The following is a 136,581-nucleotide window of genomic DNA, read 5'->3' on the forward strand; positions in this document are numbered from 1 at the left end:
GATCTTCCTGAGATTCCTACCAGGCATCTCCTGGAGGTCTTTGACACACAGAGAAGTCTAAGGAGATGATATCCTGGGCTGCAGCCCCAGAGGGCTCCAGGGAAGCTGCCCAAGGGGATTTTGTGCCAGGAAAGAGGGAGCTGTGCAGGCCTGCAAGGAACACAGGGGCAACCCTGCTGTGGGTGACTCAGGAGCAGCTGAATGTGGCTCCTCTTGTGCCAGGGTGTGTCTGTGGGTCCCGTTTGGCACCTTGAGGAGCAGCTGAGACATTTAATTTTGAAGAATTAAGGATTTTTAGGAAAATTAAGATAATAGTTGCTGAATTAGCTGAAGTAGGTAGATAAGCTTCGCTTACAGTTAACAGAAGCCAGATGTTAGATAAGATATCCCGGATTAGTAACCCATTGCTTGTCAGCCTTATGTTTATGTAAGCTGTGCTTGTAACAAAACCCAAAATGTACGAATAGGACATCAGATAGATGCAGATTTCCTGCTTAAAGGACCCACTGAACACAAGAAACTCTAAATTCTACCAAGGATTCATTTGTCATGAATGCATTGAAAAGATAGAATGGTCAGAATGAGGAAGACTCATCTTACTTCCTCATTTTGGGTGACCCCTCCCCAGAAGAGACCCCCGACTCATTTTAACAAGCAAACTATGCATGCTTAATAGCCTTTTTGCCAATTAGCATATGACGGGAGGAATAGGAGATGACAGGGTGTAAGAGTCTGTCTGAAGTTCCCCTCATTTGCCTCATGATCGTAATAAGGACCCCGAGGACCCCACTGCAGTTCTGGCCTGCTTGAGGTGGATGCTTGCCAATCGTCTGCAGATGTGTTTTCCCGTGTCACCACGCCACGGTACACTGGCTTTGAGCAGTGTAATGGCAGTTCTGTACCTGAAGATTGCACCTGCTTCATGGTCCCTGCTTCACGACAATAGCCTATGAATTTCCCCACCTCTTGGCCAAGGAGACTTTCTGGAGTAACTTTGGTGATCCTCCACAGAAAATCCCTCATCTGCTTTACAACCATTGTGATAGACAGAGATAGAAGTCCCCTTCCAAGGACTGAGACTGAGACCTCTACACAAAGCCCCTCTCAAGGACCGAGACACGAGACCCCTACAACCCTAGTACGGGGGAGGTGGGGCTGACTTAACCAAAGCGAGATGTTTGCCTGCAGGTGTGGTCGTTGGAGCAAGAAGACAATGGCTCTCGCTTACTGCTAAGAACATGGACTACCTGTTCCCCCTCAGTGGCTTCAATAGACTTACCTGTTCCCCCCGTGATTGAGGACTATAAGAAAAACCCCTGAGTTAACCAGTGAGAGAGAGACTCTCCCCCGATTTTGACAGGTGTCCTGGGGTGACTGTGTATCCCCAATCGTCTATTGGGTGCAAAGGGGAGGGCAAGCGCAGTTTGTTTTTCCCCAGGAAAACTCTGCTCATCGGAGTGACCTTGAAGCGGGGGAGTTGGAACATGGCAAGACGAAAGAAGCTCTGTTGTTTTTTTTTCCCCAGGCAGTTAGTTTAGTGCTAGCGTAGTTAGACGCTGTAGAATAGCTGAAGTTTTTTGCCTTTTTTTTTTTTTCTTTTTTCCTTTTTTTTTTTCTTTTTTACCTTTTTTTTTGTTTCCTTCCTTTTTTTCTTTTTTGCCCTCTCCTCGGAACTGTTCCAACGTCTCCAGACTAAGGACCTGGGGAAGCACCGGGGGGCCTCCACAGGGGACCCACCCCACCAAGACCAGCCCTGCACATCTCCTTTTCTCCCAATGCCAGTGGAGACGGAGCAGTGGAGCACAGTGACGACCCTCAAGAGGAGACCTCCTTTAAGTTTGTTATCCCTCCATAAGCAGCACGAAGCTCTTGTCATCGGGTATTGTGCTGGGAGTGCTTTGCCTGTTTAATAAATAGGTTTTTTCCACTTCTCTCTGAGTAAGTCGTCTCCCGAACCGGTTGGGGGAGGGGAGGGGGGCCCCTTGGGAGGATTTCTCCCAAAATCTGCCTGAAACCACCACACTCTCTCTATCTCTTTCTCTCACTCTTAATCCCTCTATTGCATTTGCTATGGTCAATTGTTGGAGTCTAGGGTATTCTTTTGGCTGCCTTGGAGGGTCAGGGACCTGGGCATGGGGGTCTGGGACCCTAGCCTAGAGCTCAGAGAGACACTGGCTTTGATCTCAGTCTATGGGAAAAACTTCTTAAACTGAGAGAGGGTTTACAGGCCACAAGAGTGTGAAAAATAGTAGTTTAGCTTATCACAGGGTGAAAACCCAGTAATTTTAGATTTCTAGCATTGAAGTGAATGGGGGCAAGATGAAGAATTTAGGGTGTTGTCTCCTCCTTCTTCATTCTCTTTCCCTCACTCCATTTCAGCAGTGACGTGGCACAAAGTAGTTAGTGAGGATTGGGTCAGAGTAAAGATGACCTTTTTAGTAATAGTGATAGACATTGGTAAGAAATAGTAAATAAAGAATACGTAGCAATTAGTATAAAAGATAAGGACAGCCCAGTTCGGGGGGAGACATGAGAAGTCCATGCAGCTGCAAAGATTTCGTTGGACTGAGAAAATTGTAAGATAAGAAACAATAAAGGAAGTATGCAACCTTGAAAAATCTAAACCTGAAGACTCCGTCTCTTCCTTTGGTTTAGCAGAGAGCTGTGCAGGGGGCAAAAGACTCTGAAACCACCTGAATGTCGGGGAATCCCACGACAGTCAATCAATAAAAGGTGCATTTGTTTTAATGCTGAAATCCCCTCTGTGTTGTGTTTTGCACTCTGAGATCAGTAAACGAACCATCACGACCCCCGCTTGTACGAGCGGATCGTGACACAGGGGTATGAATATGCATTTGTATTTTGGGTATTCAACACTTTTGTAAATAAAAGGCTTTGTAATTATCTGTGAATTTCACAGCATGTATTAGGGAGCTATCCCACGTGCTGCCCGGCCGTAATAAACATACACTTTCTAACTTTAAAATGTTAGAGAGTTTTTGTCCGTCACAGTTGGGTATTGATACTAGATCAATACCCATATTTCTTTAATAAGTCACAGCTGGATGTGCCTGTGGCTGCAGGTTCTGTGTCTGGGGTGCTGCTGGCCACAGAGGCAGCCTTGGCCTCCTGGTATGGGGTGGAAGAAGGGCTAGGCAGTGCCCTGTCTGCTGCCCAGCACCAGGTGGGGCTGGCTGGGGCCGTGGCTGCCAGGGCTGGCCAGGACAGCACCTGCCCCACAGGAGCCCTGTGGGTGAAGCAGCTCTCTCTCCCCCTCAGAGCCCGTGCTCCGTTTTAGCCTCGGCTAGCTTGAGAGAGACCCCACACTAGAAGGAATCTACCTTCACCAAGGTCCTTAAAGCTACCCAGAGAGGCTGCTGGAACATTTTTCCTTAGAGAGTACAGGAGACCGTCGATGGCAAAAGGCACAGAGCCTGCTCTCTGTCTGGGGGGATATCACGGCTTTAATCTTAGGGGTCCTGCCCCCGCCAGCCGGAGCTCAGTACGGACCTCTGCCCCCGTCCCCGTTCAATGCCAGAGAGACCAAGCCCCCGGCCGTCGCGGGGCTTTTTCCCAGGGGGAAGGGGCTAGAGGCAGGGACAAGCCACTACCCAATCAGGGACAAGGCGGGAGTGGAACAGAGTTGAGTTACATTCCAGTGTGGGGGGATGGGTGGGGCCGAGCAGGGACAAACCACGTGATACAGTTTCCAAGGGGATACAATAGAAAAACATTACAAAACCCAATATAAAAATGAAACACAATATAAACCCAATTAATGCACTGTAACATGTGGGGAAGGAAAAGGGGGTGACACTGGGATGGGGGCATCACACATGCTTGGGGAGGGACACACACAGCCCCTGAGGACTCTCCTCACCTTCTCCTGCAGCACCAGGAGGATGAACCCTAACATTGAGACCCCCACCCCCAGCATCATCTTGGTGGGGACTGGTGCCAACTTTGGGGTTTGGGAGGGTCACATCTGCCCTAAAATCCTCTCCTAGCCCCAGAAACACTCCCAAATCCCTCAAACCACCTCACAGCTCCTGGCCAGGATGCCCCCAAACACTCCCTGCAAAATAAATGGCCATAAAAGCAACCAAAACCCCTTTCCATCACTCTCAAGTCTCACCCAAATTCTCTCCAAGCCACACAGCCTAGCCAGGACCTCCAAACCCCCTCACAGACTACCCCAAAAGCCCTGCAAACTTCCTCCCAGCACCACAAACACTCCCAAGAGCCACAAAAGCCTCTCCCAGTCCCCCCAGGAGCCCCTAATACCCCTCCAGCCCACCATGGCAGCAACCAGGAGAGGCTAGTGGTCTGGAACATCCCCAGTCGGGAGAAGCTTGGGCACTTCAGCAGCAATTTGGGCACTTTTTGGGGAGCACACCCCAAATAGGGAGACACAGGCCAGGGACTGAGAAAGACAATCAGAATTCCTGGAGAACAGATGGGCTCAGGTGGACAGGTTCCGCTGGCACACCTATGAGATTGTGGAAATGTCCACCTGGCCTTGACACCTCAAGAACACCCAAATCTTCCTGAGTAAGCCATTGAACCAACCACAAATTCACCACAAATCCCAGTAAATGGTGCAACTTTGTAGAATTTCCCCACGAGACTAGACGGCCGCCGATGGCAACAGTAAAAGAGTCTGCTCTCTTTCACCAGGTGGGATAGTACAGCTTTTATTCTCAAGTCCTGTCCTGCGTGGTTGGAGCCGTCCTGACGACTCGCTGGTGCCAGAGAGAGCTCACCTCTCCCCTGTGGGGGCCTTTTTCCCCAGGGGGCAGGGCCCAGAGGCAGGGACAAGACACTATCCAACCAGGGAGAAGTGGGAGGGGAACAGGGTTGGGTTACATTTCAGTGTGGGGGATGGGCACCACCTGGCAAGGACAGATCATAGGCCAGATACATAGAAAAAACATTACAAATCCGACGAAATATAAACCCAATTAATGCATTACAACACAGCTTTAGATCTCTTTGTTTAATTTCTTTATTTTTACCCAAATTCTGGGTGTTTTGATGGCATAAAGATGGAAATTATTTAGGAAGGTGTGAAAAATTAGGTTCATTTTCCTGGTAAATTTTAAGAAATATGTTTAATAAAAAAAAAAAAAGAAGACAATTAGGAGACAAATTAAGCAAAATTATGGCCAGCGGGGTGACTTGGCATTCAGCCAAGTCCACAACCTGCTGTTTCAGAGATATTCTTTAAATACCCTTTCTATTGCATCAGTCTGTTGTGACTTATTAAAGAAATATGGGTATTGATTTAGTATTGATACCCAACTGTGACGGACTCTCTAACGGTTTAAAGTTAGAAATTGTATGTTTATTACGGCCGGGCAGCACGCAGGATAGTTCCCTAATATGCACTTTGAAATTCACAGGTAATTACAAAGCCTTTTATTTACAAAAGTGTTGAATACCCATATACAAATGCATATTCATACCCCTCCCATGTCACCTCCCATTCCTCGCTTTGTATGCTAATTGGCAAAAAGGCTATTAAGCATGCGTACTTTGTTTCTTGTAATGAGTCGGGGGTCTCTTCTAGGGAGGGGTCACCCAAAATGAGGAAGTAAGATGAGTCGTCTTCATTCTGACCTTTCTACCTTTTCAATGGATTCGTGACAAATGAACCCTTGGTAGAACTTAGAGTTTCCTGTGCTCAGTGGGTCCTTTAAGCACGAAATCTGCATCTATCTGATGTCCTATTTCGTACATTTTGGGTTTCGTTACAAGCACAGCTACATAAGCTTAAAGCTGACAAGCAATGAGTTACTAAATCCGGGATAGCTTATCTAAGATCCGTCTTCTGTTAACTGCGAACAAAGCTTACCTATCTACTCCAGCTAATTCAGCAACGAATTATCTTAACTTTCCTAAAATCCCCAATTCTTCAAATTTAATGTCTCAAGTTGCATATTCATATTTTTCCATAAACTAGTTTCCATATTGCAGGAAGTCTTTTGCATGGTCCCTCCTTGGTTCCGCCCTTTTAGAGCATGCATCTTTCTTGGCTGTGTCTTCTTCATCACCTCCAGTTTGGGCCTTGGTCCATGTCCTAGGTTACAATGTAAGATGTGCCCAAAGTATGTATTCTATCACCATCTACATGAGCTGTTGAAACTAGGTTGGGCAGTGTTTCCCTTGCCCACTTCCTCCAGAGATCTACAGTTAATGGGCCATCAATGCCTTGACCCATGACTCATAGGTAACTCCCTCCAGGAGCTATCTCTGGTTAATGGGCAATCAAGGACCCATTGCATGACTCATAGAATATCAGCCCTTTGTGAGATGCTCCGCTCAGGGGGAAGAGCCAAGCATTCCCACCTGGATATAATCTGGGATTTGGGACAGCACAACTAGCCTTATCCACTGGATTCCCAGAGGACAAGGGCTACCAGGCCTTTCTACAGGATCACTGCTTCAAGACCACTTCATCTGGACTGCCACCACCACGGGGTATCAGGTTGTATTCTGACTCTGTCAGTGATCTTTTGTACTATTGCATTTGATTTATTTTATTTTACTTTTATTTTCTCTCCTGTTAAATTGTTTTTCTGACTTGGAGTCTCTCGCTGGTTTTGCTTTCAGGCCAGCACAGTCCATACTTTATTCAGATAGCAGAGATGCTGATAGTTGGTATATCAATAGTAGGGTCTTCTTTACATGTTCACTGGATGTTATCCCGACCAAACAGACAATTTAAGCATACTATATCAATTACTACTATTATGCCTATTTTTTTTACTAATGTGATATATGTCCTAAAGTTAATTCGTGTTAAATGTTATAATATGTAATTCATTCTCTGTAAGATGTAAGTTCATTCCTAATCGTGTATACCACGGGTTAACTGGGACTGAGACAGCACGAAGTGGGACACGAGGAATTCTTTTGCTAGAGATTGCAAGGGAGGGACATGAGAAAAGTAAGCCAAGAATTACATGAAAAGGGACACATGAAAACTTCTGCCGGGAATCGTTAGAGGAAAACAAAACGACGGAAGAGGGAGATGGAGAACCCGGAGAACCGAATGATTACATCAGACCGATATCTTATCCGTCCCCGCCCGACATTAACATCTCTACACTGTATCCGGACACAGCAATTAAGACATTGTTCTCCTGAGAAGATCCTTTCAACCCCACCAGAACCCGACCATGAATATCTAATGAGGCTGCCTCGGAAGGGGGAGTCTCGGGAGTCCCGATTTTTACTCAGCGAACCAGTGTATAAAAAAGGACCGCCTCAGACCGAAAATGTGAACTTGGGTGGTGACAGACTGACAGAGTGTGTTACAGTGTTCACCCAGTGCCGAAACCCCGGGATTCGACGCTGTCCTTTTAACTGTGGCTATCGGAGACTGTTATTTTGTCTCAAAATAAAATTCTAAATTTTGATTTACTAAATTTGGTCCATCGCGTTTACTACAACTAATAACAGAAATAAAAACTTATATCTTTACAACAAAGTTATTAATCATATAGCACACATCTTGCAAAATGCCAGCTTTATATTATACTTATATTATACACTTAGAACAGTAGGAAAAGACCTCCAAGGATCATCTAGCTTTGCTCGATGCCACCAGAAGAAACAATTGGGCGGAGCAGATTTTTTAGGGTGTAAAGACATTTAGTTTTTCTTTCCTTTTTACTTAAAGATTTATTTTCCCTTAAATTGCTAGGAAACACTGACAACTGGGGGCTTAAGAAAACCAAAGAAGCGATCAAGCTCAGGGGAAGAGGGCATCTGGCTGTACTTCTCTTACACAGGAGTTTCTCTACAGGGGCAGACACCACGAAAATTGAGGCAGGTAAAAGATGGGGCTGTGGCAGCCTCTGCCTCTCTCTTGGCTTCAGAGGAGGAAGGTCAGAGCTGCTGCTTGGGGGAAGGAATTCACTGCTGCTGTTGGAGCCCAGCCCAGAGCTGCTTCTTCTGCCATGGGGTGAGCCTCTGCTTGTGAGAGCAGCCACTGAACTGGGACCTTATTATCATCTATCTCACTGTTATAGATGGGTAATATGATTGGCTTTTGGAATTGCAGGATGAATACTGTGTATACATTGAGAGAAATTTTGTTGATGTATGGTTATGTTATTGTAGTTTGTTGTTTGGACATCCCCTGTTCTCCCCATAGTCTCCTTTGCCCCCATTTTTATTGTTGCCAGCCTTGGTTGTCAGGGACATGTGGAGGGAGTCCAAGTACACATGTTCCTTGCCTGGTGCAGTTGGGAACGGGGAGAGCTTGTTGCTGGGGAGGCTTGGCATGACAACACCATACCTCCAGTCAAGTTGCAAGAAGGTCTCCACCAACGGACATCAAAGAAGTGCTGACTGGCAGACTTTGGAAAGGGCCAGAGTTGACTGATGCAACACCAAGGGTATAAAAGGCGGAGCTGCCATTTTGTGGATGAGCCTCTGGCAGTTAGCCACACTCCCAGTGCTGTCCCTTTCTCCTTACTCAGTCCTTTGTTGTGTTTGTTGAGGTTAAATAAACCTTTGAAATTTTAGAGTGGTCGTTTCTCACAACTGGGGACTCATCTGGGATTAAAACCTCGTCTCCATAGCCCTAGGAGATTCTGGACGAGAGTTGCACCCTGCTGATTTTGGTGGCTCGATCGGCTTCTCCTGAGGTCATTGGTGATTTGCAGGTCAACACCCTGCGGACAACACCAAATAAGGAAAAAGAAGAGGGGGAAGAAGGGAAAAGGTTCCCTGAGAAACTGCAGATGGAAAGATCTGGAGGATTGTGAGTATTTTGCAAGGGGGAGAAGGAGTCCAGGAGTGTGCTTGGGGTGTGAGTGGGATGCAGTCTGGGAGTGTGGTTAGTGTGTGAGTGAGACTCTGGAGAACTGGTTTGAAAAGGCACCATCCTCATAATTTGCGCTGGCTGGATTGCCCATAATGTGAGTGCAGGAACCTCAGCTCTGGTCTGTACTGCACAGGATCCAAACCTGAGTCTGTTGGAGCTTAAGGACAGTTGGGTGGATTTGGACTGTGTTAGATTGGAGGCAAGATGTGAAGTGAAAGAGAGGCAAGGACAACGAGCGGCGAGGTGTGAAGAGCGGCAGAGAGAGGCTGCTGGCTGTGACTCAGAAGTGCCAGGTGTGGTAACACCTGGTGGTGCCAGCCCAACTGTGCACGGCTGCCAGCTCTGGCTCAAAAGCACCAGGCACGGTAACACCCGGCGCTGCCAGCCCAGCTGTGTGGAGGTCTCCAGGCCATGGACCCTTGCTTCGTGAAGCAGTTGGGAATGGGGAAAGTTTGTTGCTGTGGAGGCTTGGCATGACAACACTGCACCTCCAATCAAGTTGCAAGAAGGACTCCACTTTTGGACAGCAAAGAAGAGCTGACTGGCAAACTTCGGGAGGAGCCAGGGATAACGGATGCAACACCAGGGGTATAAAAGGCCATTTTGTAGATGAGCCTCTGTCAGTCGGCCATGCTCCCAGGGCTGTCCCTTTCTCCTTATTCAATCTTTTTGATGTTAAGGTTTAATAAACTTCTGGATTTTTAAAATGAGCGGTTGTTTCTCAAATGTTACTTACTAAAAGACAGATCTATCACCATCTGCTTGGGTGCCCGGGATCCTCAGCTTGCCTCTCACTGCCCTGCTGGGAGCCAAGCTGCTGCTGCCCCCACCCCCGCTGCTTCTTCTGCACTGCTCCAAGCTTTTGCCACACTGACGCCCTGCACCCCCTGCCTGCTGATACATCCTGCCAGCTCAACTCACTGCTTCCGAGAGTCCTGAGAGTCCTGCTAGGGCCCTGGGATCAACTGCCCCAGGGCTTTCTGAAGCAACGCCTCTCTTCCATCCCTTCGTCTCGGTCCAGCTGCCATTACCATGCACTCCCCAAGCTTGCACCACAGCATCCCTGCAGCCACGGGGGAATCAGGGGAAAGTGCCTGCAGCCAAGAAGGCTGCCACTGGGTTTGTGGTTCTGTTTGTTGTTAATGCCATAGTAGTTGTTGTTTGTTTGCTTTATTATACATACTACTAAAGAACTGTTATTCCTATTCTCATATCTTTGCCTGAGAGCTCCTTAATTTCAAAATTATAATTTGGAGGTAGGGGGTTTGCATTTTCCATTCCAATGGAGGATCCTGCTTTCCTTAGCAGACACCGGTCTTTCAAACCAAGACAAGGGAAAAAAACAGCTCTTCCCAATGTTGATCTGTCTCAATAGATGTTCCCGACCCTGTGTTCATCCAGGTGCCAACAGGGCTCCAGGAGGATGTGGAGATCACCAGTCAGGTGTCTCCTCAGCATGGATCACTGGGAATGTGGGTCACCAGGGCTCTCCCCAATGAGGGTCCTCTGATGGGGGATGGAGTTGGAGCAGAGGATGAAGCTCTTCCTGCAGTCGAGGCACTTGCAGGGCTTCCCTTACCGGTGTCTCCATTGGTGTTGATTCAAAACAGAGCTAGTTCTGAACCTCTTCCCACACTCAGGACACTCGTAGGGCTTCTCCCCAGTGTGGATGCGCCGGTGCCTGATGAGATGGGAGTTGTGCTTGAAGCCCTTCCTGCAGTCAGGGCAGCGGAAGGGCTTCTCGTCTGTGTGAATCCGCTGATGTATGAGGAGAAGGGAGCTGGTCTGAAACCTCTTCCCACATTCAGAACACTCATAGGGCCTTTCCCCAGTGTGGATCTTCTGGTGGGAGGTCAGGTGGGAGCTCCGGTTGAAGCTCTGGCCACATTCCCCACACTCGAAGGGGCGTTCCCCAGTGTGGATGCGATGGTGGATGATCAGTCCAGGGGTGTCTCTGAAGCCCTTCCCACACTCAGGACACTCATAAGGCCTCTCCCCGGTGTGGATCATCTGGTGGCGGATCAGGCGGGACCTCCAGCTGAAGCTCTTCCCACATTCCCCACACTTGTGGGGCTTCTCCTCATCATGAAACTGCTCATATACCACCAGGTTTGAACTCTGGCTGAAGCTCTGGCTGCCTTCCTGGCACAGGGTGGATCTTTCCTCCTCGGAGCACCCTGGGATGGGTTTGGAGCCTCTCCTCCTAAGGGATCTCTGTGGCTTTTCCTCCCCGTCAGATTCCTGTGCCGTGGAGCCATTCAAAACAGCCTCTTCCATGGGGTTCTGCTGTGGGGATTTGTCTTCCCTGGTCTCTGTCTGCAGCTCCTTGTCTGGGGAAGAAAAGGACAAGGAGAGGATGGGATTTGCCTCAGCGACAGAGGGAAGGGAAAGGAGATCCTACCAATTCGTCCCTGGCAGGACGGTGTTGGCAGTGGGGTTGTCCTGCAGCCGGGGGCCATGCTGGGCTGGGGGATGGAGCAGAAGAGAGGGGGAAAGGGGGCAGTGACTTCCTCCTCACCTGCCTGGGTGTCCTGGGCCATCTTCCTCCTCCTTGCAGCCTCCTCCTCCATTGGGCCAAGGTTTGGGAATGGGAAATCCTGATTTGGGGAAAAGCAAAGGATGTGCATGTTGAGTTTGAAGGCCCTTCTACCCAAGTCCATCTCTAGAAGTCAGCATTGTGTGTCCATAAAAAACTGCCCTGAAAATGCCTCCCAGGAGCTCCCCATCTCTGGTCTCTCCATTTCAGGGTTCTGGGATTCTTCCCTGTCCAGGCTGCCAAAGGTTCCAGGAATCTGAAAACCTACCCCTTCTCCTGTCTCCCACGTAGGCATGCCAGGGGCTTTAGGGATGCCAGGGGCCCTTCTCCCCTTATTCTCTGCTTTGGGGTGCAGGGGGTTCAAGGAGTCCCTCCCAGCCCTCTCCAGGCTGTTGAGGGTCCCACCTCTCCGGGCTCCCCACTTTGGGGTCCTGGGGGACACAGGGCTCTGCTCCTCCAGGCTGCCTCTGCCGGCAGCCACAGCTGGGACCCTACAACGTACCCCCAAGGGGCATGTTCCACTCACCTTTGGAGTTCTTCAGTCTCCAAACATGCCCCTTGCCCAAAAATCCCAGGGAGCCTTCAGGATATCTGGGCTGAGCTCCCCCTCCCTGGTCACCTGTGGGATGGGGCGGGGTGGTGACGGGACGGGCAGTGCTCCCATGTCGGGGGGGGGCTGCGCATTCAGGGAGTGCTCGACCTCCTTCTTCCTTTTCCTTTTCTTGATCCTCATTGGTCCTTCTAACTTCCATCCCTCTTCCTCCTCCTCCCCCAGGAGCAGACACACCCTCTATGCCCCTGTTCCCCAAACCCCTGGCAGCCAGCAGGAGGAGCAGGAATGGCGCCGCAACAGGTCGGGATGGGAGCGCTGGGCTCTCGGCTGCTCCCACCCGCTGGAGGCAGGGGGAACCTGGCCTGGGGAAAAGGAGAGAGAAACTGGGAAAACTGGGGGCTGCAGATCCAAACTGGGCCATGCTGGGGACCCTGTGTGGGGGCTTCCACTACTGGGGCTCCTCTTAGGAGCCTGGAGATCTGTCAGGGGGGAACACAGAGAGGGCTGGGGGATCCCAGGAGTGGCATCACTGGAAGTGACTGGTTTCTAGTGGGGTAACTGGAGCCTTCCTGGTGCAACTGTGAGTGACTGGGAATGACTACAAGCATGCTGAGGGCAACTGGGATATACTGGGAGTGCCTGGAACTACACTGGGAACAGCTAGGACCATGGTGGGGACAACTGGGACCACACTGGGGGCAACTGGGAGTGAGTGGGACCATGCTGAGAGGGAGTGAGACTGTACTAGGGGCAAATGGGATCCTACTGGGATCACAGAAGGACCAGCTGGGCCCATGCTGGTGGAGACTGGCATCATGCAAAGGGTGACTGGAAACATACAGGGATTGACTGGGAGTGGCTGTGAGTAACTGGAATCATGCTGAAAGCAACTGGGAGGAAGTGGGAATGACTGGGAGTATGCTGGGGGCAACTGGGATATATTGGGAGAGACAGAGAATCACAGGGATCATACTAGAGGGTCTTGGGCTCATGCTGGCATTGACAGGGAGCAACTGGGAGCCACTGACCACATACTGGGAGTGATTGGGAGTGACTGGAATTAGACTGCAAGTGACTGGGATCATACAGGGACGGGCTACAATCATACTGGGATTATGGATTATAAAGTGTGACTAGACCTAGACTGGGGGTTACTCGGGAGTTACCAGGCCTATGCTGGGAACCAACTGGGGACACACTGGAAGGAACTGGGAATGACAGGATACATGCTGGGGACATATGGGATGCACTGGGAGTGACTGAGACAATACTAGGGGCATCTGAACTACACTGAGGTAGCTGGGAGTGCCTGGCAATGACTATGAGAATGTTCAGGGCAACTGGGATATACTGGGAATGCCTGAAACCATGCGGGTTATGACCGGGACCACACTGGGAGCCACTGGGAATGTGCTGGGAGGAGCTGGGGGCAACTGGGGGCAATGGGAGTGACTGGGCCCTGCTGGGAGAGATCATACTGGGAATTACTGGGGCTATACTAGGGGCAACTGGGAGAACTGGGGCCACACATTACTAAAGTGAGAGGAACGGCGAGCATCTGGGACCGTGCTGGGGGCAAAGTGTACCATAATAGGAGATGACTGGGAGCGACTGGGTTGATACTGGGATTAGGCAGGGAGTGAGGGGAAGTGACCAGAACCATACTGGGACTGACTGGGCTCATACTGGGAGTGCCGGGGACACTGGAACCACACGGCAGGAGACTCTGAGCTCATACTGGGAGTAGCCACTTCCAGCACCGGGACCCCGGAACCCGTCTCCCGGCCATTCTGCCCCTCCAGGCCCAGCACCCCCGCCGGGGTCCCGCCAGTTCCGGGGGTCCCCCCATCTCGGGGTCCCCGCTTTGCGGTTCTGGGGGGGGGGGTCTCCTCCACCCAGGGTGTCGCTTAGGGAAGCCTCGGCTCTCCCGTGGCTCCCCAAACCCGGTGTCCCCCCGTCGGTCCTGCCTGTCCCGCGCGGTCCCCACGTGGCCCCGGCAGAGCTCGGAGGGCCTGGCCCGGGAAGCCCAACCCCCATCGCGGGGGGACCCGCGTCCCCCCGGCCCCCAACGGGGCTCTGCCGTCACCGGGACCCCCCAGAACACCTCCCGGGAACCCCCCGATGTCTCCCCGAGGGGCATCTGCGCCTCGGCTTTGGAGCCCTGCAATCTCCAAACATCCCCCCCGGCAAAAAAGCCTCCAAACCCAGGGACTCCCCCGGGATATGTGGGGCGAGCTCCCCCTCCCCGGGCACCTGCGGGACGGGAGGCGATCGTGCCGGGGTTGCTGCGGGTTCAGAGAGCGCTGAAGCTCCGGCTTCCTCCTCCTCTCCTCTCCTCTCCTCTCCTCTCCTCTTCCTGCTGCCGCCCCGCCTCCTCCTCCTCCGCCTCTTCCTCCTTCCCTCCTCCTCCTCCCCCGCCCGCCCCGGCCCCCCCGGTCCCCAAACCCCTGGCAGCCCGCGGGAGGGGCGGGGATGGAGCCGGGACAGGTCGGGATGGGCAGCGCGGGGCTCTGGGCTGCTCCCACCAGCTGGGGACGGGGGGAACCCGGCCCGGGGAAAAGGAGAGAGAAACTGGGAAAACTGGGGGCTGCAGATCCAAACTGGGCCTTGCTGGGGACCCTGGATTGGAAATTCAATTTCTTGGACTCTTCCCAGAGGCGTGGAGATGTTGGACGGGGGACTGCAGACGGGTGAGCGCTCCCAAAAGTGTGTTTTGGGGATAGGATCCGTGGGGATGGGAATGTCCTGCTCGCGTCCCAAGGCAGGGTCTCACCTGAGCCAGGTGTGCAGGGCAGGACCTTGCCCTAACCCCAAGCCCTGTCCCACCTGCAGGATCTGCTTCCCCTCGGCCTCTTCCTCCTGCAGCCCCAAGCCCGGCTTGTTGCTAAACAAAGGGGGTGGGGTGGGGTCATCCCCCAGCGGGGGCTGTGCACCCCCTCTGCCCCCTCCCCAAATTCCCTCCCAGGGGCAGCAGAAGCTGGGGCAGGAGCCCTGTGAGGAGGGAAAAGGGAGTAACACCGGAATGGGGGGGGGTCACACATGCTCTGGGGAAGAAGCACAAGAACCTTGGGGACACCACCCCTCAGCTTCTTCTGCAGCACCAGGAGGATGAAACGAAACTTGGAGCCCCCAAACCCCAGCACCATCTTGGGGGTGGCATGTGGTGGCAGCTTTGGGGGTCTGGTGGGTCACATCTGCCCTAAAGCCCCCTCAGCCCCACAAACACTCCTGAAACCCTCAAACCACCCCAAAGCTCCAGGCCAGGATCCCCCCAAATGCTTTTTGCAATATAAATGGCCCCAAGAACCACCAAAACCCCTTTCCATCACCCCCAAGTCTCACCCAAATTCTCTCCAAGCCACACAGCCTGGCCAGGACCTCCAAACCCCCCTCATAGACTGCCCCAAAAACCCCACAAACCCCCTCCCAGCATCACAAATGGCCCCAAGAGCCACAAAAACCTCTCCTAGTTCCCCCAGCATCCCCCAAAACCTCCTCCCAGCCCCCAATGGCACCAAACAGGAGAGGTTGGTGGACAGGAACATCCACAGCCAGGACCAGCTTGGGCACTTTAGCAGCGATTTGGGCACTTTGCGGAGCACATCCCAAAATGGGGAGACCCAGGCCAGGGACTGGGACAGACAACCGGAATTCCTGGAGAACAGACGGGCTCAGGTAGACACATTCCGCTGGCACACGTCCGCCCCACCTGGGCAACCCCACAATGCCCAATCCTCCCAAAAAATCCTGTGAACCAACCCCAAATGCATCCCCAAATCCTGGTAAAATAGTGCTGCTTTAGATCCCTTTACTTAATTTCTTTATTTTTACCCCAGTCCTGAGTGTTTTGATGCAATAAAGATGGAAATTACTCAGGTAGGAAGAGATCTCTGAGATCATCCAGTACTGCTTGATGACACCAGAAGAAACAACTGGACAGAGCAGACAAGAATTTTAGGGTGTCAAATTAGAAAATCGGATTTTTCCAACGAATTTCCAATGTCAATTTGACTACTGATGGATGTTCCTGCCCTTGTGTTCATCCAGGTGCCCATGGGGGTCCAGGACAATGTGGAGACCACCAGCCAGGTGTCTTCCCAGCGTGGGTGACTGGGAATGTGGGTCACCAGGGCTCTGCCCACTGTAGGTCCTCTGATGGGAGGTGGAGTTAGAGCAGCACACAAAGCTTTTCCCACAGTTGAGGCACTCACAGGGCTTCCCTTACCGGTGGCTCCGTTGGTGTCTGATCAAGTGAGAACTCGTGGAGAAGCTCTTTGCACACTCGGGACACTTGTAGGGCTTCTCCCCAGTGTGAATGCGCCGGTGGGTGATGAGGGTGGAGTTGTGCTTGAAGCCCTTCCCACAGTCCGGGCAGCGGAAGGGCCTCTCATCCGTGTGAATCCGCTGATGTATGAGGAGATCTGAGCTGGTATGAAACCTCTTCCCACACTCAGGACACTCATAGGGCCTCTCCCCAGAGTGAATCTTCTTGTGGGTGGACAGGCGGGAGATGTGGCTGAAGCGCTTCCCACATTCCAAGCACTCATAGGGCCTCTCCCCAGTGTGGGTCCTCTGGTGGCTGATCAGGTTGGAGCTTTGGCTGAAGCTCTTCCCACATTCACCACACCCAAAGGGCCTCTCCCCAGTGTGGATCCTCTGGTGGATAATAAGCCTGGAGCTCTGGATGAAGCTCTTCCCACATTCACCACACTCAAAGGGCTTCTCACCAGAGTGGATCATCTGGTGGACAATCAGGTTCGAGCTCTCGCTGAAGCCCTTCCCACATTCCAGGCACTCATAGGGCCATTCTCCGGTGTGGATCACCTGGTGGCGGATCAGGTGGGAGCTGTCTCTGAAGCCCTTCCCACACTCAGGACACTCATACGGCTTCTCCCCGGTGTGGATCATCTGGTGGCGGATCAGGTGGGACCTCCAGCTGAAGCTCTTCCCACATTCCCCACACTTGTGGGGCTTCTCCTCATCATGAAACTGCTCATATACCACCAGGTTTGAACTCTGGCTGAAGCTCTGGCTGCCTTCCTGGCACAGGGTGGATCTTTCCTCCTCGGAGCACCCTGGGATGGGTTTGGAGCCTCTCCTCCTAAGGGATCTCTGTGGCTTTTCCTCCCCGTCAGATTCCTGTGCCGTGGAGCCATTCAAAACAGCCTCTTCCATGGGGTTCTGCTGTGGGGATTTGTCTTCCCTGGTCTCTGTCTGCAGCTCCTTGTCTGGGGAAGAAAGGACAAGGAGAGGATGGGATTTGCCTCAGCGACAGAGGGAAGGGAAAGGAGATCCTACCAATTCGTCCCTGGCAGGACGGTGTTGGCAGTGGGGTTGTCCTGCAGCCGGGGGCCATGCTGGGCTGGGGGATGGAGCAGAAGAGAGGGGGAAAGGGGCAGTGACTTCCTCCTCACCTGCCTGGGTGTCCTGGGCCATCTTCCTCCTCCTTGCAGCCTCCTCCTCCATTGGGCCAAGGTTTGGGAATGGGAAATCCTGATTTGGGGAAAAGCAAAGGATGTGCATGTTGAGTTTGAAGGCCCTTCTACCCAAGTCCATCTCTAGAAGTCAGCATTGTGTGTCCATAAAAAACTGCCCTGAAAATGCCTCCCAGGAGCTCCCCATCTCTGGTCTCTCCATTTCAGGGTTCTGGGATTCTTCCCTGTCCAGGCTGCCAAAGGTTCCAGGAATCTGAAAACCTACCCCTTCTCCTGTCTCCCACGTAGGCATGCCAGGGGCTTTAGGGATGCCAGGGGCCCTTCTCCCCTTATTCTCTGCTTTGGGGTGCAGGGGGTTCAAGGAGTCCCTCCCAGCCCTCTCCAGGCTGTTGAGGGTCCCACCTCTCCGGGCTCCCCACTTTGGGGTCCTGGGGGACACAGGGCTCTGCTCCTCCAGGCTGCCTCTGCCGGCAGCCACAGCTGGGACCCTACAACGTACCCCAAGGGGCATGTTCCACTCACCTTTGGAGTTCTTCAGTCTCCAAACATGCCCCTTGCCCAAAAATCCCAGGGAGCCTTCAGGATATCTGGGCTGAGCTCCCCCTCCCTGGTCACCTGTGGGATGGGGCGGGGGTGGTGACGGGACGGGCAGTGCTCCCATGTCGGGGGGGGGCTGCGCATTCAGGGAGTGCTCGACCTCCTTCTTCCTTTTCCTTTTCTTGATCCTCATTGGTCCTTCTAACTTCCATCCCTCTTCCTCCTCCTCCCCCAGGAGCAGACACACCCTCTATGCCCCTGTTCCCCAAACCCCTGGCAGCCAGCAGGAGGAGCAGGAATGGCGCCGCAACAGGTCGGGATGGGAGCGCTGGGCTCTCGGCTGCTCCCACCCGCTGGAGGCAGGGGGAACCTGGCCTGGGGAAAAGGAGAGAGAAACTGGGAAAACTGGGGGCTGCAGATCCAAACTGGGCCATGCTGGGGACCCTGTGTGGGGGCTTCCACTACTGGGGCTCCTCTTAGGAGCCTGGAGATCTGTCAGGGGGGAACACAGAGAGGGCTGGGGGATCCCAGGAGTGGCATCACTGGAAGTGACTGGTTTCTAGTGGGGTAACTGGAGCCTTCCTGGTGCAACTGTGAGTGACTGGGAATGACTACAAGCATGCTGAGGGCAACTGGGATATACTGGGAGTGCCTGGAACTACACTGGGAACAGCTAGGACCATGGTGGGGACAACTGGGACCACACTGGGGGCAACTGGGAGTGAGTGGGACCATGCTGAGAGGGAGTGAGACTGTACTAGGGGCAAATGGGATCCTACTGGGATCACAGAAGGACCAGCTGGGCCCATGCTGGTGGAGACTGGCATCATGCAAAGGGTGACTGGAAACATACAGGGATTGACTGGGAGTGGCTGTGAGTAACTGGAATCATGCTGAAAGCAACTGGGAGGAAGTGGGAATGACTGGGAGTATGCTGGGGGCAACTGGGATATATTGGGAGAGACAGAGAATCACAGGGATCATACTAGAGGGTCTTGGGCTCATGCTGGCATTGACAGGGAGCAACTGGGAGCCACTGACCACATACTGGGAGTGATTGGGAGTGACTGGAATTAGACTGCAAGTGACTGGGATCATACAGGGACGGGCTACAATCATACTGGGATTATGGATTATAAAGTGTGACTAGACCTAGACTGGGGGTTACTCGGGAGTTACCAGGCCTATGCTGGGAACCAACTGGGGACACACTGGAAGGAACTGGGAATGACAGGATACATGCTGGGGACATATGGGATGCACTGGGAGTGACTGAGACAATACTAGGGGCATCTGAACTACACTGAGGTAGCTGGGAGTGCCTGGCAATGACTATGAGAATGTTCAGGGCAACTGGGATATACTGGGAATGCCTGAAACCATGCGGGTTATGACCGGGACCACACTGGGAGCCACTGGGAATGTGCTGGGAGGAGCTGGGGGCAACTGGGGGCAATGGGAGTGACTGGGCCCTGCTGGGAGAGATCATACTGGGAATTACTGGGGCTATACTAGGGGCAACTGGGAGAACTGGGGCCACACATTACTAAAGTGAGAGGAACGGCGAGCATCTGGGACCGTGCTGGGGGCAAAGTGTACCATAATAGGAGATGACTGGGAGCGACTGGGTTGATACTGGGATTAGGCAGGGAGTGAGGGGAAGTGACCAGAACCATACTGGGACTGACTGGGCTCATACTGGGAGTGCCGGGGACACTGGAACCACACGGCAGGAGACTCTGAGCTCATACTGGGAGTAGCCACTTCCAGCACCGGGACCCCCGGAACCCGTCTCCCGGCCATTCTGCCCCTCCAGGCCCAGCACCCCCGCCGGGGTCCCGCCAGTTCCGGGGGTCCCCCCATCTCGGGGTCCCCGCTTTGCGGTTCTGGGGGGGGGGGTCTCCTCCACCCAGGGGTGTCGCTTAGGGAAGCCTCGGCTCTCCCGTGGCTCCCCAAACCCGGTGTCCCCCCGTCGGTCCTGCCTGTCCCGCGCGGTCCCCACGTGGCCCCGGCAGAGCTCGGAGGGCCTGGCCCGGGAAGCCCAACCCCCATCGCGGGGGGACCCGCGTCCCCCCGGCCCCCAACGGGGCTCTGCCGTCACCGGGACCCCCCAGAACACCTCCCGGGAACCCCCCGATGTCTCCCCGAGGGGCATCTGCGCCTCGGCTTTGGAGCCCTGCAATCTCCAAACATCCCCCCCGGCAAAAAAGCCTCCAAACCCAGGGACTCCCCCGGGATATGTGGGGCGAGCTCCCCCTCCCCGGGCACCTGCGGGACGGGAGGCGATCGTGCCGGGGTTGCTGCGGGTTCAGAGAGCGCTGAAGCTCCGGCTTCCTCCTCCTCTCCTCTCCTCTCCTCTCCTCTTCCTGCTGCCGCCCCGCCTCCTCCTCCTCCGCCTCTTCCTCCTTCCCTCCTCCTCCTCCCCCGCCCGCCCCGGCCCCCCCGGTCCCCAAACCCCTGGCAGCCCGCGGGAGGGGCGGGGATGGAGCCGGGACAGGTCGGGATGGGCAGCGCGGGGCTCTGGGCTGCTCCCACCAGCTGGGGACGGGGGGAACCCGGCCCGGGGAAAAGGAGAGAGAAACTGGGAAAACTGGGGGCTGCAGATCCAAACTGGGCCTTGCTGGGGACGCTGTGTGGGGCCTTCCAGCCCTTGGGGCTCCTCTTAGGAGCCTGGAGATCTGTCAGGGCGGAACACAGAGAGAGCTGGGGGATCCCAGGAGTGGCATGACTAGGAGTTACTGAGTTATACGGGGATCATGCTGGGAGGAGCTTAGCCCATGGTGTGGGAGACTACAGTCACACTGAGGGAGACTGGGACCATACTGGGAATGAGTAGGAGCCTGCAGGGTGCAATTAAGACCATATTGTGGACAAATAGCATGTAATGGGATTGACTGGGATCATGCTGAGGGTGACCAGGAGCAGCTGGGAGCACCTGGGATCATGCTAGGAGCAACTGGGTGGAACTGCTAGTGACTGGGTGTGTGCTGGGGATGACTGTAAGCAACTGGGCTTATACTGGGATGAATTGGGATGCTGGAGGTGACCGGGATCATAGTGGCAGTGCGTGCGACTACACTGAGACTGACTAGGAATGGTTGTGAGCAAATGGGATCATGCTGGAAGTAACTGGGAGGAACTAGGAGTGACTGGAAATATCCTGGCAGGAACTGAGGGAGAGCGGTTTTTTCATTTGGAAACTCTGCACGTTGTAATTTCACAGCCATAACAGAACACCTCACAGCCAATCCTGATCCTTGTGATGTCACAGGCCCCAGAGCACATCACAGTCCTGCTCTTTGTGATGTCATAGGCACCTGTGACATCGCAAGGAGGAGGGCAGTGGTTTACTCTGGTGCTCATGAAATCACAAGGAGCAAAGCTGTAATGTTCTCTGGTGCCTATGACATCTCAATGACCAGGGCTCTCATGTGCTCTGGTGCCTGTGATAACACAAGGAGCAGGGCTGGCTGTAATGTGCACCAGAGCCTGTGACATTACAAGGAACAGGGCTGTAATGTGCACTGGAGCCTGTGACATCACAAGGAGGAGGGTCTGTGATGTGTTCTGGTGCCTGTGATAACACAAGGAGCGGGTCTGGCTGTCATGTGCTTTGGTGCCTGTGACATTGTAAGGAGAGAGCTTGTGATGTGTTCTGGTGCCCAAGTGCACCCAGCAGCAGCAGCAGCCCCCAGGGGCTCCCCTGTGCGCCCTAGGGTGGTGACATTGATGTGCGGAGAGAAGACTCTATAACTCACAGAGTGGTTATGAGAGTAGGTATGAATTTATTCAGCGCTGAGGTGCATGGGGATAACTCCTCAAAGACATGCACACCTGGGAGCTTTGTTTCTCCCTTTTTATCTCTACAAACTAGGGTTATATGATACGCCTAATACATATTTATTTCCTAACCCCGCCTGTCCCCGCTTCGTATTAAAATTAGTTCCACGCCTATTTGAGGCTGCGCACTGCTCCTTATTGATCACTCCGGTGGTCGTCTGGGGGTCTTTGGGGATGAAGCACATAGTCATCCTCTGAGTTGAACTTTTCAACTTGTCTCCTTGCGCATGCTCTGTTGTTCCTTTGGCCATCTCCTATATCATGTTTCCGTTTTGGGGCCCAAAGAATGCGTAGATAATCAGTACCAGGTGGGCATAACAGTGACCCGAGCCCTAAAGGAGGAATTTAGAGGTCCACTGGGGCCAGAGAGAAGATTGATCTGCTGGGGGACTTGAAACTAATATGTGACTGACTGGTGCTTTTTAAAGAAGAGTTCTCTGTTAATATCGTGTGCTCTTGCCAGGCACCCTTGCTTTATTTTCTCTGTCTCAGTCCCCCCCTTTTCTAGAAAATCAGTAAATTCTTTTACTTAGCAATACTGATGCTTTTTCCTTTCCCAATCCACCTCCGCAGCCCGCCCATCTCGATACGTATCCCTCATTGCATTACCATAGGCTGCTGCTAGGGAAGTCAGTGCCGCTATCCGTTTTAACATTCTCCAATTCCAAACAAGCATTGCAATTGATAGCACCAGGCTTATACCTACTAATGTCAGTATGACAATGATGGGGTGGCAAAGTGTGTTCAAAATCCCAGTTGCAGTCGGCGACCATCCAAAGAGTGCATCCCACCAGTGGTGATTTGTATCTTGGTTTACCCTTTGTAATACTTTGCTTATCTCTTTTACATCATGATAGACAGTAACCAGAGTCTTTTGCCCCTTTTCTTGAATCTCTTTCAGGATTTCTGTCAGGTCTTGGTGGTTCATTAGTTGTCTTACTAATGTAAGGTTCATTCCAATGGGTGCTGGTGATAACTGATGGTACATTGTGTAATTGGATCTTATCAACTGGTGGGATGTAACCGGTGCTAAATATGAAAAATCACACCCTACAATCCTAACAAAATTACAAATACAAAAATTGGAATAGTTCCTAGTAGTCAAGGTTACATTGTTATCATCTATTTCTACAGAAACACATGCAGTTCTTAAACATACACAGCCTAGGCCAATATATACAAGCATAGTCTTTTGACTAGTATCTGGATGAATCTCAAAGTGGCAAATGTTTTGCTCAGTGTCTAGGCATATATCTTGTGCATCGATCATGTTAGTGTCACAGATGAACCCTTGTTGTTCCCGGGTAACACACGATTCCAAATTCACAGTTTGCCACTTTTCATTCATTATCCCGGCCCATGCTCTGTGTTCTGAGGGGTAGAGCACTGTTTTTTCATGATTTAATCCTAATGCAATAATAGGCTGGATATTATAAATTGTGGCATTGCGTATAGTCAGTACAAAAGTAGTAGCTATTTCAGTGGTAGGGTCATAGGTAAAATTTACCAGAGTCCACCAAGACTGAAGTTTTCTTTCTAGGTTGCTTGCATTGTCCCAGACAATTTTCCGAATTTCAATTGGAAAAGTACCTTCATTTCCCTCTCTTACTACTAGAGCAACGATTGATTGTATCCATAATTGTGCCTGCATGCAGCTGAGGGCTAACGACACATTGTTTTGGGCTATATTTAGTGCGTTTATTATTAGCTTATGGTCCTGGTCCTCAGCTTCTTTCCACTTTGGTAGTATTTTGGAAATTTCCCATTGGCTAGTTCCTAGTGCTAATAAAGAGAATTGCAGGGGTTGTCTTAGTTTTACCAAATCATTTGTGGCAGTGGCTAATTTGTTCATTAATATTTCTGAATCGATTCCATTTAAGACCCCCAATCCTGTTCCTAATATTCCAGTTAAATCTCTTCTCATTCTGCCTCTGAAGTGCACTTGCTTTTGTAACCATGTTGTCCAGCCCTCGGATGATGTTCTTAGAAAAGAGGAACAGGCTGGCTGAATCTCAGAAATGTTTGTTTGTATTAGTACTTCAATACGCTTAAGAGACCACTCTGGATTAAATAACAGTTGTTGTTGCCCCGTATTCCTTATTACATATGGGCCAATTTCATAAATTTTGTGTTCAATTTTAGGTGGTGTGGTCTGAGCTTGGGTTACAGTTGATTTGGTTGTTGCAATAGGTGTAGTTGTTATTTTAAATTTAAATGTAAGCCCTTTGTTACCACGACCCCAAAGGCAGATCACATTCACCGTCTGTACTAACGTAAAATTATACCAACAGTCCGATTTACTTAGACGATCACAAATTTCCCGGTGATAATCTGCAGGAGAAGTCGAGACACTAATTTGAATTGCCTTTTCATAGTTAGTCCCGTTAATCATTCGGCATCCTACTCTGACTACCTCCCCTATAGTCCCTTGAAGGGTCCACAGCTTTTGTTTCTGCCATTCTCGCCTTTCATATATCTGGTTTTCATGCATAACCACGGTTGATAGGTTTAAATCCTTTATGTCGGAATAATTTCCCATGGATCCAGTATACTGAATGAAAGCCTGGGACCAAGGCCATTCAGCATTTTTCTGGCTAGAGGTGCTTTCCAATTCTTGGGTTACACTTATAACTACAGGCAAAACAAACAAAGCAATTCTACTGATTGGATTCCTGTATGCTAAATTATGGAATATTCTCAACCACAATCTATTCATTATGCCTGAGTAAGTTTTAATTTCAGTTCATTGTCACCCGGGGTTACTTTCCAAGGAGTTTCTGGAGCCTTCTTCACTCGAGAATGGTGAATCCAGGCACTCTGTTCCTTGATTTTAACTGCAGTGAAGGTGGTGAGAAGCACCTGGAACGGTCCTTCCCACTGTGGCTCCAAAGTTTTTTCTGCAAGAGACTTAACATACACATAATCTCCAGGCTGTATGTCATGCACTGGCCCATCCAGCCCTCTGCTCTGAGTTCCAGCCACATGTTTCTCAATTGCTTTGAGCTGTTTGCTCAAGGCTATCATATAGGCAGTCAGCCTCTCCTCCCCTACCTGGGTGGACAATCCCTTTTGCACGCCATATGGTCTCCCGTAAAGCATTTCAAAGGGACTTAATTTTTCTTTAGCTCTAGGCTTGGTTCGGATCCGCGGCAATGCCAGTGGGAGAGATTGTGGCCAGGGTAAATTAGCTTCTTGTCCCAGCCTAACAATTTGCTGTTTTATTAAATGGTTCATTTTTTCCACTTGGCCACTTGATTGGGGGCGATAAAGGGGTATGGAGCTCCCAGTCCATGCCCAGGTGACGACTGATTTGTTGTACTATTTTTGAGATAAAGTGTGGCCCCCTATCTGAAGATATGGTGGCTGGAACTCCAAAAAGTGGTATTACCTCTTGTAGTAATACTTTTGTTACCTCCCGGGCTTTGGCCGTTCTGGTGGGAAAAGCCTCTGGCCACCCTGAAAAGGTATCTGTTAAAACCAGCAAGTATCGATACCCCCCTTTTCTTGGGAGTTCTGAAAAGTCAATTTGCCACTGTTGTCCAGGCCCATGGCCTTTTCCTATTTGACCTAGTTTTGGTTTGGGAGTATATCACACTGCCGGGTTACCTGAATGACAGTATAATATAAATTCCTGGCAGTAATCTTTTCAATTAGATAGTTATACAGGGCTTCTATTCCCCAGTGTGTTTTCTGATGTTCCTCCCTTACTAGAGACCATAACAAATGAGAAGGGATGACTATTATCCCACCTGCAGTAATAGCCCATCCCTCTTGGTTATACTTTCCTCCTTGATCCTGAATTAATTTTCTATCTTTTCTGGTATATACTGGCTTACCTTCCAGGGAGACCTGTCCATCAGGAATTAAGGCTCCCTCGATCGTTATCTCACCTTTTGCTGCTTCTTTTGCCTCTCTGTCCGCCAGCTCGTTTCCTTCCTCCAATTCAGAGCTCACCTTCTGGTGTGCCTTAATGTGCATAATTGCTACCTGCTCAGGTAGCTGGACTGCTTCCAGTAGCCGCAATATTTCCTGAGAATGCTTGATGTTTTTCCCTTGTGAGTTTAACAGTCCCCTTTCTTTCCAAATGGCTCCATGTGCGTGTACAACCCCAAATGCATATCTTGAGTCTGTATAAATGTTTACTTTCTTTCCCTTTGCGATCTCTAGAGCACGGGTTAGAGCGATTATCTCAGCCTTTTGTGCAGAGGTATCTGTTGGCAAGGGTCCAGATTCTATTACCTCTCTGCAGGTGGTAACTGCATACCCAGCATGTCGCTTTCCACTGATGACGTAGCTGCGCCCATCAGTGAACCAGGTTTCTGCGTCATCCAAAGGGGTGTGTCCTTCAGATCCGGGCGGCTGGAGTAGGAGGCTTCGATGGTCTCCAAGCAGTCGTCGTGTACTGGCTCCCCTTGATTCCCACTGAGGAAAGAAGCTGGGTTGATAATGTTAGTTACAACTATCTCCACATTGTCTTGTTCTACCATGATGGCTTGATATTTCAGGAACCTTTGTGGGGAAAGCCAGTGCCCGCCCTTTACTTCCAAGACTGCAGACACTGTGTGAGACACAAATACGGTCATTTTCTGGCCCAGAGTGAATTTGCGTGCCTCTTGAATATTCAGCACCACGGCTGCAACAGCTCTGAGGCATCCCGGCCATCCCTTGGCTGTTGTGTCTAGTTGCTTGGAGGGTAAGCAACTGCTCTCCGGTATGGACCCAGGTCCTGGGCCAGTATCCCCAGGGCAATTCCCTGCTTTTCATGGGAGAACAGGAAAAACAGTTTACTTACATTCGGGAGTCCAAGAGCCGGGGCTGACATTAGAGCATTCTTCAGCTGATGAAAGACTTGCGTGGCCTCTTTTGTCCACTGGAGGTTTCTGTTCCCATTTGTAATGAGTGCATACAGAGGTTTCACGAGCAACCCATAGCTGTGTATCCAGAGCCTACACCATCCCGTCATTCCTAAGAATGTCTGCAGTTCCTTTACCGTTTGAGGCCTCGGGGTTTGGCATATCGCTTCTTTGCGATCTTGCCCTAGGGTCCGCTGTCCTGCACTGATTTCATAACCCAGGTAGATTACCTTTTGCTTCACAACCTGGGCCTTTTTCTTTGATATCCTGTACCCCTGTAGTCCCAGGAAATTTGGAAGACTTACTGTCCAGGCTACACATGCCTCTTTCGTCCGGGTAGCTATGAGGATGTCATCCATGTACTGCAGTAACTTTCCCTCTTCCGGGGGAGCCTCCCAGGATTCCAGGTCTTTGGCAAGTTGCTCCCCAAACAGAGTGGGAGAGTTCTTGAAACCTTGAGGTAGAACTGACCATGTGAGCTGGGATTTGCGCCCGCTTTTGGGGTTTTCCCATTCAAATGCAAAAATTTTCTGGCTGTCCTCATGGATAGGGAGGCAAAAGAAGGCATCTTTCAAGTCTAAAACAGTAAACCAAGTTAACTCAGGTGTCAGGCATGTTAACAGAGTGTATGGATTTGCTACCACAGGATAGAGGTCCTCAGTTATTTTGTTAACAGCCCTTAAATCCTGTACTATCCGGTATGATCCATCATGTTTCCGGGCTGGCAAAATGGGAGTGTTGAATTCAGACAGGCACTCCTTTAACAGCCCTAATTGCAAAAAGTTTTCAATTACGGGACTAATTCCTTCCCTATCTTCCTTTTTCAGGGGGTACTGTTTAATTCTAACGGGTTGTTTCCCTTCCTTAAGTTTGATTAATATAGGAAGTGCATTTTTCGCTCTCCCTGGTACATTGGAGGCCCATACTCCAGGAAACACTTGATTTATTATTTCTTCACTAATTTCCCCCTCTGTCTGAACGGTTGTCAACATTAAACTTATGCCTCTATATATTGTTCATCATTTACCTCCAGAGTGACCTCCCCATTTTTAAATTTAATGGCTACTTGTAATTGTTCTAGCAAGTCTCTCCCCAAAAGGTGTCTCGAGGAGCTGGGCAGATATAGGAATTTATGAATGCCCCATTGCTTTCCAAGCTTATACTTTAATGGTTTACAAAAATATGCTTTTTCAGGTTGGCCAGTTGCTCCTATCACTGTAACATAATTCTTCCCCACAGGTGCCAAAGTCTTATTTAAGGCTGAATACGTTGCTCCTGTGTCAACCAGGAATTCTACTTCTTTCCCTTTTTCCCCCAGTTCCAATTTTATAACCAGTGGATCTTCTGGGGTGAGATCTACCGGTCCTCTTCAGTCTTCTTCCACATATGCAGTCACCTTTCCTTTCTCTCGGTTTCCCTTGTCCCAAAAGCCACCCCGCCTTTGTTCTGGGCATTGATTTTTCCAGTGACCATATTTCTTACAGATCGCACACTGGTCTCTGCCCAGCCGGGATGGGCCTTGCCTAGGTGGTCTCTGCCCACATTTTCCCTTCTCTCTCTCACTTACAACAGCTACAAGCTTCCTCATTCCTTGTTTATATCCTTCTTCCCGGTTACTAAAGACTCTCCACGCCTCATCTAACAAAGTCTCTAAGTTCCTCCCATCTGTTCCTCAAAGCTTTTGAAGTTTACGCCTTATGTCACCTGTAGACTGCCCTAGGAATAGATTAACTAGCTGCTGTATCCCTACTTCAGACCCAGGGTCCAGTGATGTGTGACGACGCATGGCATCTCTTAATTTCTCAAGGAATTCAGATGGCGACTCAGAGGGCCCCTGTTTGATTGCATATAAGGCTGACCAATTTATCGTTTTGGGAATGGCTCTTTCCATCCCTTTTGCGATCCACTCCTGATAGCTTTCCAATTTTTTCAATTCTGCTGTTCTGTTTGGATCCCACTGTGGGTTTTGGAGTGGGAAATAATCTTTCACATCCAGCTGTTGGGTTTTATAATAATCCTCTGCCAGATCCCCTGCCGTTTTTATGATTAATTGTTTTTCTGTCTCAGTCAGTGCATCCAATAATAATTGCATATCGCTCCAATCTGGATTGTGTTGTTTTATTATATATCGCAGATGTTTGGCTGTGTTAACTGGATCACTGCGATAGTTTTTAGCAACCTTTTCCCATGCTTCTACATCAATTGTGGAGAAGGGAACTTTAACTAATACCACTCCTCCCTCTGATCCCACTGCCTCACGCAGAGGTGCCTGTAATATGTGTGTCTGTTGTCTAGTCCGGTGTGCAATCGGCAAAGTGTCTGCACCCTCTGAGTCTGCATCCTCCTCCTCATCCCTTTCTTGTCTTATGTGGGGAGGCTTAAGCAAATCATCTACCAGGTCTTGTTCCTGGGCCACAGTTTGGTAAACCTTGTCTGATTTTGTACATCTTTGCCCTATGCTACTTGCTGAACAACACCGTTTAAGCCCTCTTCTCTTAGTCTTATTCTCTTTCTCCAGGGCTAACACCAGAGGGTCAGATGGAGCCCTGATCCCACAATCCCTCTGCCACTCGGGGTGATTTCGGAGAGAGAAAAACATATCGGCATATGACACCTCCGTCCACTTGCCTTCTCGCCTAAGAAATAGCGTGAGTTGCAATAGCGTGTTATAATCCAATCTTCCGCTAGGTGGCCACCTCGCTCCATCATCCAATTTATAGAGTGGCCACCAATCTCTGCAAAATCTGATAAGGTCTCTCTTGTTCTCAGTTCCCCCTCGTCCAGCAATATTTTTCCAATGTGCAATAATACAACCTAGCGGACTCGCTTTGGGGATCTCTTTGCTTTGTTCAATACCCATTATCTCCTCCTCCTTGTTCCGTCCCGTTTTCGCCCAAACTTTTCCTCGCACAATTTCAGAGTCACTTCCCAATTATCTTCCCACACACAGCCCCAATTTGCAGGCACACAATGTGATTTTGTATATACAACTTTCAGAGTTTTAGATTCAACATCAACCTGATTAAGATAATATTTCAGTTTACACAGGGGGCATATGCCCTACTGGTTATTAGAGTAACAATACCAACGTTTTTCACAATTTCTACACTGCAATAATATCCATGCCAGATGCCAATGTCCTGATTCTCTGACAGCTCTAAGTCTCCCACAAGAACAGGCTATCCCATTCACCTCCCCTGGAATACTTAGGGTCTGTACTTCAGGTTATTCCCAGTCCAAGGCCACCAATCTCCCTGCAGAAGTTCTGTATATTCTTCCTAGATAGACCCGTTTATTCCCTCTTCCTAGCCAATAATTCACTGGATCAATCAATTCCCAAGGATCAAGCCCAAACCACTGCTGAGGAGAGACTCCATCAATTTGTCTGTCCACGGTTGGAACAAATGTTAACCACTTCACACTCAAACATGACGCCCCTCGTTCACACTCGGGTTTGCCCCACACTGACTCCAGTCGCTTCGCCTTTCTCCGGCCGCCTCAGTCGCCCGAGGTCGGAAACGCGGATAGAGCTCCACAATCGCTCCGCACCTCTGGTGCGTCTCACTCACTCACTCACTCACTGATCATACTCAATGACTCAACGTGTCCGGACTTAGCATTCACACAAAATAGCAGCAAAACAAGGGTTCACTCAACTCACCCCCAGAGTCGCTAGCGGGCTGCTCTATCAGCTCAGTGAGACCCCTTCTCATCGGCCGCTCTATCGGCCGGGGATCGATCTCTCCCCCTCTGTGTCCGGCTTCTCCCTGGCCGGCTGCTTGCAAGCCCACCGGGACTGTGCTGTGCGTCAGACGTCTCTGCACGACTTATCAGCTGCCCCTTTCCTGATATTTAATTCATACCTTTATCCGCAAGGCCAGCAGGTCGTTGTCTGTCCCCGCAGTGAGTGAGCCGAGGTTTGGGGTCCTTCCCGGGAAGGTCCTGGGGGCGCGCCAGGGAATCCGCTCCTCGGCCGCTCCCACAGCCGGACAGAGATCCTCCTGGCTGGCTCGCCAAAATGATGTGCGGAGAGAAGACTCTATAACTCACAGAGTGGTTCTGAGAGTAGGTATGAATTTATTCAGCGCTGAGGTGCATGGGGATAACTCCTCAAAGACATGCACACCTGGGAGCTTTGTTTCTCCCTTTTTAGCTCTACAAACTAGGGTTATATGACACGCCTAATACATATTTATTTCCTAACCCCGCCTGTCCCCGCTTCATATTAAAATTAGTTCCACGCCTATTTGAGGCTGCGCACTGCTCCTTATTGATCACTCCGGTGGTCGTCTGGGGGTCTTTGGGGATGAAGCACATAGTCATCCTCTGAGTTGAACTTTTCAACTTGTCTCCTTGCGCATGCTCTGTTGTTCCTTTGGCCATCTCCTATATCATGTTTCCGTTTTGGGGCCCAAAGAATGCGTAGATAATCAGTACCAGGTGGGCATAACAGTGACCCGAGCCCTAAAGGAGGAATTTAGAGGTCCACTGGGGCCAGAGAGAAGATTGATCTGCTGGGGGACTTGAAACTAATATGTGACTGACTGGTGCTTTTTAAAGAAGAGTTCTCTGTTAATATCGTGTGCTCTTGCCAGGCACCCTTGCTTTATTTTCTCTGTCTCAACATCTTTGCTATCCCCAGGCTCTGCTGTCTCCACGACCCCATGCCTGGTGGGCAGCGGGAGCTGGTGAAATGGGTGTGTGGAGATCCTGCAGTGCTGAATGTGGGGCAGAGTCTTGGACAAGCAGTGGGATGTGTGGGGGCCAGCGTGGTGTGGCAGCAGCTGCAGGGGGCGAGGCAGAGACAGGTGACACCCCCCAAAAACCTCAGTGGGGCCGGGACCTGTGGGGTTGTGAGGGGTCCCTGGGCAGGGCATTGGCCCTCTGCAACACCTCTCTGCCCAAGCGGGCACCATCTGCAGAGGTGGTGGAGGATGTGTGTTGGAGTCCAGGGCATTCCTTTGGTTGCCCTGGAGGGTCAGGGACCTGGGCAGGGGGGTCTGGGACCCCAGCCCAGAGCTCAGAGAGACACTGGCTTTGATTTCAGTCCATGGGAAAAACTTCCTACACTGAGAGAAGGTTTACAGGCCACAAGAATGTGAGAAATAGTAGTTTAGCTTATCACAGAATAAGAAAATAGTAGTTTTAGGTTTCTAGCATTGAAGTGAATGGGGACAAGATGGAGAATCTGGGGCGTTGTCTCCTTCTTCTTCTCCTTCTTCTTCCCTCACTCCATTGCTGCATTGGCGTGGCACAAAGTAGTTAGTGAGGATTGGGTCAAAGTAAAGATGACCTTTTTAGTAATAGTGATAGACATTGGTAAGAAATAGTAAACAAGAAATACGTAGTAATTAGTATAAAAGATAAGGACAGCCCAGCTCGGGGGGAGACGGGAGGAATCCATGCAGCTGCGAACATCTTGTCGGACTCCGAGAAAATTGTAAGATAAGAAACAATAAACGAAGTATGCAACCTTAAAAAATCTAAACCTGAGAACTCCGTCTCTTCCTTCGGCTCGGCTCGGAGCTGTGCAGGGGAGCAAAGGACCCTGAAACCACCTGAATGTTGGGGTAAGCCCCCGACATCTGGTGTCCCTGTGGGTGGGCGGAAACATCTGGCGTCCCTGAGTGTGCAGAAAGATCTGCCGTCCCTGAGGGTGCAGAAACATCTGGCATTCCTGACTGGCACTCCTGAAAAGGAACGCTGAAAAGGGTTGCAGCAACCTCTGCAGAAACATCAAAAAGCTCCCAGAACATCAAACAGCCAAGCCAACAACTCCGGAGAAGAAACACCTGTCTGGCCAGAACACCAGCTCACTCCAGTTCGTTCCAGACGACGGCTTTCCACTGGGCCCAGGAACCCGTCACCCTGATATCTGCTGGACGGAGATCGGGACACCTCTGAAACGAATCGGACCACAGCTGGGGAAAGTTTCACTTTGGTAAGACCTGTGAAATTCAGAACACACCGTGCGATGGGGGGAACTAGTTCCCAAGAGAGAACAATAATATTAGAAAATCTAAAAGAATTGATATCAAAATATAATGCAGCGCTGAAAGATAAAGAGCTCGAAGCCCTGATGTTATGGGTCAAATGTAATTATTCACAATGTGAGACCCAGTCTCTTTTTGAGCCAGGTTTTTGGCAAGAAGTAAACAGAAATCTTTATGATAAGGCCACACGAAAGCAGAAAATACCCGCAAAGCTTTTATCAGCGGGAAGAATTATGTTAGAAGTTATAACAGAATATAGTAGACAGAGCTGCAGGGTTGGACAGCAGCCAGGCAAACAGAGGGAGTTCGGCACACAGCCAGGACACAGAGCTATGCTAACTCCGAGGTCGTTACCTCCCCCAAGGGAATGGGAAGGGGGAGGGGAAAGAACACAGGTATTTCAAGGTCCAACAAAAACCTCGTCAGAAACCCCAAAATTAGTGCCAGGAAAACCCAAACTTTTAATACATCCAAGGGAACAGGAGGAATTTGACATGCTTTTCTTTGAAGCAGTCCCAGAACAAACCCCTCATTTATATAGAGAGGGGGAGGGGAGAAGAAGTCCACCAAGGAGCCCATTTACTCCTCCGGGGTCACCGCGCCAATGCTCTCCTCATTCGCCGTTGCTCCTTTCCCTTCCTGTGGAAAAACCGGGTGTGGGGGAAGAGGACAAGGGGGGGAAAGAGGCGGGTCAGGCGCTGTTGGAGCAGAGGGGGGGCGAGGCTGCGCGGGGGACGGAGGCTGCGCGAGGGACCGAATCTAACCTATCGCGTCAAAATGTGGCGGGACGCGACGGGGTGCGATCGCAGGGTGCGTCGGGAGATACAGACGCCAGTCGCGATGAAAAGGAGTCCGCAGGCAGAGATTCTGGAGCTGGGGGGATGAGAACAGAGCAGGCACCTCGGCGTGCGCTGATGACGCAAGCTACGGGAAGCGAAACAGCTCAAAATATCACGTCGCGGAGCGCCGGGAGGGACGCGCCGAGAGCGGAAGTGTCGAGCCGAGAACTACAAACCCCAGAAGGCTCAGCGGGCGGTCCAGGCGCCTGCGCAGCAAGGGCAGGTAGAAGCCCAGGGCGCATTTCTATTCGGGGGCAGTCTGATTCCGATGACGAAAATGACGGGGCGGACCTTGAGCGCCAGACAGGACGGGGCATCCCGTCGGATTCAGCGGGGCCAGGACTGGCAGGGGCGGAATGGGCGGTGATGGGGCGTGGCCGAGGCGGGGAGAGTCTTGAAGGCACCACCCCCAGGCAGCAGGGGCTGCGGAGCCCGACTCCGCCCATGGGCAGCTATGACCTTGAGTCGCCGGCGTGCGGTGATTCAGGGACAGCTGCGGAGGTGTTACGGACGGGCGCGCGTCCGAAAATTTCTCAGATTTTACAGGCTTTTCCAGAACTTAAAAGATACCTGAGAACTCTGAGCCCACAGAGGACAGCTGCCAGCGTGCCGTCATCACCGAGAGGCGGGGCAGAGAGGCAGCGAGCACGGAGATCATCAGTTGCATCCACCGAAGGATCGGTATGGGAGGATGTGCCCACATTGCATCGTTTTTTTCCAATTTCATACAAAAAATCAACTTCTTCAGAACAGCCATTCAGGCAGAAGCCAAGAGAACCTTTGCCAATGGTGAGGGATGATGATGTTATTGATGAGGACCACGAGATGTCAATCACAGATGAAGATATAATCAGAATCACAGCATCAGAAGGGATTCCTGCCTGGAGAGTAAAGGCACTTGAGTTTACACGACAAGCGTCGTCATTTTTGTTATCTGAGGACTTTATGAACAAATTTTTTCAAAGGTTCACTGAAACAGCATTTCGCCATGACCCCACGTCTTCTTTCTCTCAGATTTTTCTTCCAGGGAAGGAAGTTTCAGGAAAATTTTAGGATGCTCAGCAAGCTCTGATTCCTGTTCAGCGAGTGAAAGAGAAAGAAAAAAAGAAAGAAAAAGAGAAAGAAAAAGAAACAGAAAAAGAAACAAAACCCGAGGAAGTGAAGCCTCCAAAACAAGTGGGTCCTGAGAAAGAAGAAGCAGCAGTGAAAGCAAAAACTAAGGAAACAATTTCAGAGGCAGGCACCGCACAGACTTCTGCCAAGCCAGAATTTAGTCCAACAGACTGGACAGACATAAAGAAATTTGCATTGAAAGGGGATACACTTTCAATGGATCCAAAAGGCATAGCTATGCCAGCGACATATGATGCACATGATGCAAACCCAAAATGGGAGAGATTGGATCGTGAAGTCGTCAGGGATCTGATGAAAGCCATTTGTGATAATGGATTGGGGTCTCCATACTTCAAACAACTTTTGAAAGGGACATTTAATATTTATGATTTAACACCATTTGACCTCCGATCTCTTGCAACCATGATCCTAAGCGACTCACAATTCATTCTCTGGGAAGCAAAATGGAGAAAAATTTTAAATGATTACAGAATCAAATACCCAAGGTGGGGCAAATGCAGGCTTCACAGTGGCACAATTGGCCGGTGATCCACCACTTGACAGTGCAGCTCGTCAAGCCAGCTTTCTTCCTCGAGATGTTCTGACAGACATCAAAGATGCAGCCAGAAAGGCAATGGTGCAGATTCCACCAGCAGGAGTCACAGAAAGTCTTTTTACAGATGTAAAGCAAGGTCCTTCAGAACCCTTCGCTTCATTCATCGATCGTCTCACACAAGCAGTGGACAGGCAAGTCATTGATGAGGGAGTGAAGTCACATATGATCCGGTGTCTTGCATTTGCAAATGCCAATCCAGAATGCAAGCGAGTCATCAGTGCAATGCCAGGCCAACCCACCATGGCAGAAATTCTAGAGGCATGCAGCAAGGTGGGGACACTGCAGCACGTTGCAACAATTTTAGGAGATCAAGTGGAAAAAGCTGTCAAAGAAGCATTTGCAAATTTTCAACAAAGACAGTGTTACAAGTGTGGCAAACCAGGACATTTCAAGAAGGACTGCCCACAAATTACAAACAATGCAGACTCATCAGATCATTGTTCGGCATGCGGGAGAAGGAAGCGTCGTCCTGCGAGAAACAATGCAAGTGGAGGAACCCAGTCGGGAAACTCCAGAAGGAGCGCGGATCGTCAACGCGCGACGACACAAGTGATGGCGATGACTCAAGAGCAAGCTCCGCAAGGGGGACAGTCATCGGGGAACAGCATTCTGACGCCCTCAGCAGGACAATTTGTAGGATCCCCAGCGATCCAGAGTTATTACCACCCGGGGCGCAATGCGATTTGGCAACTTCCAAAGTGATATGTTTTTTAGATGACAATTATGCAGTGATACCCACTGGTGTCACTGGATCCTCGTGGAAGAGGCAGGACTTTCTAATTATAGGTAAGGACAGAAGCAGTGTTTTGGGACTTGTTATTTACCCTTCTGTCATTTCAGCAGATCGCAATGATGAGTTGACAGTTTTAGCGAAGCCTCATCAGCCACCATTGATCATTCCCCCGAACACCTCAATTGCCAGGGCAATTGCATTGCCACCCCATGCTGCAGAACAAGTCTTGCCAGTGCTCCGGGAACAAGATCCTCCTTCAGGTGAGCACATGGAGGTTCATGCCTCCTGGGTGAAACACATAGGCCGAGACAGACCAATTCTTGTCTGTGAATTGACCCAGGGTGACAAAACAATCGCAGTCAAAGGGATGCTCGACACGGGGGCACACGTCACGGTAATTTCGTATCTTTTTTGGCCCAAGAGTTGGAATTTAATTGCTCCCTTGAGTCCTCTTTCAGGCATAGGGGGGAACACCTTGTGTCTGCAGAGTGAAGATGCAATTGTTGTCTCGGGGCCAGGAGGTAAAACTGCAATCATTCGCCCATTTGTTGTGCAAAGACCCATCACAATGTGGGGAAGGGACATTTTAGTGCAATGGGGCGTGAGGTTGGAAGTGGATTTTTAGTGGGGGTCACTGTGGCACTCACCACTTTGAAACTGACCTGGAAAACAGACAATCCTGTCTGGGTGGATCAGTGGCCCCTTGAGAGGAAAAAATTGAGTGCTCTCAAAAACTTGGTCAGGGAACAATTGGAAAAGGGACACATTGTACCGACAAACAGTCCCTGGAATTCCCCAGTTTTTGTCGTTCGCAAGAAAGCCCCTGGCTCATGGAGATTGCTTCATGATCTCAGAAAAATCAATGAGGTCATTGAGGAAATGGGACGACTTCAGCTGGGGCTTCCATCTCTCTCAATGATTCCGAGAGATTGGCCACTGGTGATCATTGATCTCAAAGATTGTTTTTTCAGCATCCCACTTCATCCAGATGATGCTCCTCGATTTGCCTTTTCCATCCCAAGCGTCAACAGGGAGGAGCCTCTGCAGAGATACCATTGGGTTGTTCTTCCTCAAGGTCTCAAGAACTCTCCGACCATCTGCCAATGGTTCGTTGCACGGGCACTGTGTCCAGCTCGAGAGAAACATCCAGGAGCAAAAATCATTCATTACATGCATGATCTGCTCATTGCTGCCCCGACACAACAGGAATTGCAGAGGGCTCGTGACTGTGTGATCACAGAGGTGCAAGATGCAGGTTTGGAAATTTCCACTTCAAAAATCCAGGAAATTGCACCTTGGAAATACCTAGGATGGAAAATCACTGAACAAACAGTGAAACCACAGAAAATTGAAATTAGAACAGAAGTTAACAACTTACAGGATTTGCAACAACTTTAGGGAGAGATCAACTGGATGAGATCCATCTTGGGGATCACAAATGATGAACTTGCGCCGTTGTTCAATCTTTTGAAAGGGGACAGTAACATCAAATCCCACAGGAGCCTCACTCCTGAGGCTCGGGAAGCCCTTGAGAAAATTACTGGAGCCCTCCAGCAGAGACAGGCACATCGTTTTGTAACATCTTTACCTTTCTTTCTTGCAGTGTTGGGGGAAAAAATACAGTTATATGGGTTGATTTTTCAGTGGGATTCATCACAAAAAGACCCATTGTTGATTTTGGAGTGGATTTTTTTTATCTTACAGGTCTCCGAGGACGATCCTCTCAAGTCTGGAAATGATAGCTCAGATCATCATCAAAGCTAGGACCAGGCTGCAAACAATGGCAGGCAAAGACTTTAAAACAATTTACCTGCCTTTGAAAAAAGATTATTTTGATTGGGCATTGCAGAAATCAGAGGACTTGCAGATTGCATTGTTAGATTACTCAGGTGTTTGTACTATTCATTTCCCAAGCCACAAGCTGTTGAAAGCAAAATTAAGTTTCAGAGAAAAGCCAAAAATAAGTGAGGTGCCATTGGATGCAATAACAGTATTTACCGATGGCTCTGGAAAAACTCACAAATCAGTAAGTACATGGCAGGATGACATCACAGGGGAGTGGAAATCAGATATAAGAATAGTACAAGGGTCACCACAAATAGTGGAATTAGCAGCAGTGGTCTGAGCTTTTGAGCTGTTCCAGCAACCTTTTAATTTGATCACAGATTCAGCTTATGTAGCTAATGTGGTCAAAAGACTTGAGGGTTCACTCTTGAGAGAAGTTGACAATGAAAATTTATATTCATATCTATTGTGCATGAGGACATTGTTGCAAAACAGAAAACATAAATATTTTGTCTCACACATCAGAGCACATTCTTCTCTTCCAGGTTTTTTAGCAGAAGGCAATGCACATGCAGACAAATTGACCATGCCAATTTCAAGGACTTTACTGAACATTTTTGAACAGGCAAAATTGAGTCATGCATTCTTTCATCAGAATGCTCAAGCACTAATGGACACTTTTCACATTTCCAAAAGTCAGGCAAAAGAAATCATTAGTGCTTGCCCTGATTGTCAGCTTGTTCAGCCTCCTGCTCCCATGGGAGCAGTCAATCCAAGAGGATTGCACAGTTTGCAGTTATGGCAAACTGATGTCACGAAATATCCATCTTTTGGGAAACTCAAAAATGTTCATGTTTCAGTTGACACATTTTCAGGTGCAGTCTTCGCATCACTGCACACAGGTGAAACAGCACAACATGCTTGTTGACATTTCTTGCAGGCATTCGCATCTTTGGGCGTGCCACAAGAAATCAAAACAGACAATGGACCAACATATATAGGGAAAGTGCTTGACAAATTCCTGAAGAGGTGGGGTGTCCATCATACCTTTGGTATCCCACACTCTCCAACAGGTCAAGCAATCATTGAAAGGACACATCAAACATTAAAATCCCTTTTGAACAGACAAAAAAGAGGAGAAGCAGATGCAACACCATACATGCGCTTGAATAAAGCCTTGTATGTGTTGAATTTTCTAAATTGCTCTTTTGCAGAGCCAACTCCACCAATCATCAGGCATTTTTCAAACAGCACGAGAGCAAAACTGAAGGAAAATCCTTTGGTTTTGGTCAGAAACCCAGAAACAGGACAAATTGAAGGGCCATTCAAATTAATAACTTGGGGCAAGGGATTTGCTTGTGTTTTCACAGCAGCTGGGCTGGCAGCGAGGCACGTGAAACCGTACCGAGTCCAGACGCAAGCAGAGACAGACCCCAAGACCGGAGGAAGAGAAGTGGGCACGCAGACGTGAGCCGGTGTCAAGACAGCAGACATCCTTTCGTTCTATGTGCAAAAGAGACTTTGGGACTTGTTTTCTTGGGGACTTGGGTGGTGTTGCATTTCTAGGGATTCCCAGGGATAAGAGGGCATTGAAAATGAAAGAACTATCCTCGTGCCTCATTCTCTCCTTGGCTGCCTTGAGCAATGCGGCAGTTTTGCCCATGGCTCAACCAAAAGAGAATGTTTGGGAAACTCTAGCCAATGCATCAGGTTTGGACACCATCTGCCTGACTCACTCAAGACCAGGGAAACCTTTTTCAACTTGTTTAGTGGGGTTGCCAGTGAGCAAATGGCCGATTCCAGAAAACATCCCTCCAAAGATTTCAAAGTCCATTGTAGATCCAGTGGGCCAATGGGATGTTTGGACGAAATTCCTTCCTGCGGCTCCTTTTGAACCTCAGGAACTGGAAATTCTTGGATCGGTCCAAATGCAATTCTGTGTGAAATTTGGCCTTTCTGGGGTGACAAAAAATAAAACTGTGGACCACACCCAAACCTCAGTTTTTACAGAAATTCATCATCTTGGTGTAATTACACTAAGATGCTGAAGAAACCATCCAATCATGTTCCAGCTCAGTTGCCAAGGGGAAATTTTTTCATTTGTGGGGACAAAAATTGGCCCGCAATTCCTGCAAATGCCACAGGTGGTCCTTGCAGCATTGGAATGCTTTCATTGCTAACACCCGACATGACACTGATGAGAAAACTAAAACAGAGAGGGAAAAGATTGGTTCAAATGTATGATCCAAATTGTGATGATGATGTTCACACATGGAGCAAGGCTCAGAGAATTGCAGTTGCAATTTTTGCACCACAGGCAGCGTCAGGAGCAGCCTTGACACAATTGGATCACGTGGGTTGTTGGTTGAGCAAACATGCCCGAGCTGTCTCTCTTGCACTGAGTGACATGTTGTTAGACATTGATAGTGTAAGACGAGCAAGTCTCCAAAACAGGGCAGCGATTGATTATCTTTTGCTGACCCACGGGCATGGGTGTGAAGAATTTGAGGGAATGTGCTGCATGAATTTGTCGGATCATTCCAAATCCTTTCATGAAAACATCAGACAATTGAAGGAGAGTGTCAACAAACTTGGAGAGGTAACTGGGTCATGGATGGATGGTTTGTTCAATTTGTTTGACCTTTCACCATTGTGGAAGGAAATTTTGAAGATAGTTATATATATTTTAGTAGGGCTTGTAATCCTTCTCATGATTTTGCCGTGTGTGTTTCTATGTATATGGCAAGCCATGGACAAGGTGGCCAAGGAGGTGTTTTTGGTTCAAACAGGAGGGGGAGATGTTGGAGTCCAGGGCATTCCTTTGGTTGCCCTGGAGGGTCAGGGACCTGGGCAGGGGGGTCTGAGACCCCAGCTCAGAGCTCAGAGAGACACTGGCTTTGATTTCAGTCCATGGGAAAAACTTCCTACACTGAGAGAAGGTTTACAGGCCACAAGAATGTGAGAAATAGTAGTTTAGCTTATCACAGAATAAGAAAATAGTAGTTTTAGGTTTCTAGCATTGAAGTGAATGGGGACAAGATGGAGAATCTGGGGCGTTGTCTCCTTCTTCTTCTCCTTCTTTCTTCCCTCACTCCATTGCTGCATTGGCGTGGCACAAAGTAGTTAGTGAGGATTGGGTCAAAGTAAAGATGACCTTTTTAGTAATAGTGATAGACATTGGTAAGAAATAGTAAACAAGAAATACGTAGTAATTAGTATAAAAGATAAGGACAGCCCAGCTCGGGGGGAGACGGGAGGAATCCATACAGCTGCGAACATCTTGTCGGACTCCGAGAAAATTGTAAGATAAGAAACAATAAACGAAGTATGCAACCTTGAAAAATCTAAACCTGAGAACTCCGTCTCTTCCTTCGGCTCGGCTCGGAGCTGTGCAGGGGAGCAAAGGACCCTGAAACCACCTGAATGTTGGGGTAAGCCCCCGACAGATGTGGGAGTCATTTCTTGTGTTTGACTGTATATCATGTTTTGAAACGTGATTTTAAAGCGTTAAAATTTTAGCTAAGGGTTAGAAGCAATTTATATTGATCAAGATGTAAGTTAGTTTAGTAAATGGTAGGTTAATGATTATTAGATGCCCAAGCTAGAGCTAACTGGTATACTATGAGCTTGTTTATAGAAAAAGTGGAGTAAGTGAATGTCTTGGTTTGAAAAGACAGGTGTCTGCTAAGGAGAGGCAGGCCTCTCCAGGAAATGAGGAATTCAAATCCTTCTCTCCATGTTACTATATTTTGGAAGATTAAAAAAAACCAAAACTTTTCAGTCAGAGCTATGGGGAAAAGGAATAACAGTCTTTTACTAGTAAATATAACAGGACAGACAAAAAAACCAACAGCAATTATAACAATAGTAGAACAGAACCAAGAACCCCGAGGGCAAACCGTGGAAGCTCCGGCACTGATGGCTGGAAGCCGGGCATGGTGGACTGTCCTCCGAAGGCAGGGGGTGTCCTCGGCAGGCAGAGGTGGCAGTGCCGGAGAAGCCGCAGCGGCTGGACCCAGGCTCACCCAAAATCCAGCAGGACAGCGAAGAAAACTCCGAATTCCTGGGTGCTCCAACAGATGGTAGAATTCCCAGGGCCAGACCCCTCCGTTACCCGTGGACTCCAGCAGCCAGCCGTGGCCCGATCAGTGCTCCCCGCGGAAGAAGAGAGCCGCAAGATCCCCCCCACCCTCAGCTCTCTCCGGGAGCTTTTCTCCCTCCCCCAAAACTAAGTTATCAGTTCTTCTGTCCAGGTTAAGCACTCAGCACTTAGTCTCCTAGCAACTTGGGAGGGGGAAAAAATTCTACAGTAAACTTAACCCTCAACAGTGAACCATCACAAGAACAGATTGAAACCACTAAGAACAACGGCCAGCACATCGACTTCAATCAATCATGAAGCAGGGGACCTTGGATCGTGCCAGAGGGTCACAGAGACATAATGAAAACTTTCCTGACTTCATCCTTTGAGACCACTGACCCAATTTGAGACCACCAACCCAATTCAAGAGAAGAACTGCGCATGTGTGAAGGACTAATAGCCTCATTTTAATACAGGGTAGGGATGGGAGGTGCTGGGGTTATGCATATGTATTGTATGTAAGATCTTGGAAAATAAATAGAGAGCAAAGAGCCTTGTTCAGGGCAGCCACGCCTTTCGGAGATTACTCCCGTGCTGCCCGCCGGTGAATAAACATACCACTTTCTAACTTTAACTAGTTAGAGGGTCTTTGTCCGTGATTATATCGGTTTCCAACAACTCCGTTTCACTATGGGGTTTGTGACAGCTTTGGTTTCTGTTTTTTTACTTTATTATTTTATTGCTGTTAGTTTTTCTTTGGGTTGAGTTTTTTTGGATGGGGGATTGTTGTTATTACTTTTAATTAAGATACATTTTTTAAATTCTGCTAATTTTATAATTAGCAGAATTTAAAAATATGTAATTTCAAGCCTGTTTACAGCCAGGTCTAGGGTGAAAGGAGGTGGAAGCTGGTGCAAAGGAGCTGTAACACCACAATAGAATTCAGTGGACAAATCTCGTGTCAGAGAAAGTGAGGCAGGTCACAGGTGGGCACTGAGAGAAAGGGCCAGGGAGTGGAGGTGATGGGCAGAGTTGTCCATCCCGTGTTGGGCCTCGAGGAACTGTTTTTCCATTGGTCCTGGTCTTCCTATGATGTCCTGGATCAGTGTCAGCTGCACAATGCTGTTATCACCTCTTTAAAGTGGGCATTGGAGTCTTTATCTCCAGTCCTCAAACCCCTCTAATTAGCTTTACAAGTGTTGAAGACTTGACAAAGGGGCTGGGAAGGTAACGACCCGATAGGCCTTTCTTCCTTTTAATGAGCCCTGGGGTGTATTTGGTGTTCTGAGTCCAGGATCCTCAGATCCTGAGAGGAGAGAGCAGCAGTCCCTCAAGAAATCCAAGCCAGAAGAAAAACCCAAAGTGTCTTGGAGCATTAAGGGTTGCCACTGAAAGCCCTTTCTGATGAAGCCTCCCCAGGGCCTCGTTCGAGCCGAGAATTGGAGGCTGTGTGTGATTGCAGGCAGGCAGAGGCACTGGGCAGGTGGCTCTGGTGCTGAGCAAACCCTTTGTTTGATGGAGCAGAAGGGCCAAGGCCTGAATCCCGGTGCCAGGAATGGAAGTTCCTGTCCCTCCCAGAGCCCAGGGCTCTCCTTGGAGGCAGCCTGGGCTGTGTTGGGCAATGGCCAGGAAAAGACAGCAGTGTCACAGTGCCCAGCATCCCCAAGGATACAAGGTCACAGCCCCAGTGCCACGAGGACAACCTGTCTCCTCACAGACCTCACTGCTGCAGATGACTGCCATGGCCAAGGGGACCAAGAGCTCAGGCACTTGCAGGCACGTTCCAAGCTCTTGGGGAAGGACCTTCTGTGCAGGCAAGGACAAGCAGTCCTCCTTCCTCATCCTCCTCATCCTCCTCATCCTCTCTCAGGCACTCAGCCCAGCTCTGTTTGCTCTTTCTCCACTGGCCCGGGTTTGGCTTCCCTTGCCCCAGCTGCGGCCTTTCTGAGCCATGGTAATTCTGCCCAGGCCAGCAATGCCATTGAAATGAATCTCTTCCTTCCATGAGCTCCACTGGCCTGCTGCTCCTCACACTGTCATCCTGAGACGTTAATTTTGAGGCACTAAGGATTTTTAGGAAAGTTAAGATAATAAGTTGCTGAATTAGCTGAAGTAGATAGGTAAGCTTTGTTCGCAGTTAACAGAAGCTGGATCTTAGATAAGCTACCCTGGATCTTGTAACTCATTTCTTGTCAGGTTTATGTTTATGTAGTTGTGCTTGTAATGAAAAACAAAATGTGGTAAATAGGACATAAGATAGCTGCCGATTTCCTGCTTAAAGGACCCATTGAACACAGGAAACTGTAAGTTCTACCAAGGATTCATTTGTCATGAATGCATTGAAGAGGTAGAAAGGTCAGGACGAGGAAGACTCATCTTACTTCCTCATTTTGGGTGATCCCTCCCCAGAACAGACCCCGACTCATTATAAGAAACAAAGTACACATGCTTAATAGCCTTTTTGCCAATTAGCATACAAAGCAAGGAATGGGAGGTGACAGGGGTATGAATATACATTTGTATTTTGGATATTCAACACTTTTGTAAATAAAAGGCTTTGTAATTACCTGTGAATTTCGCAGTGCGAATTAGGGAAATATCCCGCCGTGCTGCCCGTCCGTAATAAACATACACTTTCTACCTTTAAACTGTTAGAGAGTTTTTGTCCGTCACAGTTGGGTATCGATACTACATCAATACCCATATTTCTTTAATAAGTCAATCCAAGGGATCCCACCATGAGGCAGAGATTTTTTACACAGAGGGTGGTGAAAGCAAGGAAAAGGCTGCCCAAGGAGGTGCTAGATGCCTCATCCTTGCAAACATCCAGAGCCACGTTGGAAAGGGCTTTGAGCAGCTTGCTCTGATTGAATGTCCATGAGCTGCCTCAGATGATTTTTACCCTCTAGCAAGAAACTCCATTGTCATCAATTCACTGAGATTTCTCCCAGGATTTTCCTGGAATCTTTTGATTTCTCATTTTGGCACCTGAGTTGATAACCAAAGGCCCACATCTTCCAGGGAAGGTTTCTAATATGCTTTTTCCCCTTTGGAGTTATATTTTGGCTCTGGAATCCACCTGAGACACATCCCAGGTATGTCCCAGAGTCTTCAGACCTCCTGGAGGAAGCTGAGATCCCAGGAAGTGACAGGAGGAATTTAGGGGGTCAGGGGGCTCTGGCTAGCTCTTTCCCTCAGCCACATTGGTCAGGAGCAGCCATCCTCAGACTGCAAGCAGTCCAAGTAAGGGTAGAGAGCAGAGCTGCTTTCTGCTCTCTTGGTCCTGGATATCCTCGGCATCTAGCTTTGAAGAAACAGTCAGAGAAGGCTCTCAGAAATCTTTATTTATCCAGAGGTGGTGCAAGAGAGAGAGAGAACAGGGTCCCATGCCAAACTTTTAAACTGGGTGCCAGGAGGGGTGGGGAAGGTAGGTGTCCTAGGTTACAATGTGCCCAAAGTATGTATTCTATCACCATCTACATGAGCTGTTGAAACCAGGTTGGGCAGTGTTTCCCTTGCCCCCCTTCCTCCAGAGATCTACTGTTAATGGGCCATCAATGCCTTGACTCATGACTCATAGGTAACTCCCTCCAGGAGCTATCTCTGGTTAATGGGCAATCAAGGACCCATTGCATGACTCATAGAATATCAGCCCATTGTGAGATGCTCCGCTCAGGGGGAAGAGCCAAGCATTCCCACCTGGATATAATCTGGGATTTAGGACAGCACAACTAGCCTTATCCACTGGATTCCCAGAGGACAAGGGCTACCAGGCCTTTCTATAGGATCACTGCTTCAAGACCACTTCATCTGGACTGCTACCACCACCACGGGGTATCAGGTTGTATTCTGACTCTGTCAGTGATCTTTTGAACTATTGCATTTGATTTATTTTATTTTACTTTTATTTTCTCTCCTGTTAAATTGTTTTTCTGACTTGGAGTCTCTCACTGGTTTTTGCTTTCAAGCCAGCACAGTAGGTGATTTGTCCCAGGTTAGATAGCATAGGGCAGGGTCAGGGGAGGTGGAAAAAGAGACAGGGGAAGAGATACCTTTGGATGGTAACTTATTTATTGGGGGGAGGAAGGCAGGGATAAACCACTGGGATAAACAACTCCAAAACAGCTAAACAAAACCCACCACCCCAAGGAAGCAGACCCAGATTCCTCCAGGGAAGGTTCCCAAGATGTCTTTGCTCATTTGGAAGTATTTCTCTATGTCAGGATGCACTGGAGACTCCTCCTGGCATCTGCCAGTCTTTTCCTCTCAGGTTTAGGAACTTGATATTCCAGGTAGCAGCCCCAGACTGCTCCAAGACAGGTACCTGAGGTGATTTTTCTCTTCTCGTGGAAAGTGGATGTTGTGTGATCTACCTGAGATTGTTCCAAGGAATGTCCAAGAGTCCTGACCTCCAATTTCAGGACGACAGAAATGTAAAGAAGCCCCAGATTGCTACAGGCATGCTGACCTTGATCAATTTTTGCTTTTGCAGTGAACCTGCATCTTCCAGGATCTCCCTGACACTCGTGCCAAGCATCTCCTGCAGTCTTTAACATGCAGAGGTCTAAGGAGCTGATATCCCGGGTGGCAGCCCCAGAGGGCTCCAAGGGAAGCTGCCCAAGGGGATTTTGTGCCAGGAAAGAGGGAGCTGTGTAGGCCTGCAGGAGCACAGGGCCACCCTCTTGTGCCTGGGTGTGTCTGTGTGCCTTATTTGGCACCTTGAGGAGCAGCTGGATGTGCCTGTGACTGCAGGCTCTGTGTCTGGCGTGCTGCCAGCCACAGAGGCAGCCTTGGCCAACTGATGTAGGGAAGGTAAAGGGCAATCACTGCTACTATGATCTCACTGGCCCCCAGTATAGACATAGTCGCTGCCAGTTGCACCCAACTGCCCCACAGTATGGTCCCAGTTGTTCCCAGTGCTGTCTCCTCCAGTATCATTGCAGACACTCCCAGTATATCCCAGTTGCCCCTAGCATGCTCACTCCCAGTCATCCCAGTTGCCAGAGTGTGGTTCCTGTTTGTCTTGGTTTGAAAGACAGGTATCTGCTAGGGAGGGGCAGGGCCTCTCTACGAATTGGGAATTTTAATCCCCACCCACTAAGTTATTATAATTTAGAAAATTCAAGGGGCTTTTCAGGCAGACGTATGGGGAAAGGAATAACAGTTATTTACTAGTGTGCATAACAAGGCAAACAAACAACAACTACAGCATTAAGAATAAACAGAACTAAGAATGTTGAGGGGCTTTGTTTCACAAAGCCCAGGGCAGTCTGATCTCTCGGGACCTCGAGAGCACCCAGCTGGAATGGTGGAAACTCCCGGGCAGGCGGCTGGAATGGCAGGATGTCCCTGGTAGGCAGGGCAAGATGTCCCAGCAGGCAGGGGGGGTGCGGGGCTACAGCATAGCAAAAAGAGCAATGCTGAAGAAGCCACGACAGCTGGACAGGGCTGGCCCAGCTCCAGCAGAGCAGGCGAAAGAGCTCATAATTCCTGGGTATGAGCAGATGATGGTAGATTTCCTAGGACTGGACTTTCTGGTGACAGTGGACTTCTCCCACAGTAAGTAGCAGCCTGGTCGTCCTCTTTGATGCCAAGAGAAAGAAGCCCTAAGCTGCCCCCAGCCCCATCCTTTTCCTGCCCCAAAACTCATGTGATCTTCCCCCTCCCAACTTTAGGCCACCTCTTTTGTGTTGATCAAGCACCATCTAAGCACTAGTACTTAGTCTCTTAGCAACTTATGGGGAAAAATTCTATAAGGAAAAAAAATAGGAACAAACCTAACCCTCAACACAGTTACTCCCAGCATGATCTCATTTGTTGCTGTGTGTTATTTGGTTTCATACTGTATTTCATTTTTATATTGGGTTTTATAATGGTTTGTTCTGTACTCCCCTGTTCTCTTGGAAAATGTAGTATCCCGAAGTTTGCCCCTGCCCATCCTCCCTCATTTCTCCCAGTCCCCTCCTGCAGGCCCTGTCTATCATTCAGCAGTTACACCCAGGTTCTGGAGGGTTTGGGTAAAAGACATTGAATGACAGGGCAAGGGCCGAGAAGATCCCTCCCTTTATGTTTCCCATTGGTTTCCTTGAATGTCTCTCTAACCCTGTTCCCCTCCCACCTTATCCCTGATTGGGTATTGGCTTGTCCCCTTGTTTAGCCCCTTCCCTGGATATAAACTCAAGCAACATGAGGTCAGGCCTCTTGATTTAGCAGGGCTCTGGGGCAGGGCCACAGAAGACTGAATAAAGCCTCGGTTTCACCTCAGGATCAAGCGCTGACCCGTTCCTTTGCTGCTCATGGGACGTTGCTCCCTCGTGCTAAGGGAAAGGTTCTCAGCTGCCTCCTGGGTTTTTAGGACCCTTAGAAGCTCCTTCTGTCTGCCACTTGTCTCAGGCTAGCTTGATTGAAAATGGAGCTGGGGAGCTCCATGAGAAGCAACACTCATTCATTCCCATTATATCCCAGTTGCCTCCAGCACACACCCATCTTTCCCAGTTGCTTCCAGTAGCTCTCAGTGTGGTCCCAGTCATTCCCAGTATTTCCACATCTGTGCTCCAAGTGCTGCTCCCAGCCCTGATCTGTGGGGATGGGAATGTCCCACTCTCTTCCCGAGGCAGGGTCACACCTGAGCCAGGTGGGCAGGGCAGGACCTTGCCCTGACCCCAAGTATTGTCCCACCTGCAGGATCTGCTACTCCTCAGACTCTTCTTCCTGCAGTCCCAAGCCCAGCTTGTGCTAAACAAAGGGTCTGGGGCAGGGTCATCCCCTGGTGGGGGCTGCACATCCCCTCTGCCCCCTTCCCAAACTCCTTCCCAGGGGCAGCATGAGCTGGGATAGGAGCCCTGTAGGGAGGGGAAAGGGGGTGACACCGGGATGGGGGAGGGGTCACACATGCTCTGGGGGAGAAGCATACAAACCTTGAGTGTTGCTAGAGGACACGAAAAGAATGAAATTCACACAGGTGAGTCATCAGAGCAAAAGAAGGGGCATTTATTTACTTGATCTTGTATGCAGATTCTGGAAAATGACCAGGTATTGGAGAATAAGGTCGCTACCGTTATAAATAAATTCTATTCAAATAATCTATGTTTTAGTTACTTAATTGTTAAGTAATTCCATTAAAATTGTTAATGCTATTTCTGTATAAAGAATTTGCCTTATTCCTGTTTCAATATTGATTTATCACCTTATTTACTTGTTTGTTAATTAAGAATTCACCTTATTACCTGTATCTCTACTCCCATTCGCCGGACAGTGCCTGAATATGCAAATAACAAGAACACTGGAATTCTGGGAACAACTCAAGAACAAGAGACTCTGAAAATCAGGGAACCAAAGTAAAATCCAGGACTGTAGTCGCACTTCAGACTAGTGCAAGAGGTACGGGGGTCCGCCGAAGCAGCTTTATTTAGTCGCCGTGACCTGAGAAGGAGTCCCCCATCGCTGGATGACCCTGATCAGCAAAGCGAAATGGACTCCCCAGCAAAGAAAGAGCCTGTGAGGGGGGGTGGGAGTCCCCAGCTTTGCTGTGAAGCGAAGCTTTGTGTACCTCCTCCTCTGCATTGCCAAGGGAGCAAGCAAGCTCTCCCCCAAGGCCAAGCTTGATAATAAAGAAACATGCAAAAGAGCAAGTCTTTGACTCTCTCTTTTTTTTCCAGAACAATTTTTGGGGGATCGTCCATGGGATCTGGTCACGCCTGAAGAGGGACCGAAGACAGGACGGCCGCTCGCCCTTCAGACCTCCAGGACCGCTGGCCAAGCGGGAGCAGCCTGGGACCGGCAATGAGGAGGAGTGCTGGAGGGCAAGCATTCCAGTGGTGGGTAAAGGAGACGTGCGAGTGGGAGTGTGAGAGAGTCGGGGGCCGGCAGCTCGGACCCCCGGAACTGAGTGTGGACCCCTTGATACTGCGGTTTCGGACCCCCGCGAGGGGGCCGGCCAGGAAAAGGGGGAAGCGAAAGAAACTGGTGCGTGAGGCGTCTCCTTAGGGGCAGAAAGACCCCCCCCGGGTGTGCAGGGGAAAACAGAGTGTGAGTGGCATGCATGAGGGGCAGGTCCCCCCATAAAGGCTAGAGTAGCCTGGGAGAGTTTAGAATCCCTGGAGGGGAAAACCGTACCAGGGTTGACGGGGTGTCCCCAGACACTGCGGGTGCCGAGAGCTCATGAGAGTCCCTGCTTCCCAGGACTGAGCCAGATGCACCAGAGAGAGTGTGCTGCCGCGGTCTCAGGGAGGAGGCCGTAAACCCATAGCCCGAGGACACCGGGGTGGGGAGTCAGCTTGGAGGCAAGGTGGGCATCCTGCACACACACACACTCATCCCTCTTGCCGAGGCTGCTTTGCTGGGGAGAAGTAGTCAAGCCAGTCCTGGTGGAAGGCAAAGGAGTCGGGCCCTGCTCAGGTTGATCCTTGAAAACAAGGAAGGGATACCCCCCCAGGTAACCCGTGCGGAGTCTTGACCTCTTACCTCCGTTTCAAAAAGTGAAGAGGGGAACGGTACTAGTGACAGGGCAGTCTAGTCCGGGGTTCGGACTGAAGGTGTCCGGCCCGGCGGGGGCTGAGGTGCGGGAAGGCCCTGAGGCCCGGAAGGGGATGCCAGTACTAGGGACCCTGTCGTGCGCCGCAAAGCGTGTCCAGAGTCTCAGGGGTGAGGCAAGGCGCGGGGGTACATAGGAGGTGAGGTCATTAGGACTCACCTCAAAGGGGTCAGAAGAGAGTCTGAGCCCCTAGTGTAAGTAAAGTGTGAGCATCCAAGAAAGTGAAGAAGGTTGGAGAAAGTGAGTAGAAAGAGAGAGTTTATTTCCTAAATGAAAGCAAAAGTGTAGGAAAGAGTAGAAAAGCATAAAGTTTAGAAGTTTTATGTTGAAGTGTTCAAGAATTAAGTCGGGAGATTTGAAGTAGAGTGAGAAAAGCTGAAGAATTTTTTTTTTGCTTAAAAAAACCTGTGTTGCCTGTCAGTAGAGGGCACCTTTGAAATTGTTTTCAGTTTAAAGAAAATGGGACAATGTACTAGTAAGAAGAAAAAAATCCCAAAAGGAAAATAACAAAGTGAAGAGTATTCCACCTGGTAGTCCCTTAGAACAACTTTTAGCTAAATGGGATTCCTTAGAGGCCATGAAAGGACTAGATCAGGTTAAAATGGTGTTTAATTGCACAGAAGTCTGGCCAAAATTAAAATTACCAGGAGAATGGCCATGGTTTGGAACACATGATGAATGGATGTGCTATCAGTTAAATCAGTACCTAAGAACTCAGGAAGATCCAGACATAAATCAATTAGCCTATGCTGCTTGTTGGCAAAAGAGAGCCACGAGTAAAGAGAATGCAAATTAAAAGAAAAAGTGTGAAAGAAAGGAAGAGAAAGAGGAAAGAAAAGAAACTAATCAAAGATGGGACCCTTTAGACCATTTCCCCCCTCCAATTTACCCAGAAGTGCCCCAAGTCCCTCAAAATCCTCTCCCAGTTCCCCTACTAACTTCCCCGAATCAAACTCAAACTCCTTCAGAACCCTCTCCTCCTCTTCCCCCAGTGGTTCCATTATCACCCCTCCTTAACACCTCTCCTCCTCAATCCTTAGTACCTTCTCCCCCTACTCTCCCAACAGCCCCTTTGCCACCTCCTTCCAATAGTCAAAGTTCTTTAGTCCCAGTTATAACCCCTTCAGTTTCCCATAACACAACCTCTTCCCTAGCCCCCCTTCCTCCCACAGTACCATCCTCTGCTTCTCCTCCTACAGATTTTACTACTTCCCCATCACCTACAGTAATTCCCCTGCCACCCCCTAATTGGGAGTTAACCAAAACCCCTACAGACTCTCATGAGTCATCCCATTCTCCTGGAAATCCCCAGGCATTCCTAACCCAGACAGTGTTATCAGTTGATAATGTAAGTGAAGGACCCTATTGTAACACCAGGTCAAAAGCCTTAAAGCCAGAAAGACTTTTTCCCCTCAGGGAAGTGCCTATGGGAGGAGTGATTGGAGGGGTAGGATTTGTAAATGCCCCATTAACAGTCTCTGAGGTAAGAGGATTTAAGAAAGAGCTAGGAAATTTAGTTGAAGATCCCATAGGTATTGCCACACAGGTAGACCAATTCCTTGGACCCAATGTTTATACATGGGGAGAGTTAAATTCTGTATTAAACATTTTGTTCTCCCCTGAGGAAATACGAATGATCAGAACAGCAAGTATCAGGATCTGGGAAAGGGAAAATAGTTTGAGGCCACCTGGAGATCATAAATTACCGATAGCTGACCCGGGGTGGGACCCAAATCGAGAAGAAGAAAGACAAAATATGAGAGATTATAGGTCCTTGATAGTAAGAGGCATAAGAGAGTCTGTCCCCAGAGGGAATAATACTAAATTAGCTTTTGATGGGTCCCAAGAGAAAGGTGAGACTCCTGCCACTTGGCTAAATCGATTAAAAAGAAATTTTCAATTATATTCAAGCATAGACCCTGATAGTCCTGAGGGACAAGTAATTCTAAAAGTGCAGTTTGTAACAAAGTCATGGCCAGATATACGGAGAAAATTAGAAAAAATTGAAGATTGGCAGGAGAAAAGTATTAATGAATTATTAAAAGAAGCCTTAAGAGTTTACTTGAGGAGAGAAGAAGAAAAAGCTAGAGCCAAGGCTCACATTATGGTAGCAGTAGCAAGAGAAAGTACTGGAGTAGGAGAAAACCAGAGAAACTCCTCTTTGAAATCTAGTGAGGGAGGACCAAGACCCTCATTTAAAGAACCAAAGTCACCCTTAGTACCACCATGGGTAAATTTGAAAAGAAGTAACCCAGGAGAGAATAGAACTTCTTATTATTGTGCTGAAATAGCGAATTTAAAAAGGGATTGTAAGAAATTATCACTTGATGAAGCTATTGCAAGGGAGCAAGATGCCCTGGAGAGGGTGCTGAAAGGGGAGGATTAGGGGTGTCAGAGGCTCTATAAAATAGGGGACCCAATGGAACAACAAGATGAGCCTCTAGTAAACTTTGATATGGGGCTTCTTTTGTGTGAAGGATTCACACAAATCCCCTTTTGTGTGGGGATTCTTTTGTGTGAAGAATATGAATTCTTAGTGGACACAGGGTCGAGCTTAAGGAAATTACCAACAGGGGTAACAATCAGGACAAAAACTTGTGAAGTGTTAGGGGCTGAAGGGAGGCCCTTTCAAGCATTAATAATTGAAGGAGTAGAGATACAAGGGAACTCAAAGTATTGTGTAGCTGATTTTCTTTATTTACCACATACAGAAACCAATTTACTAGGCAGAGACTTACAAGTGCAGCTCAGGGTAGGAGTTATCCCAAAAGATGGAAAAATGGTTGTGCATACATGAAACTGACCCAAAGGGATATACAAGAGATAAGTCCAGAAGTGTGGGCTACAGAGGGAAAATATGGGTGTTTAGATATCCCTCCCATTAAGATAGAAATGCAAAAAGATACCCCCGCCATCAGAGTCAAGCAATACCCAATGTCACCAGAAGGAAAGAAAGGGCTAGCTTCAGTAATTGAGCATCTTTTAAAAGAAAATATCCTAGAACCCTGTATGTCCCCTCATAACACCCCTCTATTGGCCATAAAGAAAAAATGAGGGAAAGTTTAGATTAGTCCAGGATTTGAGAGAAATAAATAAAAGAACTATTGCTCGACACCCAGTAGTACCTAACCCCTATACCTTGCTGAGTTAAATTCCAAGAGAGCATACCTGGTTCACAGTGATAGACTTAAAGGATGCCTTTTGGGCATGTCCCCTAGCAGAAGAGTGTAGGGATTGGTTCGCCTTTGAATGGGAACATCCAGATAGGGGAAGAAAACAACCGCTAAGGTGGACACGGTTACTGCAGGGATATACGGAATCGCCATATATCTTCGGACAGGCCCTAGAGACATTATTAGAACAGTTTAGTCCCAAAGAAGGAGTTCAAATTTTGCAATACGTGGGTGATTTATTAATATCAGGAGAGACAGAGAAAGAAGTTAAAGATGTAAGTATACAACTTCTAAACTTTTTTGGAGAAAAGGGGTTAAAAGTATCTTAAAGTAAACTACAGTTTTTGGAAACTGAGGTCACTTACTTAGGACACATAATTGGAAAGGGGAGTAAAAGGTTAAGCCCTGCAAGAATTTCAGGAATAGTATCTATATCACCTCCAAAAACTAAGAGAGACATAAGGAAACTTCTAGGCCTGTTCGGGTACTCAAGCACTGGATAGATAAGTACACTCAAGGGGTCAAATTTCTTTATGATAAATTAATAGACCAGGAACCAATGAATTGGACAGAGAGTGACGAGAAGCAGCTACAAGATCTAAAAGAGAAATTATCCTCAGCACCAGTTTTAAGCTTACCAGATCTTAAAAAGGAGTTTGATTTGTTTGTAAACACCGAGAAAGGAATAGCATATGGAGTTTTAACCCAAGAATGGGGAGGATACCGAAAACCTGTAGCATTTTTATCAAAACTATTAGATCCAGTTGCCAGGGGATGGCCAGCTTGCCTCCAAGCAGTCGCAGCTGCACCTATTTTGATAGAAGGAGCTCAAAAGTTAACATTACAGGGAAAGATAAAAATACATACTCCACATGATTTGAAAACAATCTTAAGCCAGAGAGCTCAAAAGTGGCTCACAGATTCTAGAATCCTAAAATATGAAATTATACTGATAAATACAGATAACCTAGAACTAACAACATCAAAAAACTTATATCCAGCCCAGTTTCTCTCTGGTGAGCCCACTGAAGAGATAGAACACCATTGCCTAGAACTCATTGATATGCAGACAAAAGTGAGAGAAGATTTAGAAGACACACCCCTTCCATATGGGAGAGTGTTGTTCACAGATGGGTCATCCCGAGTGGTGGAATGGAAAAGAACATCCGGATACTCTGTGATTGAGGGAGAGAAAATGGAAGTCTTAGAAAAGGGAAAGTTACCAAGTAATTGGTCAGCACAGTGCTGTGAAATATATGCACTAAAGAGAGGGCTAGACTTACTTAAAGATGACCGAGGGACCATTTACACAGACTCTAGATATGCCTTTGGTATCGTGCACAAATTTCGGAAAATTTGGGAAGGACGGGATATTTAAATTCGAAAGGGAAAGACTTAATACACACAGAATTAATAAAGTCAGTGTTTAAATCTTTACAAAAACCAGTAGAAATTGTAGTAGTCCACATAAAAGGGCATCAAAAGGGAAATATGCCCGAGATAAGGGGAAACCAGTTAGCTGATAAAACAGCCAGGGAGGCAGCTTTAGAACCAGGAGAACCAGTAAAAATCCTCAGATTGGAGAAAATACCAAGAAAAGAAGAAGGGATAGAGCAGGTGTTTAGTGAAAAAGAGCAGAAAGCAATAAAAGAATTAGGATTACACCAGGGGGAGCATGGAGTGTGGTTAACAGCTGATGGACGGAAATTCTTAAATAAAGCCCTAGCCCGAAAAATACTTACAGAAATACATAATTTAACCCACTGGGGAACCCAGGGGTTATGTGACTATTTCCTCAGGGAAAACCTATGTATTGGAGCACATGAATTAGCAAAAGCAGTTACTCAAGGATGTATAATATCTCAGAAAATAAATCATAAAGTTATGAGAAAAACTGAGTCTGGAGGGAGGGAGTTAGCCTTAAGGCCCTTCCAGAACGTGCAAATTGATTTTACTGAGATGTCCCCTGTTCAAGGTTACAAACACTTGTTAGTGATCATAGATCACCTTACCCATTGGGTAGAGGCATTCCCTACAAAAAAGGAAACAGCAGAAGTAGTAACAAAAATAATATTGGAAGATATCCTCCCTCGGTATGGGCTGATAAATACTATTGATTCAGATAGAGGGCCACATTTCACAGCACAAATTCTACAACAGGTAGCACAAGCCTTAGGGATAAAATGGAGGTTACATACCCCATGGCATCCCCAAAGCTCAGGCAGAGTAGAAAGGATGAACAAGAACATTAAAAACGTACTGACTAAACTAATAGCAGAAACTCAACTAAATTGGCTTAAATGCTTACCCCTAGCATTATTACGAATCAGAACACAGCCATGAGCAGATATAGGAGTGTCACCATATGAAATGTTATTCGGGCTTCCCTTTTTGTTATCTCCTTATAGTTCTAAGGACTACCTGGAAGGAGAGGAAATCACTAGAAAATATCTAAAAACCATTGGACAAACCCTAGAAAATCTCAGAAAGAAAGGCTATCTTCCTCAAACTTCCCCTTTGGATGCAAGCGTGCATAATATCAATCCTGGAGATTGGGTATTAATCAAAACGTGGACTAATATCCCGTTGACCCCGAAGTTTGAAGGTCCCTACCAAGTACTGTTAACAACTCACACAGCAGTGCACACTGAAGAAAAAGGATGGACCCACATCACCAGAGTTAAAGGGCCAGTACCCCCTCCTGGAGAGAACCCAAGTTCAGCACCCTCACCGGATGAAACCGAGTGGACAGTAACAGCCCACCCGAAAGACTTGAAATTAACTTTTAAAAAGAAATAAGAGATAACAGAGACTGTGAAAACCTTTTTCAGTTGCCTCTCCCATAAACAATGGACTCAAAAAAAAAAAGGGGGGGGGGGAGGGGCACAATAAGGGTTAATTTATGTAAACCTCAGTCAGTTTTTGTAATCAGCAATTTAGATAAGTTTAAGTAATAGATATATTAGAAAGGGTATAAATTTTTTGTGTATTAATTTTACATATAGTTTAAGTTTTATAAGTAAAAATTTAAGTAAGTTTAAGGTTTTTTTATGACAATTTTTAGATTGTAAGTTTTCTAAGTAGCAATTTAAATAAGTTTAAGTAATAGATATATTAAAAAGAGTTAAGTTTTTTTTGTATTAATTTTAAATATTGTTTAAGTTTTATAAATAGTGTTTTAAATAAGTTTAAGTTTTCTTATATGTTAATTTTAAGAGTTGTTAAGTTTTATAAGTAACAGTTTGAACAAGTTCAAGTAATAGATAAATTAAAAGAGTATAAGGTTTTTTTAGAAAACAAAGGTGAATCTCCTACAGAACTTTCTCTAAAGGCAACTAAATTAATAGGGAAGGGAAATGGAAGCATGTAAGTGGATTCTTGAGGAGATCTCTCCACTCCAAGAGGCAAGGCCGGGTGGAGCAAGAGATCCAGGAAGGATGGCCCATACCGGACTCTTGGGAGGGATCGTACTGATGCTGTTCATAAAGCACACCTATGAAACAAAAGCCTGTACTAACTGCTAGCATTCAGTGTACAATGGAGAGGATCTCAGATCCTTATCCAGGGTCCATACTAACGTGAACCCAAACTGCTTTGACCACTCCCAGTTGAATAATTGCCAAGAGGATGGAAAAGTTTATTGGACTACAAAAAACACAGCTAGTTATACACAGCGCCTATTTGGGGAATGTCCTATAGGAGATACTTGATCATGCTTTGAAGCAGATCAAAAAGGATTAAGAGATATAATAAAAGAAAAAATGTTGACAACAAAATTTGAAAAAAGCCCAGACATCCCATCAGGAAAAAACCTGTTCATTGACTTAGTAGAAAGAATCAGTCGAGAATTAAATTTAATCGAGTGCTGGATATGTGGAGGTACACAAATGTCCAAAATATGGCCTTGGGAAGGAATTAGTTTAAGCCCTCTAGAAATTCTAAAATGGAAACAAACTGAACAGAATACACAAAATCTAAGAACAAGAGGAAGAGAGATGTGGGATCTCAAATCTAAAATCATTGGGGAAGAATGTATCATGAGGACAGGAACCAGGTATCAAACCTGTGTAGGAAAATTAATGTGTAAAAGGTATATAATAGTGATAAACTCAAGTGCTAAATGAGTTCCCAAAGGGCCTAACAAGTATTGGTCAACTGAGAACATGGAAAAATGTATCTATTATGAGAGGTATGAATTATATGAATGTATTGACAAAGCTATAAATCCTTTTTGGGGAATAAAATTTTGGCAACAGCCTTTTGAAACTAGGGAAGATTACTGGGAAGCTCCAAATCACCTGTTCTGGATCTGTGGGGATACTGCTTATACAAAATTGCCTGGGGATTGGTCGGGAAGCTGTACAATAGGGATCATAAAGCCAGCTTTCTTTCTATTACTCAAGAGATTAGGAGCACACCTAGGTGTCCCAGTGTATGCAATCTGGGAAAAGTCAAATGAAAGAAAAGAGATACTCTAAAAATTGGTGGAGAACAAAAATGGAAAGGAAAAATATGGACCCCAGAAGAAATCATAAAAACCTATGGACCAGCTACATGGGCACAGGATGGGTCCTGGGGGTATCGCACTCCAATCTACATGTTAACTAGAATCATCAGGCTCCAGGCTGTCCTAGAAATGGTATCTAACCGAATAGCTCTAGCATTAGACCACATCAGTGACCAGCTAACACAAACAAGATTTGTAATATACCAAATACATCTCGCTGTAGACTACCTTTTAGCAGATGAAGGAGGAATCTGTGGTAAATTTAATTCGTCTGAATGTTGTTTAGAAATTGATGATAAAAGCACAGTAATTAAAAACATCTCAAAAGAAATCAGAAAGCTAGCCTATGTGGGAAATCAAGAGTGGACTCCTTTAATGGACACCAACTGGTGGAATAGCTTTTGGTCATTCAAGGGGGATTGGTGGAAGAAAGCTGGGTTTATGATAATTTGCTCAATCACCGGGTTAATGTTTTTACCTTGTCTAATCCCATATCTAATTCGAACAATTACCTCCACAGTCCAAGCCAGTATCCAGATCCCTAAAGCAACCAGTCAAAAACAAACCAAAATGATGGTGATAGAGAGTCAAGAACCTGAACATGAAAATGCCAAAGAAATATATGAGAAGTTCCAAAAATGTAGAAAAATTTATTTTCAAGAAGAAGAGGTAACAAATTGATGCGAGCTAAAGCTCGATCAAAGAAATAGAGGGGGGAGTTGTTATAAATAAGTTCTATTCAAATGATCTATGTTTTAGTTACTTAATTGTTAAGTAATTCCATTAAGATTGTTAATGCTAGTTCTGTTTAAAGAATTTGCCTTATTCCTGTATTAATATTGATTTATCACCTTATTTACTTATTTGTTAATTAAGAATTCACCTTATTACCTGTATCTTTGCTCCCATTTGCCGGATAGTGTCTGAATATGCAAATAACAAGAACACTGGAATTCTGGGAACAACTCAAGAACAAGAGACTCTGAAAATCAGGGAACCAAAGTAAAATCCAGGACGGTAGTTGCACTTTAGACTAGTGCAAGAGGTACGGGGGTCCGCCGAAGCAGCTTTATTTAGTCGCCGTGACCTGAGAAGGAGTCCCCCATCGCTGGATGACCCCTGATCAGCGACGCGAAATGGACTCCCCGGCAAAGAAAGAGCCTGTGAGGGGGGGTGGGAGTCCCCAGCTTTGCTGTGAAGCGAAGCTGTGTATACCTCTTCCTCCTCATTGCCAAGGGAGCAAGCAAGCTCTCCCCCAAGGCCAAGCTTGATAATAAAAACATACAAAAAGAGCAAGTCTCAGACTCTCTCTCTCTTTTTTTTTTTCCAGAACACAAGCAAGCAAGCAAGCAAGCAAGCAAGAAAGCAAGAAAAAGAAAGAAAGAAAGAAAGAAAGAGCAAGAAAGAAAGAAAGAAAAAAAAAGGAAGCAAGAAGGAAAGCAAGGAAGAAAGCAAGAAAGAAAGCAAGAAAGAAAGCAAGGAAAGGGAGGAAGGAAAGGAATGGAAAGGAAAGGAAAGAATCCTGACCAGGTTTTTCTCAGCATGTGAAGCATGAAATGTGGTGTTTCCTGGCTCATCCAGAGCCCAGATCCAGAATTTTCCCAGTGCCCACACAGCCCAAGTTCAGCAATTTGGTGGCACAGAAAGCAAAATTCCAGCAATTAGCTGGTGCCGGCACTGCCCAGATCTGGTGCATTGCCAGCGCCAGAACTCCAGATGCAGCAGTTTGCCCTGTGCAGTAGCAGCCAGATGCAGCAATTCCCTTCTGGTGGGGCACACGGGGGTTCTGGCTGAGCAGGAAAGCTGAGCCTGAGCCAGGAGCTTTCCTAGGCTGTGGCAAAAGCATGGTGCGCCAAGACCTTCCTGGCGCCATGCCCTGGGCCGGGAGGAGTTGTGCCACAGGAGCTGAGCCAAAGATTCTCCTCCCAGGCTGCTTTAGGGCACAGAAGATGGAGAAGGCAGAGCTGACTCTCAGCTTTTTGCAGTCCTCCAGAGGAATCCCGTGTGGAAAGCAGCCTAGGAGCAGGCTTGATGGGCCAAGGCCGGGCAATTTAGAGCCCGTTTCTGCCCTATGGCCTGAGGGCTTGGCCCTTGCCCTTTCCAAGGGCCTTACAGCTGCCTGCCAGGGGGCCTTTTCCACTGGGATGAGCAAAGTGCTGCTGCAAGGCACTCCTCAAGCTGTTTTTGCTGCAGATGTGCCTGAGGAATGGTCATTGCTTGCAGTCTCAGGTGCTGTGTGTGTGCAGGTGAACCTACTGAGGCAGGGAGCGGCTCTGCTGGGGGCAGAGTGTTTTTGTGCTTTTTAATGAAATGCCTGCCAGCTCTGGGCAGAGCTCTTGTGACTGTATCTGAGCCTTGTCTGTGGCACTGTGAGGGAGGCAAAGGGGACCTTCCCTGAGCTGTGTGCAGAGGAGTAAAGCTCAGGCCAGGCCGGCGGGGGCTCAGTGGTGTTGACTGGATGCAGCTCTGGACATTTGCCATGCAGCATCTCCAGGCAGGGAACGTTGGGGCTCCATCCACTGTGAAGTCACAAAGATGCGAAGACTGGTGCTGCCACCACTGTGGTGTCACAGAGATAGTAACACGTGGGCTGCCACCACTGTGGTGTCATAGAGAGGGAGCACTGGTGGTGTCATGGAGGGGAACACAGGGGCTGCCACCACTGCGGGTTAAATGAGAGGGGAAAGCTGGGGCTGTCAAGCGCTGTGGTGTTGCAGACAGGGGAAATCTGGGGCTGCCCCACAACTGTCTTGCCCCCAACAGCTCTGTCAGCACCTGGAGTGGACACAATGGTTGAGCCAAATGTGAGTATTGCAGAAAGGGCTGAGCTGAGAGGGAGCCAGCGGCATCCTGCGGTGCAAGCAATGGTTGCCTGAGCATCCCCGGGAGCAGTGTCCAAAGGCTCCTGGAGCTGTGGCAGTCTCGGGGCTGTGACCATTCCCTTCGGAGCATGGTCTTTGAGCGAGCTTGTTTTCTGGGAAGCTTTGTTTGCTACAAAATTGTTTTCCCTCTTTCCAGCCTTTGCTCTTGCTGCTGCAGACATGGAAATCACACACTGGATCACTTGCAGCTCCTCAAGCACTAGAAGTAGCAGGAAAATTGCTGCAGTAGCCTGTTTGCTTGCTGGAACAAGTGAAACCTAACAGGGCTTGTGAAGCAAGCTCGGCGGCAAGCACAGCACAACAGAGCGAGCGGTGAGTGAACTGCTCTCTCTTCAATAGCAAGCTTGGGGCCGTTTCTAGCTCTGCCATGGACACAGAACAAGTGGCTATCTGCGCCTGGGCTGTTGCTGCTGCAGACATGGAAATCACACAGCTGATTGCCTGCAGCTCCTCCAGCAGTGGAAGTAGCAGGAAAGTGGCTGCAATAGCCTTTTTGCTTGCTGGGCTAAGTGAAACCGAACAGGGCTTGTCAGGGAAGCCAGGCGGCAAGAAGAGCACATGGGAGGGAGCGGGTAGTGCACTGATCCCTGCGAGAGAGTAACCTTCTCGCTGTCTCCAGCTCTGCCGTGAAACAGAGCAAGTAGCTGTATCTGTGCCTGTGCTCTTGCTGCTGCAGACATGGAAATTACATGGCGGATCGCCTGCAACTCCTCACCTAACCATAACGATGCGGCGCAGCTGCCCACCCAACCCTATCACGCAGGGGCCCACCCCAACCCTCAGCCCCCAGGCGCTAAGTGTCCAGTCCAGTGCCAGCCCCCCTGCCTAATCTTAATGAGGCGGTGTATTTACCAACCCCCAACCCTCAGCCCCCGGGCACTAAGTGTCCTTTCCAGTGCCAACACCCCCACCTAACCCTAATGAGGCGGCTCAGCGCCCCACCGCAAAACTTGGCATTCGGGGACTAAGTGTCCAGTCCAGTGCCAGCCCACCTTGCCTAACCCTAACGAGGAGGTGCAGCTGCCCACCCCAACCCTAACCCACAGGGTGCACCCCAGCCCTCGGCCCCCGGGTGCTAAGTGTCCAGTCCAGTGCTGGCCCCCCCGCCTAATCTTAACGAGGCAGCACATTTGCCAACCCCAACCCTAAACCTCGGCCCCTGGGCACTAAGTCTCCAGTCCAATGCCAGGCCCCCACCATACACTAACAAGGCGGCGCAGTCGCCCACCACAGCCCTAACCCGCAGGGAGCGTCCAACCCTCAGCCCCCAGGCGCTTAGTGTTCATTCCAGTGCCAGCCCCCCTGCCTAACCCTAACGAGGCAGTGCCTTCCAACTCTAACCCGCAGGGGGTGTCCAACCCTCGGCCCCCAGGTGCTAAGTGTCCAGTACAGTGCCAGCCCCCCCCGCCTAACCCTAACGAGGCGGCCCAGCCCTCCACCCCAACCCTTACCCGCAGGGGGCGCCCCAATCCTCGGCCCCCGGGCACGAAGTGTCCAGACCAGTGCCAGCCCCCCCACCTAATCTTAATGTGGTGGCACATTTTCCAACCCCAACACTCAGCATCCGGGCACTAAGTGTCCTGTCCAGTGCCAGCCCCCCCGCCTAACCCTAACAAGCGGCGCAGCTGCCCACCCAAACTCCAACCAACAGGGGGCGCCCCAACACTCGGCTCTTGGCCGCTAAGTGTCCTGTCCGGTGCCAGTCCCCCCTCTAGCCCTAACGAGGCTGTGCAGCCACCCACACCCACCCCAACCCTCGGCCCCTCGCCGCTAAGTGTCTAGTCCTGTGCCAGCCCCCCTGCCTAACATTAACGAGGCGGCGCAGACACCCACCCCAATCCTAACCCGCAGGGAGTGCTCCAACCCTCGGCCCCCAGGCTCTAAGTGTCCAGTCAAGTGCCAGCCCCCGTGCCTAACCCAAACGAGGCTGTGCAGCCATCCGCCTCAACCCTAATCCGCAGGTGGCGCCCCAACCCTCGGCCAAATACAAAAGGACAAATACTTGCCAAAAGTACGCCAATTCAAATGCTGCAATCAGGCAAGAAAGGTAAATGAAAAAGGGGAGTAAAAGGAATTGAAGACATGGAAGCTTAAAATGAGAAAGGGAAAATCTTGAAAGCACTTCAAAAGCAAAGAGTGAATGGAACAACAAGAAGTGCAGGGAAAGGAACGGAAATCTGCCCAATTATTCGTCATTGGAATTGCAAGACGTCCTTCCCACTTCTTTATGGAAAGTCTTCTTTTTGGGAAAGGGAATGAAATCTTGAAAACAGAGAACAAAGTCGAACACTCAGGAAAGGAGATACGATGAAAAACAGTGCGAATGAAAACAACCAAGAAAATTTGGAACAGGAAGGATTGAGACCAAATGGACTGGGATGAAATGAGGGGCAATGAAACTGACCAACATTTGCCAAATTCAAATTCTGCAATCAGGCAAGAAAGGTAAATAAAAGAAGGAGAGGAAAATGAATTGAAGAACTCAAGTTTAAGATGAAAGTAGGGAAATTTTGAAAGCACTTCAAAAGCAAAGAGAGAATGGGACATGAAGAAGTGCAGGGAAAGGGAGGGAAGCTTGGCCAATTAATCATCATTGAAAACGCAAAATTTCATTCCCTTTCCCGAAAAGAAAGTCTTCCTTTTGGAAAAGGAAATGAAATCTTGAAAACAGAGAACAAAGTTGAACAAACACTCAGGAAAGGAGAAGTGATGAGAAAGAGTGCAAATGAAAACAACTGAGAAAATTCAGAACTGGAGGGATTGAGACCAAATAGACTGGGATGAAATTGGGGTAGTGAAAACTACCAACACTTGCCAAAAGTACGCCAATTCAAATACTGCAATCAGGCAAGAAAGGGAAATAAAAGGAGAGGAAAAGGAATTGAAGACATGCAAGCTTAAAATGAAAAAGGGAAAATTTTGAAAGCTCATGACAAGCAAAGAGTGAATGGGATGACAAGAAGTGCAGGGAAAGGGACGGAAATCTGCCCAATTAATCTTCATTGAAATGGCAATATTTCATTCCCTCTCCCAAAAGGAAAGTCTTCCTTTCGGGAAAGGAAATGAAATCTTGAAAACAGAGAACAAAGTCGAAAAAACACTCGGGAAAGGAGAAGTGATGAGAAACAGTGTGAATGAAAACAACCGAGAAAATTCAGAACTGGAGGGATTGAGACCAAATAGACTGGAATGAAATGAGGTCAGTGAAAAGGACCAACACTTGCCAAAAGTATGCCAATTCAAATGCTGCAATTAGGCAAGTAATGTAAATAAAAGAAGGAGTGGAAAAGAGATTGAAGACATGCAAGATTAAAATGAAAAAGGGAAAATTTTGAAAGCATGTGAAAAGCAAAGATTGAATGGGATGACAAGAAGTGCAGGGAAAGGAACGGAAATCTGCCCAATTAATCTTCATTGAAATTGCAAGATTTAATTCTGTCTTCCTTAAGGAAAGTCTCTTTTCGGGAAAGTGAATGAAATCTTGAAAACAGAACAAAGTCGAACACTCAGGAAAGGAGATATGATGAAAAACAGTGCGAATGAAAACAACCAAGAAAATTCGGAACAGGAAGGATTGAGACCAAGTGATCTGAGATGAAATGAGGGGCACTGGAAAGGAACCACACTTGCCAAAGTACTCCAATTCAAATGCTGAAATCAGGCAAGAAATGTAAATAAAAGGAGGGAAAACAAATTGAAAAAACATAAGTTTAAAATGAAAAAAGGGAAATCTTCAAAGCACTTCAAAAGGAAAGAGAGAACGGGACGAGAAGAATTGAAGGGAAAGGGATGGAAGCTTGGCCAGTGTTGGGGGTTTAGTTTTCCTGTGGAATTTTTCCCCCCATAAGTTGCTAGGAGACTAAATACTGATGCTTAAAAGGTGCTTGACCTGTATAAAAGATCACTTAGCTTAGAGGGGAGGAAAAGTCTCCCGGTAGCTGAGGGTGGTGGTCTTTCTGCTCTCAGTTTTCCAGGGAGGACAGTTAGGTGACTGCTGGCTGCGTGAGGTGTCCACTGTTAACAGAGGGGTCCGGTTGTTACCCTGGTTTTTCTGAGCCTTTTGATTTTCTTAAATGGAGTCAGATCTTTTTAGTTATTGTACAATATTAAGAGCAGTTTTCTACCTTTCTCACAGATGTAACATAAACAAATCCTTTGTTTTTCATTCTCTGTCCTTTGTTTGCATATTTCTAACCTGAAAACAATTGTAACTGACAATTGGTCTGGCCACTGAGGCTGAGGGGTGGGAACCCCAAAAAGCCAATCTTCTGCTAGACCCAAAAATGTATAAAAAGTAAAAAAATAAACAAAGGGGCTCTTCTTCTCTCTGCTCTCTCAGCTGGGAGCTGGGATCGGAAGGACCTCTGCGAAAATCTCTTGTCTGCGTGTGTGATAAACGCCGATCACTTGTTTTAAAATTTTAAAAGTTTAATAGTAAATAAGATGGTTATAAAAATAGAATTAGAGTAAAAAAAATTTAACAGTTTTAGAGTTAGGACAATACAAGACAATAAAAACAAAGTTACAGACGTCTGGGTGCCTCTCCCGAGCTACAAGCTCTGAAGAAGGACCCCTGTTAACAAAAAATTATCTCTTAAAAGCAATAGCCTGTTGAATATTCATACAATTTATACATAATGCATAAATTCCATTCTAACTAAGAATTGTCTCTGGTTAGTATCACTTTTTTCCTTTAATCTCTGTGGCGTCCACTTGGCTGAGAAAAGCAGGAGGAGCTGGTCTTCTTCTGATAAGAAAGTAATAAATTCTTTCTTCTTTGAAAGATTTATATTTTCCTGTGGTTGGTACATAAAAACTACATTTTAACTACAAAACTACATTTACCATACTATCAAAATATTAATACCACATTAACAATTAGTACAACATAACACATATAGTAAATATCTTGCGTAGAGCCATATAATATGCACTTTTCACAATCCTCCCTCTTTCTTTTTATAATTAATTTGGCTCGAGCAATATTCATTGTTTTCTAGCTTTCATTATTCGCTCATTTTTTTCACAAATCAATCTCGCTTCTTTGAAGGGGTCTTCTATATTATTTTGTTTCTTTAACACCATAATCCTTTGTGGTGGTGTTGTTGTAGGCAACTTTTGGTCAATGTTCACTAATTGCATGCCTTGTACTACACTGGTGATGAGCCGAATGAAACAGGGAATCAAACAAGGAAGAAATATTAAACCAGCTGTAGCGCATAAAAGGAAGAAGCCTAACTTTTTCCACCATTCTGCTCCTAACACATTATCCCACCAGCTAGTATTTAGCATTGATTCCCACTTTTGAACTGGTACGTGGGCAATTTTTCTGATATCATTGACTATGTCCAGGACGGCATCTCCATTGTCATCTATTTTTAAACAACAATCTGATGTATTGAATTTTCCACAAACACCCCCTTCTTCAGCTAACAAATAGTCTAAAGCTAACCTATTCTGATACACAGCCGCTCTTGTTTGGGTTTGTTGCCTTGATATTAATTCCATTGCCTGACCAGTTTTGTTCGTTATTATCTCTACAGCGGCCTGAAGTCTTATAATACGATTTAGCATATAAATTGGGGTTCGATATCCCCAACTCCCATCTTGTGCCCAGGTGGCTGGCCCATATGTTTCTAGTATGCGTTCAGGGGGCCATTCTTCATCTCCCCATTTTTGGAATCCTCCAATCAATTCTCTTTTGTTTCTCTTTAGATCCTCATAAACTGGTATCCCTAATTGATCCCCATCAGGTCCTGGTAAAAGAAAAAATCCTGGCTGTATAATTCCTAGAGTACAGCTCCCTTTCCACTGGGAGGGGAGTTTTGGGTATGCTCTTTTTCCACATATCCAAAATAAGCCGTCTGGAGCTGTCCAATAGTTAAATTTTTGTTGATCTATATTCTCCCAAAATTTGGAAACTTCTGGGATGCCATAGTAAGGATTTTTACTTGTATCATTACATTGAAAAAGGTTTGTTTTGTTGTCATACTTACAATTCACTTTCTTTGCTTTTTCTTGGGTCCAATACACGGTTGGTGCTTCTGGGACCCACCATACAGAAGTTCCATTACTAACCTTATATCTTTTACAGGGTGTTTTTCCTACTTCATAGAGGAAGCTTTTCCCAGTGCGCCAGAGACATTCTTCCCCTATCACTGTTGAGCTTAAAATCCACCCTTCTGGTCTGTTTTCTCTACTTGTACTTGCTTGGTTCCATTTTAGAAGCTCAATTGGGCCTAAGCTGCTGCCTTTCCATGGCCATTCTTCTGACATCAAAGCCCCTCCACAGACCCAACAATTGGTTATGTTAAGTTCCTTACTTATTCTTTCTCCCAATTCTACAAACTGATTTTTACCCATCCTTGAGATATCTATTTCTTTCTCTAATTGCTGTTCAAGTTTGGCATACAAATCATTGATGGAAATTGGCACAGGCTTAGGTGGTTTTACTGACTTAGCCTTTTTGCTTATCAACTGCTCTTTTACTAAATCTGGTGCTTTTTTCCCAGTAATGTAGGTAAAACAAATCCATCTCTCCTCTTTTGGGCACTGACTTCCCATCCTGCTACCACTTGTTCCTAAGTTCTCTGCAATCCAGTACTTTTTCCCTTTATGTATGCAATTGCCTAATTTGGATGGGTTGTAACAGTGGCTGTTGACATGAGTGTGAGAAATGAAAAAAGAACCTCGGTGTCTTTCCATGTACAGCTTTTGGTAACATCTGTAACATGGCCTTGTCGATATCCCAAAAGGGAGAAGACAAAAATTGAGTGACAGAAAAAGGAGTAACAGAGGTCCAGTATGGCTTATACTCCCACCTCCCATGCCTATGGGGTTGCAACCCACAGCAGGTGTATTTGATCTTCTTGGTGGCGAATACAGAGGCCAATCTGGTCTTGCCCTCTATTTCCTTGTCACTTCCTTTTAGCTAATTTCCAGACAAATCGTTTTTGACACTCTTTAACTGTCGTTTCCCACTGTTCTTCAGGTATCTCCCATTCAACAGGCACTAATAATTCCCATCCACAAAACAAAGTTATTATTTCAGTTTCTTGGAATTCTATTTGGATAGGAGATCGATTTGGTCCTTGACACTTCTTGCAACGAGAACGTCGCTTGTGTGAACTACAATACCAATTCTTCCCACAATTTAAACATTTACATTTAACCCAGCTAGCATGTCTGGTATTTGGGTGGATCAAACAAGGTATTTGGTCTGACACTGATGGAAGTTGCAACTCCTCTTCCTCCTTGTATAAATCACAGGCTAAGGCGTAAATACAAGAGTTCTCTGCCCGAAACAGTCCTGATCCTCCTGTTTGGAGTGGAAGTATTCCTCCCCAGGGAGGATATCTGAGGCGTCTCAAAACTTGTCCAGACGGAACTTGAAACCACTGATATAAGCTTGGCCTTATCTCCCAATTAGGTGTGATCCTGGGTATGTTTCTTGGACCATTTGGGTCTTCCCAGTTCATTACCACCCAGTCCCCGTTTAAGAGTCAGTTTTGTATCACCCGGTTCAGATGTAATCGTCCACTCCTTAGGTTCATCCACAGGTCCTTTGATTCTGCTGGCGTGGATCCACCCTCGTTCCTTGGTCCGGATCGCGGCCTCGGTCGTCAGCAATACCTGAAAAGGACCTTCCCATTGAGGAGTTAAGGATTGTTCTTTCCAGGTTTTTACTAGCACCCATTCCCCTGGATGAACATTATGGATTTTAAAGTCTAAAGGTGTGGTTTGAGGGATTATTCCTTTCAACCGTAAGTTTTCAAGAGTTTTTGCGATGGTATTAACGTATCTTTTAACGCTCATTTCCCCTACCTCATAGGTAGCATTTTCATGTTGGGTGGTTAAAAAGGGTAACCCAAACATCATTTCATAGGGTTACACTCCCAGGTCTGACCTGGGTTGTGTTCGGATCCTCAATAAGGCCAAAGGTAGGCATTGTACCCATGACATTTGGGTTTCAACCATTAATTTGGTCAAAGTTCTCTTCAAAGTCTGGTTCATCCTTTCTACATGACCAGAACTCTGTGGATGCCATGGGGTATGGAGCTCTCATTTTATCCCTAAAGATTGAATTATCTGTTGTAACACTTTTGACGTAAAATGCGTTCCTCTGTCTGAGTCTATTCTATTAACCATTCCGTATCTGGGAATAATCTGTTCTAAAATGGTCTTACTTACCATGTTGGCTGAGGCCTTGGTAGTGGGAACTGCTTCTACCCAATGGGTTAAATGGTCTGTTATTACTAATAAATACTTCCATCTTTGTACTTGAGGAAGTTCAGTAAAATCTACTTGGATACTTTGAAATGGTCGGAGAGCTAACTCACGACCTCCTAATGTTGTTTTTCTCATTACCTTCTTGTTTATCCTTCTTTATTAATTTTATCTCTAAAAGTATTGCCTGTATGTTTTTGAATTTTTTGAAAATTGTTTTCTCGCATGGTGACTGCCATAAATTTTGCTTTCAGTTTAGCTTTCTCTTCATCTCTTCGAACATATACTTTTTGAGCCTCCTTTAGTAAGTTATCTAATGATTTATTATGCCAATCCTCAATTTTTTCTAATTTTTTTCTGATATCTGGCCAAGCATTTGTAACAAAGTTAATCCTTAACAAAGCTTTTCCCACATCAGTTTCAGGGTCTATTCCAGAATATTGTTTCATATTTTTCCTAAGTCTGTCCAACCATTCAGTTGGAGATTCCTCTTTTTCTTGCTGTGCCTCAAAAGCTTTTTTAGCATTTTGCCCTCGGGGTGCCGCCTCTTTTATTCCCTTGATTATTAAATTACGATATTCATTCATGTGTTTCCTCCCTTCCTCATTATTTTGACCCCACTCAGGAGACACAGTGGGCATTTTGTCCTCTCCAGGGGGCCCCTGTGGGTTCTCTTTTTCCCAAACTTTTATTCCAGCTGCTCTGATTAGTTGTCTTTCTTCCTGAGAAAATATTATTTTCATTATAGACTGCATCTCTTCCCAGGTATAAATATTTGGACCTAAGAACTGGTCTAGTTGTTCAGCAGTGCCGATAGGATCTTCTAAAATTCCTTTGATTTCTTTTTTAAAATTCCTGACCTCAGAAGAAGTCAAAGGGGCATTTACAAAACCTGTCCCACCTCCCCCCATTGGGACTTCTCTCAGTGGGAATAGACTAATTTCTTTATCCCATTTCTGGTTTTTATCCTCTGCAGTCTTTTTCCCGTGTTTTGGGAAAGAATCCAGAGGGGGCTGTCTTTTAACAAAACTTCTAGTAATTCGGTAAGGCATTTCTAGGGAGAAATCGTTCCTCTGAGCAGTTGCTGTGGTTACCAAGGGAACGGAGCTCGGGGCTGCAAGGGGGGAAAGGGGAGGGCATAGCGCCGAGGCTTGGTCCTCCAAGGGCGGAGCGTAGGCGGGGTTTGCTGCCGGGACAGGAGGAGGGAGCAGTTCCGGGGGATTCCAAAGGGGAGCGTGGGCAGGTTGCATGGGGATGGTGGCAGCTGAGTCAGCGGCTCCCGGCAGAGACAAAGGAGCGGCGGCAGCGCCCAGCGCAGCCGGCTCGGGCAGGGCAGCCGGGGGTCGGGCAGTGGGGGAGGCGATTGGAGATAGGACGGCTGGGACCGACGGGACCCCCGGCACAATCGCGGCCGCAGCCCTAGACCACGCGTTAGGAGAGGCCCCCGGCACGGCCCCCAAGGCGGCTGCAGACCAGGCGGTTGAGGCAGACAAATTCACCGGCGGGGCCGGGGCTGGGGTGTATGCGGGGACCGGCACAGCTGCCGGGGGCTGCGAACCGGCGCTCGGGACGGGAACTGGGGCAGGCGGGGCTGCCGGAGGCTGCGAGCCCGCGCTGGGGGCGGGCGGGGCTGAAGCGGGACCTGGGACAGGGGGCTCGGCCGCGGACGGATAGAGCGGGAAAGGAGGGGGCAAAGCCTGCAAAGGATCCCACTCTATTTTCTTTTCTTCTTGTTCCCTTCCCTTTTCTTTCCCCTTTTTCTTTTCCTGCTTCGTCTCGGGCGTTTCTGATACATTAAAGATTTTTATTCTCCTAAAATCTCCTGTCCAACATGTGGCATATTCTCTTTCTTCAGGATTAAACGGTTCTTTTGAATTTACAAATATATTTAGAGCTTGACAGATCCAGTTCTCAAAAGAGCCATATCTTGGCCAATAAACGTGGTCAGATCTGATTTCCTTCTCTGCCCATTCTATCATGCAAAATTGTATCATCTTTACCTTTTCCTTTTTTCTTGTACAAGGGTTGTTATCCCAGTTAGCTAACATAATGCCAAGAGGGCTATCTTGAGGTATTTCTGTTGGTAATTTTTTACACTTCTTTTTTTTTTTTATCCAATGTACTGTTTTTCTGCCCCATTTTTCAAGATTTTATCTATTCGTCCCTCACCTCTGTTTTTCACTTTCTCTTACAACCTAAAGACCACTTCTATCTATGCACACACACACAAATCCCTTCTATCACACACAAATACAATACACTTCCCTCTAAGGAGATATACCAGCCAACATTACATGTGCTTTCTTCCATCTACTCTTACTTCATTCCTTCTTCACTTTTATACACTCTTTCACACTCTTAGGACATGCAGCTTGTCGCCAGAGAATCGTGGCTTTGTGTGTCCTCCCCCTATAGCTGGGCCTCTGAGGAGGGCTCAGAATCTGGTCACCCCAGGTGCCGATCCACTTATGAGGCTAATTTGCGTGTCACTTACACTTTACTGCCCCCCCCCCACTCCACACGCCAGGAGAAAAAGGGCTGAATTGCAGGTCACGCACACGCTTTTCCACAGCCCCCCCACCCGCCCGGGGAAACTATGGCCGGTTTTGCAGGTCACACACACTTTGCCACAGCCCCCACCTGCCCGGGGAAACTGAGGCCTATTTGCAGGTCACACACACTTTGCCACAGCCCCCACCTGCCCGGGGAAACTGAGGCCTATTTGCAGGTCACACAAACTTTGCCACAGCCCCCACCTGCCCGGGGAAACTGAGGCCTATTTGCAGGTCACACAAACTTTGCCACAGCCCCCCACCCGCCCGGGGAAACTGAGGCCTATTCGCAGGTCACACACACTTTGCCACAGCCCCCACCTGCCCGGGGAAACTGAGGCCTATTTGCAGGTCACACAAACTTTGCCACAGCCCCCACCTGCCCGGGGAAACTGAGGCCTATTCGCAGGTCACACACACTTTGCCACAGCCCCCACCTGCCCGGGGAAACTGAGGCCTATTTGCAGGTCACACAAACTTTGCCACAGCCCCCACCTGCCCGGGGAAACTGAGGCCTATTCGCAGGTCACACACACTTTGCCACAGCCCCCACCTGCCCGGGGAAACTGAGGCCTATTTGCAGGTCACACAAACTTTGCCACAGCCCCCACCTGCCCGGGGAAACTGAGGCCTATTTGCAGGTCACACAAACTTTGCCACAGCCCCCCACCCGCCCGGGGAAACTGAGGCCTATTCGCAGGTCACACACACTTTGCCACAGCCCCCCACCTGCCCGGGGAAACTGAGGCCTATGCGCAGGTCACACAACAAAACAACAACAAAACAACAACAAGGTACCTTTTACTTTTAAATCACCTATTACCATTTTAGGTGTTACTGGCCAGTCCCGGTGCTCTTGGATATCCCCTCAATCCAGCTGTGTTGTCCAACCCCAGATGCTCTTGGGCACTTTAGCCCTCAATCTAGCTGTGTTGTTCAACCCCAGATGCTCTTGGGCATAACCTCAATCCGGCAAAACCCTGGGTGCTCTTGGCACAATCCCTCAACCCAGCAGGTTTCAGTCCTGGATGCTCTTGGGCACTTACCCCTCAATCCAGCAGACTTTTTGCTTCACCCTGGGTGCTCTTGGGATATTAATCCCTCAACCCAGCAGGTTTCAGTCCTGGATGCTCTTGGGCACTTACCCCTCAATCCAGCAGACTTTTTGCTTAACCCTGGGTGCTCTTGGGATATTAATCCCTCAACCCAGCAGGTTTCAGTCCTGGATGCTCTTGGGCACTTACCCCTCAATCCAGCAGACTTTTTGCTTCACCCTGGGTGCTCTTGGGATATTAATCCCTCAACCCAGCAGGTTTCAGTCCTGGATGCTCTTGGGCACTTACCCCTCAATCCAGCAGACTTTTTGCTTCACCCTGGGTGCTCTTGGGATATTAATCCCTCAACCCAGCAGGTTTCAGTCCTGGATGCTCTTGGGCACTTACCCCTCAATCCAGCAGACTTTTTGCTTAACCCTGGGTGCTCTTGGGATATTAATCCCTCAACCCAGCAGGTTTCAGTCCTGGATGCTCTTGGGCACTTACCCCTCAATCCAGCAGACTTTTTGCTTCACCCTGGGTGCTCTTGGGATATTAATCCCTCAACCCAGCAAAAGTTTTAGTCCTGGATGCTCTTGGGCAATCACCCCTTAATCCAGCAGACTTTTTGCTTCACCCTGGGTGCTCTTGGGATATTAATCCCTCAACCCAGCAAAAGTTTTAGTCCTGGATGCTCTTGGGCACCTAACCCTCAATCCAGCAGACTTTTTGCTTAACCCTGGGTGCTCTTGGGATATTAATCCCTCAACCCAGCAAAAGTTTTAGTCCTGGATGCTCTTGGGCAATCACCCCTTAATCCAGCAGACTTTTTGCTTCCTAAGGGTCCCACCCCTTTTCTAAAATTCAGTCCCAGTTTCCCTGGGGGGGTTCTCTCACTCTTCTTATCACTCGCTTCGTCTCTTTACTGGCCGTCTTTCTCGCGAAAGAACGGAAACGCAGCGTCAGAAACTCCGCACTCGCTTAGCAGGTCTGGGATAACCAGCTGCCTCTCATTCACACACATTCATCCCCCCCTTAACCGCCCCTCCAAACCAATACTTACCTGTCCTTTGTCCTTGGGTCTTTGTCTTCGTGTACACTTTGGTCTTAGGGGCTAACTACCGCGGTTTTAGGGAATCTTTTCCCTTTCTTTGTTTTATTGTCTCCTCTTGTCCATTGATCGTAACCTGCATCTGCCGGTCACAGCAGGAGAACACAGAGCGAGGCTGCCAAACTGGGCAGGGCGCGCCGTCCTCACTCTGATTCTCCTAAGGCACCAGCAGTGAGGTGTTATAACCATCCTCTGCTACCATAATTGTGATAAACGCCGATCACTTGTTTTAAAATTTTAAAAGTTTAATAGTAAATAAGATGGTTATAAAAATAGAATTAGAGTAAAAAAAATTTAACAGTTTTAGAGTTAGGACAATACAAGACAATAAAAACAAAGTTACAGACGTCTGGGTGCCTCTCCCGAGCTACAAGCTCTGAAGAAGGACCCCTGTTAACAAAAAATTATCTCTTAAAAGCAATAGCCTGTTGAATATTCATACAATTTATACATAATGCATAAATTCCATTCTAACTAAGAATTGTCTCTGGTTAGTATCACTTTTTTCCTTTAATCTCTGTGGCGTCCACTTGGCTGAGAAAAGCAGGAGGAGCTGGTCTTCTTCTGATAAGAAAGTAATAAATTCTTTCTTCTTTGAAAGATTTATATTTTCCTGTGGTTGGTACATAAAAACTACATTTTAACTACAAAACTACATTTACCATACTATCAAAATATTAATACCACATTAACAATTAGTACAACATAACACATATAGTAAATATCTTGCGTAGAGCCATATAATATGCACTTTTCACAGCGTGTGACTGCTTTGTGTGTCTTGGTGACATCTGGTGACCCTGAGTGTGGGTGAGCAGTTTGGTGAGGGTTTTCCTTCCCCTTTTTCCCTGTTTTGTGTTTATCATGGAGGATTCTTTAGTTTTGGAACTTTGGGGAGATCTCTTGGAGTGGAAGGACGCTCAGATATCCCGTGAGGGACTCCAGGATCTATTTGCATGGGGCAGGTGGCATGGGTTTTTTCCCACTCCAGGGTCTGTGCTCAGTCGACGGGAGTGGTACCTCCTGGGGGACTGTATGTTAGACTCCCTTGATATAGAATATGATGAAGACATTGCGGAATTATTGTTGCAGTGGAAATTATTTGAGAGAGCTGTATTTAAGTCGACTCCTGCTGGCTCGCCGGCTGAGAGCCCCAGTCCGAAGCAGGACGGAGGTCTGGAGGGAGGCGGGGCCGTTATGTCAGACCCGGAATCTGAATTTCAGCTGCTTTGTGATGTGGATTCTTCCCCTTCCTCCCCAGTTCCTCTGTGGGGGGGTTCCCCATCTTGGGTTCCGGCGCTGGTCTTGGGCAGAGGGGGGGCAGAGCCCTGCCGAGCCTGGGGCCGGTACTGCCAGCCCCCGCGCAGCGGAACCGCTGGAGCGGGGCGGGGCCGGCCCCGCCGGTCCCGCCGGTCCCTGCGCCTCAGGGTTGCCGGAGCGGGGCGGGGCCGCCTCCTCTCCATGCCTTTCCGGCGTTGGTGGATGGGGGCGGCCCGGGAAAGCGGGCTCCACTTTCTTTTGGCCGAGATTCGGTCACTGTGTATTGTCTGTTCTGCCGCACGACCGTTACGTATCCGATGGGGTCGGGCGACGTGGAGTTTCCCGCTCTGCCACCTGGGCCGAGCCCAGAGGTGGCTGCGTTGGCCGCCTCTGCCCCTGCGCCGCCAGCAGCGCAGGGCGGGGATGCTGCCGAAGGAAAAGCCTCGGGGTCATGCTGCCGAAGGCAAAGCCTCGGTCCGTCCCTCAGCGGGCACCGCCTCCCTGTGCGGGCTGACAGCTTCGCACCGCTCCGGGGTGGGGGGGGCCGTGAGCTCCCGGGCCCCCGCAGGACCCCTTCTTGGGGGAAGTTCTGGACACTCTGCCTCCCGCGCCAGCCCCATGGGCTGCAGGCGGTGCTCGCGGGGTGGGGAGAGGCTCTGATGCGGCTAGTTCTAATGAGCTGCCAGCAGGGACCGACACGGCCCCGCCAGTGACGAAGGCGCGGTCGCTGCCTCCACCTGAACGCAGCACAAGCTCCTCAGCCACGCAGGGATGCGTGTCCGCTGTGGAGCCGTCGGACCGGTCTCTGGCAGCTGGCGTGGGCTCCAGCGCCGCTGAGGATGTGGCGGGGCCAGAGCCCACGGCTGGTCCAGCCTCCCCCCTCCCGCTTCCCGCTACTAGCGTTGCGGTGGCTGCAGGCGCCGAGGTGTTTAAGTTCAGCGCGAACTGGGACATGGCTGAAATGTGGCCGGTCTTTGACAAGAGCAGAAATTCCTGTGCTGTTGGCTCTTCGTCAACAGACTGGACGCTACCCCCTTGTCAGGTGACCGTAAGGCCGAGAGACCACGGCCTGTTCTGGGATGAAGTAAAGGCTAAGGTTGAAGGATTGAGTGCTGGTGCGGGACCTGCAGTGCCTGAGGTTCAGCCAGTCCCCAGCCGAGTGCCTGTCTCTGACCCTGTGGGGTCCACAGGGCAGGATAAGGCAGGTGCTGCTGCTTCATCTGAGGGTCTTCAGGACTTTCCTGTCCTTCAGGGTGCTACTCATAACACCTATCAACCCTTGGCTTGGCAGGCTTTGTCAGAACTGCGTGATGCAGTCGGGAAATATGGTTTGGGCTCAGCCGAGGTGATGCAGGTTCTCCGTTATTTTAATGGCAGTCTTTTGACGCCCTTTGACATTCGGAGCTTGGCTCGAGCCCTTTTCCCACCAGTTGAATATGACTTCTTTGAGCATAAATGGACTCATTTGGCAGTCAGAGCGGTGGAACGGAATAGGGCACTGGGTCAGAGTGATCCGAGGCGTATGGTTAATATTGATATGCTAATGGGAACAGGCAATTATACCAGGGCCCAAGGGCAGGCTTGGTTATGAGCCCTTGGTCCAGGAGCAGCGCCAGCAGACAGGCATGGCAGCCCTGGTTCAGACCTTACAGCTGGCTACTCCACAGCAGCACTTTGCTGTCGGAAAACAACGGGAGACAAGCTACATCCGATGATGATCAACAAGTCTCAGCTTTATTTGGGTTAATAGCAAATATATAGCATCATTAATTAGCTCATGCATATTGCAAAACTATAGCTCATGATTGGCTTACAATATCTTGACGCATGTGCTTCTTGTGATTAGTCTTGCTAATTTATATATATTTTATATAAATTTTTATATATTTTATATAAATTTATATATTTTATATATATATATATATATATATATATAAAAATTAACAAGTTCCTTAATCTAGCATTTTTCAGTTCCTTATTTCAGCATTTTTGTACTAACAACACCCTTGTTGTTGTATCATTCTAGTGCTCAAGGACATTATGTCCTTGTTAATCATCACGTACACCACATAGACACAGTTACATTTCAACCAACTTAACAGTATCATGACCCTTGCTGTACAGCCATGCATCAGAAAAATTCTCCACAGAAAGATTCTCCACACTTTGCAACTATCGTCCAGGGAATTGATGAACCCTTCCTGTGCTTTGCAGGAAGGTTAACTGCTGCAGTTGAGAAGCTGGTGAGTGATCCGGCAGCAAGGAAGCTCATGATTCAGTCCCTTGCTCAGGGCAACTGTAATGCTGCTTGCAAGAGGATAATTGAGACGCTTCCCGGGGAACCGTCCATGTCAGACATGGTTGGGGCCTGTGCAAAGGTAACCCCTCCCAGCCAACAGATGGTTGCCGTGCCTACAGCTGTGCAGCCAGCTGTGCCTACGATTGTCCAACCGACGGTGACTACAGCGGTCCAGCCGGCCGTGCCTGCGGCCGTGCAACTGGCTGTGGCTGCTGCTGTTCAGCCTGCTTGGGTTGTTCCCCAGGGGGTGCACCAGCAGCAGTGGGGTGCTCGGACCAGGAAGAAACAGGGCGGAAAGGCACTGAAGCCTACGACTGTCTTGTTTTATTGTGCACGATGTGGAAGGCCGAATCACGCTGTGAATGTGTGTAAGGCAACAGTGCATGTGAATGGTCAGCCGTTGGGCAGTTCGGGAAATGCGACGCAGAGCGCGAAGGCGAGACGCGTGCCAACACAAATGTCTCTGCCTCAGCCCCAACCAATGGAGATCTGCTCAGCAGGCTTGCAGCCAGCACCCGCGGTTCAGCAGGTGTTGATGTCTGCACAGCCAAGTCTGTCGTGATTGATTCCGACAAAATACACAAGGTTCCCCTGGATGCCTTTGGTCCCTTGGGTGATGGCACGAGTGCTTTCTTGATAGGCAGGTCAAGTGCCACCATTCAGGGTATTATGGTGCACCTGGGACTGATTGATGCGGATTTTTCAGGACAGATTCACGCAATGGTCTCCACACCCTCCCCCCCCGACTATCCCAAAAGGCACACGAATTGCTCAACTTGTTCCTTTTAAGTCTTCTGTTTCCAGGACCGAGGACCGGTCGCAAGGAGACGGTGGCTTCGGCTCTACAGGGCCATCTCAAGTGCGCTGGACTGCTGTCCTGACCAAAGACCGTCCTGAGACGCTGTGTACCGTGTCCATGGTTGGTGCCACACCATCGGAGATTCACCTTCGTGGCCTCCTAGATATGGGGGCTGACGTGAGCATTCTCTCCCTGGCTGCTTGGCCCCCGCAGTGGCCTTTGACCCTGGCAAAGACATCGATCGCGGGCTTAGGAGGAACGAAGCAATGCTACATGAGCCAGAATCCCGTGGCCATCACGAACCCGGAGGGACAGACAGCCATAATTTGGCCTCATGTTACTGAGATTCCTCAGAACCTCTGGGGGAGGGATGTTTTGGCCACGTGGGGGGTGCGATTGGGGACGGATTTTTGATTGGGGCCACTGTGATGAAGGGCGCAGAGTGTCCCACGCCTCCTTTACGGTGGCTGGTGGACAGACCCATCTGGGAGAACCAGTGGCCCCTCCCTCATGACAAGCTAGTTGCCCTTTGTGAACTTGTACAGGAGCAGTTGGATCAGGGGCATTTGGAACCATCTACCAGTCCCTGGAATACTCCTGTCTTTTGTATCAAAAAGAAGTCTGGGAAATGGAGGTTGCTACAAGACCTCTGAAAGATCAATGCCGTGATGGAAGGCATGGGGACATTGCAGGCTGGTATGCCATCGCCTACCATGCTTCCTGCGGACTGGCCAGTCCTCATCGTGGATCTGAAGGATTGTTTTTTTACGATCCCTCTGCATCCCAATGACAGACCAAAATTTGCTTTCACGGTACCAACAATAAATAATGCTGAGCCCACACAGCGGTATCAATGGAGAGTTTTGCCTCAAGGAATGCAGAATTCGCCAATGTTATGCCAATGGTATGTAGCCTGTGCCTTGTCTGGAGTTTGCAAGCAGTTTCCTGATGCTCATGTCTATCATTATATGGACGACATTTTGGTGGCTACGCCCACCCAGGATGAGCTGCTGAGGCTACAGCCTCACTTGTTGAATGCTCTGCATTCACATGGACTGCAGGTGGCTCCAGAAAAGGTACAACAACAACCTCCCTGGAAATATTTGGGAGTCATAATTCTGGAACGGACAATCCGTCATCAGGAGGTGCAATTTGTGCAATCGGTGAAGACACTGAATGATGCTCAGAAGCTGGTAGGTGTTATCACTTGGTTACGTCCTTACTTGGGACTGACCACAGCACAACTGTCTCCCTTGTTTGAATTGTTGAAAGGGGACACTGATTTAAAGTCACCTCGTGAATTGACCCCTGAGGCACGAAAAGTGGTGGAGGAGGTTCAGCAAGCTGTTTCGGCTTGCCAGGTGTACCGCATTGAACCTTCCATTGATGTCACTGTGTTCATCACCACTCCTGATTTACATCCTACAGGTATCATCGGCCAGTGGAATGATGATTGGACTGATCCTCTGCACGTCTTGGAATGGGTCTTCCTGCCTCATCAGCCGCATAAGACGGCGACAGCACTGTTTGAATTGATTGCGCGCTTGATAATCAAGTGCCGGCAACGCTGTTTGCAATTGATGGGTGCAAATCCCTCAAAGATCATACTCCTGGTTCAGAGGGAGGAATTTGATTGGAGCTATGCGAACAATGTTTTGGTGCAAAGTGCTCTCGAAGGTTTTTCAGGGCAGATCACTTATCATCTGCCTAGCCACAAGCTATTGCAAGTGGCGAAAAATACTCAATTTTCTCTACGACCCAAAAATAGCCAAGAGCCAGTGCAAGGTCCCACCGTCTTCACTGACAAAACAGGAAAAGCCATTGTTACCTGGCAGGATGGATCTGAGTGGCAGGTTTTGGAAGGCCATGAGGATGGGTCAGCCCAACTGGTTGAACTAAAGGCTGCTGTCATGGCATTTGAGAAATTTTCCTAGGAACCTTTCAATTTGATCATGGACTCCGCCTATGTTGCCAACATCGCACAGCGATTGGGTTGATCAGTTTTGAAGGAGGTCAGTAACCCTGCCTTGTTTAATTTACTGAAGGCCCTGTGGTGTGCAATTCAGGCCAGAGTTCATCCATATTACGTCCTGCATGTACGGAGTCACACAAACTTGCCAGGATTTGTAGCGGAAGGTAACGCAAGGGCTGACAAGTTGGCTAACCCAGCGTGGGTAGCCCCTCAGCCTGACGTGCTCGCGCAGGCCAAGGCATCGCATGGGTTTTTCCACCAAAATGCGCATATGCTGCAGAAGCAGTTTCAACTGATGGCCACTGAGGCTTGTGAAATTGTCGAGTTGTGCAACGACTGTCACGCCCTTGGTACGCCATTGCCGGCAGGGGTTAACCCCAGAGGCCTTAAAGCCTTGGAGCTTTGGCAGACCGATGTTACCCAGGTCGCCGAGTTTGGCCGGCTCAAGTATGTGCATGTCATGGTGGACACGTTCTCCTCTGCAATGTGGGTTTCTGCTCGCACAGGAGAGAAAGCCCGTGATGTCATTGCCCACTGGAGGCAGGCCTTTGCTGTTCTTGGCATACCTTCTGCTGTGAAAACCGACAATGGTCCTGCTTATGCCTCGCAGCAGGTACGGCAGTTCCTACAGTCATGGGGTGTGTCACATAACTTTGGCATCCCTCATTCCCCGATGGGACAGGCGATTGTAGAATGCAATCACGGTACACTCAAGCATGTTCTTCAGAAACAGAAACGGGGAATGCAGGGTGAAACCCCGCACAGTCGGTTGGCAAAGGCTTTGTGCACCATCAATCACCTTACGGTGCCGCAGAACTCAAATAATCCTGTCATTTTGAACCATCATCTCTAGTTGCAGGCTTCAGACGGTGAGCAACAGCCTCGAGCGAAGGTACGGTCTGAAATTTAGTCACCAAGCAATGGGAAGGACCCTATGACCTAACTGCTGTGGGGCGAGGGTATGCGTGTGTGTCCACAGACACAGGGACACGCTGGCTACCTTCAAAGTGTGTCCGTTCTGACCTGCGACCACAGAGGCAGAATTCAGCTGACAGGCAAGGTGGAAGCCGTGATCAACTTGAAAGCCACCAAGTGGATGAATCCTCGAGTGATCACTCTGATGATTCCTCCACAGACAGTGATTGAATTTGTACATATTCCCTTTGTAAATTTGTTCATTTTTCTTTTTCTGTTTTTCTTTTTTTAAAGTTAAAAGGGTGAAATGTTACCCTGGTTTTTCTGAGCCTTTTGATTTTCTTAAATGGAGTCAGATCTTTTTAGTTATTGTACAATATTAAGAGCAGTTTTCTACCTTTCTCACAGATGTAACATAAACAAATCCTTTGTTTTTCATTCTCTGTCCTTTGTTTGCATATTTCTAACCTGAAAACAATTGTAACTGACAATTGGTCTGGCCACTGAGGCTGAGGGGTGGGAACCCCAAAAAGCCAATCTTCTGCTAGACCCACAAATGTATAAAAAGTAAAAAATAAACAAAGGGGCTCTTCTTCTCTCTGCTCTCTCAGCTGGGAGCTGGGATCGGAAGGACCTCTGCGAAAATCTCTTGTCTGCGTGTGACTGCTTTGTGTGTCTCGGTGACATCCGGTCCTGGGAATTCTATCATCTGCTGAAGCACCCAGGAATTCGGAGTTTTTCACCTGCCCTGCTGGATCTGGGTCAGCCCGGGTCCAGCTGCCACGGCTTCTTCAGCACTGCTCACTTTGCCTGCCAGGACGCCACCCTGCCTGCTGGGGACAACCCACCATTTCCAGACATCAGCCCCGAGTTTTTCATCGTTTTGGCTTGGTGCTCTTAGGATCCCAAGAGATCAGACTGCCCAGGAGTTGTGAGGCAAAGCCCCTCGGTGTTCTTGGTTCTGTTTTATTATTATTATTATTATTATTATTATTATTATTATTATTATTATTATTATTATTATTTTTATTGCTGTTTTTTTTGTTTGTCCTATTGTATTTACTAGTAAAGGACTGTTATTCCTTTCCCCATAGCTCTGACTGAAAAGTGTGTTTTTTTTTTTTTTTTTTTTTTTTTTTTAATCTTCCAAATTATAATAACACAGAGGGAAGGGATTGGAATTCCCCATTCCTAGAGAGGCTGGCCCCTCCCTAGCAGATATCTGTCTTTTCAAACCAAGACAGAATTTGGCACCAAATAGTGGGGCACGAGGGCATTGGGAGAAAAAGAAATAGCAGTTCTTAAGTGCCTACATTGTTGTGTACTGGATATCATGTGGTCTGGCTTACCCTGGTTTGGGTGACATGTGGTAGTGACCGTATTTCTCCCATTTGCAGGCCCTTACCTAAACATGGGCCCTATAACTAAGGCTACTGTGGCTGTCATCCAGTTTGCTATATGGGTAAACAAGGTGAGGAATTCGTGGATTTTTAATTTCCTCTGGAAGGCAGGCACATGGATTCAGGGCTATCATACACTAACTCTGTGTTTCTGGGGTTACTTTAACAACGGTACCTACTGTGAAGAAATGACACCAGGGGAAATTTTTTCCCAACCCCTCACCCAGCTCTTTGGGTCTACCCCACCAGTCTTTGAAGGGTTCAAATCTCTGAAAGTTAGTGGTATCATACAGTGGCTGGTGTTGCTGGTATGCCTGTTCTGTTTAGCATTTAGAGATAAGGGGAGATAACAGACCTGGATAACCACCCTGATACCTACCCTAGAGAATAAGGATACTGCCCCACAGCCTGACCCTGCCCCACAGCTTGACCCTTCCCCACAACCTGACCCTACCCCACAGCCTGACCCTGCACCACAGCCTGCCTCAGAAATATACCACCCAGATTGGGTGAAGGAGATCTGTGAGATGGGCCAGATGCTGAGGGAGTACTTTTCCCCTCTGGTAGCCTCATTAGCCCCAGCTGGCGGGAAACCCTCCCCCTGACCTGACAAAGGAGAAGTCTGATGGTGCAGCACTGGAACCTACAGATGTTACAACCGTCCAGGTTCCAGCTGAACCACACAGGCAGTCCCAGCCAGCAGCAGTTGCCCCTGTGGAAACAAAGACGTATATGGTGAAATCAGAGCACCCAGGCAACAAGGATAAGAAAAGAGGGCTGTCACAACCTGGCAGTTCTATAAGCCTTGAGGCTTATAGAACCTGGTTACTTCGGGTCTGGGACCTTATAGGTACAGGCGTGCAACTAGATAGTGGTGAGGCAAGGAATTTGGGACCCTTGACCCAGGACTCAGGTGTGAATCAGGTATTCGTAAGGGAGCCAGGGCCCCTTTCCCTTTGGGAGCGGCTTTTAATGAGTGTACGGGAGAGGTTTGTCCACAGAGACAGAATGCAGAAGCACCATCATAGAATGCGCTGGAAGACCCTTGAGGAGGGGATCCAACACCTGAGAGAAGTGGCAGTATTGGAGGTACTCTTTGGGAGGGGTGGACAGCATGATAATGACCCCGACAAAGTCAGGTGCACAGGGCAAATGCTGTGGAATCTGGGAACTCTAGGACCATCGCAATATACCACATTCATTGCAACAATTCATCCTGAAAAAAACCAAGAGACAGTGGGTTCTGTAGCCAACAAGCTCAGAAATTATGAGAGTATCATCAGTGGCCCAATGCAGGCTCAGGTCTCTGCCGTGGCTAAGGAACTCAGAGAGGAGATAAGGGAGAAGATGGAGGAGATGACAGAGAAGATGGAGGAGATGAGGGAGGAAATGAGGAAGAACAGTTCCCATGTGGCACTGGTGTGAGTTACAGGCCCCAGAGTCAGAGCTCAACGGCCCCCAGCTAGAGAGAGGGCGTACACCCCACGAGCTGGCCTGTGGTTCTTTCTGTGTGACCATGGGGAAGACATGGGAAGGTGGGTGGGAAACCCACTTCTGCCCTGGCAGCATGTGGTGGTGTGCGTTTGTTTTATCTATTTAATGTAATTTATATTGAGTTTTCTGTAATGGTTTGTTCCTTGTACCCCCCTGTTTTTAGTATTGGTTGTAACCTGTCTGCCCGGAGTTAGAGAAAGTCCGTTATATGTCAGTCATCTCTTCCCCCTTTTATACCTAATTGTCAATCTCCTCTCTCTCCCCTTGGGCGCCCTGTCTGTCACCCCAGGACCCTTCCCTGGATTCTAGAAAGCTCCAGGGAGGGGGTCGAGTGATAGGCTGGGGCCCTGGCAATCCCCTCTCTTCGTTTTTTGGTTGGCCCCCAGTTATTAGGTTTATACCCCCAGTTATACCCCTCATTATTTGTAATTGGCTGACCAGTTGTCGCCGCCCCGGTCCTCTCCCCTGTTTTTAAGCTCGTGCACACCTGCTCCCGGGGCTCTTCTGGGCAGGGGGTCAGAGAGTGCTGAGCTCCATGCTCCCCCTCCCTGCATTAAACACCGTTATACCCTGCCTAGAGAGTCGCCCTTTCTTTGGCCGCCGCGGTTGTGTTCTCCATCGATCCGCTCGTTGCCGGCGTGGGGGGAATTGAGAACCCACGGGGAGGAGGCGGCTCGCCCGACTTGCTGCCCCGACCTATCCACGTTGCTGCAGTGCATGAACTGAGCTGGCCTGTGGCCGCGCTGGCAAGCGCGAGGACAGACACTGCATCAGCAGCACAGGTGCATGAGCTCAAGGAGAGAAACACTAACCGAACGGGTTCCAGTAAGATGAAAGTGGCCTCAGCATCCCATGACCAAGCTGCCAGGTATTATAGAAGTGAGGATGATATGTCAGATCCCTGTGAAGGAACCTCTATCCATGTATGGCCAGGAAGGGAATAATGACCGGTGCTAGAGGGGCCCTGCCTCTAGCCAGGAGAGGCACGGGAAAACCGGGTCTATTGGATGGTGTGGATCGGATGGCCTGGCACATCAGAGCCACAGAAATATGAAGCTTTGGTTGATACTGGTTGGCAGTGTACCCTGATACCATTGGAATATGTGGGGACAGAACCTATTTCCATTGCTGGGGTGACAGGGGGATTGCAGGAATTGACTCTGTTGGAAGCCGAGGTGAGCCTGACCAGGAAGGAGTGGCAGAAACCTCCAATTGTGACTGGCCCAGGGGCCTCGCATATTTTAGGCATAGACTTCCTCCGGAATGGCTATTACAAAGACTCTAAGGGACTCAGGTGGGCTTTTGGAATAGCAGCTGTGGAGGCAGAGGGTATTAAGAAATTGAATAGCTTGCCTGGACTGTCAGAGAACCCATGTGCAGTAGGACTCCTAAAGGTAGAAGAGCAATGAGTTCCAGTTGCCACCTTGACAGTGCACCGCTGACAGTATTGGACAAATCGGGATGCCGTGATCCACTTCCACAAGATGATCCCTGAGCTGGAGAGCCAAGGGGTGGTCAGCAAAACCCACTCACCCTTCAACAGCCCCATCTGGCCTGTGTGCAAGTCTGACGGAGAATGGAGATTGACTGTGGACTATCGTGCCTTGAACGAAATGACTCCACCATTGAGTGCTGCTTTGCCGGACATGCTGGAACTCCAGTACGAGCTGGAGTCCAAGGCAGCAAAGTGATACACTACTATTGACATTGCTAATGCATTTTTCTCCATTTCTCTGGCTGCAGAATGCAGGCCTCAGTTTGCTTTCACCTGGAGAGGCATGCAGTACACCCGGAACCAATTGCCCCAGGAGTGGAAACACAGCCCCACCATCTGCCATGGACTGATCCAGGCTGCACTGGAAAAGCGTGAGGCTCCAGAACATCTACAGTATATCGATGACATCATTGTGTGGGAGAACACGGCAATGGAAGTGTTTGAGAAAGGAGAGAAGATCATCCAAATTCTCCTGGAAGCCAGTTTTGCCATCAAGCAGAGCAAGGTCAAGGGACCTGTCCGAGAGATCCAGTTCCTGGGAGTAAAGTGACAAGATGGACGGCGGCAGATTCCCACTGAGGTCATCAATAAGATCACCGCAATGTCCCCACCAACCAGCAAGAAGGAAACACAAGCTTTCCTGAGGGCCATAGGTTTCTGGAGAATGCACATCCCTGAGTACAGCCAGATTGTGAGCCCTCTCTACCTGGTTTACCCGCAAGAAGAATGATTTCCACTGGGTCCCTGAACAGCAACAAGCCTTTGCCCAGATCAAGCAGGAGATCGCTCATGCAGTAGCCCTTGGCTCAGTCAGGATGGGACCAGAGGTGACGAACGTGCTCTACTCTGCAGCTGGGAGCAATGGCCTGTCCTGGAGCCTTTGGCAGAAGGTGCCTAGGGAGACTCGGGGCTGACCACTGGGATTCTGGAGCCGAAGCTACAGAGAGTCCGAAGCCAACTACACTCCGACAGAGAAGGAAATCTTGGCCACCTGTGAAGGAGTTCAAGCTGCCTCAGTGGTGAGTGGCACAGAAGCACAACTCCTGCTGGCACCTCCAGTACCGGTGCTGGGGTGGATGTTTAAAGGAAAGGTTCTCTTCACCCATCATGCCACCAACACCACATGGAGCAAATGGATTGCCCTCATCACTCAGCACGCCTGCACTGGAAACCCGAATCGCCCTGGGATTTTGGAGATAATTACAAACTGGCCAGAAGGTGAAAACTTTGGTCTCACAGATGAAGAAGAGCAGGGGCAAGTGACATGTGCTGAAGAGGGTCCACCATACAACCAACTGCCAGCAGAAGAAACATGCTATGCTCTTTTCACTGACGGTTCCTGCTGCATTGTAGGGATGAATTGGAAGTGGAAAGCAGCCGTATAGAGCCCCACATGACAGGTTGCACAAGCCACTGAAGGAGAAGGTGGGTCAAGTCAACTTGCTGAACTCAAAGCTGTTCAACTGGCCCTGGACATTGCTGAAAGAAAAAAGTGGCCAAAGCTCTACCTCTACACCGATTCGTGGATGGTGGCCAATGCTCTGTGGAGTTGGCTGGACAGGTGGAAAAAGGCCAACTGGCAGTGTAGGGAAAAGCCAATCTGGGCTGCAGATGAGTGGAAGGACATTGCCACTCAGGTAGAGAAGCTACCTGTGAAAGTCTGTCATGTAGATGCCCATGTCCCCAAGAGTTGGGCTAATAAAGAACACCGAAACAACGAGCAGGTAGATCAAGTTGCAAAGATAGAGGTGTCAAAGATAGACTTAGATTGGCAACACAAGGGAGAGTTGTCCCTAGCTCGATGGGCCCGTGATGCCTCAGGTCATCAGGGCAGAGATGCCACCTATAAGTGGGCACGAGACTGAGGGGTTTAATCTGACCATGGACAGATTATCCATGACTGTGAGACATGTGCTGCCATCAAGCAGGCCAAGCGGGTGAAGCCCCTATGGTATGATGAGTGATGGTCTAAATATAAGTATGGGGAAGCCTGGAAGATTGACTACATCACCCTTCCCCAAACCTGCCAAGGCAAATGCTATGTGCTGACCATGGCTGAAGCCACCGCTGGATGGTTGGAGACCTATCCTGTGCCCCACGCTACTGCCCGGAACACCATTGTGGGCCTTGAAAAGGAAATCCTGTGGAGACATGGTACCCCTGAGAGGATTGAGTCCGACAATGGGACTGATTTCAAGAACACCCTTATAAACACCTGGGCTAGAGAACATGGCATTGAGTGGGTGTACCATACTCCTTATCATGCGCCAGCAGCTGGGAAAGTTGAATGATGCAGTGGCCTGCTTAAAACTATTTTGAAGGTGCTGGGTGGGGGGACTTTCAAGAACTGGGAGATTAATTTAGCAAAGGCCACCTGGTTACTGAACACTCGAGGTTCTACCAACCGAGTAGGCCCTGCCCAATCTGAGCCCCTGAGAACAAGAGATGGAGATAAGGTTCCAGTGGTACACATGAAAGGAATGCTGGGAAAAACTGTTTAGATTAATTCTGCCTCCAGCAAAGACAGTCCCGCTCCTGGGGTTGTTTTTGCTCAGGGATCTGGCTACACATGGTGGGTGATGCAAAAGGATGGAGAGACCCGCTGCATACCTCAAGGGGACCTTGTTTTAGAGTGAACACTGTGACTGTCTGTATTCATATTCACATGTATATATATGTATATTATTTAAAGGTTTAAATTCAATATAATAAGTTGATAAGGGAAAAAAAAATTGGGGTGGATAATGTTGGGGGTTAAGTTTTCCTGTGGAATTTTTTTCCCCATAAGTTGCTGGGAGACTGAGTGCTGATGCTTAAGAGGGTGCTTGCCCCGTACAAAGGAGGCAGATCACTTGGTTTCGTGGGGGAGGGAAAGGCTCCCGGGAGCTGAGGGTGGGGGTTTTGTGCTGCTTGGTTTTCTGGGGAGAACGGTCGAGAGACGGCTAGCTGCATGAAGTCCATGGTTGGCAGAGGAGTCCGGTCCATTGTGTCTGCTGGAGAGCCTGGGAGTTCAGAGCTCTTCGCCTGCCCTGCTGGATTTGGTCAGCCCGAGCCCAGCCGCAGCAGCTTCTTCAGCACTGCTCACTTTGCTTGCCAGGACACCCGCCCCTGCCTGCCGGGACAACCCACCGTTTCCAGCCATCAGCCCCGGAGTTTCCACCATTTCGGCTCGGTGCTCTTGGGGTCCCAAGAGATCAGACTGCCCAGGACTTGTGAGACAAAGCCCCTCGGGGTTCTTGATTCTGTTTATTATTATTATTACTGCTACTGTTGTTTTTCTGTCCTGTTATATTTACTAGTAAAGGACTATTATTCCTTTCCCCATAGCTCTGACTGAAAAGGTTTTTTTTTTATTTTAATCTTCCAAATTGTAATAACATGGAGGGAAGGGATTGGAATTCCCCATTGCTAGAGAGGCCCCGTTTCTCCCTAGCAGATACCTGTCTTTTCAAACCAAGACATCAATTAATCTTCCTTGAAATTTTGAAAACGGAGAACAAAGTCTAACAAACTCTCAAGAAAGGAGATGGGATGAGAAACAGTGCGAATGAATCAACGGAGAAAATTTGGAACCTGAGTTACTGAGCCCAAAAGGACAGAGATGAAATTAGGGCAGTGAAAAGGACCAACACTTGCCAAGAGTATGCCAATTCAAATGCTGCAATCAGGCAGGTAATGTAAATAAAAGAATGAGAGAAAATGAAATAGAAGACATGCAAGCTTAAACTGAAAAAGGGAAAATTTTGAAAGCTCGTGAAAAGCAAAGAGTGAATGGGATGAAAAGAAGTGCAGGGAAAGGGATGGAAGCTTGCCTAATTAATTGTTGCGGTGCTGTTCCTCGCGCTGATGAGCGCGGCCACGGGCTAGCTCAGTCTCGTGCACCGCGGCAACGTATGAGGTCGGGGTGGCAAGCCGGGCGAGCCACCTCCTCCCTGTGGGGTCTTGGTTCCCCTCACAGCGATGGTCAGCAGATGGCAAATGCAACCCACGGCAGCTAATCAAAAGGCGGACTCCTCTGGGCTCAGTTAAACAGGATTTTATTCAGGGGGAGAGGCAGCACGGGGCTCAGCACTCTCTGACCCACCGCCCAGAAGAGACCCCGGGGGCAGGCGTGCATGAGCTTTTAAAGTGGGGTGGAAACAGGGGTGGTGACGACAGGTCAGCCAGTCACAGGGATCGGGGGGGGGGGTTAACCGGGGGTGTGAACCATGGAACTGGGGACCAACCACAAAATGAGGGGAGGGGGTCTCCCGGGCCCCAGCCTATCACTCGGCACCCTTCCCGGAGGATTCTAGAAGCCAGGGAAGGGTCTCTGAGTGGCAGGCAGGCGACCACGAGGAGGGGGGGGGGATTGACAGTGACAGGTGCAGGGAAGGGATGAATGACAGAAAACCTCGGGTTTTACAATAGACAAAACAACCGATGCAGAAGGGAAAACCAATGCAGAACACAGGGGTATACAGTGAACTAAACCATTATAAAATAACTTAAAAATCTTACAAAAATAACTCAATAAAAACAATTCTCACACCACCACAATTAATCTTCAAGGAATTCTTGAAATGAGAGAGCTAAGACTAAGAAACACTCAGGAATTGAGCAAGGATGAGAAACAGTGTGAGTGAATACAACCGAGAAAATTTGGAACCAGAGGGATTGGCACCAAATGGACTGAGATGAAATGAGGGCCAGTGAAAAGGACCAACACTTGCCAAAAGTGCTCCAATTCGAATGCTTCAATCAGGCAAGAAAGGTAAATGAAAGGAGTGGAAAAGAGATTGAGGACATGAAAGCTTAGAATGAAAAATGGAAAATTTTGAAGGCGCATGAAAAGCAAAGAGTGAATGGGATGACAAGAAGTGCAGGGAAGGAGATGGAACCTACCCAATTAATCGTCACTGAAATCTTGAAAACCCAGAACAAATTCTAACAAACACTCAGGCGAGTAAATATGATGAGAAACTCAACAAATTAATTCTACTGAGAAAATTTGGAACCGGAGGGATTAAGACCAAATGGACTGAGATGAAATAAGGGGCAGCGAAAAGGACCAACACTTGTGAAAACTACTCCAATTCAAATACTGAAATCAGGCAAGAAATGTAAATAAAAAAAGAGTGTTGCAGTGTCCAATCTGCGCCTGGAAGCGCTGGCCCATGGGCTAGCTCAGTCCCTCACCGCGGCTCACGCGCTTAAGTTCAGGGTCGCTAGTTAGACTAGTTCCCTCCTCCCTGTGGGATCTTGGTTCCCCACACCCAGCGATGGACCTGATGGTGAATGCAACCACGGCGATGGAAAGAAGGGTGACTCTCTGAGCATTGGTAACCGTGTTTTCTTAAGGGGGAAATGTGACTGGACCTCTGTACCTTACGGCCTCTGCTCTAGAGAGAGAGCCCCAACAGCAGTTGTGCAACAGCTTATAAACAGGGGTGGTACAAGGGGTGGTAACAACAGGTTGCCCAATCCGGCCAACTTAGGGTGGAACCGGAGGTGTTAACATTCAGCAGGGGAACCAATCTGTGATGGGGAGAAGGGGATTTCCAGGGCACACACCTATCACACGACGCCCTCCCTGGAACTTTCCAGGCTCCAGGGAAGGACCTCGGAGTGATAGACAGGGTGCCCAAGAAGGAGAGAGAGAAGAGTGAGAGCAACAGGTGGGGGATAGAGTGACTGACACATAACTGAAAGTTATATAACAAACATAAGGGGGAAAACCATTGGGGACAACGGGGAGTACATGGAACAAACCATTTTACAAAAACTTTTTTCTAAAACCCATAAATTAATTACATAAAACATCCAAAATCTTATAAAATAACTTCTGCACCACCACATCTCCCCCTTTTTTATTTTTTAAGAGGAGAACCAGAACCGGGGAGAAAGATTCTTGGAGTCTTGATAGGGGTCTGTGAACCAATGCTGATGGGTGTCCCACTATTCCTGATGACATCCTTCTTCTCCTTTGGGGTCCCCATCTTCCTCCGAGTCTCCCTCCAGTTCCATGCCCTCTTCCATCTCGGGCGCTGTTTGCATGATGATGTGGTTGGCAGTGCGGGAGTGAGTGGTGCTTAAAATTAACTTATATTCCATACATTTGATTAACCCAAAGGAGACTAAAACCAGCACAAGAACAGAGTTAACAGAACAGCTTTTAAAATAGATCCCGCCCAGTCTGATATTCCCCAGTTCGCAAAGAGCCCGCCCAACCAGTCGTTGGTCTCTTTCTTTATGCTCTCTACCATTTCACGGATCTTCTGGATGGCAATCATATATGTTCTCAGCCCTGGATGATAAGTTAAAGAAGCAGAGCCCGTCAAACTCCTCACACCAGTGACCGTGGAGGAGTAGCAGATAGTCAATTGCTGCACGATTCTGCAGTGTGGCCTGACTTGTTATTTCCTCATCAGATAGGAGGTTGGTTAAGGTGTTGGATGTCAAGTTTGCCTGCTTCACCATCCAGCACTCTAGGTGTGCCAATTCACCTAGAGCCTTTGCAATCGATACCAAGGGTAAAAAGACTGTGATTGCTATGCTTTTCAATTTGGACCAATGTATAATTTTGGAATCACAGTTGGCATCGAGTGCTGCCAGATCTCTCTTCTTGATAGCTAATTGGGTTGAATTTTTTCTCTGCCATTCCATTAGAGTTGTTTTATTGGGTGAGAAGAGGCCCAACCAGTCAAAAGTGCACAGACCTCCTACGAGGCGAGGGGGGATGCCTGCCCATGCCCTGTTCCCACAAATTAAAAACACTCCCTTTGGAAGGACCAGGGGGTCAGCCTCTAGGGTGGTCGCCACCTTCACATGAGCGATGGGGTCACCCCACCTGCCAGCAGTATACACAACCTTCAGTTGCTACACGGCTCGGAAAAACCTCTCCTGGCCCCTAGGGGGGGCAAAGATGAGCTGAACACAATAGGAGGCATTAGACAACCCGAGGAGTTCTTATTTTTGGGGTTCTGAACTTAAAATTGGAAGGGGGGAAACATACCTCTGCCAAAGTATAAGGGGGTTCTTAATGGGTAGGTTTATCTTAACTTCAACAAAAGATATGGGAGGCGAGTTCTAGGACACGATTTGGCTTTTGGATATGCCTTCATGGTTGACTTGTGTCTACATCTCCGGGAGTTTCGATGGAAACTCCTCAGGCTGAAACGGGATCCCCACAAGGCAGGTCATGAGGGGGTTGTCTGCGGAGGCAGCCGAGAGACATATATGATCCTGGCCCATGGCCCTCGCGAGTGTTGCCCATATGTTGGCCTTGGGCTGAGGGATGTGCCATCCAACCGTCGGGATGCTGAGACTGATGAGCAGGCAAGCCTCGAGGATCAGGTGGGGGTTCCTTGAAGGCAGGGTTCGGACTGGGACAGGTTCCATCTTAACTGAAAAAGACTGGAAATGGACAAATTAAATCGGGCTTAGGGGCCAGATGGGAACGGGAGCTCCTTCCATGCACTTTCCTCCTTGCACTTCCGCCTCCACGCTGTCTGGGTGACTTGGGGCGATGTTATTCCCTTTTTCCCTGAGACCTTTGGGGCATAGGGCCTCACCCATTTGGATGGTAACAACTTCGGTCCTGTGGGGGTGGACACGCAAGCGTACCCATGACCCCACGTGACCAGATCATGAGGCCCCTCTGTCTTTCCCTTCTTGGGGTTTCTGACCATGACCAGTAGCTTCTCCTTGATGGTCAGTTGATGGTTTGTGTTAGGAAAATTAATCCAAGAACACCAGAGGTTTTTGTCCAAAAAGGAGACAGAGGACTCCTTTTATTTTATTCGAATAAAGGAAGAGGCCATGGGGCATTTCCCCTGGGGTCTCTCAGTTTTTCGGAGGATGCAGCCTCCTTTTTATCTTAATTTCCTGGCCGCATTTCCCTCTCTCTTTCCCCATTGGCTGAGGTACTTCAGAGGTACAGATTTCCCGAAATGCCTAAGACCTAAGATTCCCCTTTTAATGGATAACCCCCCCACTAATTTTTATGGGATTTATGGGTTTTCCCCATTGTTGCTTTCATCTTTCAATATTCAATTTCATTTACAAACAAACTTATGGTTTGTTTGTAAAGGCAAGTATCTTCTTTTCTATTCATCAATCAGTAGAATCCTTCCCATTGTTTCTCTTATTTCTCAGTGCTAGTTTTATCTACTAGCAGACTCAGGGCTTCTTTGTAAAGACAAATCTCATTCCTCTCATTTGCACCAAAGTGGCGGATGATTGGTGGGTTCAACACCTCAAAGGAACAGTTAAAAAAATTCAGGGTGAAGAGGGCCCTGGCCAATCGAATTGAAGGCGCTTCCGTCTTTAATACTCGCTGTTGTTGATGGAGGACCCTTTTGATGTCTTGGTGCGTCCTCTTGACCACGGCTTGACCTGTCGGGGAGTGGGGGATGCTGGTCTTATGCTCCACTCCCCATTGCTGCAGGAAGCTGCAGAATTCCCTGGAGCAGTACGCCAGGCCATTGTTGGTTTTGAGCTCTCTCTGGATGCCCATAAAGGAGAAAGCCTGGACAAGGTGTTTAATTGTGTCCGAGGATTTCTCTTCTGTGTGGGCGGAGGCAAAGACTGCTCCAGAAAAGGTGTCCACAGAAATATGTACATACTTTGATTTGCCAAATTCAGGGAAATGAGTGACATCTGTCTGCCACACCTCACAGCTTTTGAGTCCTCTGGGGTTGACCCCAGCACTTAAGGTGGGAAGTGTGTGCTGGCTGCAGGATGGACACGCGGCCACGATTGCCTTGGCCTGTTCCCAGGTAAGATGGAACCGGCAAACTAGACCAGGCGCGTGAAAGAGTTCGCGGCTGAGTTTGGCCTGCCCAGAAACGTTGGGCAGTGGGGCCATTGCGACAGGGGCAGCGAGATCATCCATTCTTCTGTTTCCCTCCGCAATGAACCCTGGCAAATCAGTATGTGACCTTGTATGTATGACGTAAAATGGTTGCTCTCGGTGGGAGACAAGTTTTACTAATTTTGAGAGCAGTTTAAACAATGCAACACAGGACACCTCTTGTAGGATGGCTTGTTCTGCCCTGGACACCACCCCCAACATGTACGCAGAGTCAGTAACCAAATTAAATGGTTCACAGAACCTCTCAAAAGCCCTGACAACAGTGGCCAACTCAGCAACCTGAGGTGATCCTTCCACTTCAGCAACGTCTGCTTCCCACTGCTGAGTCTGAGGGTCCTTCCAAGTCAGAACTGACTTATGGGACCTTCCAGACACGTCAGTAAAAACTGTCAATGCCTCTAAAGGTTTCCTGCTCTGAACACTCTTTAAGGATAGTACAAATTTGGCTTCCTGATTGAAAATTTTGTGGGCTGGCCGATGGATAGAAATTTGTCTGGTAAAGGAGTCCAGCATGAATTGAAGTGCTTCATTTTCCTGAAGCAGGTGTTCCAACATTGCCTTTGCAATTTGGCCTGAACGTAATCCAACTTGGATACATGCAAAGTCATGAGATGTAAACTTTAGAGAATTAAGGATTTTAGAGGGGTTAGGATTTTAGTTAGAGATAAGCTTTGCTGAAATTAACTAAAGTAGATAGGTAGGCTTTGCTGAAATTAAAAGTTAGTAATTAACTAGGAGAAACTGGGTTTGGGATCACTCTTCCATATTAGAATAACTGATTACTTGTCAACTTTATGTTTGATTAGCTGTGTTTATAATGGAGAATACAGAAACTGATAAATAGCTTTTAGGAACATAAGACAATTGTAGGCCTCCTCTGCCCAGAAACCCATTGAACAGTCACAAAGACAGGAAATAGGAGTCCTACCAAAGGTTAATTTATCACATTTGCATTGAAAAGGTAGAAAGGTCAGAACGAGGAAGACACATCTTACTTCCTCATTTTGGGGACCTCTCCCCATAAAAAGGACCACCGACCATTTCAAACAACAAACTACACATGCTTAATAGCTTTTTAGCTAATTACCATATGAAGCGGGCAATCGGATGTACCAGGGTTATGAATATGCTTTTGTGTTTTGGGTATTCAATGCTTTTGTAAAAAGAAGGACTCTGTGATCACCTGTAAATTGCGGTGTGTATTTGGGAGCTATCCCGCACACTGTCTGGCACCGTAATGAACATCCACTTTCTAACTTTAAACTGTTAAAGAGTTTTTGTCCGTCACTGTTGGGTATCAATACTAGATCAATACCCATATTTTCTTTAATAAGGCATTTTGGCAAGCCATCCAGGAGACTGCTCTCTCTGGCCATGGGGCCAGTGGGGTCCAGGACCCCTCTGGGCGCCCACCTGGAATTCTCTGGGAAGAGGGCTCCTGCGGTCCCACTGACCACCCAGGAAAAGACCAGAACCTGCAGGAACTATGGACAAAAGGTATGTTTATACTTGAAAATAGGTACATTTTTGGTATAGGTGGTTGCTAAGACACGAGAGACATCTCGTGCACAATGCATGCCGAAGTTGTGACAGCTCTGCAGAGCCTGGTTTGGTTTGGTTTGGTAACCCGTGTCCCATGGTGGGGTGTGGCAACAGGTTTTTGTTGTGTCATAAAAGTGCCATGATAATCTGTGTCCCGTGGTGGGGGCAACAGCAGCAGTAGAATAACTGGTTTTGTTGTCAGTTTGTGGTTTAAAGGTACCTTGACCATCCATAATCTGAGTGGCTAGCCTGAGTTTTGGGACGCGAAGGGTCCCGTTGTGAGTCGCGGAAAATCCTGATTGTGGCTCCGTGTGCACTGGGTGTGCGTGTAGTGTGAACAGATCCGTGTTTTGTGGGTTTGTGAGTTTGTTTGTTTAGGCTGTGGAAGAATTACTGGTGCACCATTTGTGTTGTGTTTTGTGAGAGTTTGTGTTGTAAGTGATTTGTGTGATTTGGAGTGTGTTATTAGCCTGTGTGAGTTAAAGGGAGTGAGTGGAGTAATGATCAGGGGTGATTTGTCTCCCTGGTAACCGAAAGGGAATCCAGGCTTTGTAGCCTCGGGCCATGCCTTTTGGCTCCCTGTAAAACCCCTGGAAGCTTTTGGTGAGTGTGTGTTGAAGTTAAGAAGAGACATTTTTGTTTGTTTGTGAGGTTTGCAATTGTTAGAATGCGTGGTAATATTTTAAAGTTTTGATGGTGCAATCCCTAACTACAGAGGAGTGGAGAGACACTGTGGGATCAGGGTTACCTTCCTTTTTTTTTCCACAGAGGAATTTGTGTGGTGTCCCAGCTGAAATCCTTAGGATTTTTGGCGAGACCTTGTCAAAACCTTTGGTTGAGTGTGCTTGGGGTCGTGAGAGACCCCTGGGTTTTGTGGACTTAAAACTGTTGGTGTTTGGAGTTGGGTTTCTGTGAGAAAAGGAAAACCCGGTTTGGTGGCTTTGATTGTGTGCAGAAAGTGGAGAGCTCAGAGCTTGTGCCCAGCCTGGCTGAGGTGGCCGAGAGATTTTTGGTGCTGAGATACACTTGGGTCTCAGCTACACACTTGCTACTGTGTATGGAAGGTTGATTGCAATTTCTAAATGTATTTTAATAGCAATATATCTAGAGCAAGGCATAACAGAGGACCTGGTCTGATAAGTGATTAATAACCAGCAATTTGAGTGGACTGCCTAACTGCATTGTGTTGTTTTTTCAGATTGAATAAAAAGGAGTCTCCCCCCACCCTGTAAAATATAACTACATATTTTTTTCCCAACAGCTGCTGCCCCGAGCCTCATTTTAAAAGAACACTGCCACCCCGTGTCAAAGGTTATAACTAACTTTTTAAAAAGAAAATCAAGTTTGTTTTATTCCTTTGTTTACTAGCAAAATTATATGCCCAGGAATAGGAGGCACAGGAATCGAGGACCTGGTTCGGAAGAATTCCCTTGCTCAAGGAAGGATTGCTACTGTAACCCGTGCATTGTGTTCCCTTGTGTAGTTTGCCAGGAGTTGTGGGTCAGACAGGTATTCAGGTGGAAGGCACCTAGGAGTGGAATTTGTGATTTCTGTTGTATACAGGAACAAAAGGCTACCCAGACAGCTATACAGATTTTGTTGGTAAACTCATAGTGAAAGGGCTGGAATGAGCAATTCCTAAAACCATAAATTGGTCAGCCCTATATGTCATTAAACAAGGTCCCTCTCAAACACCTTCTGAATTTTTAGATCATCTACGGGATGCAATGCGACGACACACCACCCTGGACCCTGGAACAGATGAAGGGAGATAACAACTAATAAACTTATTTCTAGGACAATTCACGGGAGACATCAGGCAGAAACTCCAGGAGATCCGGGGTCCGAATAGTCAAAACTTGGAAGCTCTAGTGGATGAGGAGTGGAAAGTCTTTAGGAATTGGGAAGAAGGATATAAACAAGGAATGAAGAGACTGGTAGCAGTAGTAGGGGAGGGAGAAAAGGAAAGACGTGAGCAAGGTCCACTGAGACAAGGACCATCCCAACTGGGAAAAGATCAACGTGCGTATTGCAAGAAATTTGGACAGTGGAAAAACCAGTGCCCAGAGCAAAGAAGGGGCGATGAACAGAAAAAAGGGGATCAGAGAGGAGAAAAGGTGGTCTCTTATGTGAAGGAGGACTGAGGGGGACAAATTGAAGTTATAAGTGAAGAGGAGAATTTTAAGAAAATAATAGATCAGGTGTTTCCTGGGGTGTGGGCTTCTAATATACCAGAAAGAGCAAAGAATGCATTACCTGTACAAATTAAGCTCAAGGAAGGGGAACGACCCGTGAGAGTCAAAAAATATCCCCTACAGAAAGAGGATAGAGAAGGGATTAGTCCAACCATAGAAAACTTTTTACAAATAGGATTATTAAAAGAGTGTCAGTCTGATTTTAATACTCCCATTCTGCCAGTAAAGAAGCCTGATGGATCATATAGGTTAGTACAAGACTTAAGAGCTGTTAAGAAAGTACCTGAAGATTTGTATCCGGTAGTTGCTAACCCTTATACCTTGCTAACCTTTTTAACACCTGAACTGGTTGACTGTTTTAGACTTGAAGGATGCTTTCTTTTGCCTCCCTCTCCATGAAGCCAGCCAGAAAATTTTTGCATTTGAGTGGGAGAACCCCAAAACTGGATGGAAAAATCAGGTCACGTGGTGCGTATTACTACAGGGGTACAAGAACTCCCCCACTATATTTGGGGAGCAGCTTGCAAGAGATTTAGAGTCCTGGGAACCTCCACCAGGGGAAGGACAGTTACTCCAGTATGTGGATGATCTCTTAATAGCCACCCGGACCCAGGAGACATGCGTGGACTGCACAGTAAGCCTCCTGAACTTTCTGGGCCTGCAGGGGTATCGAGTATCCCAGAAGAAAGTCCAAATGGTGAGGCAAACAGTCATTTACCTGGGTTATGAAGTGAGTGCTGGACAAAGGACTTTGGGGCAGGATCGCAAGGAAGCAATATGCCAAACCCCGAAACCTCAGACAGTGAAAGAATTAAGAACCTTTTTAGGCATGACAGGGTGGTGCAGACTGTATATTTATAACTATGGGTTGCTTGTTAAACCTCTGTATGCCCTCATCACGGAAGGGGACAGAGATCTTCAGTGGACAAAAGAAGCAACTCGAGCCTTTGACCAACTAAAGAAGGCCCTTATGTCAGCTCCAGCCCTGGGACTTCCATATGTGAGTAAACCATTTTTCCTGTTTTCCCAGGAGAAGCAAGGGATTGCCTTGGGAACATTAGCACAGGACTTAGGCCCGTACCAGAGGGCAGTGGCCTATCTTTCCAAACAACTGGACACAGCAGCTAAAGGATGGCCAGGGTGCCTCAGAGCAGTTGCAGCAGTGGCAATAAACATCCAAGAGGCACACAAATTCACCCTAGGCCAGAAGATGACTGTGCTAGTATCTCACACAGTGTTTGGAGTCCTTGAAGCAAAAGGGGGACATTGGCTCTCCCCACAGAGGTTTCTGAACAAGATGATGTTAAAATTGTAGTAACTAACATTGTGAATCCAGCTTCCTTCCTCTGGAGTATGGGAGAACCAGTGATCCATGGTTGTCTGGAGACCATTGAAGCCACCTACTCCAGCTGCCCAGATCTGAAGGACACCCCGCTTGAGGATGCTGAAACCTGGTTTACTGATGGAAGCAGCTCTGTCATCAGTGGAAGAAGACATGCTGGATAAGCGGTTACCACAAGCAAAGAGGTAATAGGGTCTGGACCATTACCAACTAATACATCTGCACAGAAGGCTGAAATAATTGCCTTAATCTGAGCCCTAGAGCTGACAAAAGGAAAAGAGATGAACATCTACACAGACTCAAGGTATGCATTTGGAGTGGTTCATGCTCACAGAGCCATCTAGAAAGAAAGAGGACTGCTGAATTCACAAGGCGAAAGTATTAAACTTGCACAAGAGATACTGAGGCTATTAGATGCCATACAGCTACCTGAGAGAGTAGCCATAATGCACATAAAGGCACACCAAAAAGTGAGCTCTAAATTGGAAGAAGGGAATATGCTGGCAGACAGAGAGGCAAAAGATGCAGCAAAAGGTGAGGTACCTGATAAGGCTGTTGAGGCAGCATTGATTCCAGATGGAAAAGTTTCTATTGAAAGTAAACCACTGTACAATAAGAAAGGTAAGAAACTTATCAAGGTAGAAAAGGCAAGTTATAATCAGGAGGGATGGGCTGTAACAGAAGAAGGGAAACTTGTAGTACTCTCCTATTTGTTGTGGTCATTAGTACAGAGGGGACATGAGAAAGCACACTGGAGAATAGATGCCCTGTATAACCATTTGAAAGAAAGAATCATGGCCAGTAAATTGCAAGGCACAGTGATACAAGTAACTCATTAGTGTAGTCTTTGCCTCCAAACTAACCCTAAAAATCCCCCAAAGCCTAAAGTGGGACAAATTGGGAAAGGTTGTGGACCTGGGCAACAATGGCAAATTGATTTTACAGAACTGCCCAGGAAGGGAGGGTATTGTTACCTATTGGTATTAACTGATACCTTTTCAGCATGGCCAGAAGCCTTTCCTGCCAGGACAGCTAAGGCTCGAGAAGTGACCAAAGTGCTGTTGCAAGAAATAATACCATGATTTGGAGTTCCAGCCACCATATCCTCAGATAGGGGACCGCACTTTATTTCAAAAATTGTGCAGCAAATAAGTCACCACCTGGGAATAGACTGGGAATTGCACACCCCATACCACCCTCAATCTAGTGACCTGGTGGAAAAGATGAACCATTTACATAAACAACAGATTGTGAGATTAGGGCAAGAAGCAAATTTGCCCTGGCCCCAGGCTCTCCCATTGGCCTTGTTGCGAATTCGGACAAAACCAAGGGCAAAAAAGAAACTAAGCCCTTTTGAAATATTGTATGGAAGGCCGTATGCAGTTCAAGGGAAAACAACACCCATTCAAGTAGGGGAAGAAACCCTACATAGATATATGGTGGCCCTAAATAAACAACTTAGAGAAACTGAGAAACATGTGGCTGGAACTCAAAACAGAGAACTAGATGGGCCAGTACATGATGTACAACCTGGGGATTAGGTGTATGTTAAGTCCTTTGCAGAAAAAACCTTGGAACCACAGTGGGAAGGACCATTCCAGGTGCTCCTCACTACCTTCACTGCAATTGAGATCAAAGAACAGAAGGCCTGGATCCATCACTCCCGAGTGAAGAAAGTCCCAGGGGGAATTTGGAAGGTCACACCAGGCAATAACGAACTGAAACTGAAGCTCACTCGGAACAACAAATAAATGGACTAATAGTTATTATGGACATTATGTGGAAAGTTGTAACTATTGTAGTAAATGCATCCAGGCAAACAGGCAACTTCACTTGTGTATATAAGACAAGGTTGTATCTGTCTTAGGACAGCATGCCCCATCATAAAGATAGACAGCCAAATTGTGAATGAGACCCAATTCAATTTGTGTGTTTGCAATTTTGTTAGAATTAAGGGATGTGATTTTTCCTATCAAGCACTTGTAATATCACATCAATATATAAAAGCCAACTTATCCACTGTGCAGAAGATACTGCCTGTGCCCATAGGAATGAATTTGACTTTAGTTGCTCAATTGTTAAAACATCACGAATTGAGAGAAATCTTAAAAGAAATTAGAGATGAAGGGAAAAATACATTAATTACGATACACCATGACACAGAGACCATCAAAGGGGTTTTTTAAAGGCTTGAGGAACATTTGTCTCATCATTGGTGGGATGTGCTTTTGGGTGGTCACCGACAGCAACCGGTGTACTGAATGCCTTAATCCACCCTATAGTTGTGTCGCTTATTTTAATCAGCATAGGTTTAGAGTCATCTGTTGTAATATTTGTTTAGAATTAGAAGATGCTACGATGAGTGGCAGCTTTAACATCACTGTCAAAGGTGTATGGCTTGGTCTTGAGAAACACTAGCTGCATGGCTTGAATAGATGAGAAAGACTCTGTATATTGAGTAAAGGAATTTACTCATTTCAAAGAGGAAGTGGGGAATGAGACATTAAATTTGAAGAATTAGGGATATTAGGAAAATTAAGATAATAAGTTGCTGAATTAGCTGCAGTAGATAGGTAAGCTTTGTTCCCAGTCAACAGAAGCTGGATCTTAGATAAGCTATCCCAGATGTAGTAACTCATTGCTTGTCAGCTTTTTGCTTGTGTAGCTGTGTTTGTAATGAAAAACAAAATGTGATAAATAGGACATAAGATAGCTGCAGACTTCCTGCTTAAAGGACCCATTGAACACAGGAAATTAAGTTCTATTTGGGTATTCAACACTTTTGAAAATAAAAAGCTTTGTAATTACCTGTGAATTTCGTGTATTAGGGAGCTATCCCATGTGTAGCCTAGCTATAATAAACATACACTTTCTAACATTAAATTGTTAGAGTTTTTGTCCATCACAGCTGGGTATTGATACTAGATCAATACCCATATTTCTCTGATGAATCAGGGAACATATATCTTTCTGCTCAATGGTTAGTTTTGCAGCCATCAAACCCTCTCCCTTCCACGAGATTTAAAAAAGAAAAGAAAAAAAAGATAAAAAGGTGACTTCAACTAGAATATACTCATCACTCCAGTGAGTCAAAGGAAATAATCTCGTGGAATTTTATACAATCGGACCAGTCTTCCTCGACCAGAAGGTTATTGGTCCGGCCCCCAGAGAAACTGTCCAGAAAATTGTATTTTTTCTCTTGGGAAAGTGGGTATCTGAAAGCGACATTGAAACCAGTCCTGAAGGTGCTGGAGAACACTTCTAAAGGAGCTAGAAAGAGGCTCCAAGGTTCAGGGACCGACCATTTGGTGCGCCATTTGTAGGAGCCTTTTAGGAGTAGAGCTGAAGCCTAGACCCGATAAAACTCTCCGGTGGAAAGGCAGCTTGGGGAAGCTCAGGCAAAGCAGTCAAGCTCACACATGCACACACGCCACGTGGGTAGCTCAGCAAGGAGAGGCAAGAGGCCTTTGGCAAGAGGCAAGGAGAGGCCTTTGCAGTAGATCAGTTCCAGCCAGGTTTATTTTCAGAAGCCAAAGGGGAATCCAGATTTGAAAGGGGAGCACGTGTGCCGGTCTCAAGCTCAAGTATGAGCTTCAGCAGCCAAAGACCTTGAGGCACGGGGGCAGAGCAAAGGGCAGGAAAGGTCAGTGTCCGATAGGGAAAATGGGGCCAGTCACCGGGAACCCCAAACCAATGGAGACACAGAGGAAAGGAGAAACCAAAGGGCCAGGGGAATCAGGGAGGGGAGAAACTGAGGCAAACCATCGTGTACAGAGCACCATTGGGAAGTTCTCTGTCTCAGGCTGGGCAGGTGACTCTGTGTTCTGTCTTGCCAAGGCCAGGCCCTAGGTATTATGTCAAGGGGCTGCAGGGGACTCCACAGCTGGTGTCCATTCTCTGCAGCCAAGTCCCTCCGCCTTCCTGTGCCCTCTCTGCCAAAGGTCGTTTATTTCTATTCTTTCACAGGAATAGGCTTAGCAAGTCTAGGTCAGGGGGCTGTGAGCCTTCAGGCCAGCTGTTCAATAACATATTCAAGGACCCAAAATTCCCCCCAAATTCCCTCTAGGGACCCCAAAATTCCCAAATATTCCCTACAGACACCCCAAAATTACAAAAAAAAATCCTATAGAGAAACCAAACTTTGCATGTTTGGACCCAAAAATACCAAAAAAATGCCTAGAGGAACCCCAAAAATTCCCTTTGGGGACACCAAGAGCTAAAAACTCCCAAAAGAGACCTAAAAATTTCAATGTTTGGACACAAAATACAAAAAATTCCCCTTATTCCCAAAACTCTCAGTATAGCCCCCCAAATTCCAACAAAGTCCCTACAGAGACTTCAAAATTCCCTTTAAGGACCTCAAAATTCCAAAAATTTGAGTGGTTTTGAGGTGACAAAGCCCTCTTGGCTTTTGGAGTGGGAAGAGATGGAGAACACTGCATAAAATCCCCTAAGAACACACAGATCCTCCAGAATTTGGCACCAAATCATAAATTCACAGTCAAACACATGTGAAATGATGGGACTTGAGCCATCTTTGATGAATTCCTTTCTTTCTAACCCTGTTTTGGCTGCTTTTAAGGAACGAAGATAATTCAGAAGAAAATGAAGGCCAAAAGAAAAGGATAACCCGCCAGGTGTCTTCCCAATATGGATCACAGGGAATGTGGGTCACCAGGGCTCTGCCCAACATGGGTCCTCCAGTGGGGGATGGAGTTGGAGCAGCGCATGAAGCTCTTTCTGCACTCAGGGCACTCACAGGGCTTCCCTTACCAATGCCTCTGTTGATGTTTGGTCAAGGCTGAGCCCTGTGAAAAGCTCTTCCCACACTGGGGACACTTGTGGGGTCTCTCCCCGGTGTGGATGCGCCTGTGGCTGATGAGGGTGGAGTTGTGCTTGAAGCCCTTCCCTCAGTTAGGGCAGCGGAAGGGCCTCTCCTCTCTGTGAATCCGCTGGTGTACGAGGAGACGGGAGCTGGTGGGAAACCTCTTGCTGTATTTATCACACTTGTAGGGCCTCTCCCCAGTGTGGGTCCTCTGGTGGATGATCAGGCTGCCTCTCTGGCTGAAGCCCTTCCCACATTCTCCGCACTTGTACAACTTTTCCCCAGTGTGAATGTTCTGGTGCTGGATCAGGTTGGAGCTGCAGCTAAAGCTCATTTCACATTCCCCACACCCAAAGGGCCGTTCACTGGTGTGGGTCCTCTGATGGAGGATCAGGCTGGAGCTCCGGCTAAAGTTCTCCCCACATTGCTCACACTTGTGGGGCTTCTCCCCAGTGTGGATGCGCTGGTGGGTGACGAGGTGTGCATTCTGCCTGAAGCCCTTCCCGTAGTCCGGGCAGTGGAAAGGCCTCTCCTCTCTGTGTATGCACTGGTGTACAAGAAGACTGGAGTTGGTGGGAAACATCTTCCTGCATTTATCACACTCGTAGGGCCTCTCGCCTGTGTGGATCCTCTGGTGATGGATCAGATGGGAACTGACTCTGAAGCTCTTCCCACATTCCCCACACTGGTAGGGTCTCTCCCCAGTGTGGATGTTCTGGTGCTCAGTCAGGGTGGTGCTCTGTCTGAAGCTCTTCCCACAGCCGCTGCACTCGTAGGGTCGTTCCCCAGTGTGAATCATCTGGTGGCGGATAATGTGGGAGCTGTCTCTGAAGCATTTCCCACATTCCTCACACTCGTAGGGCCTTTCACCAGTGTGGATCCTCTGGTGGTGGATCAAGATGGATTGGCAGCTGAAGCTCTTCTCACACTCCAAGCTTTTGTGGGGCTTCTCCCCATCATGAAGCTGCTCATGGACCACCAGGTCTGAGCTCTGGCAGGATCTCCGGCCACCTTCCCAGCACAGGGTGGGTCTTTCCTCCTCAAGATCTTTGAGATCTGCATTTGCAGTCTCTTCTCCTGCAGGGTCTCTGGGGCTTTTCCTCCCTGTTGGATTCCTGTGCCATGGAGCCACTCAAAACGGCCTCTTCCACAAGGATCTGCCATGGGGATTTGTCCTCCTTGGTCTCCATGTTCAGCTCCTGGTCTTGGGGAGGAAGGACAAGGAGAGGATGGGATTTGCCTCCGTGCCAGAGGGAAGGGGAAGGAGATCCCCTCACCTGTCTGGCTGTTCTGGGGCATTTTCTTCTTCCTCACAGCCTCCTCCTCCACCCAGCCAAGGGCTGGGAATGGGAAATCCTACTGTGGAGGGAGAACAAAGGATGAGCATGTTGAGTTTGAAGGTCTCTCTGCCCATGACCTAGAAGTCACTGGGCATCAGGGATCCATAAAAAACAGGCAATTGGGAGTGAGTGAATCTACACTGAGGGCAACTGGGCATGACTGAGAACACGCTGAGAGGGACTGGGACTATTTTAGAGGCAACTGGGATAATACTGTGAGGAACTGGGAAAACTGGAACTTTGAAGGGGGAAATTGGGATCATACTGGGATCACAGTGGGAACAGCTGAGTCCATGCTGGGAAGAACTGGGATCACACTGGGGGTGATGGGAATCATACTGGGAAAGACTGGGAGTGGCTGTGTGAGCAACTGGAATCATGCTGAGAGCAACTGGGATGAAGTGGGAGTGACTGGGAGCATGCAAGGGGTGACTGGGACATACTGGGAGAGACAGGGGGTGACTGGAATCATACTGGAGGCTACTGGGTCATGCTGGCATTGACAGGGAGCAACTGGGAATCACACTGGGAGCCACTGGCATTGCACTGGGAGTGACTGGAATTAGACTGCAAATGACTGGAATCATAGTGGGATCATACTGGGAGTGACTAGAATAGTACTGGGAGAGATTGGGATCATACTGGAGTCAGACTGGGAGAGACTGGAATGGTGCTGACCATGATTGGAACCATACTGGGGGTGACTGGTTGCAATGGATCATACTGGGAGTGACTGAGATTTTAGCGTGACTCACTGAGATCATACTGGAAGTGACTGGAACCATACTGGGAGTGACTACAGGTCCCACTGGGATTGTCCTGGGAGCCACTGGGATTACAGTGGTTGTGAATGGATCCTCAGTAGGGGTTACTGGGAGCTGCTGGGCCCATGATGGCAGGAAAATGTAAACACACTCGGAGCAACTGGGATCAACTGGAAGGTACTGGAACCATGCTGAGGGGACTGAGATCACAACTCGGATCATGCTGGGAGTGACTGGGAGTAACTGGGAAAGACTGGCATCATTCTCAGGTAACTAGAGCCTTCCTGGAGCAATTGGGAGTGACTGGGAAAGACTATGAGCATGCTGAGGGCAACTGGGATATACTGGAAGGGTCTGGAAACATGCAGGGGGGAGTGTTACAACACTGGGAACAGCCGGAACCATGCTGGGAATGACTGGGACCACGCTACAGGAAACTGGGAGTGGCTGGATCTACACTGGGGGCAACTGGGCATGACTGGGAACATGCTGAGAGGGACCAGGACTATTCCAGGGGAAAGTGAGATCATACAGGAAGGAACTGGGAACAACTGGAACTAATCCTGCGGGAAACAAATCATACTGGGATCACAGTGGGAACAGCTGGGCTCATGCTGGGGAGAACTGGGATCACACTGAGGGTGATGGGAATCATACTGGGATTGAGTGGGAGCGGCTGTGAGCAACTGGAATCATGCTGAGTGTGGAGTCCCTGCAGCCCCTTGACATAATACCTAGGGCCTGGCCTTGGCAAGACAGAACACAGAGTCACCTGCCCAGCCTGAGACAGAGAACTTCCCAATGGTGCTCTGTACACGATGGTTTGCCTCAGTTTCTCCCCTCCCTGATTCCCCTGGCCCTTTGGTTTCTCCTTTCCTCTGTGTCTCCATTGGTTTGGGGTTCCCGGTGACTGGCCCCATTTTCCCTATCGGACACTGACCTTTCCTGCCCTTTGCTCTGCCCCCGTGCCTCAAGGTCTTTGGCTGCTGAAGCTCATACTTGAGCTTGAGACCGGCACACATGCTCCCCTTTCAAATCTGGATTCCCCTTTGGCTTCTGAAAATAAACCTGGCTGGAACTGATCCAGTGCAAAGGCCTTCTTGCCTCTCCTTGCTGAGCTACCCATGTGGCTTGTGTGCATGTGTGAGCTTGACTGCTTTGCCTGAGCTTCCCCAAGCCGCCTTTCCACCGGAGAGGTTTATCGGGTCTAGGCTTCAGCTCTACTCCCAAAAACCACAACGCAACACGGTTTGGCCTAAGATTACCCAAATGGGCCTAAAATCTCCAGGACCTGGACTGAGACCGAGACCAAGGTCAGCACTAGAACAGGCACCAGCACCAAGACTAAGACCGACACCAAATCCAAGACCGGCACTGACAGCGGCGCTGCTCTGGGACGGGCGCCGAGACCAAGACTGGGACCAGAACTGACACCAGAACTGAGAGCGGCACCGCTGCAGGACCGGGACCAGGACTGGAACCAGTACACCGGAACTGAGACCAGCGCCACAGAGGCACCGGGACCGGGACTGAGACCAAGACCGTAACTGACGCCAGAACCGGCACTGGGACCAAGACTGAGACCAAGACTGGCATCAGAACTAGCACTGAGACTGGCACTGCTCTGGAACTGGGACCGAGACTGAGATTGGCACTGGGAGCACTCTGGGACCAAGACTGACACCACTACCGGCACTGGGACCTGGACTGCGCTGAGATCAAGACTGAGACCAGGACTGAAGCCAGCAAAGAAGAGCTCAAAAGTCACCAAAAACACCCCTCAAGAGACCAAAAAGTGGCAGAAAATGGCCCCCAAATGATGAAAAACTGACTAGAACTATAACCAAAATTACAAAAAACAGCTCAAAATGACACAAAATGGCCCAAAAAGTGACCAAAAATCCCCTCAAATGCACCTCAAATGGCACAAAATTGCCCCAAATTACTCAATATGACAGAAAATGCCATAAAAGTGCCAAGGCCCAAAAGTGACCAAAAATTACTCAAAAGTGATAGGAAATGCCCCAAAATGCTGCAGGATGGGAGAGAGCCCAAAGAGACACAGAATTCTAAAATTTCAAAAAAAATCATACAAAATTGCATCAAAAAAGCAAAAAAAAAAAACAACAAAAAACACCCTGAAAAAAGCATCAAATTGGCTAAAAAAAAAAGGAAAAACCTTGAAAACTCCTCCTAAAATGCCAACAATATTCCCCAAATTTTAAAAAATTCCACCAAACCCAACAAAAAACACCCAGAAAATGGAAAAAAACAACAAGCAAACAAACCCTTGAAATGCCCAGAAATATATTAAAAAATGCCCCAAAAATCCTCCAAGTCTCCCGACCGCCCAGAATTCCCAAAATCCCTGAAAATTCCCAGAATTTCCTACACTTGCTCTTGATGAAGTGGTGCAGCAGGTAGGACATGCCGGTGCTGGTGCTGCCAATCACCAAGAACTTGAAGAGGAAATCTGGAAAAAAATTCCCTCGTTTGGACCCAAATTGCCAAGATTTCCTACATTTGGAAGTAAAATTCCCCAAATTTCCCATGTTTGGATACAAAATTCCCCCAAAATCCACTCTAGAGATCTCAAAATTCCCACACTTAAACCTGAAATTGCCCAAATTCCTGCATTTGCCTCAAAATTCAAAAAAATTCCCGATAGTAAACCCAAAATTGCCCCATTTAGACCCCAAGAATTCCCCATACAGAGCCCAAAATCCCCAAAAATTCCCTTGAATGACCCCAGAATTTCCCTATAGAGATACTGAGACCCCCCCAGACCCCCCTGAATGGTTTATTGGCTCCACCTGACCCCTATAGAGCCTCTATAGCCTCCTGAGCCCCCCCCCAAATTCCCCCAGAGACCCCCAGATCCCCTCTAGAGACCCTGCGAGCCCCTTTACGGACTCCTCTGGACCCTCTAGAGACCCCCCAGACCCCTAGAGAGCCCCTACAGCCCTCCACAAACCCCCTTAGGGACCCCAGCCCGCCCAAATCCCCTAGAGACTCCCCAAATCCCCTAGAGAACCCCAGCCAAATCCCCTAGGGAGACCCCCAGGTCCACTCAGACCCCTCAGGATCCCCTAGAGATCCCCCATTGTCCCACCGTAGGTCTCAGACAGCGGGAGCCATGTCAGGGGACCAGGAGCAAAGATGGCGGCACTCCAGGGAAGCAACTTCCAAGCAGTCTGCGCATGCGCCGGAGACACCGCGCCAGCAGATAGGCGGGGCTCAATGGAGAAGAGAGGTGTGGCCAATGAAAGAGCAGGGAAGGGATGAAATGAGGCGGGCTCAGGGAAAGCGCAGTGCCTGGCAGGGGAAAGGGGCGGGGTCAAGGAAAGGGCGGGAATCATGAGGAGAGTGGGCGTGGCCAAGGGCTCCGTTTGCCCTAAAATCACCCAAAAGGGTCTAAAATCTCTGGCACCGAGACCGAGATCAGCACCAGAACCGACACCAGCACCAAGACTGAGACTGACACTGGAACCGAGACCAGCACCGCTCTGGGACTGGCACTGGAACTGAGACTGAGACCAAAACCGGCACCAGAACCGGTGCAGGGATCAAGACTGACACCAAGACCGACGCTGGGACCGGCACTGGGAATGCTTTGGAACCAGCACTGGCGGCGGGAGTGCTCCAGGACTGCTCCAGGACTGCGGCCAGAACCAAGACCAGGAGCACGCCAGGACTGAGACCAAGAGCGGCACCGGAAACCAGCACCGAGACTGGAACTGCTCTGGGACCGAGACTGAGATTGGCACTGGGAGCACTCCGGGACCACGACTGGCACCGGCTCCGGTACCAGGAACGCTCCGAGACTGAGATTGAGACCAGGAGTGGAACGGGAACCAGCACCGGCACCAAGAATGGCACCGCTCTGGGATTGAGATCGACACCGAGACCAGAATCAGCACTGGGAGTGCTCCGGGACTGAGACTTGAGACTGGAGCCGGGACTGGGATGGGGATCGGACCCCAAATCGCTCCGGGATTGGCTCCAGGATCGCTCTGGGACCACCATGTTCACTCCGGGGAGTTTTGGCCGCACACCCGGGCGGGACTGGGAGGGAGCCCTGGGCCGGGCGGGACTGCCTCGGTTCGCGTCGCTCCGGTGCAGCCACCCTGCTCCATATGATCCCAGTTTGTATGATCCCAGTCCCTATGGTTGTGATCCATACGCTGCCAGCCTGTGAAATCCCAGTCCGTGTGATCCCAGTCTGTACAATGCCAGTCTACAAGGTGCCAGTCCGCATGATCCCAGTCTGTCTGGTCCTGCATGGCACACACTCCAGGGGTGCCAGTCTCGGTGCCGGGCCCAGTTTCAGTCCCGGCCTCAGTCTTGGTCTTGGATCAGTGTCAGTCCCAGTGTTGGTACCACTGTCTGTCTTGGTCCCGGAGTGCTCTCAGTGCCAATCTCATTCTCCATCCCAGTACCAGAGCGGTGCCAGTCTCAGTGCTGGTTCCAGTGCCGGTCTTGGTCTCAGTCTTGGTCCCAGTGCCAGTTCTGTTGCTGGTTTCAGTCTTGGTCTTGTTATAAATGAGTTCTATTCAAATAATCTATGTTTTAGTTACTTAATTGTTAAAATTCCATTAAGGTTGTTAATGCTTGTTCCGTTTAAAGAATTTGCCTTATCCCTGTTTTAATATTGATTAATCATCTTATTTACTTCTGTTTGTTAATTAAGATTTTACTTTGTTACCTGTATATCTCTGCTCCCATTCATCGGATAGCGTCTGAATATGCAAATAAAAAGGACACTGGAATTCTGGGACCTACTCAAGAACAAAGGACTCTCAAAGCAGAGAACCAAAGTGGAATCCAGGACTGAAAGTAGTAGCTCTGAACTAGCGCAGAAGTAGAACTGTCCACCGAGGCAGCTTTATTTGGTCGCCGTGACCTGGGGGGGAGTTCCCTAGCTAACGAACTAGCTAACGAACCGAAACGACTTCCCCAGCAGGGGAGAGCCCATGAGGAAGGGGAGTCCCAGCTTCACTGTGAAGCGAAGCTGTTTGTACCTCCTCCTCCGCATTGCCAAGAGAGTAGCAGGGAGCTTGCGCAGCTCCTCAAGCTCTCACCCAGAGCTAGGCTTTGTAATAAAGGCATAAAAAGGAGCAAGTCTCCTGGCTCTTGATTTTTTTTTTCTCTCCATGACAGTCTTGGTCTCAGTCCCAGTATCTGTGCAGTGCTAGTCTCAGTTCTGTCATTGGTTCTGGTCCTAGTGTTGGCCTGGCTCCCAGAGCAGTGTCGGTGTCGGTGCTGGTGTCAGTTCTGGTCCCAGTCTTGGTCTCAGTGCCGGTCCCAGAGCAGTGCCGCACCTGGTGCCAATCTCTGATCTGGTGTCAGTCTCAGTCTTGGTGCTGTTGCCGGTTCTGGTGCTGATCTTGCTCTTGGTCTCATTCTCAGTTTCGATCCCAGATTTTAAGCCAGTTTGGGTGATTTTAGGCAAAACTGGGGATACTTAGGGTGGGTTTTAGGCACCTTTGGATGACTGAGTTTTGGCCAGACCTGGTGGGTTTTAGGGTGGATTTTAGATAAATTTAGATTATTTTAGTCCCATTAGGGTGATTTTAGGCAAAATCTGGTGGGGTATAGTCCCGTTTGGGTGATTTTTAGATAAGCTGGGCAGTTTTAGTGCAGATTTTTAATCCTTGTATATGAATTGAAGCATATTTGGTTGGGGTTTAGACCCATTTGGGCAATTTTAGGCCAAATCTGGTGGGTTTTACAGTGGACTTTAGGTCCCTTTGGGTGATTTTAAGCCAAATCAGGTATTTTCAGGGTAGATTTTACGCCCTTGGGTGAGATTGAAGTGTGATTTGAGGGCATTTTACGTGGGTTTTCAACCAGTTTGGGCAATTTTACGCCTCTTTGGTTGGATTTTAGACCCCTTTGGATGATTTTAACCCTATTTGGCTGACATAAGGCCAAATCATATGGATGTAGGGTGGATTTTAGGCCCCTTTGTGTTATTTAAATATATCTTGTGGGGATTGCAAGGCTCTTTGGATGATTTGAAGTCAAACCTGACCGGGTTTAGGGTGGATTTTTGGCCCCTTTGGGCAATTTTAGGCCCTTTTGTGTGATTCTAGTACAAACCAGGCCCTTTTAGGACCGTGCCTTGCTTTGGCCGCGCATTTTTCCCCTCAGAATTCCTGCCCGGTCCCTTACCCCTCCCCTTTTCCCTCACAGTTCCCACCCTTTACTTGTCCCCACCCCTTTCCCCTCACAGTTCCCGCCCTTTCCTTGACCCCACCCTCACCGTTCAGGGTTCAGAACAGGGCAGGAGGAGATGGGGGAGGAAGAGGCGGAGCGGCAGCAGGAGGAGAACAGGAGAGGAGGAATTGGGCGGCTCCAGCGCTCCCTGAACCCGCAGCACGCTCGGGAGCATCGTCCACCATCCTGCAGGTGCCCGTGGAGGGGGAGCTCGCCCCAAATATCCCGGGGGGTCCCTGGGATTGGGGTTTTATGGGGAGCATGTTTGGAGCTTGCAGGACTCCAAATCTGAGCCGCAGATGCCCCTCGGGGGGACCTCAGGGGCTCCCCGGGATGTATTTTCGGGGGGTCCCGGTGGCGGCGAAGCCCCTGTGGGGGCTGGGGGGATGTGGGTCCCCCCACAGCGGGGGTTGGGCTTCCTGGGCCAGGCCCTCCGAGCTCTGCTGGGGCCACGTGGGACCAGCGGGACTGGCAGGGGGACACCGGGTTTGGGGAGCCCCAGGAGAACTGCGGCTTCCCTAAGCAGGACCCTGGAGAAAGGAGAGCCCCAGAAGAGCAAAGGGGGGACCCCTTGGATTGCCGGGACCCCAGCAGGGGCTGCTGGGGCTGGAGGGGCAGGATGGCCGGGAAAGGGGTTTGGGGGTCTTGGTGCTGGAAGTGGTTGCTCCCAGTATGAGCCCAGTTACCCTCATCGTGTGGTTCCGGTTTCCTTGGCACTCCCAGAATGAGCCTGGTCTTTCCCAGTATGGGTCTGGTCACTTCCCCTTACTCCTTATCTGCTCCCTGTTGCTCCCAGTATGAGCCCAGTCACTCCCAGTCATTCCTGGTTATGCCATTTGTCCCCAGCACGATCCCAGTTTCTCCCACTTTTGTTCAGTGTGTTCCCAGTTCTCCCAGTTGCCCCAAGCATACTCCCAGTAGATCCCAGTTCTCCCAGCAGGGCCCCAGTCACTCCCACCTGCTCCCAGTGTCCCCAGCATGGCCCAGTTCCCCCCAGTCTCTCCTACTTTGGTCCCAGTCACCACCCCTATGGGTCTGAGACATTCCCAGTATATCCCAGTGGCCATGGACATTCTCATAGTCATTCCCAGGCACTCCCAGTTACCTCAGTGTCATTCACTTGCCCCCAGTTTTATCCCAGTTGCTCTCAGTTCTTCCCTGTGTGTCCACACTTGCCTCCCAGCATGGGCCTGGTATCTCCCAGTAACCTCCAGTCAGGGTCCATTGACATCCACTCTAATCCCAATATGACTGTAGCCAGTCCCAGTATGATCGTAGTCACTTGCAGTCTAATTCCAGTCACTCCCAGTGTGATGTCATTGGCCCCCAGCATCAGCCCAGTTGCTGCCTATCAGAGCCAGCATGACCCCTGTAGCCTCCAGTATGATCCCAGTGACTCCCTGTCTCTCCCAGTATGTTCCAGGTCACCAGCAGAATGCTCCCAGTCACTCCCATCTCCTCCCAGTTGCTATCAGCATCATACCAGTTGCTTACAGCCACTCCCAGTCAATCTCAGTATGATTTCCATCACCCTCAGTTTGATCCCAGTTCTTCCCAGCATGGACACAGCTTTTCCCACTGTGATTCCAGTATGGTCCCAATTTCCCCCATCATAATTTCAGTTGTTCCCAGCTCCTCACACCATGATCGCAGTTGCCCCTTGAAGAGTCCCAGTGCCTCTCAGCACGTTCCCAGTCACTGCCAGTTGCCTGCAGTTGCTCCCAGTCACCCTCAGTGCAGTCCCAGTTGCTGCCAGTATGATCCAGTATGATCCCAGTGTCCCCCAGCATGGTCGCGTTTGTTCCAACAAGATTTTAAACCCGTTTGGGTGATTTTTGCCCAACTGGGCAGGTTTAGTGTGGATTTTAGGCCCCTTTGGTGGATTTTAGGCCAAATCTGTTGGGGTTTTGTCTCATTTGGGTGATTTTAGTATAAGCTGGGCAGTTTTTGTGAGCATTTTAGATACTTTTGGAGGATTTTAGGCCCATTTGCATGAATTTTAGGTATGTTTAGATGTTTGTAGGCCAAATGTGGTAAGTTTTTAGGGTGGGCTTTAGGTCCCTTTGGGTGATTTTAAGGCAATCCAGGTACTTTTGGGGTGGATTTTAGGCCCATTTGGGAGATTTTTGGGGGATTTCAGACCATTTTGAGGGTTTTAAACCAGTCTGGGCAGTCTTAGACCCCTTTGGTTTGATTTTAGGCCGCTTTGGATGATTTTAACTGCATTTGGCTGATTTTAGGCCAAACCATGTGGATTTAAGGGGGACTTGAGAACCCATTGTGTTATTTTTGAAATAAACAGGGCAAGGACATCTCCTCCTTTTTTAATGCCTTTATTAGGCTCAGTTTTGGGCAGGGGTCTGACAGGTCGTGCACACACAGCCGCTGCTGCTCCCAGGAGTGACGCGGAGGAGGAGATCTGCAGCTTTGTTCGCTGGCATGCAGGCAGAGCCGGGGCTTCCGTCCTCGCGGGAGCACCAGGAGGCCTGTTCTTGGTTTGAAGTCAGGGCTCCTCTTGGCAGCCAGCGTCTCTATTGGTTAGGGCGAGAGGTTAAAAAGGTCTAGGGAGATAACTATATTTGTTCCTCAGCCAGGAGTGTTATTTAAATCCTTAGATTCTGTGGTGGCTCACTGTTTTAGGGCTTTCCTTTGCTGAGCTGTGGAAGATGTCCTCTCATTTGCATACAAGCTCTGATGTTACTCCTCCTCCTCATGGTTCCTGGTGCCATTTCCTAGGAAGCAGCAGAGGCGATACCCAACAAAAAGAGGGATTTTAACAATAGAATCATTAACAACAGGTAATTAGAACTTTGAAAACATTCAAACCAAAGAATAGCTCCGCAAAAAAAATACCAACCTGTATGCATCATGGAAATACTTCACTACAATATCAGCTTGTGTTGATCATATTTCAAGAGCTGGGTTAAACGTGATGTAATTGTGCCATCAGCCCACTTGAATCCAACCTTTCTTTAATAACTGCCATCTCCAGAGGTGTCCGCAGAGGGGGAGGTTGGATTGGGGGCACTCTGGGGACTCGGGGTTCAAGATGGCAGCGCCCTCCTGGCCGGGATCTGGGAGAGCCGAGTCCATCCCTGCAGCTTTCCAGTATATACCCACCCAGGACAGGTCCCTGGGGGAGCCTCGGTGGCCCCTGGGCCAGGGGAGGACTGGGGAGGATTTTCCATGCTGGCATCGGCGTGGTGGGAGGTGTTTCCAAGTGCCCAAGGGGGGTTGTGGCAGCCAAGCAGAGATTTCCTGGTGCTCTGCCTGTTTTCTTGGCCTGATCTGCGGGATCCCATGGTGTGTGCCAGTCCCTGGAGCTGTAGCTGGTGTTTGGAATAAACGCTAAGTGCCGTGCGGGACGTGGTCACCTAGGTCCCTGTCACTTGGGTTGTTCCCTGCCCCGATGGACTCCCTGGAGTTGGGGGCTGTGTCCTGGTGTTGTGGGATTCCCCAGGATGAGAATCTGGGAATGGTTTGGGTTGGAAGGGACCTTAAAGCCCACCCAGTGCCAGCCCTGCTGTGGCAGGGACACCTGCCACTGTCCCGGGGTGCTCCAAGCCCCATCCAGCTGTGTCCAAAGGCAGCAGCCAGGCAGAAATGTGCTCACCTGGCTGGGGCTGTGAGCTCCTCTGACACCAGCATAGCGACAGATGCCATAGAATTCCATGTTTCCAAGGGAAACAGCCTCAGGGAGCCCCAGAATCCTGGAGAATTTCCTCTCCAGGGCGGGAGGGTGCTGAAACGCTGAGGAGCCCCCCAGTTGCACACTTTCCTGACTTTGAAGCCCCTTCCCAAGCTCCTGTCCCTCTCCTCAGTGAATTCTCCAGCCAGGAGAGGATTGCCCTGCTCTGGAGTGGCTATCCCAACAGGAATGCCGAGGGAGCTGCCTGGGCACCCCTGGGATGGGGCTGGGACCCCCAGAGTTCCCACCCCAGCATAACTGAGCTGCTCTAAATGCACCTGTAACCAGTGCCAAAGGCTGAAATTCTCCCAAAGCATCACAAAGTTGCTGGAACTCTTTTCCCACAGCTGATTTCTGCGGGTTTTCATCCTTTTTTGTTTGCACCTGCACGGCTCTGCCAGCCCTCGCCTTGCCAAAGAAATGTGATTCTAAAAAATGATAACTGAGAGTGACCAGGACCAAGTTAAAAAATAAAAGAAACAGGGCGAGATGGTTTATTTGGTGGAAATGATGTCACCTCCACGGCTCCCGCAATGGGCACCGTGCTGGTGGGTGAGAAGCTGGACATGAGCCCAAACGTGCCCTGGGCTGAGCCCCAGCATGGGCAGCGGCTCCAGGGGGATTCTGCCCCTGAGCCCCACTCAGGTGAGAGCCCAGCTGCAGGATGGGAGCTGCTGGGGCGAGCCCAGAGCAACTGCAGCCCCTCTGGAGCCAGGCTGGGAGAGCTGGGAATAGTCCCCTGGAGAGGGAAAGGATCCAGGGAGAGCTCAGAGCCCTTTGCAGGGCGTGAAGGGGCTCCAGGAGAGCTGGAGAGGGACTGGGGACACCTGGAGCTGCTCCCAAAATGCCAGTGTGACCCCGTCGGATCCCCCCCACCCTCACACATGCCTGCCCACCCCGGGCCTGAGCCCTGCCCCTTTTAGAACCCTCCACCTCCTGACCAATCAGATTGCTCAGTTGCGTTCTGGTCATGTCTCCTCTCTGTTGGTTCACACCATGGAATGCCGCTTGCTCTGCCCCTCAGGCTGTTCCTTGATGCCCATTGGCTGTTGTCAAGGGGGGCAGGGCCTACACAGGGTTTGGAAAGCAGTGGTGATGGCACTGACAGAACAGAGTGGGCGGAACCACATTCAACTCCTCTCCTGTCCCTCTCCCTCTTCCTCTCCTAGGAGTGGGAGGATAATGGGGGTGGATAGGGTTATTAGGGTTAGTAGTATGAGGGTGTTTAGGACTAATGGCAGGTCCATTACTTTCACCGGGATTTGCACTGGGATGAGTGGCTCCTAAGGCAATTGGAGTACTGGTATCCTTTGAAAGTAAGGGGGCTGAGGTTTTCGACTCAGATGCAAGAATTAGCAGTTCTTGTTGGTTAAACCTCCCCTCTGCATGTAAGAAGGTTTTAACTTCTATTTTTAGAATCACAGTCTAATGTTTTGGTTAAACTATACTTGCATATGGGGGCGCCAGGGATGAGCTCAGGCTTGAAGATGAGGAGAATCATGGGGATTACGTGTAGGGCTATGAGGAGCTGTTCTCGTGTGGAGGAGTTTTGGACTGATGTGATGTGGGATGGAAGAGTGCCTTGTTGTGTCATTGTTAGTATGTATAAAGCGTATGAGGTGGTTAGCAGGATTGTGGCCCCTGTGAGGAGGATTGTGAGCGTAGATCAGTTGAACGAGGCGATGATGATGGTTAGCTCTGCTATGAGGTTAGTTGTTGGGGGTAGTGCTATGTTTGTTAGGTTTGGTAGTAGTCATCAGGTGGCCATGAGAGGTAGGAGGGGTTGCGTGCCTCGTGTTAGTAGGAGGATTTGGCTGTGGGTGTGTTCGTAGTTGGTGTTGGCTAGGCCGAAGAGTATTGCGGAAGTCAGTCCGTGTGAGGTGATTAGGATTATTGCCCCTGAGAATGCTCATTGGGTTTGAATTATGGTTGCGGTGACAACTAGGCCTATGTGGCTGACCGATGAGTAGGTCAATTAGGGATTTTAGGTCGATTTGGCGTAGGCAAATGGCGCTGGTTATCAGTGGCCCTCAAAGTGCGAGGGTAATGAAGGGGTAGTGGAGGTTGTTTGATGTTAGGTTTACGAGGATGGTTATTCATATAATGCCGTATCCTCCTAGCTTTAGTAGCAGGGCGGCGAGGAGCGTGGATCCTGCGATAGGTGCTTCTACACGAGCTTTGGGGAGTCATAGATGTAGTCCGTATAGGGGAGCTTTAACTATGAAAGCTATTAGGGGGGGCGAGGCTTGATGCGATGCCTGTTCAGGAGGAGGTGATTGTTGGGTGTGAAAGTTTGAGGATTGGGAAGTATAGGGTGCCTATTTGGTTATGTAGGTGGAGGATGGCGATTAGCAGGGGGTGTGAGCTGGCGAGTGTGTAGAAACGGAGGTAAATGCTGGCATTTAGTAGTTCGGGCCAGTTCCCTCATTGGGTGATGAGGATCAAGGTCGGGACGAGGGTGGCCTCAAATGCGATGTAGAAGAGTATTCGTTCTGAGGCTGAGAAGGCCAGGAGGATGAAGGGTTGAACTATTGTAGAATTTCCCCATGAGACTAGTCGACCGCTGATGGCAAAAGTGAAAGAGTCTGCTCTCTGGCACCAGGTGGGATTTTACAGTTTTTATTCTCAAGTCCTGCCTGCTTTGCTGGAGACCTTTCCCGATGACTCGCCAATGCCAGAGAGACCTGGCCCCTCCCCCCTCGGGGCTTTTTCCCCAGGGGGCAGGGCCCAGAGGCACCACTCAATAAGGGAGAAGCGGCAGGGGAACAGAGTTAGGTTACATTTCAGTGTGGGGGATGGGCACTGCTGGGCAAGGACAGAGAGAAAAAACAGTACAAATCTGATGAAATATAAGCCAAATTAACGCATGACAACATTTCCCCTTTTCTTATTAAATTAAGAAGGAGGAAGGCTCAGTTCGTGGGAGATGCTCAGAGTTAGGACCTTGAGTACCTTTAAAGTTGCAAAAGAAAAATGACTTTTAGCGCAAGCTGTTTAGAAAAACACTGTTAAGGAATAACGATAACTAGAAGGAGAAAGTTCAGCGCTTTCTCCTCCTCCAGGCAGCACTGGCCACTTGTGGGCCCTCTGCAGGTGGTTTTGCAGTTTTAGGGATGAAAGGTTTCACCCACTCAGCTGGCAACCACTTGAGATCTGGGGGAGTGGACACATAGGCGTACCCATGACCCCAGGCGACCTGATCATGAGGACTTTTTGTTTCTCTGGTCGCTGGATCCTTTACTATCAAACCTGGTGACTTTTGCTGAAAGGCAGAACTGGTTAAAGCAGGATTATTTAGTTTAACATTTCGATTTTCTAGTTTTTTTGAAAAATTCCCTTTGGACCTTTGAGACCTCCTGCCCCCCATTGTCCTGAAAGTCCAGAAATTGCTTCTTTAAAGGGCATTGAGATACCCAATTCTCGGTTTTTAGTTCCGAGATTCAGGTGGTTTTAGTCTTTTTGCCTTCTGCAAAGCTCTGAGCCAGACGTAAAAAAGAGACGGAGTCTTTAGGTTCTGATTTTTCAAGGCTGAGCGCTTTGTTTATTGTTTCTTATCTTACAATTTTCTCAGTGCCCAGCAAAGGTCTGTGCAGCTGCCCGGGCATCTGGTGACTCCTCGACTCCTCCCGGACTGGGCTGTCGCTATCTTTTATACTAATTGCTACGTGTTCTTTATTTATCATGATTTGCCAATACCTATCACTTATACTAAACAGGTCATCCCTACTTTGACCTAATCTCTTTAAACTACTTTGTGTTACTGTCACTGCAGAAAATGGAGTGAGGGAAGAAGAAAGAAGCAGGAGACAACGCCCCAAATCCTCCATCTTGCTCCCATTCACTTCCATACTAAAACCCCTAACCTACTGTTTTCTCACCCTGTGATAAGCTAAACTACTATCTTTCACACTCTTGTGGCTTGCAATCCTTCCTGCAGTGCAGGAAGCCTTTCCCATGGACTGGGATCAAAGCCAATGTTGCTCTGTGCTCTATGCCAGGGTCCCAGACCCCCCTGTCCAGGTCTCTGACCCTCCAGGGCAGCCAAAGGAATGCCCTGGACTCCAACACTCTCCCTGCTCCCCTTCCCCCTCCCAACTGCCCCCACCTACCTTCAATCCTCCTCCTTCTTCCTCTGCCAATCCTTCCCCCCAGCCCGCCTCCCCCTGCCCCTGCTGCCCTGCACACCCCGACACCCCCACCTGCCCTCTGTCCTTGACTCACCCACTCCGACCACCCCGTCTGCCCCCCTAATGCCTTCGTCCATCCTCCCCTCTCCTTCTTTCTCCCGCAGCCGCGGGGCTCGGGGCACCGGATAATAAAGCCCAGAGGGCCAGAGCCCGGTGCCCCCACCTTCCCTGGAAGCCCCCACACAGGGACAGGCCTGCTCAGGCCCTGTCCCCATGCCAGTTAACACACCGCCCGACACTGCCGGGTCTCCGGCTTTCCCTACATCACACTGGGGTATCCTGGGGGTGGGGTGGGGGGGTTGTGGGTTAGGAAGGGCCCCCTCATTAGGAGGGGGTCCCGGGGGCGTGGGGGTCGGGGTGGGCCCCCTCCGGGGGAGGGGGGTTGGGTGGAGGGGAGCATTCCCCCCTTCAGTCCCTGCCCCCCTCCCCCGGACCCCCTCCTCCAGAGGGAGCCCACCCCAGGGCCTGGGGGGCAGGGGTGGGGTGGGGGGGGCACAGAGGGGGAGGCTGTTACTTTTTTTTGGTGAGATGTGTCTGTTTGTGCTTCAGAATGACGTGACCCCCCCCAGCTTCCTCCCCTACAGAATTTGGGGAGGGGGAGGTGACCCTGGGGGCTGGGCTGGTGGCACTGGTGGCACTGGGAGCCCCCAAAATAAACAAAAGGGGCCTGGAAACCCCAAAACCAAGCATGGGGGAGGGGATTGGGATTGGGGGAATGATGGGGAAGAGGCGGAAGGAAGGGGGAAAAGAGGGGGATGGGACCCCCAAACAGAGCAGGAGGGGGCTGGGACTGAGTAGTTGAAAAACGATATAATCATGGACAAAGACCCTCTAACTAATTAAAGTTAGAGACTGGTAGGTTTATTCACTGCCGGGCAGCACGAGAGTCATCTCCGAAAGGCGTGGCCGCCCTGAACAAGGCTCTTTGCTCTCTATTTATTTTCCAAGATCTTACATACAATGCATATGTGTAGAAATTGCTCCTCTGCTGTGGACTCCAGGATGGTGTGGATGAATGCAGATGAGAGATCTCTGAAGTTGGGTTTTAGAAGGTGAGGTTTATTGTAAGGGATGTGAGGCCTTGCTCTGAGCTGCCAGGCTGCAGCTCGTGGCAAGGCCTAGGGAACGGGGGAAGGGAGAGGTAGGGAGAGGAAGTTCCAAGAGCAAAGAGGACCAACCCCCCTTCACAGACCCCTGATAAAGGGTCTCAAGGTGGGCTGGAACAGGACTTGTGCCAATGGGGTTACAGATACCTGATACTTCAGGGGAGGGTTACAGGTGTGGGAAGAACCATACATTGGGGTGAGACAGAACATTCCATTTGACCTCTGGGTCTGGCTGCAGGTGACCTTCAGCTGGTCACATAACTGTTTTCCCAGACATTTAGTAGCTAGGACGTCTCAAACATCAAAACTTACTTTCAATTCTATCTCACTTACAGGTTTCACATTCTCAGAATCTAAGCAATCATATTTATAGGGCTTTCTGGCTTCATCCTCCCCAACACATATGCATAACCCCAGCATCTCCATCCCCGCTCTGTACTAAAATGAGGCTATTAGTCCTTCATGTGTGCGCAGTTCTTCTCTTGAATTGGGTTGGTGGTCTTGAATTGGGTCAGTGGTTTCAAAGGATGAAGTCAGGAGAGTCTTCATCAGGTCTCTGTGACCCTCTGGAACGATCCAAGGTCTCCTGCTTCATGATTGATTGATTGATATGAAGTCCAGCTGCTGGCCATTGTTCCTACTGGTTTCAATCTGTTCTTATGACAGTTCACTTACTCCACTTTTTCAATAAACAAGCTCATAATATAACAGTTAACTCTAGCTTGGGCATCTAATAATCATTAACCTACCATTTACTAATCTAACTTACATCTTGATCAATATAAATTGTTTCTAACCCTTAGCTAAAATCTTAACTCTTTAAAATCATGTTTCAGGGAGCCATGGCTGGAGGAAAGGGGTGACTGGGAGAGCTGGGAGGGCTGGGAAGGGGGTTTGGGAGTTCCGGGACTGAGAAAAGGGGGCTCTGGGGGGTGGGAGAGGCGGGATGGCTGGGAAAGGGGTGCAGGGCTTGTTGGTGCCAGATAAGGGGGTGCAGAGTGGAACTCATGCCCGGGAATGGGCATTCTGGGGGATGGCGGAGGCCAGGAATGGGGCTTGAGGGGCTCCTGGGTGCTCCGGAATGGGCGATCAAAGAGTCCCGGTGCCAGGGGTCCCCCTCAGCTCTGGTCGCCCTCCCCTGGTCCCTCAGGAGCGCCCCCAGCCCTGGAGCTCTGTGTAACACCAACCTATGATTCCCCTTCACACACTATGGCTAGATCTAATTCATTAATATCACAAATAGTTTGCAATTAGACTATATTTTATATCTCCTTGTATAGAATAGGTTATAGTTTTTCTTCAATAAAGCTGTCAGTTTATCCCAATTAACTGACTTGTGTGCATACAAAACATTGGTTCAACACAAAAAGCTGAGAAAAAGTACAGTTTAAAATCTCAGAGTGTAATTTTATTACCTCTAAGCAAGTGACAGCTCCTGCAGGCATCAGAACTGTCTGTCTTACAGTGCTTATATCTGCTTAAGAAAGACTTCCTGCAGCAGGAGAGCAAGGAGCATCTCTTGCCTCCCTGACATGGACTTGGTGGGTCCACAGCAGAGCCAGGCAAGTGTATGCCATGGATGGGATGGAATGGCCTCCCTCTGCCCAGGGCCAGCCACTATCCCACACCACTGCAGCCCCATGAGTGTAAGGCATGTCTGCACTACACTGCCACATCCCAAATAGGCAACACCAGTTGTGTAGTACGTGGCCTAGCATAAGCTGAAAATGATGAAGTCAGAAGAGTATCCGGATTGTCCTAAGGAAGGCTCTGGCTTTATGCTCTCAATGTCAACTGATTCATGTCAGTGTTGGACACAGGACACTGAGGTGAGGCTTGATTGGATTGAGTACATCCCATGTTTCAATGGACCGTCCTTCTCCTCTCTCACAGTTCATCTCCCTTCTTAAGCTCGGTTTGTAAGACTTAAAGGGTGTTAGGCTAAATCATGTGTGTGTCACCTGCACAACAGCCATACTCTGTGGACCCGCCTTTGTGGCAATTATTCACACTGACCTCTTTTTCCCGTCTTCTGAACAGAGTGGTCCATAGAAACAGACTGTCACCGAGACACACAAAGCAATCACACACAGACAAGAGATTTTCGCAGAGGTTCCTCTGATCCAGCTCCCAGCTGAAAGAGCGGAGAGAAGAGACCCCTTTGTTTATTCTTTTACTTTTATACATTTGTGGGTCTAGCAGAAGATTGGCTTTTTGGGGTTTCCACCCCTCAGCCTCAGTGGCCAGACGAATTGTAAGTTACAATTGTTTTCAGGTTAGAAATATGCAAAGAAAGGACAAAGAATGAAAAACAAAGGGTTTGTTTATATTACTTCTGTGGGAAAGGTAGAAAAACTGCTCTAATATTCTACAATAACTAAAAGATCTGACTCCATTTATGAAAATCAAAAGGCTAATAAAAAACTCAGAAAAACTAGGGTAACAACAGACTTTACTTTTTCTCCAAGCATTTCAGTAGGTACCTGCGTGAGGCAGCAGGACCTAAAACCTCTCCCAGCTGGGCCTTGGTGCCACTAGGGGACCCCGCTGTCTGTGCATCCCTCTGCATTCCTCCTCATCCCTCCTCATCCCACTCCCTCCCATTGCGGCGGGAGGCGCTGCTGCCGAGCACAGGGATCGGGAGATAGTGGAGACCTTATCGCTCTCTACAGCTGCCTGAGAAAAGGCTGTAATGAGCTGGGGAGGAGTCTCTTCTCCCAAGTAGCAAGCAGTAGGATCAGCTACACCAGGGGAGATATAGCTTGGGTATTAGGAAACTTTCTTCACCGAAAGAATATCAAGGGAGAGCCAGCCATGGTAGAGGTCACAGGAACAAAGGACACCTTCTACTTGGCAAAGCTGTGTCTCAGCAGACTTCCAGTTGCACCAGGGATACACTGCTTTGAGCCTAGAAATATGGACGTCCTGATGTATTGGGGGATTTCAGGATAATCTTGGTAATAGACATTTTTAAAACGTTTGCAAGAATTGGGCGCTTCAGAATGCGGAGCTGGCAGAGTCAACTGCAGACAACTCCCTGTACATCCTAGAGCCCCCTAAATTTCTGGTCAGAATACAGTGTCTTTTAGTGCTGTGATTTAGAGTGAGGTACCTCTGGCTGCTGAAGAGAGAGGCCAAATTCTTCTCTCTTGACAGCCAAGCAAGGACCATCATTCCCTCCACATCTAGCAGCAAGGCAGGGACGCAGCCCTCCTTGTCTTCTCCAGCATACAACATTGCTCAGGTTTCAATCTCCTTGTTGTCTCTAGAGAGCACCTCTGGACGGGGTCAGGAATGAGACCTTGTCTCCCACAGGGGCTGGTTGTAGCAGAATGATCAAAAAGAACCTCTGTGATACAGAGGTTTTCTGAGGAGGAAACTCCATGGTTAGTTATTGTAAAAGGCAAGGCATAGACCTCTAAAGCTGCAGGTCCCAACTCCTGGTGCTCTCTCTGTCTTGAGAAGCAATCATGTCTTGCTGGTCTCCTCTGGAAAAAGCTGTCATTGGCAGATGCTCTATGCCAAGCACCTTAGAGAGGAGGATGTAGCAGGCCATTCTCTGGGTGTGGTGTGTTCAGGATAAGCATGGCTATGTAGGCCAATCCTCAGGCTGAAAGAGACTCATGTCTTGAGTTGTGCCAGAAGCAGAAGCTGGTGAACCTGGAGAGCATTAATTTGAAAGCTTGTGCGCGTTTGTGTTGTCAAAATCCATCAGGATCATTGAGCAGGAATCCTGCAGAACTCATATCTGGATTTGGATATTTAAATACCCCCTAACCTTTCTGTTTTTCTGAGCAAAAGCAACTTAAAATGTATTTTGAGATTATTGCTTCCCAAACATGCAGCAAAGGCAAGGTGAAACTAGATTTCACATCAACTGGAACAGGCTTAATCGAAACACATCGTGTTGATCTGAAAGATTTTTTATGTTGATGGATTTTCTTCTAAACGCTTTTCTATCCAGGCACTTAAACAAAGTGGCCAAATTGCTCCTACCCCATGCAATCAGTACTAGTTCAAGGCTCCAAATAAAACTAGGGAGGCTACTTGGCAAAAGTGAATGGAGGCGAGGGGAAGTTTTTTCTTCAGCTTTTCTACAGCCATTTCCCCACACTTGTCATCCAATTCACTATCACTGTTTTCACTTGGTTTTGAAATTTTTACCTCCCCCCCCCCCCTCCCGCCCCCAACATTTGGTTTCTTCAGATTGCTCTCCTGTGTCTAAATTTACGTTTCTTCCTGGATTAAAGATTGGATTTGGCGTAATTTGAGCAAGTTATGGTCTTTTTCACTGGCCCTCATTGATTTGGCGTGATTTGAGCAAGTTACGGTCTTTTTCACTGGCCCTCATTTCATCTCAGTCCTCTTGGCTCTGATCCCTCCATTTCCAAAATTTGTGGATTTTTTTCCATTCTACTGCTTTTGATCATATCTCCTTTCCAGAGCATTTGTTAGAGCTGGTTCTCTGATTTCGAAATCTCATTCCCTTTCCTGAAAGCCGTGGAAACAGAGCAACTAGTTATCAGCGCCTGTGCTCTTGCTGCTGCAGACATGGAAATCACACACTGGATCGCCTGCAGCTCCTCCAGCACTGCAAGTAGCAGGAAAGTTGCTGCACTAGCCTGTTTCCTTGCTGGAAAAAGTGAAAACAAACATGGGATTTACACTAAGAAAAACGATATTCGCAAGCATACAAAGCGCGAGCAGAGTGCACTCTTCTCGCAGCAAAACAGAATTTGTACTTCTTTACAGCTCTAACACAGATAGAGAGCAAATAGAAATCAGCTCCCATGCTCAGGTTACTGCAAACATGGAAAACACACACTGTATCACCAGAATCTCAGCAAGTCCTGAAAGTACCAGGAAAGTTGCTGCAGTAGCCCCCCCGCCTACCCCTAACGAGGCGGCACAGCCGCCTACAGGAACCCCAGCACTCAGCCTCCGGGCGCTAAGTGTCCAGTCCGGTGCCAGCCGACCACCCCAACCCTAACTGTCGGAAAACAACGGGGGACAAGCCACATCCGATGATGATCAACAAGTCTCAGCTTTATTTAGATTAATAGCAAATATATAGTGTCAATAATTAGTTCATACATATTACAAAACTATAGCTCATGATTGGCTTATGATATTTTGACGCATGTTCTTTCTGTAATCAGCCTTGCAGTTACAATTTTCTTAATCTAGCATTTTCAGTTCCTTAGCCTAGCATTTTTCAGCATTTTTGTACTAACAACACCTTTGTTGTTGTATCATTCTAGTGCTCAAGGATATTATATCCTTGTTAATCATCACGTACACCACATAGACATAGTTACATTCCAACCGACTTAACAGTATCATGGCCCTTGCTGTGCAGCCATGCATCAGAAAAATTCTCCACAGAAAGATTCTCCACATTTCCCCCGTTTTCTTTAAATTGCACAAGGAGATGCTGATTAAACATTTTCTGAACTCCTTGTTGTATCAAATTTTGCAAGCAAATACAAATACAAGGCAAACAGATAATCAACAAAACAATCACCATGCCTACTACAATGACTATTTTTATCATTGAGGTCAGCCAAGGTCCTAATCTCAAAGAAGCGAGCCATCCGTCTAAACTCCACTCCTGTTGCAATTTTAATTGTTCTGTCAATTTCTGTAAACTTGATATTTGAGCATGAATGGACTGAGAATGGTCAGACAAATTCATACAGCACATTCCTTCAAACTCCTCACATCCGTGACTTTGTGCTAAAAGCAAAAAATCAATCGCAGCCCTGTTTTGCAAAGTAGCATGCCTGACCGAATCTACATCTACTAATAAGCTACTTAAAGCAAGAGACGTGGCATTAGTTTGTTTTGCCAGCCAACACCCTAATTTATTAAGAGTAGCCAAGCTCTGAGCTGTTCCTACTCCTGGGGCAAGGACGGATGCAGCAATTATTTTATCTGGGGACCAAAATTCTATGTCTGATTTACACTCCGATGTAAACTGATGGACCATTCTTTTTATTCGTGTTCGAGCACCTGTTCGATGTAGAATCATAGATGTGTTCGGGGTGAGCAATGATAGTCGTCCTAATGTGCATGGACCACCTTTCATCCGAGAGGGAATGCCTGCCCAGGCCCTGTCACCATAAATAAAAAACATTCCAAAAGGTAATTGAAGTGGTGCTAAAGTAGATACAGAAACAATAGGAGAAGTATAGTTACACCAAAGTGTGGAATTTCGATAAACTGCCAAAGAAGAGTTAACTGTTGTGGTATAGTTTTTTCCAGAGCGTAAGGTTCTACTGGTAAAGTTAAAAACAACACATCCATCAGCCTGAACTGATCCTAATAACTCAATCTCTTGTGGCTCTAAGGCTGCTAAAGGTAGATAAGGCACCCATTTGTCCCAAGCATCTACTGTTTTTCGGGAATTGTTCCTTTGACAAGTAGGGATCCGTGAAGGGCAAGGCCACTCATCAACAGGCAATCCTACCAGACATGTGGAAAAAGGATTTCCGGGGGATGAAAGAGAAAGACATATTGCTTCCTGATTGGTTAAATTAGCCAAAGTGACCCATACATTTGTTTTTGGCTGTGGGGGAACCCACAAAGCACTTGCTATACAGGAACAAAAGAACAGTAGGTACAAAACTCTCATGCTATCATCTGTACAACAAAAGCAACAACAACAACAACAAATTATTAATCCTTAATTAACAATTCGCTAAACAGGCTATTAAAAGTACAAAATGGTCTATTGTATATATAACAGAGGGTAGGTTCAGTCACTGTCAACAGGAACTTCTGATGAAGGCGAACCAAGCCGTCTAGGTGTAACTGAGGATTCCTGATGTCCTCCACTTTGAGGTTTTGATGCTGGCTTCGTCCACCGAGCTGGAATCCACTCAGGTCCTGTAGGGGTAGAAACACAAAGATATCCTCTTCCCCAATACAATACTTTCACTGGACCTTGCCATAAACCTGTCTTCAAACATTTGTATCTAACCCAGATTTCCGTTGGTTCTGTCTTGTTCTCACTAGGGCTGTCAAAATGTGTGATAACTGCTGGTACCTTTGATGATCCAAATACACACAAATAGTTCAATACAAACAATGTTTTAGCCACACGTTCCTGAATATCTGTGATATGGCTATATTTTTCAATGTAAGTTTTTAAAGTACCATTTGCTCGCTCTACAATTGCCTGCCCTCTAGGATTATGCGGTATTCCTGTAACATGCTTCACACCCCATTGTTTCAAAAAGGTTTGAACCCTGCTACTGACATAAGCTGCACCATTGTCTGTTTTTAGCTTTCGACAAACTCCCATGACTGCAAAACAACTAGTTAAATGTCTAATTACATGAATAGCCCTTTCACCTGACTGAGGCGTAGCCCAAATATAATGGCTGTATGTATCAATTGTCACATGAACATATTTCAGGCGACCAAAACTATTAACATGCGTGACATCTGTTTGCTACAGTTCATTGGCCATTACTCCACGAGGATTAACCCCTGTCCCTAGCCCTAAACCTCCATTATGGTGACAGCATATGGGACAGCTTCTAACAATTGCAGTGGCTTCTGCATGTGAAATGTGGAATTCTTTCTGAAGTCCTTTTGCGTTCTGATGGAAAATGGAGTGAGCCTCTCGTGCTAACACATGTTGAGGCAATGGCACGGTTATGGCTGTAGATACCAGTTCATCAGCTCGCTGATTTCCTTCTCCTAAACCAATGTTCCATTTATGACTCCGAATATGAATTACTGCATAGGGTTGTTCTCGCTGGTGCAAAGCTTTATTCAACTGCATCAAAAGCTGATAGAGTCTCTGATTTCGTACTTCTTTGATAAAGGCATCTTCTATTCGTGCAACAACACCTGCCACATATAGTGAATCAGTCACTACATTAATTGGTTCTCTGAAGTGAGATATTGCCCAGACCACAGCAAAGAGCTCTAGTGTCTGCAAAGTATCGGCTTCTTCCGCTGACAACATTTTCTTTTCCCAAGACCCTTCTTTCTGCCATGTAATGGCAGCCTTACGGGATTTCTTTCCAGCGTCTGTATATACAGTAAGTGCTCCTGGTATGGGCCTGTCACTTCTTTTAGGAACTAACATCCATTTCTGCATCCCTACCCATTTCAGTGGAGGCTTGCTGTTATTAGGTGCGATAGTACTAGTGCTGCCTAATAGCGCTTCCTGTAATTCAGCAGAATTAACCAAATACCAATCTAATGTATCTCGTTGTAGTGGCAGAAAAATGGTATCAGGCTCCAAACCCATAACTTGTACTACACGTTGACGTCCTTTCTTGATAAGCAGACTCAATAGCTCAATTTTTTGCCATATAGTCTTTTGTTGTTGTAGTGGAGGCATAACCCATTCCAGCACCCATTGTTCCCCCGTTCTCTTGAGATGCTGGACCAATGCACCTATAAAATGAGTGGGGCCCAGCCATATGGCTAAGTTAACAGGAAGATCTAAAGTTCTCCGGCGAACCTGGCCCTGTAAAATGCACTCAGCAATGAGTTGAATTACCTGCTGCTGTTGAGGGGAAACAGTCACTTGTTGTGTGGGGTCAGTCCCTTTCAGCAAAGGACGTAATTGATCAATTAGTTCATTAGGAATTCCAACTATAGGCCTGAGCTACTGTAAATTCTCTAACAGTTTTTGTGCATCATGTAATGTAGTAATGTTGTGATGAAATTGCAGCTTTTGGGGAGTAACTGTCTGTTTTGTCAAAATCTATCCTAAATACTTCCATGGAGAAGATCGCTGGATTTTTTCAGGGGCTACAATCAGAGCTTGTTTAGCAAGAGTCTGTTGAATTTGGTGAATTTGTAAATCCGAAAAGGGCTGAGGTTGTGCAAACAAAAGGTCATCCATGTAATGATAAATGATAACTTGAGGCCACTGCTGCCTTAGAGGTTGTAGGGCAGAATTAACAAAAAGTTGACACAAGGTGGGGCTGTTGCGCATGCCTTGAGGTAACACAGTCCATTCAAACCTTTGATCGGGGTGCTGACGATTTACAGCTGGTAACGTGAAAGCAAACCTAGGTGTATCTTGAGGATGCAATGCTATAGTGAAAAAACAGTCTTTTAAGTCCACTATTAACAAAGGCCAATGTTGAGGCAACATAGCTGGGTTAGGCAAACTTGGTTGAAGAGCTCTCATAGGTTCTATTTGGGCGTTCACTGCACGAAGGTCGTGAAGTAGTCGATATTTTCCAGATTTTTTCTTTATAACAAATATAGGGGTGTTCCATGGGCTGGTAGACGGTTTCAGGTGACTTTGTTGAAGTTGCTCTTGTACTAAGGCATGTGCATGTTGTAAGCTTTCCTCTTTCAATGGCCACTGCTTAACCCACACCGGAGTGTTTGTATTCCAGGTGAGAGGAATGGGGAAAGTCCAAGCAGCAGCCATTATCCCAAAGGGTGATCATTGGTGAGAACAATACTAAGTTGTGCCAACACATCTCGTCCAATTAAACACTGTACTGTAGGTGGAAGTGGTGTAATTGAAAAGGATGCTTGTGCATATTTCCCATCAATGACTACAGTGAGCGTCGGTGTTCGACTAGCTAGAGTCATTCTTCTTACTCCAGTCACTGTTGTGGCAGCTGCCTGCAGAGGCCAATCATGAGGCTATTCACTTGGAGCAATAATGCTGGTATCTGCTTCAGTGTCTAATAATCTCATAAGTTTTTTAGTCTGTCCATTGAGGCAGAGCTCAACTGCCCTCCGAGGTCGTGTAGAAAGATCTATGGTTAATAATGTTAGTCCTCCTGTAGAGCTAAAACCCCCTTGATTTTTTGCATCATGTCGCATAGGAGAAATATCTTTCGCCAATTGAGGAAGGGGTATTAATTGTGCTAGTCTTTGTCCCTTTTTTATCTGAAGGGGGGGGTATTGAGTATAAGCCATAATTATAATTTCCCCACAATAATCTGCATCAATGACACCAGGTAAAACAAACAATCTCAGCATAGTCGTGGAAGAGCGCTCCAGCAAAAGTCCACCTACTGGTTGTCCATTGATTATAATAGGTCTTATAAGTCCCGTGGGGATCTTGAGAGGATTTGTGGTCATTATAGTGACATCTACTGCGGCTGCCACGTCCATGCCGAGGCTCCCGCTGGTGGCTGGTCGCAGTTGTTTGTTGGCATTGCAGCCGCTACTTGTGTCCCGGCGCGGCGACTGTTCGCGCTGCTCCTCAAGTTTCCCGACCTCCGTCGACAGGCGCTGGTGTTATGTGTGTCAACGCGGCATTTTGCACACCAAACTCCTGCAGCATTACACTCTCTTCGGATATGTCCGCTACTGCCGCAACGAAAACATTTCATGCGAGCACCAGAAGGTGGGGTGCGAGGACCAGTGCTAGCCGTTGCCACTTGAAGAGGAGCAAGAGCTGCCATTACTTGCGTCTGAGAGGCTTTTGCCTGCTCTTGTAATCCGAGCTCTAATTGTTTTATAGCATCAACTAAAAATGCTTGCGTTCCTGATGGCACAGTTGCTGCCTTTTCTAATAAATCAGCTATTGACTAATCTCCTGCCATAGTATTTATTATTGATCTAGTGTGTGAATTGCTATTTTGTAAAACACACTGTTTCAATAATGCTCCTTTCATGTAATCTTGAACACTTGCTCTATCTATGGCTTCTGCTACTTTGTCTACAAAGGACTCCAAGGTTTCCTCACGACTCTGCTTGATTCTCATATATATGGGTAATTTTTCCGGAGCTTTAACTTTATTAATGGCTCTTCTTGCTACTGCCATAGCCTCTCGACACTTGTCTGGTCCCATAAGGGCTTGAGCCTCCATTCTTTGATAGGGTCCCAGCTCTAACAATTCATCTAACGTTATACTTTGTAGTGGATCACTTTGTCCCCTTTGCACAGCCGCTGAGGCTTGTGCTTCTGCTTGCTAATGTGCAGTAAATAACAAATGTTGATGTTGCGTAAAAATGAGTCGGGCTATCCCTTTTATATCTGCTGGCAACAAAACATGAGCATTAAAAAGATACTCTAACATTTGTTTTGCAGGCTCACTAGTAACTCTATATTGCCCAACTGTAGAGCGCAGCTGCGCTAACATTTTCCAATCTAAAACTGTAACTGTTGCCTGCAAACTTCCTGCTGGATTTGGCGTAAAAGTAACTGGAAAAGCTAAACAATCAGAGGCAGCTTCTAACATATCTTTATCACCCTGCTCAGCGCCTTGCCGCGCCAAGGCTGCCCACACCTCGCGGCGTTCCCTTGCCATAGCCCCCGCAAGGTCAGATTCTGCCCCAGGGATAGGCTCCTGGCTATCTGGGAACATGGCCACTTGAGGCAATACAGGGGCAGCATTCCCGGGGCTGCGTGGAGGCTCCCTTATGTTGTTGGCTCCTTGTCTAGATTCTACTTCTGCCAGAGGAGGTGCTGAGGCTGGTAAATGTATGGTAGTGAACACGGGAGGATTAGGGGTACTAGTGCCTAAGAAGGGATTATAATCTTTATTCTTTTCCTGAGCTGACACTACTTCTCGAGCTGCTCTTTTTTCTGCCTGACATAACAACAACTCATTATGTACCACCTTCCATAGTTTGCTCATTTTCTTGGCTGTTTTATCATCATCTAAGGTGAGCTCCCATAGCTTATCCCCAAATCGTCTCCATTCTACTAACTCATGAACAGTATGAGGGTTAATAAAAAACCCTTGAGAATAACTATATTCTAAAAGTTCAGGTAACTCTTTTCCTAAATTTAATCCCTTAATCTGGCGTTTCTGCAAGAACGCCATAAATAAATCATATGCTGCTTGCCTGTTTATAATTACGTCAGCGCTGTTGCAGCCTCTCCAGGTCTCGGCAGCACGTATCGGCTAAGCCTACTTCTGTGGTCGCTCAGGGCACGGAGCACTCCCAGGTTCTGTTGCTCTTAAGCCGTCCTTCTGCTTGCAGGACCCGAACCCTACGTTGTTCCCAGTCGTGGATCACGTCGGAATGGTCACCATTTGTCGGAAAACAACGGGAGACAAGCCACATCCGATGATGATCAACAAGTCTCAGCTTTATTTAGATTAATAGCAAATATATAGTGTCAATAATTAGTTCATACATATTACAAAACTATAGCTCATGATTGGCTTATGATATTTTGACGCATGTTCTTTCTGTAATCAGCCTTGCAGTTACAATTTTCTTAATCTAGCATTTTCAGTTCCTTAGCCTAGCATTTTTCAGCATTTTTGTACTAACAACACCTTTGTTGTTGTATCATTCTAGTGCTCAAGGATATTATATCCTTGTTAATCATCACGTACACCACATAGACATAGTTACATTCCAACCGACTTAACAGTATCATGGCCCTTGCTGTGCAGCCATGCATCAGAAAAATTCTCCACAGAAAGATTCTCCACACCTAACGAGGCGGCGCAGTCGCCCACGCAAACCCCAGCCCTCGGCCCCCGGGTGCTAAGTGTCCAGTCCAGTTCCAGGCCCCCCGCCTAACACTAACGAGGCAGCGCAGCTGCCCACCCAAAACCTAATACACAGGGGACACCCCAACCATTGGCCCCTGGGTGCTAAGTGTCCAGTCCAGTGCCAGCACCCTCGCCTAACCCTAACGAGGCAGCACAGCAGCCCACCCGAACCCTAACCCTCAAGGGGCGCCCCAACCATTGGCCCCCGGGCGCTAAATGTCCAGTCTAGTGCTGGCCCTCCCGCCTAAACGTAACGAGGATGCTCAGCAGCCCACCCCAACCCAAACCCGCAGGGGGTGCCCAAGCACATGGCCCCTGGGTGCTAGGTGTCCCGTTTAGGGCCTGCACCCCCGCCTAACCCTAACAAGGCAGCGCAGTTGCCCACCCCAACCCAAACACTCTGCCCCTGGGCTCTAAGTGTCCAGTCCAGTGCCAGCCCCCCCACCTAACACTAGCGAGGCGGCCCAGCCTCCCAACCCATCTCTAACTCGCAGGGGGCACCCCAACCCTTGGTTCCGGTTTGCTAAGTGTCCAGTCCAGTGCCCGGCCCCCCACCTAACCATAACGAGGCAGCGCAGTCACCCACCACAACACCAAACCTCGGCCCCCAGGTGCTGAAAGTCCAGTCCAGTGCAAGCCCCCCCGCCTAAACTTAACGACGCGGCACAGCAGCCCACCCAAACACTAACACACAGGGGGAGCCCCAACATTCGGTCCCCAGGCGCTAAGTGTCCAGTCCAGTGCCAGCCCCCATCCTAACCCTAATGCGGCAGAGCAGCCGCCCACCACAACTCTAACCCACAGGGGGCTCCCCAACCCTCAGCCCCCAGAGCTAAATGTCCAGTCCCGTGCCAGACCCCCCACCTACCACTAATGAGGCTGTGCATCAACCCACCCCAACCCTCACCTGCAGGGGGGGCCCTGCAGGCGCAGCCCCCCACCCGGAACCCAATCCTTGGCTCCTGCGCGCTAAGTGTCCATTCCATTACCAGCCCCCATGCCTAACCCTAACTAAGACGCGCAGTAGCCCAACCCAACCCTCGGCCACAGGGCGCTAAGTGTCCAGTCCAGTGCCAGCCCCCCCGGCTAAGAAGAACGAGGCGTCATAGCCACCCACCCCAACCCTAACCTGCAGGGGGTGCCCCAACCCTTGACCCGTGGGCTCTAAGTGTCTAGTCCAGTGCCAGCCACCCCTCCTGATCCTAACGAGTCGTCCACCTCAACTCCAACCCTCAAACCCCAGGTGCTAAGTGTCCGGTCCAGTGCCAGCCCCCCCGCCTAAGCCTAATGAGGTGGCACGTGCGCCCACCCCAACTCTAACTGACAGGAGGCACCCCAACCCTCAGCCCCATGGCGCTAATTGTCCAGAGCAGTGCCAACCCCCCACCTGACCCTAACGAGGTGGTAGAGCCACCCACCCCAAACCCAACGTTCGGCCCCCTGGCGCTAAGTGTCCAGTCCAGTGACAGCCAAATGGCCTAACCCTAATGAGGCGGTGCAGCCGCCCACCCGAACCTAACTTGCATGGGGCGCCACAACCCTCAGCCCATGGGGCTATGTGTCCATCCCAGTCCCAGCCAACCCGCCTAACACTAACGACACTGCGCAGCCGCCCACCCAAAACCTAATATGCAGGGGGCGCCCCAACCCTAGGCACCCGGGCGCGAAGTGTCCAGTCTAGTGCCAGCCCCCCTGCCGAATGCTAACGAGGACGTGCAGTCGCCCAGCCCAACCCCAACCCTCGACCCCGGGGCGCTAAGAGTCCAGTCCGGGGCCAACACCCCCGCCTAACCCTAACGAGGAGGTGCAGCTGCCCTCCGCAAATCTAACCTGCAGGGGGTGACCCAGCCCTCCGCCCCCGGGTGCTAAGTGTCCAGTCCAGTACCAGGCCCCCCACCTGTGTCTGGTTCCGTCCCGCACCAGGCAGGAGATGACCTCCGGCTAGCTCGAGTCAACACAGCCACAGAAGTTCCCAGTTCGTTTCGGCTTCCCGGCTTAGCAGCTGGACCCAATTGTGTCGTGACAGCCAACAGCAGCAGAAGAGAAAAGGCTGGCTCTCATCTTAGCAGGTTAAAAGATGTTTATTAGCTCAAGAGCTGAGGAGCAGGGAGGCTCAGAGCTCCGAGCTGAGAGGCTGAGACGCTGAGACACTGAGAGGCTGAGACGCTGAGAGGCTGGGAGAGTTCCTCCACCACCTCATAAGCGGGGGAGGGGTTCCAGGGGGGGTTTAACAAGACAACAAATCAGGGGATTCAGGGGCTAACAAGGTGTGCCCACCCCCAAGCCTTGGACCACTAAAATCCACAGCTAAAGGAATTCCCCCCAGGGGACCTATCACCTGAAGCCCTCTCCCTGAGATTTCGCAACCTGGGAGGGCCCCTCAAAGTGATAGACAAGCTGCCCCAGAGAGGGGGGTTGGGGCAGAGGGGATGTTACAAGTCAGGTGAGGAGTGGGAGGACTGACACAAAACACCTTATTATACAGACAACACAAAAGGGATACAGAATTGGGGATACAGAATTGGGGATACAGTGAAATGAACCATAACATAAACTTCTTAAAAAAACCTAATAAAACTGTTCTGCACCACCACACCTACCTATGTTTTACGAGGAGGCACAGCCGCCCACCCTAACCCTATCCCACAGGGAGCTCCCCAACCCT

At 48.5% G+C, this 136,581-nt stretch overlaps 1 pseudogene; it reads right to left on the reverse strand.

Moving 5' to 3' along the window:
* Positions 1-5,028: 5,028 nt before the first annotated feature.
* LOC120763966 (zinc finger protein 271-like) lies at positions 5,029-105,574 on the reverse strand (annotated as a pseudogene).
* Between the last annotated feature and the right edge of the window lie 31,007 nt (positions 105,575-136,581).

The sequence above is a fragment of the Hirundo rustica genome, chromosome 28 (assembly GCF_015227805.2).
Source record: "Hirundo rustica isolate bHirRus1 chromosome 28, bHirRus1.pri.v3, whole genome shotgun sequence".
Classification (NCBI taxonomy): domain Eukaryota; kingdom Metazoa; phylum Chordata; class Aves; order Passeriformes; family Hirundinidae; genus Hirundo; species Hirundo rustica.